Source organism: Theropithecus gelada, chromosome 11 (genome assembly GCF_003255815.1).
Source record: "Theropithecus gelada isolate Dixy chromosome 11, Tgel_1.0, whole genome shotgun sequence".
Taxonomy (NCBI): Eukaryota; Metazoa; Chordata; class Mammalia; order Primates; family Cercopithecidae; genus Theropithecus; species Theropithecus gelada.
Genome location: NC_037679.1, coordinates 69639706 through 69777074, shown reverse-complemented (window position 1 = coordinate 69777074; position 137369 = coordinate 69639706). Strand labels below are relative to the sequence as shown.

General features: G+C 46.7%; 3 protein-coding genes across 6 annotated transcripts in view; 2 read left to right on the top strand and 1 right to left on the bottom strand.

The window, feature by feature from the left end:
• Positions 1-26421: 26421 nt before the first annotated feature.
• On the top strand, positions 26422-66585 carry HVCN1 (hydrogen voltage gated channel 1). 2 transcript variants are annotated; one of them, XM_025401941.1, is made up of 8 exons: positions 26422-26771; positions 27149-27230; positions 32584-32623; positions 53957-54241; positions 59954-60058; positions 64164-64395; positions 65346-65458; positions 66137-66585. In XM_025401941.1, the coding sequence occupies exons 3-8, from the start codon at positions 32603-32605 to the stop codon at positions 66200-66202; spliced, it is 822 nt and encodes a 273-aa protein (XP_025257726.1). In that variant the 5' UTR covers positions 26422-26771; positions 27149-27230; positions 32584-32602; the 3' UTR covers positions 66203-66585. The 2 variants fall into 2 exon arrangements, with proteins under 2 accessions (XP_025257726.1, XP_025257727.1); XM_025401942.1 differs by lacking the exon at positions 26422-26771 and having other exon boundaries at positions 27148-27884.
• TCTN1 (tectonic family member 1) lies at positions 66483-102069 on the bottom strand. Of its 3 annotated transcripts, none has more exons than XM_025401940.1 (15): positions 101694-102069; positions 99719-99794; positions 96478-96598; positions 90073-90203; positions 87664-87815; positions 84016-84103; positions 81504-81613; positions 79491-79511; positions 75534-75668; positions 74902-75027; positions 74423-74508; positions 70785-70941; positions 68267-68407; positions 67701-67845; positions 66483-66575 (listed from the first exon to the last, which is right to left on the bottom strand). In XM_025401940.1, exons 2-14 carry the CDS (start codon positions 99756-99758, stop codon positions 67702-67704), a joined length of 1452 nt encoding a protein of 483 aa, XP_025257725.1. In that variant the 5' UTR covers positions 99759-99794; positions 101694-102069; the 3' UTR covers positions 66483-66575; position 67701. The 3 variants fall into 3 exon arrangements, with proteins under 3 accessions (XP_025257725.1, XP_025257723.1, XP_025257724.1); XM_025401938.1 differs by lacking the exon at positions 99719-99794 and adding an exon at positions 73701-73841 and having other exon boundaries at positions 68267-68392; positions 70785-70947; positions 101694-102063; XM_025401939.1 differs by lacking the exon at positions 99719-99794 and having other exon boundaries at positions 68267-68392; positions 101694-102063.
• A 32931-nt stretch (positions 102070-135000) lies between these two features.
• Positions 135001-137369, top strand: part of PPTC7 (PTC7 protein phosphatase homolog) — a 51487-nt gene continuing 49118 nt past the window's right edge. Inside the window, exon 1 of the mRNA XM_025403342.1 lies at positions 135001-135473. Within this exon, the coding sequence (XP_025259127.1) occupies positions 135251-135473 (223 nt within the window). The 5' untranslated portion in view covers positions 135001-135250. The remainder of the gene's footprint in view (positions 135474-137369) is intronic.

The window sequence follows — 137369 nt, the reverse complement described above, 5'->3', positions numbered from 1 at the left end:
TGTGTGTGATAACCCAAGTTCTGGCCCCTCCTACCTAATTTGAGTGAGTGACCTGAATGCTGAGCCACTGTTCCTAGCTATGAAACGTCCATAGCAGTAGCTGTCTCACATTTGTGAATGTTGAGTGAAATTGTGTGGTGTCTTTAGAATGCTCAACTCGGTGGTATTTGCTTAAATGTTTGCTTTTTGTTGCCTTATCGATCCCAGTTCTTTCGTGTCTTTGCACATCTTGGTTGGCTGAGTTTGAAGTGTCACCTGCCTTTGCTTTGCGGCCCTCTTATGACCTGATACCAAGCCATGGATAGCTAAGTATGTCTGAGCATTTACTGCATAAGGGAATAGCATCATAGATGTTTCCAGCATATGCAAAAGAAAGAACTAGGAAAGAGGAAGTTGTCATTATTAGTGTGATACTATTCTAGTAAATGGTTGTTTTATTTTTGTCAAGTATTCCTGATCACAAGATGACAGCATACAGAAAGGCAGGTGATAGGCATCCTTAGTCGCTCAGTCATCTATGTAATACCCTCCCATTGAAATCGCTGATTTGGTATACAAATTAGGCCTGCCCACGTCTAGCTGCAGTGGACGGCACAGATGCTCACATACAACCCTTGTTCTTTTGAAGTACCTTGATTTAAGGCCAGAGTTCTCAAGTAACACGCATAAATGGGATATGGAGCACAGGGACTAGGAAAAAATTACTGAGTGCTGAGCCATGAAGAAGGCACAGAATTTAAACTGATGGAAAGGAATATCAGTCACGTTTCTCAATGTGGGACTGTGATGAGAGTTTGCAAGGGAATTCAGTTTGCTGGGAAGTGAAGATAAAAGCTATGAAGTTAAGGCATCATGATGCCAGAAAACACAAGGGAACCTTGCAGGGAAGTGCTGCATGAAAAACCTTAGGTTTATTTGGCAGTTTGCAGACTTGCCATGTGAATTGAGACACGGAGACAAGGGCCACGTAATCCAAGTATCGCCTGGAATTAGTAGTAGAGGGGACAAAGCTGAGGATCCGCATCAGAACAAAGAAGGAATGTCTTCCTTATGTTTGGGTCTGGTAGAACATTAAAGAAAGCTTCCAGGAAGTGGGTTAGTATAGGTTTGAAGTGCCATGTCTCCATTTTCCTATCTTGAGGAAAAGACCCAAAACTCAACCTCATGTACCGGCTAACTTGAATCTGCAGGGGTGGTTTTGATGAATAAGAACTTTTTCAGTCCTGCAAATCAGATGTATACATCAGCCTACACTAGAAGAACATGGCACCCTCTGCCCCAGGCTTTGGTTTCCTTCTCTCACCCACAGAATAGGGATAACTAGAATACTTACCGATGGGATTGTATTAGCCCACCAAAACATCTACAACTTGCCTTACAAGCATTCCAGAAACAGCCCTCATATAAGACCGATGAATAGTCCTAAGATTTAAACCAGTGGCAACACACAGGAACGTTTATTAGGAAATCTTGATCCAGGCACAGGCAGAAGTCATTTTCATTCATGCTTGCTGATGTATGAGCTTCAGAAGAGTGGAAATGATGGACTATCAACACCTTCAGCCTACGACTCAAATAGAATGAGCACGTGCATTAGTGCATCCCTGAATTAGCGCATGGTTCATAGTTGTGTGATCACGGAGATGACTGCCGTCTTACCTGATCAGCGCAGCAGCTGCTGTAGCTCCAATGGGCTTGACATCCAGATGTATTACAAGTATCCCAATAATTTCAAACACAGGTAAATATTTTAGTTGTGAGAATTATGTAGAAATTTTGTCAGTTATTTGAAAGATAAATATGTTAGAGAACTAAAGCACCTCAGTTAATCATGTAAACAATTTTGTAATCAAAAAGTTAAAACTAGGCTGGGTGCAGTGTCTCATGCCTGTAATCCTAGTGTGATTGGGAGGCCGAGGTTGGATCACTTGAGGTCACGAGTTTGAGACCAGCCTGGCCAACATGGTGAAACCCCATCTCTACTGAAAATACAAAAATCAGCTGGGTGTGGTGGCACATGCTTGTAATCCCAGCTACTCGGGAGGTTGAGGCAGGAGAATTGCTTGAACCCGGGAGGCGGAGGTTGCAGTGAGACAAGATTGTGCCACTGTACTCCAGACTGGACAACAGAGCAAGACTCAAAAAAAAAAAAAAACTTGGAAAGTTTGCAGTAATAAAATAGGGAAATAGAATGTTGCATAAGTTCAAGAACTTTATACTCTTGAACTAACAAAAGTTTGTAAGAATTTTAAAATATAAGGCAGGCAAAATATTGGGAATGAATCAGTATGGCAAGTCTTGTAAGTGCATCTCAGAAGGCATCGTGAGGCACTGCCCAAAGTCTAGGAATTGAGAAGGAAGACATAAGTCCTTACCTTGCTATTGGCATGGAACAACCAATTTGGTGGTAGGACCAGCCAGAAAGCAACTTGCCCTTCCACCAACCTCAGATAAAAGTGAGCATCTATTTAGTATTACAAACGTGCAGATACTTCAGGAGCAATAAAGCAATGGGTGGTGCTAAGAAGGTAGCATATCAGCTGGGCACGGTGGCTCACACCTGTAATCCCAAAACTTTGGGAGGCCAAGGCAGGCAGATCACCTGAGGTCAGGAGTTCAAGACCAGATTGGGCAACATGGAGAAACCTCCATCTCTAATACAAATATAAAATTAGCCTGGCATGGTGGTGGCAGGTGCTTGTAATCCCAGCTACTCAGGAGGCTGAGGCAGGAGAATTGCTTGAACCCGGGTGGCAGAGGTTGTGGTGAGCTGAGATTGCACCATTGCACCACAGTCTGGGCAACAAGAGCAAAACTCCGTCTCAAAAAAAAAAAAAAAAAGTAGCATACCAGCCCAGCATCAAACTTAGGAGAATTCTGATGATTGTAATGATTAAATGGTATCAATTAAATTTTTTTTCCAGTATGGGCAACATGGTGACACCCCGTCTCTGTTAAAAATATAATAATACAAAAAATTAGCCAGACATGGTGGTGCACACCTGTGGTCCCAGCTACTTGGGAGACTAAGGTGGGAGGATCGCTTGAACTTGGGAGGTGGAGGTTGCACTGACCTGAGATGGCGCCACTGCACTCCAGCCTGGGTGACAGAGTGAGACCCTGTCTCAAAAAATAATTTTTGATAGAATTTCAAATTCATTATTGTGTTCCAACCAATTCCTCAATAGCAATATTTGGCTATGACCACCAAATGCTGATTTTAATACTCATTCAGCCAAAATGCATATTTGGTGCAACTCTTGAAACAATTCGAAAATGCCACTTAAAAATGCATATTCCTTTTTTCTTCTAGCCACCCAATGAGCACAGTATCACATACCATGTCTCCCAAAGAGGACCAGCCCAACACCAGTTGTTCAGGGCTGGTGAACAAGAGAACAGTAAACTAGTCATTATATTCTTGGACAGACTGGCTGCTTGACCTTTCCCTGGCAAGTTAGGTAGGTGTGGCAGAGGGAGCGGGTGGGATAAGGGTGTTTTTGCTGAGGTTGGCAGAAGTTCGTTTACCATCTGATGGAGCTTTGCTCATTCACCAGCTCCATGAACCCCTTAAGGAGCCCAGTTCCATACCTGCTAGTTACCATAATGAAATCACTTCCCAATTTTTGTTTTTGTGTTTTTGTTTTTTTTGAGACAGAATCTTGCTCTGTTGCCCAGGCTGGAGTGCAGTAGCACAATCTTGGCTCACTGCAAGCTCTGCCTCCTGGGTTCACGCCATTCACCTGCCTTAGCCTCCCAAGTAGCTGGGATTATAGGTGCATCCTACACACCCAGCTAATTTTTATATTTTTAGAAGAGACGGGGTTTCACTGTGTTGGCCAGGCTGGTCTCAAAACTCCTGACCTCAAGTGATTCGTCTGCCTCAGTCTCCCAAAGTGCTGGGATTCCAGGCCTTCCCAAGTTTTGATTACTGACCCACAAACACCACATATCTTCTCTAGTGCTTGCCCTTCAGATTGAGAAGTGGAATGGACAGATGTAGACTCACATAGTCCCCCACTCAGGAGGCTGTCCAGAGTAAGTGAAGGACACAGATTCAGCGTGGATCAGAGGGTTGGCTGGATTTTACTCACCAGCGTGGCTTAGATTGGTTTCAGATCTGCCCCATGTTCCTCTCACTGTTCTAGGGCCATTGACTATTACTTAGGAGGGTGGACTGAGGAGAGGAGAGCAAGCAGGCAATCTTAAGATTTGCTGCAGTGCAAATTACTCATTGGGTGCGCATTTTGGTCACCATGAATGCTGTGTTTTTATATGTTTATTTTTAGAAGCCATATCTTGCTGAGGTCAATATAATCTTGCTAGAATGGAAGTTTTTTTTTGTTGTTTGTTTGTTTGTTTTTGAGTTGGAGTCTTGCTCTGGCATCCAGGCTGGAGTGCAGTGGCACAATCTTGGCTCACTGCAACCTCCACCTCCCAAGTTTAAGCGATTCTCCTGCCTCAGCCTCCAGAGTAGCTGGAACTATAGGTGCCCACCACCACGCCCAGCTAATTTTTGTATTTTTAGTAGAAACAGGATTTCACCATGTTGGCCAGGCTGGTCTCGAACTCCTGGACCTCAGGTGATACGCCTGCCTCGGCCTCCCAAAGTGTGAGCCACTGTGCCTGGCACAAGAATGAAAGTTTTGAGAAAGTGGTCTGCATTTTCAACTCCAGAAAACTAGAATTCCTCTAAGACAATGCTGTTTGAACTTTTTTGACAGGTGGAACCCATCAAACAAAGTCATATCGGAGGCCTCATGTAAAATGAATAAAATCAGAACAGCTCTGTTAAAAGCAGGAGCTGGGGACTGCTTGTCCCCCAACGGCTTCCACCTCCAAAGATGGAAACCACAGTCTAGGAGAAACATTGGCTGCTACATACAGGCCTGTGTTTGTAGACCAGCACTGGTAAGATGTCAGTACAACTTACGAGGTAGAGCTTTCCCTGACTTTGTGATGCCTTGTCTGAGATCCAAATAGCTAAGAGGTTCAATCCAAGTATTCTCTGAGTAGAAAGTCAACACGTGGCCGGGCACAGTGGCTCATGCCTGTAATCCCAGCACTTTGTGAGGCCGAGGTGGGCTTGCCTGAGGTCAGGAGTTCGAAACCAGCCTGGGCAATATGGTGAAACCCATCTCTACTAAAATACAAAAAAATTAGCAGGGCTTGGTAGCGTGCGCCTGTAGTCCCAGCTACTCAGGAGGCTGAGGCAGGAGAATTGCTCGAACCCGGGAGGTGGAGGTTGCAGTGAGCCAAGATTGCGCCACTGCTTACCAGCCTGGGCGACAGAGTGAGACTACATCTCCAGAAAAAAAGAAAGTCAACATGTAACCACCATTTTCCAAGTTATTTAGCTGGTTTTCTTTTCTTTTTTTTCTTTTTAGATGGAGTTTTGTTCTTGTTGCCCAGGCTGGAGTGCAATGGCACAATCTCGGCTCACCACAACCTCCAACTTCCAAGTTCAAGCGATTCTCTTGCTTCAGCCTCCTGAGTAGCTGGGATTACAGGCATATGCCACCACGCCCAGCTAACTTTGTATTTTTGTAGTAGAGATGGGGTTTCGCCATGTTGGCAAGGCTGGTCTCGAACTCCCGACCTCAGGTGATCTGCCTGCCTCAGCCTCCCAAAGTGCTGGGATTATAGGCATGAGCCACCGCACCTGGCCTGGTTTTCATTTCTTTGCACTGCAGTAACAGGCACAGGAGATCAGAAAAGCATTTTGCAGATTCGAACAAAGCGTCCTTTAGGAGACCAGGGTTTTTCATCAAGTAGATTTCAGTGCCACGTTTTTTTTGTTTTGTTTTGTTTTCTCTGTGTGTCTGTTTTTCTTTTCTTTTTTCTTTCTTTTTGTTTGTTTGTTCGTTTGTTTGAGACAGAGTCTCTCTGTCGCCCAGGCCGGAGTGCACTAGCGCTAACTCGGCTCACTGCAACCTCCACCTCCCGGATTCAAGTGACTGTCCTGCCTCAGCCTCCCAAGTACCTGGAATTACAGGCACCCACCACCACGTGTGGCTAATTTTTGTATTTTTAGTTGAGACAGGTTTTCACCATGTTGGCCAGGCTAGTCTCAAACTCCTGACCTCAAGCCATCCACCCGCCTTGGCCTCCCACAGTGCTGAGATTATATGCGTGAACCACCACGCCCAGCCTGTGTATCTGTTTTTCAATGTGGTGTGTATCTATGAGGTATATTGTCATTTTATATATTAACTATTTTATATAGTATATACGGTCCCATTTTCACTTAACGATGGGAATACATTCTGAGAAGTGTGTCATTAGGCAATTTCATCACTGTGCAAATCATCATAGTGTCCCCACACAAACCTAGATGACATAAGCTATACGGTACAGCCTATTGCTCCCAGGCTACAAACCTGCACTGGACCCTATAGGCAATTATAACACAATGGTAAGTATTTCTGTATCTAAACATATATAAATATATAGAAAAGGTACAGTAAAAATATGGTATTATAGTCTTATGGGACCGCCATCACATATGTGGTCCATCATTGACTGAAAACTCATTAGGTGGCATGTGACTGTATTTTTAATGGTTTGTTGTTGTTGTTGTTGTTTTGTTGTTGTTGTTTGAGACAGAGTTTCATTCTTGTTGCCCAGGCTGGAGTGCAATGGCATGATCTCGGCTCACTGCAACCTCCGCCCCCTAGGTTCAAGCGATTCTCCTGCCTCAGCCTCCTGAGTAGCTGGGACCACAGGCATGCGCCACCACGCCCAGCTAATTTTGTATTTTTAGTAGAGACGGGATTTCTCCATGTCGGTCAGGCTGGTCTCGAACTCCCAACCTCAGGTGATCTGCCTGCCTTGGCCTCCCAAAGTGCTGGGATTACAGGCATGAGCCACCGTGCCTGGCTAGTGTATTTTTTAAATGAAATGTCTTAATACAAAAGAATACATAAAACACCCACATACCTATCACCTGGATTAAGAGGTAGAATATTACAATAGCTTAAGAGCCTGTGTGCTTACCTCCCCAGTTACATACTTACCCACTTCTCCAGAGTTAACCATGATCTTGAATTTGAAAGTAATCACTTCCTTACTTTTCTTCATTGTGTGTGTATCCCTAAACAATATACTGTTAAATTTTGCCAATTTATTTATTTTTGTAGAAACAGGGTCATGCTATATTGCTTAGGCTGGTCTGGAACTCCCAGCCTCAAGAGATCTTCCTGCCTTGGGCTCCCAAGTAGCTGGGATTATAGGTGCAAACTACAGTGTCTGGCAATTTTTGAGCTTCATAGAAAGAGAAATATATGTATTTCTGTAAATGGTTTCCTTCAGCATTTAAAAATTTTTATTTATTTATTTATTTATTTTATTTTGAGACAGAGTCTCACTCTGTTGCCCAGGCTGGAATGCAGTGGCGCCATCACTCACTGCAACCTCCGCCTCCGGGGTTCAAGCGATTCTCCCGCCTCAGCCTCCTGAGCAGCTGGGATTATAGGCACATGCCACCATGCCTGGCTAATTTTTGTATTTTTAGTAGAGATGGGGTTTCACCATGTTGGCCAGACTGGTCTCAAACTCCTGGCCTCAAGTGATCCCCCTACCTCAGCCTCCTAAAGTGCTGGGATTACAGATGTGAGCCACCGTGCCCAGCCTAAAACTTTTTATTTATTTTTTAGAGAGACAGGGTCTTGCCTTGTTGCCCAGGCTGGTCTTGAATTCCTGAGCTCAAGTGATCTGCCCACCTTAGCCTCCCAAAGTGCTGGGATTACTGGCATGTAATCGCCCAGCGAGCATTTTTTTAATAAAGAAATGTATCCATGTTATCTTGCTAAATTCCCATTTTATGGCTTTTGCAGGTAAGAGATAGGGTCCCCCCTCCTTTCTTGCTGATTTTTTGCTCACTGCAGTCTCAGATTCCTGGACTGCAGTGACGCTGAGCTGAGCAATCCACCTACCTCAGCCTCCCAAGTAGCTGGGACTACAGGACTACAGGTGCGTGCCATCATGCCCGGCTAATTTTTGTATTTTTCTTTTTCTTTTATTGATTGATTGATTGATGGAGGTGGACTCTCTGTTGCCCAGGCTGGAGTGCAGTGGTGCAATCTCAGCTCACTGCAACCTCCGCCTCCTGGATTCAAGCAATTCTCCAGCCTCAGCCTCACAAGTAGCTGGGATTACAGGCATGTGCCAACATGCCCGGCTAATTTTTTTTTTTTTTGAGATGGAGTTTCGCTCGGTCACCCAGGCTGGAGTGCGGTGGCACAATCTCGGCTCATTGCAAGCTCTGCCACCTGTGTTCATGCCGTTCTCCTGCCTCAGCCTCCCAAGTAGCTGGGACTACAGGTGCCCGCCACCACACCCGGCTAATTTTTTTTTTTTGTATTTTTAGTAGAGACGGGGTTTCACCGTATTAGCCAGGATGGTCTCGATTTCCTGACCTCGTAATCCGCCCACCTCGGCCTTCCAAAGTGCTAGGATTACAGGCATGAGCCACTGCGACCAGCCTAATTTTTGTTTTTCAAAACAAAAAAAATTTTGAAATTTTTAATAGAGACGGGGTTTCACCATGTTGGCCAGGCTGGGCTCAAACTCCTGACCTCAGGTGATCTGCCCACCTCAGTCTCCCAAAAGTGCTGGGATTACAGGCCTGAGCCACCACACCTGGCCTTAATTTGCATTATTAATATTAGAAGTTATCTTTGCTCTTTATCCTATTCTCTTTGGGAAATATAATGAGATATGTGTTAGACCTCATTCTGTCTTTCATTTCACTTTAACATCTTGTTTTTTTCCATCTCTTTCCCTATGGTTTGCATTCTTGATAATGTCCTCAGCTCTATCTTCCAGTTTACTATTTTTTTTTCTTCAGCTGTGTTTAATCCATCCACCGAGTTTAAAAATTTTAATTACTACACTTTTATCTCAAGTTCTATTGGGTTTTTTGTTTTCCTTTTTTTGGGGGGGGGGAGTTTTTTGTTTTTCACAATCCACTTGGTCATTTTTTGTTGTCTATTATACCTTGCTAATCTTTGTAAAACTTTTAAAATGTGGCCAGGCACGGTAGCTCACGCCTGTAATCCCAGAACTTTGGGAGGCTGAGTCTGGTGGATCACTTGAGGTCAGGAGTTCGAGACCAGCCTAGCCAACATAGTGAAACCCCATCTCTATTAAAAATACAAAAGTTAGCCAGGCGCCTGTAATTCCAGCTACTGGGGAGGCTGAGGCAGGAAAATTGCTTGAATCTGGGAGGTGAAGGTTGTAGTGAGCCGAGATCACGCCACTCACTGTACTCCAGCCTGGGCAACAGAGTGAGACTCGATCTCAAAAAAAAAAAAAAATTATTTGACCCCATGGCCTTCTGGTCTGTCGCTTTTTGGCCAAGCACCATGGCTCACGCCTGTAATCTCAGCACTTTGGGAGCTCGAGGCGGGTGGATTACGAGATCAGGTGTTCAAGACCAGCCTGGCCAAAATGGTGAAACCCCATCTCTACTAAAAATACAAAAAATTAGCCAGGCATGGTGGCATGTACCTGTAATCCCAGCTAGTCGGGAGGCTGAGGCAGAGAATTGCTTGAACCCGGAAGGTGAAGGTTGTAGTCAGCCGAGATCGTGACACTGCACTCCAGCCTGGACAACAGAGAGAGACTCTGTCTCAAAAAAAAAAAAAAATAAAATAAATGATTATTTCATGTTCTATCTGATTATTCCAATATCTGAAGTCTTTGAGGGTTTGTATCTATCATTTGTGGGTTTTTGTGGGGGGTTTTGCCATTCTTCTGAATGTTTCTATCATCTGTTGTTTCTATTATTCCTCATAGTTGTTTCTCTGTGTGTGTTGTGATTTTTTGACAGAGTTGCCCATTTTCTTCACATCTTTATCCATGGGATTCTCTGCGGCCTGAATTGAAGTTGAGCTCCTCCAGAGAAGATTAGAGTTTGCCTCTGCTGGTAGACTGGGGCAGTATCAACCTAGACTGTTTAAATCCTCACTTGACATATTTCTTTTCTTTTTTTTTTTTTTTTTGAGATGGACTCTCGCTCTGTCACCCAAGCTGGAGTGCAGTGGTGTGATCTCAGCTCACTGCAACCTCCACCCTAGATTCAAGCGATTCTCCTGTCTCAGCCTCCGAAGTAACTGGATTTACAGGCGTCTGCCACCACGCCCGGCTAATTTTTGTATTTTTAGTAGAGGTAGGGTTTCACCATGTTGGCCAGGCTGTTCTCGAGCTCCTGACCTCAAGTAATCTGCCCACCTGAGCCTCCCAAAGTGCTGGGATTACAGGCGTGAGCCACCGCGCCCAGACCCACTTGACATTTTTCAGATCATATAAGTCTCATGAAATTAGGCCACAAACCTGCAGGTCCTAGTTGTGAATTCTCAGCAGAAAGTTGTTTTTCCAAGAGTAATGAGATCCCATTGGTAATAACTGTAATATTTTCATTGTGCATGTGTTTGTTTTGATGAATAAACATTGGAGACACATATATCTTCCAGCCATGAAAGAACTTTCTGAGTTGCTAATAGTTTCTAAACAATATAGATAGATGGGTGAGATTCCATTTAAGCTTTCTATTGCTTTAAAAGTCAGTTGTTATAAAGAAGTAGGAAACTAACTCAAAACTATAATAAGGTTTTCTGCAAACTATGAGGCTCAACCTAGCTCTTACAGAAGCAGGGTACCCCTTTCTATAGTGAGTTGGTGGATTCATGTAGCTAGTTACACTGGCACCTCAGTCTACAGAAGCCCACAGGGGCAACTTCTGAAAGCTGTTGCTTCTCTTGAGAGGCCATGCTAGGCAGTGGTTAAAGCCTGGGGTTTGCAGCCAGTGGCCCAGGTGGGAATCCTGACTCTTGCATTCTTGTTGTGTGTGACCTTGGACAAATCCTTAACCTCCCTGTGCCTCAGTGCTTCCCTTGGTTAAAACAGGGATAGCAGCACCTGACTTCAAGCTATACTACAAGGCTATAGTAACCAAAACAGCATGGTACTGGTACCAAAACAGATATATAGACCAATGGAACAGAAGAGAGGCCTCAGAAATAATACCACACATCTACAACCATCTGATCTTTGACAAACCTGACAAAAACAAGAAATGGGGAAGGGATTCCCTATTTAATAAACGGTGCTGGGAAAACTGACTAGCCATATGCAGAAAGCTGAAACTGGATCCCTTCCTTACATCTTATACAAAAATTAACTCAAGATGGATTAAAGACTTAAATGTAAGACCTAAAACCATAAAAACCCTAGAAGAAAACCTAGGCAATACCATTCAGGACATAGGCATGGGCAAAGACTTCATGACTAAAACACCAAAAGCAATGACAACAAAGCCAAAATAGACAAATGGGATCTAATTAAACTAAAGAGCTTCTGCACAGCAAAATAAAATATCAGTGTGAACAGGCAAGGTACAGAATGGGAGAAAATTTTTGCAATCTACCCGTCTGACAAAGGGCTAACATCCAGAATCTACAAAGAACTTCAACAAATTTGCAAGAAAAAAAAACCCTATCAAAAAGTGGGCAAAGGATATGAACAGACACGTCTCAAAAGAAGACATTTGTGCAGCCAACAGACACATGAAAAAATGCTAATCGTCACTGGTCATCAGAAATGCAAATCAAAACCACAATGAGATACCATCTCACGCCAGTTAGAATGGCAATCATTAAACAGTCAAGAAACAATAGATGCTGGAGAGGATGTGGAGAAATAGGAATGCTTTTACACTGTTGGTGGGAGCGTAAATTAGTTCAACCATTGTGGAAGACAATGTGGCGATTCCTCAAGTATCTAGAACTAGAAATACCATTTGACCCAGCAATCCCATTACTAGGTATATACCCAAAGGATTATAAATCATTCTACTATAAAGACACATGCACACGTATGTTTATTGTGGCACTATTCACAATAGCAAAGACTTGGAACCAACCAAATGTCCATCAATGATAGACTGGATTAAGAAAATGTGGCACATATATGCCATAGAATACTATGCAGCCATAAAAAAGGATGAGTTCATGTTCTTTGCAGGGACATGGATGAAGCTGGAAACTATCATTCTCAGCAAACTATCACAAGGACAGAAAACCAAACACCGCATGTTTTCACTCATAAGTGGGAGTTGAACAATGAGATCACATGGACACAGGGCAGGGAACATCACACACAGGGGCCTCTCGGCGGGTGGGGGCTGGGGGAGGGACAGCATTAGGAGAAATACCTAATGTAAATGACGAATTGATGGGTGCAGCAAGCTAGCATGGCACATGTATATACCTATGTAACAAACCTGCACATTGTGCACATGTACCTATAACTTAAAGTATAATAATAATAAAAAAACAGGGATAGCAGCATCTATATCAATGGTTGCTCAGAGACTAAATAAATTAATACATGGAAAGTACCCAGACACATAATAGGCAGCAAATATTAGGTATTATTTTTATTGTTTGACTATTTCCTGCCACCAAATCCGGGTAGCATTGATGAAAGGTGTAAAACACAGTAACAAAAAACAAAACAAGAACTCCATCCGCCTACCATCATGTAGTTGATAGTTTGCTAAAAGCACTGTTAGGAAACTCTGTTCCACAAAAATCCACAAGCTTTCCACAATTAACACAGAGCCAACCAGGAAACTGAAGGAAAAGTAAATTTTTTTTTTTTTTTTTTTTGAGGCGGAGTCTCACTGTTGTCCAGTCTGGAGTGCAGTGGTGCCATCTCGACTCACTGCAAGCCCCGCCTCCCAAGTTCACACCATTCTCCTGCTTCAGCCTCCCGAGTAGCTGGGACTACAGGTGCCCGCCACCACGCCCAGCTAATTTTTTGTGTTTTTGGTAGAGACGGGGTTTCACTGTGTTAGCCAGAATGGTCTTGATCTCCTGACCTCATGATCCGCCTGCCTCGGCCTCCCAAAGTGCTGGGATTACAGGCGTGAGCCACTGTGCCCAGCCAGGAAAAGTAATTTCATACAGTCAACAAATCAATTACTGGTTCTTTTTGAAAACAGAGTCTCACCCTGTCTTCCAGGCTGGAATGCCGTGGTGTACTCACAGCTCACGGTAGCCTTGACATCAAGCAATCCTCCCACCCTCCCACCTCAGCCTCCCAGATTCTTTTCTTTTAGCATATTTTAACATTTTTAATTTTTTAATAAATGTGATAGCATGTAAATCTTTTTTTTTTTTTTTTGAGACAGAGTCTGGTTCTGTCGCCCAGGCTGGAGTGCAGTGGCACCATCTCGGCTCACTGCAAACTCCACCTCCCAGGTTCAGGCCATTCTCCTGCCTCAGCCTACCGAGCAGCTGAGACGGCAGGTGCCCGCCACCACGCCTAGCTAATTTTTTGTATTTTTAGTAGAGACAGGGTTTCACCGTGTTAGCCAGGATGGTCTCGGTCTCCTGACCTCGTGATCCGCCGGCCTTGGCCTCCCAAAGTGTTGGGATTACAGGCGTGAGCCACTGTGCCCAGCTGTAAATCACTTTTTAAAGATCCAAATACTCCTAAGCATGGAGTGGGAGGAAAGGGTATATGAGAAATCTCTGTACCTTCCTTTTAATTTTGCCATGAACATAAAACTAAACTTTTTTTTTTTTTTTTTTTTTTTTTTTTTGAGACAGTGTCTTGGTATGTTGGGCAGGCTGGAGTGCAGTGGTGCAATCACGACTCACTGCAGCCTCAACCTCCCAGGCTCAAGCAATCCCCCCACCTCAGCCTCCTGAGCCTGAGATGAGGTCTCTCCATGTTGCCCAGGCTGAAAACAGTCTTTTAAAACAAAAAATGCGAAATTAAATTGTCCCTTTGCCCCTGATCCCTCCCCAGAGAAAACTGTCCTTGTTTGTTTTTTGTACCAGCGTGTATGAGTACCTATCTTCCTAACAAATGACATCGAATCATTGTTTTCATTACTTACTGTATCTTGTAGATTTCCCATATTAATACATTGTAGAGCTCTATTTCATTCTATTCTTTCAACTCAGCCCCTGATTCTAATTTTTCAAAAAGCTTATTGAAATAAGGTTCTACTTCCCTTTGTTGAAAATAGAGAAGCATGAAGCCAAAAGTACAATAGGAAAAAAACCGTGTCGGGGGGAAAAACTCATGTGATCAGACATGGGGCCTATTTGATGCCAGCACAGCTGATAGTGTTTACCTGGAAACTAGAACCAGAAACCAGGGCCATTTTGATGCCAAGACTTCCTCAGTCTTCGTTTCTTCTGTCTTCTTCTAGATCATTACTTTGTATTTGCAAGCATATATGTGTGCCTGTGATATGTCAGACCAAGTTTTAGTCACTTGTAGTCCCAGCTACTGGGGAGGTTGAGGCAAGAGAATCGCTTGAACCCAGGAGGCAGAGGTTGCAGTGAGCCAAGATCGTGCCATTGCACTTCAGCCTGGGCAACAAGAGTGAAACTCCATCTCAAAAAAAAAAAAAGAAAAAAGAAAAGCTACAGGGACCTGTGTTTTTTTGTTTGTTTTTGTTGGTTTTTATTTGTTTTTTTTGAGACAGAGTCTCATTCTGTCGCCCAGGCTGGAGTGCAATGGCATGATCTCAGCTTACTGCAACCCTTGCCTCCCAGGTTCAAGTGATTCTTCTGCCTCAGCCTCCCCAGTAGCTGGGGCTACAAGCGTGCGCCACCATGCCCAGCTACTTTTTGTATTTTTAGTAGAGACGGGGTTTCACCATGTTGACCAGGCTGGTCTTGAACTCCTGACCCCAGATAATCTGCCCACCTCAGCCCCCCAAAGTGCTGAGATTACAGGCATGAGCTGCCTCGCCCAGCCCAGGGACCTGTTTTAATATCTAAGTTGGTGGCAGGCTCTGAGCTAGATCGGATTCCAGGTCACCTAATTCAGCCACTGGTTTGGAAGTTGGGGCCCAGGAATGTGCATTTTCATCAAGTTTAGTATCAGAGTGATGCTGGTATTTTTTTGTGGCCTGCACTTGGAAAAACACTGCTCTAGGCCATAGTACTTTTATAAAACACATAGGTGTTCCCCAGCTCCCCCTAGATGGTGATAAAAACAGACCTGAGAGCTCTACCTCCATTAGTCAGTGCCCTTCAGGTGAAAGTGACAGAAACGAACTGGCCGTAGCACAGAGGGAATCTGTTGGTTTGTACAACTAACAGGTCCAGGGTAGCTCTGGGCACAGCTGGATACAAGGCCTCAGTGAGACCAGATGTGGCCTCTGTTTCTCCATCCTGTGGCCCTGCTCTCTGCTCTGTGTTGGTCTAACTTCCAGGCAGGCCTTCCCCATGCGATGCCCCACGGGGCTGGGCCCATCCATCCTTGCAAATAGTAGTTGCAGCTGAGACTTCTCCACTAAGAGTTCCAGCTGGAGTTCCACTCTTGAGCCCCACTGGCCTGGTTAGGTCAGCCTCTCAAATCACCTGAAATGAAATTATGGGACAGTCGATGGTACCAGAAGAAGGGAAAGAAATGCCTAACAGGGAAAAACAGAAGACAGCAGTCACACTCTCTAAGGGAAAACTCCAATTATAACTATCTCCAAGTAGGCCAGGTGTGGTGGCTCACGCCTGTAATCCTAGCACTTTGGGAGACTGAGGCAGGACGATCACTTGAGCCCAGGAGGTCAAGGCTGCAGTGAGCCATGATTGCATCACTGCACTCCAGCCTGGACAACAGAGTGAGACCCTGTCAAACAAAACAAAGAGATTGATCGAAATATTCCCAAGCACAATGAGTTGCCTCATAGGAAGTGAACTCCCCACTGCTGGAGATAGTCAAGCAGTGGCCCAGAAATGCCACCCCAAGAAAAGCGGTTTTCTTCAAAAGATACTCACTCTTCTAGAACTTGGCTGTTACGACGTCCTTTCTACCCTTTTCCTAGACCAGGAGACCCAGCTTAAACACCACTGCCCCAAAGGCCTCCTCTGGCTCCCTGTGATTTTGCTGTCCTCTCTGTGAGTTGGAGTTTAAGTCCCATTGGAGTTTAAGTCCTGTCCTGCCCCTTCATGGCTGGGCGACGAGGACAAACAGCTTCACTTCTCTGAGCCTTGTTTTTCTTATCTGTACCATAACCGGCAGGTTCCCAAAGACCTCTTCTCCACTTCTTCAACAATCACAGACTTTTTAGCTTAGCATGTGGTGCCCTAAATAAAGGCCACACTGCCTGTCTCCCTTGTTCATGGGCCTAAGTGCTGCCCATGGGCTGGGAGCATGTGGCCACTTTGGGCAATTCCTCAGAGAGGCGACCGGCACGTGACTATGGTCCCAATCTTGTTCGCCCCATCCTGGGTCCTCCTGCCTGAAATGCAGATGCTGCCCTCTTGGGCCATGAGGAAGAAGGCGCTTAGGCCTGGCAGAGCAGGGAGTCCCTGCCACCTTGTGGAACAGAGGCACCTCACAGCCCTGGACTTCCTGCCTGCAGCCTGTGGCGTGAGAAATAGCGCTGGCTTGTTTAAATCACTGATATTTTGGACTTTCTACCGCGCAGAACCTAATCCTAACTCGTCGGAGGGCCTACCTCATGGCTATTGTGAAGACTAGAAGAGGAGATGTGTGTCATGTGCCTGGCACAGCGCGTGGTACACGGCCGGGAGGGTAGGGGCGGCGGTGCTGTTATTATCTCCCCGTTATTATCATCACTGGCCATTTCACTCTTCAACCTCACATTCGATCTGGCTGTTCTTGGTTCTGCCTCCCGCACTTCGAGTGTGTCCCTTACCAGCAAGGACCTCATCTTCTCTGTCTCTCCCTCAGTTCCTGGCCTGGGCTCCTATTCTGCAAACGACAAAACCAGTTCAGGCTGACTGCAGCAAACAGGAGACGGCGAAGGCAGAGGGTGCCCCACAGAACGACGGAGGCCTGGAAACCCTGGCTTGAGTAGGGGGCCTAGGAGCTTCTCTGCTGCAGGAGTCCACCCCAACAGGAGTGCATGTGGCCATTCACCATGATTCTGTCTCTCTCCCATTGACTCCCGTCCCAGGCCAACCCTTTGGCAGGAAGAGGGAGATGCCTGGATGAGCAGTTCCATCAGGGACCCAGCGAGAGTGCTGAGAACATGAAATGTGCCCTGGGCTGAAGACTCAGCAAAGCCCAGCAAAGGTCAAGTCTGGCCAAGGGCTGTGTTTTGTTTGTTTGTTTGGTTTGAGATGGAGTCTCACTCTGTTGCTCAGGCTGGAGTGCAGTGGAGCAATCTCAGCCCACTGCAACCTCCGCCTCCCACGTTCATGTGATTCTTCTGCCTCAGCCTCCCAACTGGCTGGGATTACAGATGCCCACCACCAGGCCCAGCTAACTTTTGTATTTTTAGTAGAGATGGGGTTTTGCCATGTTGACCAGGTTGGTCTCGAACTCCTGGCCTCAAATGATCTGCCTGCCTTGGCCTCCCAAACTGTTGGGATTACAGGCGTGAGCCACCGTTCCTGGCTGGCTGTGTGTTCTTGACAGTAAGCACCAGACACCCTGACCCAACAAAGGGTAAACAGGTCCTCTCCTCTCAAAAACCGAAGGAAGGAAGCAGGGGCTGCCCAGGGCCAGTGGATGGAGTGACTAAGCACCAGGCCTTGTCCGGAGGAAGCAGAGGCAGGAGGAGGAAACTCCTGGAAGTCCTGCAGACAGCGCTCGGGTCCCCCTGGCCAGAGCAGTTGATGATCACATGACCTCTGCTGCAATCGGTAACTGCAAGGGGTGCGGGGGAGTTCAATGTAGACTCCTGTGGTGGAGACGGCTGGGAGTCCTCCCAGGTCGGCTCTCCTCCAGTGCTGCAGCCGCTGTGGGAGCCTCTAGTGGGCCTGGAGGGTGGAACCAAGGTGTGGAGAGCACTTTCCACCAGCAACCAGCAGGTGGAACAAGGGGATGCTGCTAAACCCTTGAGTGTGAGGTTCTGCTCACTAAAGTGAGTTAGAACATATTTCCAGTGTCTTCTGCCTCCATCTTCCCAATGTTAAGTCTCACCCACTTCAACAGACAGGAAAGGTTGGGCATAGAGGCTCACGCCTGTAATCCCAACACTTTAGGAGGCCAAGGCAGGAGAATCGCTTGAAGCTAGGAGTTCAAGACCAGCCTGGGCAACATAGTGAGACCCTGTCTCAACAAAAAAATAATAATAAAAAGCAGACAAGAAAGATCCTAAAGGACTGGAGAACTTGGCCCATGAACACTAGCCGCACCCACTCTCTCTCTCTGCAGGCAGGGAAGGAGCCCACTGAGAATCCTGTATCGGGAGCCAGGTTCATGTTCTAGCTCTGCCTCTTACCAGCTGTGTGGCCGTGTGAATAATTCTCTGAGTCTCAGCCTTAGCTGTGAAATGGAGACAAGATGCTTAACAGCCAGGTGCGGTGGCTCATGCCTGTAATCCCAGCACTTTGGGAGGCCAAGGTGGGCAGATCACAAGGTCAGGAGTTCGAGACCAGTCTAGCCAATATGGTGAAACCCCATCTGAACTAAAAATACAAAAATTAGCCAGGTGTGGTGGTGGGCACCTGTAATCCCAGCTACTAGGCAGGGCTGAGGTAGGAGAATCGCTTGAACCTGGGAGGCAGAGGTTGCAGTGAGTTGAGATCATGCCACCACACTCCAGCCTGGGCGACATAGCAAGACTCCGTCTCAAAAAAAAAAAAAAAAAAAAAGATGCTTAGCACAGTGCCTGGTATATAGTAAGAACTGAATCAATGGGTGTTCTTGCATTCCAGGCGCTGTGCTAGTCTTGGGGGGACTCCAGTGTGGCCCCCCCGCCGTCCTCCCTTTCTCGCTCCCTTCAAGTGCTTTCATATCTCCTCTCCACTCCCTCCCTCTCTGTGCTGTTCACCCTATCAGTTTCCATCTGACACCACTTATTCCTTCCTCTTCCTCAAAACACTCTTCTCTCGGTTTCCAGGATCCCATACGCCCTTGGTTTTTTCTTCTACCTCTTGGCTACTCTTTCTGTCTCCCTTTGCAGCCTCTTCCTCACCTGCCCAGGCCCTAGCTTGGTCCTGAACCCCTTTGTCAACACTCTGGAAGGGGATCCCAGCCCAGGCCTTGTTGTCAATTCCAGCTGTGCACTGATGACGCCCAAGTCTCTTTGCCAAATTCCTGACTCAGATCCTACTGCCCAGGTGACACCTCCACCTTGACAATTCAAATGAAACATTATCAAAAACAGGGACATCCTCCACCTGGCCCCCTCGCAGGCTTCTCTGCTCGATAGAGGGCACCATGGTTCACCCCGCTACTCTGCCCTTCCTCTCCCCTCGATGTCCAGGCCACCCACAGTTCCCACCTGTCCATTCTGTCTCCCACATGGATCTGGAGTCATGCCCCTTTTTCCTTCCCTACTCCCAAAAGACTTGTCCAAGCCATCCTTATCTCTCTACACTTCAATTTTTATCTTCCCTATAATCTAATCCCCACCCAACAACCAGAGTTATCTTTTTTAATCAAACCACATCAGTGGATGGAAGGATAAGCAACATGTGGTATACCCATATAGTGGAATATTCTTTGGCCGTAAAAGGAATGAAGGACCATGCTACAACACGGATGATGCTTGAAAACATCGTGCTAAATGAATGACACCAGACGCAAAAGACCATATATGATGATATTCCACTTAAAGCAGGCAAATCCATAAAGATAGAAAGTAGACTAGCAGGTTCTTAGGGCTGGAGGGAGACGGGAATGGGAGTAATTGCTTCATGGGTACAGAGTTTCCATTTTTTTTTTCTTAAAGATGGGGTCTTTCTGTGTTGCCCAGGCTGGTCTCGACCTTCTGGGCTCAAGCAATCCTCCTGCCTCAACCTCCAAAGTGATTGAGATTCCAGGTGCATGCCACCATGGATGGGGACTTTGACAGTGTTTCCTTCTGAGATAATGAAAATGTTCTGGAACTAGACAGTACTGCAGGTTGCACAACATTGTGAATGTACTAAATGCCACCAGCTGTATACTTGATCATGGTTAACATGATAACATTTATGTTATGTGTATTTTACCACATTTTTTTGTAAAAAAATCAAATGGTCCCAGCCGGGTGCAGTGGCTCATGCCTATAATCCCAGCACTTTGAGAGGCTGAGGTGGGTAGATCACCTGAGGTCAGGAGTTTGAGACCTGCCCTGGGCAACATGGCAAAACGTCATCTCAACTAAAAAAATACAAAAATTAGCTGAGCGTGGTGGCGGGCGCTTGTAATCCCAGCTACTCAGGAGGCTGAGGCAGGAGAATTGCTTGAACCTGGGAGGCAGAGGTTGCAGTGAGCTGAGATGGCGCCATTGCACTCCAGCCTGGGCTACAGGAGTAAAACTCCAGCTCAAAAAAAAAAAAAAAAAATCAAACGGTCCCTCCCTCCCCTGCTTACAACTCCCATGGCTTCCTGTGCTCTGTAAGGACTCCAGCCCCTTCTGTGGGCCTCCGGCCTCCTCCCCAGCCTTACTTCTCATGACTCTCTTCCCTCTCCTGTGTATCCATAATCCTGGCCTCCTTTTGGCCTCATCAGGCCAAGCTCTTCCCACCTCAGGCCCTTCGCACATGCTGTTCCCTCTTCTGAAAAGGTTTTCCCTCTCTCTTCATAGCTGATTCTCCTTCAACTTTCAGTGTCCGTTTAAATATCACCTCCTCAGAGACTCCTTCCCTGCCATCCTGCCTCAGTGGATCCTCATCTCAGTCTCCACCTTTTGTTACCTCCACCACAACCCCCAGCTCATTCCTTTGCAATACTTAATTTTTTTCAAGACAGGGTCTCACTCCAGTCACCCAGGCTGGAGTGCAGTGGCGTGATCACATCTCACTGCAGCCTTGACCTCCCAGACTCAAGCAATCCTCTGGCCTCAGCCTCCTGAGTAGCTAGGACTACAGGCATGCACCACCATACCTGGCTAGGTTTTGTGTGTGTGTGTGTGTGTGTGTATACACACAAAAAAATAAAATATATGTAATTATACAATTATAATTATAGAAATATACATATGCACACACACATATTTTAGAGACAGGGTCTCACTATGTTGCCCAGGCTGGTTTTGAACTCCTGGCCTCAAGTGATCTGCCTGCTTCATCCTCCCAAGGTGCTGGGATTGCAGGCGTGAGCCCCCGCACCCAGCCCCTTTTCAATACTTATTACTTTTTAATTTGTCGTTTAGTATTTGTGTGCCTCCCTACATAGACTAAGTTTAATGAGGGCAGGCAGGACCTGCCTGTCTTACTCCACTCTGTATTCTCTGCCTAGCACATAGTTGGCACTCAGAAACTCTTTGCTGAATTGATGATAGATCACCCAGTGGGCAAGAGAAAGAATGGAGGCAGGATTTACACACAGGCCTCTTTGATGCAACTCCTGTGTTCTTCCTACTCCTCTGTGTGACTCTGAACTATGAGGCAGAAGGCTGAGTCAAGTGCCAGAGAAGAGAGTCGGAGGTGACCATGCCCTTTTCCCATAGCTACGTCGTCAGGCATCGTTGCCCAGGCCTTGTGCAGATCCCGTCATGTGGCCGTCACTGATGTAGATAAACCATATCTGCTGGGAAAGGCGCCTCTGGGCCTAAACAACAGATGTCACTCTGAGAAATCCCAACAGAAACCCCACCCTGTCCCTGACTGAGAACTCATCTACTTTGCTCTCCCTCTGTCCGTTTTCTCACACTCTACCAGAGCCAGGACAGGGCTTTTGCCCTAGGAAACGAAGTGGCCAACTGCAGCCGTTGAAAACTGCCTTGGAGGAACCAAAACCAGCAGAGGCAGCCCTCTCTCTTCCTGCTGGGCAAAGCCAGAGCTGGCCACTGCCCTGGCCCAGCCCCAGCTGTCCTGGAGCCCAGGGAAGGCAAAGTCCCCTAGGGCTGTACTCAGGTCTTCCTCAAAATGCTCCATGTGGCCGGGCGCGGTGGCTCATGCCTAGAATCCCAGCTCTTTGAGAGACCGAGGCGGGAGGACCCCTTGAGCCTAGGAGCTTGAGACTAGCCTAGGCAACATAGCAAGACCCTGTCTCCACAAAAAAATAAAAATTAGCCAGGCATGGTGATGCATGCCTGTGGTCCCAGGTACCCAGGAGGCTAAGATGGGAGGATACTTTGAGTCCAGGCGGTCAAGGCTGCAGTGGACAGCGATTGCCACACGGCACTCCAGCCTGGGCGACAGAGCAAGATCCCATCCCTAAATAAGTAAGTAAGTACATGCTCCATGAACATCAAAAGGCAGGACACCCAGAAAACTCAAGCAAGCTGGGCTCACCGCTTGGTAAGAAATGCGGAGGAGCGGAGGTGGGGCAGGGACCGGTGGTGGGGCTTGTGTAAGAGGACTGCCTTGTGTAAGAGAACTGTGTAAGTTCTGACCAAACCAGAACAAGTCCTTCATCTAACGCAGTTCCTAATCTTTTTGTAATCTGGGGCCTTTGACATCTGGGAAAGCTTCCGGACCTCTTCTGAGAGTCATGTTTTTCAGTGCATAAAACAGAACGAATGCATTGTATTACAAATAACACCAGCTATCTTGCATTGAAGTTTTGAATTTTTTTTCACTTGTAATAAACAGATGAGGCTCCTATAGTACACATTAAACTATAAGAACAGCTGGCTCAGTAACTACTATAATTTTGAAGTAATGATACATATAAGTTATATTTTGAGATATCTGCAATAACTATACTGTGATTTAAAAACATCTGTGATTTCGACTGATGACAAAGTTAGTGGGGGGTTTTTTTGTTGTTTTTTGTGTGGTTTTTTTTTTGAGATGGAGTTTTGCTCTTGTTGCCCAGGCTGGAGTGCAGTGGCGTGATCTCAGTTCACTGCAACCTCCACCTCCTAAGTTCAAGCTATTCTCCTGCCTCAGCCTCCCAAGTAGCTGGGATTCCAGGCACGCACCACCATACCCAGTTAATTTTGTATTTTTTTAGTAGAGACGGGGTTTCACCATGTTGGCCAGGCTGGTCTCAAAACTCCTGACCTCAGGTGATCCACCCACCTCGGCCTCCCAAAGTGCTGGGATTACAGGCATGAGCCACCATGCCCGGCCAGTTAGTGATATTTTTAATGCAACTGTAATTTGTTACATACATTCATAATTGAAGGAAATATTAAATTTCAGTTAAAGGCCAGTGGCTCACATCTATTATCCCAATTAAAAAAAAAAATGTGGGGATGCTGAGGCGGGAGGATTGCTTGAAGCCAGGAGTTTGAGAACAGCCTGGGAAACAAAGCAAGGTCCCATCTCTACAAAAAATAAAAAATAAATAAATAATAAATTAGCTGGGTACAGTAGCATGTGCCTGTAGTCCCAGCTACTTGGGAGCCTGAGGCAGGGGTATCACTTGAGCCTGGGAGTTTGAGGCTGCAGTGAGTTGTGCTCGAGCCACTGCATTCCAGCCTGAGCAACAAAGTGAGACCCTGTCTCTAAACAAACAAAGTAATAATACATTTCAGTTAGAGGTTAATGAAAATAAAACCAATTTTTTTCCCACCCAAGTTCATAGACCTCCTGGATTCTTTCTGTGGACCTTGGGTTACTCTTCCCTAAGTTTTTTTTTTTTTTTTCTTTTAGAGACAGGGTCTTGCTCTGTCACCAAGGCTGGAGTGCTGTGGTGCAACCATAGCTCACTGCAGCCTCGAACTCCTGGGCTCAAGGGATTCTCCCACCTCAGCCTCTTGAGTAGCTGGGACTACAGGGACACCACCATGCCCAGTTAATTTTTTAAAACTTTTTTTTTTTTAGAAATGGGGTCTTGTTCTGTCACCAAGGCTCATCTTGAACTCCTGGGCTCAAGCAATCCTCCCACCTTAGCTTCCCAAAGTGCTCAGACTACAGGTGTGAGCCACCGTGCCGGGACTTCTGCCCTAAGTATTGTTGGCCTCACTTTCCCAACTAAAATGGGAGCTCACTAAGAACAAAGGCTGTTCCTTCACCTTACACTTGGTAGCTTGAAAGGGCCTACCACACGGTAAGTGGTCATGTGTTAGTCTGTTAGGTCTTTTGGATTTTCTAGGTAGACAATCACATCGATTGCAAACGATAGTCTTTCTCTTTTCAATCTTTGTATTTCTTTTTTCTTGTCTTATTGCATTGACTGAGATCATTAATGAAATGTTGAATAGTAGCAATGGTGGAGGGCACCCCAATCTTATTATGCTCAATACTCATTAATTTATGCAATAGGAATGTAAAGTACCTACTACCGGTCAAATCCTGTGCCTGGGGATAACAATGTAACACATTTGAGATCTTTTCCTGTCCACTGAAATGTCTGAGCAGTAGCAGGATTTCAGTGAACACAACAATGCTGAGAACATCACCAAATTCTCCAGACTTGCTGAAGTGCTCCTTTGGGATCCTGGTTCCCAAAAAGTATGGACATAGGTCCCTGCTGGTGGCCCCAGGTTCCAGGCCATCAGTAAGGCTGGGAGCTGCAGACTTTCCCAGGGCCACTGCAATGCGGAACAGAGGCAAGTACCCGGGGAGAAGACTGAGAGATGCCTCTGTAGGGGAAGGGATGGGGAAAGGCAGCCAGAGGATTGAGCCAGGCCAGGGGTTGAGCTTGCCTTGCCTTAGCAGGGCCTGCTGAGGTCACCACCTGTCTACACTAAGGGTCTAACTACAGGCAAGACCAGATGTAAAGACAGAGGACTGCAACTTCCAGGTGTGCAACTAGGGGACGGGGTACTTGTTCCCTTTTCCCTTCCTCAACCAGAGGGGAGTGAACACAGAGGAGGGGCTGTCGGGAGCAGTCCCCACATCCTCTCTAGTCTGTGTAGCTGGCCCTGGAGGAGGAGGAGAATTTTTAATAAAATATAAGGAAGTTGAAGTTGAAAATGGACCAGACTATGCCTTAGGAACTAGCATAGGACTGTTGTAATCATACATGACTGAGAAGTCAGGAGATCCGACCAAAATATTTTTAAGAAAGCCTGCTGCAGGCCGGCTTTCTCATGCCTGTAATCCCAGCACTTTGGGAGGCCGAGGCAGGCGGATCACTTGAGGTCAGAAGTTCAAGACCAGACTGACCAACATGGAGAAACCCCATCTCTACTAAAAATACAAAAATTAGCCAGGCATGGTGGTGGGCACCTGTAATCTCAGCTACTCGGGAGGCTGAGGCAGGAGAATTGCTTGAACTCAGGAGGCAGAGGTTGCAGTGAGCCAAGATCATGCCATTGCACTCCAGCCTGGGCCACAGAATGAGAATGTTGTCAGGTGCAGTGGCTCCTGCCTGTAATCCCAGCACCTTGGGAAGCCAAGGCAGGCAGATCACTTGAGGTCAGGAGTTCAAGACCAGTCTGACCCACATAGTGAAACCCCGTCTCTACTAAAAATACAAAAATTAGTCGGGCACGGTGATGCTGGCCTGTAATCCCAGCTACTCGGGAGGCTTGAGGCAGGAGAACTGCTTGAACCTGGGAGGCGGAGGTTGCAGTGAGCCAAGATCCCATCACTGCACTCCAGGCTGGGCGACACAGTGAGACTCCGTCTCAAAAAAAAAAAGAAAAGAAAAGAAAGCCCAGCAGAATTGAGGAAAGCCGAGTCAGTTGAAGCCGTGGAAACAATACCCCTATGGGAGGCAGAAGAATGCACCCCCCTACCAAGATATCCACATCCTAACCCCCGAAAACCTGTATGTTGCCTTAAGTGGCAAAGGGGAATTTGCACATGTGACTACGAGAAGGATCCTGAGCTGGAGAGATTAGCCTGGATTATCCAGGTGGATCCCATATAATCACAGGGCTCCTCAGAAGGGAGAAGGCGCTGTAACCGTGGAGGCAGAGGTGGATTGAGGCAGCCAAGGATCACAGGCACCTCTCCAGCCCGGAAGGGCAAGGAACACACTACCCTGGCGCCTCCAGAAGGCACAGCCCCATCCACACCTTGATTCTGGCCCTGTAGGACCCATCTGAGACTTCTGGCCTCCAGGGCTGTAAGGTAACACTTTTGTGTTAAGCCACTAGGTTTGTGGTGATCTGTTACAGCCGCATGAGGAAACTAACACAACCCCAAGGAGGTGAGCCTCTCCCCACAGCCCCGACCCAACCGGAAGGGAGAGGTGTGCAGAAGAGGGCTCTGCAGGATGTTTGGGACAAATGGTCTCTGGGGAAAGACAGAAGCTAACAGAACTGATTCCACTGTGTGAACAGGGTACTGGGAGGGCCCACAGGGGAGGGACTTCAGAGCTGGGCCTGCGCCAGAGTTGGCCAGGAGCAAGGCAGCCCAAGACAGGCAGGGGCTGCCCGCGGGAAGGTTCGCTCTTGCCAGTACCATCCCATGAGCAGCCTCAGCGCCCCCGACCAAGAGGAGTCCTGAGGGCTGCGAGGTTGCTCACTCCTTACAGCATGCTGCCCAGCCTCCACCCCTGCATGCAGAAACTTTGCAGGGGACGAGCCCAAGGAATCAGGACACCCGGAGGCAGGGACGGCCCATGGAGCAGAAGCCCCCCGAGAGGGGTTGGCGGGATGAATTCGCCCCGCTCCAGCCTGAGGAGGAAGGAAGTAGTTCCCTCCGCCCACCTTTCCCTTAGGCTGGTCCGGCGCAGGATTCTCGTGATCCGCGATTCGCTCCCACGGGCGGGACCTTTGTAACTGCGGGAGGCCCAGGACAGGCCCAGCCTGCGGGGCGGGAGGCAGTCGGGGTGAGGGAGGTAGGGACGAACGGGTGGACTGACCACAGGCAGGGACAAGGGGGCTGAGACCCGGGGAGAGGCCTAGACGCCCGCCGACGGTTGGGGGGCTGCGGGCAGTGGGGGCGGGGACGGCCCGGGCGGGGGCGGGGCCTGGTACGGGGCTGGGCGGGCCGGGCCGGACCTGCTCCGAGGCTCCCAGTCGCAGCGGTGACCGCGGGCGGGTGGGGCGCCGGGTAAGTGCTCGGGCCGGGCGCGGGGCGTACCCCGCTTGGCGTGCAGCCCTTTCTCCAAGACCCCCAGTGCCCGATCCCTCTGAGAAGAGGGGACCCCCTCGCATCCCCGCTGTCCAGGCCTAGCCGCTGAACCCCAGCAGGACCCCAGCCCTCGGTTGCCCTCGGCTCTGGCGTGTCCCAGCGCGGGCGGCGCAGCCGGGCAGTGGTTCCCTCGGCGAGGACTGGAGTCCAGGGGAGGGGGACGCGGGAGACGCCGGCCCCAGTGACCCCCCCCCCCATCCCGGAAAATTGGTGGTGCGCGCCGCCCTGGGCCAGGTGCCTTCAGTTCTTCACACTCCGCGCAGCAGCCGCAGGTGACCATCGTCGTCTCTTAACAGGTGAAGAAGCCAAGACGCAGAGGCCAAGCCCCTTGCCTTGGGTCACACAGCCAAAGGAGGCAGAGCCAGAACTCACAACCAGGTCTGTGTCCCCTAAGTCCTCGGATGCATCGTCCCTGCCCCGCTGCCCTCCTGGGAGATTGTGGGAGAGAAGTAGGGGTACAGGCAGTGCTGGGTGTCCGGGGAGAAGGCTGCAGTGAGCAGACCCAGCCATCCCTGAAGGAGGAGCCCCGGGACAGCAAACCTTTCCCTGGAAACAGTTTAAAAACACCGACCTGTTGGAGACAGAGATGCTGAGGAACGAGCATGGTTGGGACTAAGGGAAACACCAAGACAGAGAGGGGAGAGCGGTTCCTCACTGCAACTCCCTCCAGGAACATTGCCCCCACCACTCTCACCAGTGCTAGGTGTGGGGGATCTTGCAGGCTCAGCTACGTGACTTAGCCTTTCTGTGCCTCAGTTTCCGCATCTGTGCCATGAGGTTAAGCATGTACCTACCTCTCAGGATTGCCGAGAAGATGACATAAGATGTTTGGTGTACAGGCTTAGCCCCCTGGCACCAGGTTACTACCAAAAGTTCATGGTTCCAGTGCCTGCTCCACCCTCCCTCGTGCCCCTCTGAGGGTAATTCTCTGTCCTGGGCGCCTTTAACTTCAGGTTGTTCAGGGCTATCTGAGATCTGCAGGATTTCCGGACAGCCCCACCAGCAACTAGGAGCTGCTTGAGTAAGACCAAGGCGAGGGGGCGGCAACTTCTCTGGCTCTGACTCCCCAGAGAGAAAGGCTGATAAGGACAGGGTTTTGAAAATCTCTGGGCTGAGGTTTGCACAAGGTCCAGAGCTGCTCCGTGGCCCCCAGCCCTCCCCGCCACTGGTTTAGCAAGAAGGAGGAAGCCAGAGTGTTCTTGTCCCCAAACTTGATCCTTTGCTAGTCACTGGGGCTTGGGCCCTGGGAGCTGTCATCCACCACCCTCCTCCTCCCTTCCCCACAGTCTAGGCCAGCGACAAGTTCTAACCCAAAGTATATCCTGAATCCGGCCACTCCTCCATCCCCTACTTCCACCCTGAGTCCAGGCTGCCAGCATCTCTTGCCTCCTCATCACGCTTGACCCCTCACTCCTATCCAAATCCCTAGCATTGCCTGCCAAGCCCTCTCCATGATAAGGCTCTATGTGATTATTCTCGATTCTTCTCTCCGGCCACTGTCCTGTACACTGCTGTCCCCAGCCTCCTGCTCCTAAGTTCTCCACTCTCTCAGGGGCTGTACACAGCGCACATGCTCTTCCTTTTCCCGGGAATGCTCTTCTCTGCAATCTGTGACATACTCCCTTGTAAGTCAGGGGACACCTTAAATGTCACGTTGTCCCTGACCACCCCACCTAAGGAGACCCCACCTCCTCCCTGGCCCCTTACTGTGGCTGGTTGGCTTTCCAGTGCTTAGCTGGGGATGTGGTCTGTCTTGTATATTTCCTTGCTTCCTTGTTTGTCTCCCAGGTAACATGTCAGTCTACCAGCATCCTGACCTTGCCCTTCACCTTGGATTTCCCAGAACCTGGGAAATCAGTGCCTGGCACCTAGGAAAGACGCAGATACTTTTGTACAGTTGTATGCAATGTGTCAGCCATCAGCCTATTTTTCTTCTCATTGCTTGACAGCATTTTTTTCTCCTGTTTCTACATAGACCTCAGAATTATCATTCCTCCCAAGAGCCCACTGCCTTCCTCAGCTTTTCCCTAAAGTAGGGCTTGAGGGTTGAGGGCCACTTCCAGTTTTTAACCGTACTATTCAACTTAGCTATAAATATCATTGTCCATATTGTGCATGTTTTTGGCTATCAAATGACTTCTTGGAGATACAGTTTCCTAACTGAGGCATGCAAGTCAAGGATGGGATCATTTTGAAGGCACTTACCTCTTGTGACCAGGTATCTATTTAGAAAAATCATCTCCAGGAATGCGTGCACATTTCCCTGCAGCTCTGCAAGCACTGGGTTTTACCCTTTTTATTTGTTTTGGCTAGTTTAATGGAGAAGGGCATGGTAGTTTTACATTTTCTGTTGCTTGAATTGCTGAAGCTGAGTGTTTCTCTGCATGTGTGCTAGTTCTAGTTCCTGTCTTGCAAAGGAAGGAAATCTCCGGGGTACCTTAATTCTTCCCTTCACCTCCTCTTGTGGTGATGGTTCCACTTGAGCCCCTCTCGTGAGAGCAGGTTGAGGATCCCAGGGGGCTGGTATGGGGACATACAAAGCTGAGCTCTGCTAGGTCCAGAAGCTGCCCAGTCAACCAGCGAGAAACTCTAAGAGTCCCTTGCACCCTCAGCATGTAACTGTGGGGAGAGAAAGAACCTTTTTAAAGTTTTCTTGAAAGTTTATTTCAAAATAATTTTTTAGAATTAGGCCAGGCACGGTGGCTAATGCCTGTAATTCCAGCACTTTAGGAGGCTGAGGCAACGGATCGCTTGAGGTCAGGAATTTGAGACCAGCCTGGCTAACAATGGCAAAACCCTGTCTCTACTAAAAATACAAAACAAAATTTAGCTGAGCATGGTGGTGGGCACCTATAATCCCAGCTACTCAGGAGACTGAAGCAAGAGATTCGCTTGAACCTGGGAGACAGAGGTTGCAGTGAGCCGAGATCATACCACTGCATTCCAGCCTAGGCAACAGAACGAGATGCCGTCTCAGGGGAAAAAAAAAAATGTATAGAAGTTACATAGAGAGATAAGGTGCAATGACTCACGCCTATAATCCCAACACCATGGGAGGCTGAGGCAGGAGGATCGCTTGAACTCAGGAGTTTGAGGCCAGCCTGGACAACATAGTGAGACCCCCGCCGTCTACAAAAATTAGCTGGACCTGGTAGTGTGTGCCTATAGTCCCAGTTACTCAGGAGGCTAAGGTGGGAGGATCCCTTGAGTCCAGGAGTTTGAGGCTGCAGTGAGCACTGATCGCACCACTGCATTCTAGCCAGGGTGACAGAGTGAGACCCCAACTCCAAAAAAGCAAAACAACAACAACAAAAAACAAAAAAAACAAAAAAACAAAGGGTGCAATGAATAACCTTGCAGGGTTATTCGTTGAAGCACTGAGGTGGGAGGAGATTGGAAACAACCATAGGTGTCCATCACTAGTGAGATTAAACACATTCCTGCAGGGGGCTCCTGTGCAGCCGTGACAAGGCGTGCACTTCATGCAGGATGCACTGGCATAGAACCACCTCTGAGATACTGTGTTAGTCTTCTGTGGCTGCTGTAACAAATGGCCACAAGCTTGGTAGCTTAAGATAACACATTTATTATGCTGCAGTTCTGGAGGTCAAAAGTCCGCAATCCGTCTCAGTGGGCTCAAGTCAAGGTATGGGCATGGCTGTGTTGCTGCTGCAGGCTCTGGGGGAGAATCTGTTTGCTTGCCTTCCCAACTTCTAGAAGGGCCCATATGCCTTGGATTGAGGCCCCATCCTCCATCTTTTAAAGCATCGAATCTTCAGATCTTTCTGACTCCAGCCTCTGCTTCTGTCCTCACAATCTCTTCTTTCTCCTGCCTCCACTTATCAAAGACTCCTCTGATGACATTGGGTCCACTAGGATAATCCAGAATCATTCCCGCCATCTTGAGAGCTGCAACTTAATCATATCTGCAAAATTCTTTTTGCTATGTAAAGTAATATACAAGTTCAGAGATTAGGGCGTGTGCATCTTTGAGGGGGAGCATTATTTTGCCTACCACACCCTAAAGGGAAATAAGGTTCAGAGCAGTATGTGGGTTCACATTTGTTTACGAAAAAAAAATAGAAGGTTGGGGGAGAGTGTATACTCATGTGCTTATGAGGGTATAGAATACTCCAGAAGGCGACGTAGGAAACCGGTCAGAGCAACCGCTTCTGGGAAGGAGAATGGGTAGAGGGGAGATTGACTCGTCATAGAATATCTTTTTATATAATTTAAATTTTTTACTACATGCATAGATCACCTATGTTAAAAATAATGTTTTAAAGCAACACCTACTCATTGTAAAAGTTCACGCCTCCCAGAAGCAGAGAAAAGCCCTACACCCTTTTCTTCCAAAAATAACCACTGCGAAGAGTGATCCTTACGGACCAAAAAAAAAAAGCATCTGTATTTCTTTTGAGTTAGATGGGGTCATCCTGTAGACTCTGCCGTAATGTGACTCCTCTGCTTGCTCTGTGGCTGGCGTCTTTCCACGTCCTTATGTGAATACTCAAACAGCACTAGCAGCTCCTGCTGCTCAGAGGTGCATTCACTGATGTAGCTGGTGGTGGATGTTCAGAAGGTTTTACTGCTTTTCAGAGCAACCCCAACACTGTAATGTCTGTCTTTTTTTAATTGGAGTGAAATTCACATGATGTAAAGTTAACCATTTTGAAGTGAATAATTCAGTGGCATTTAGTAAGTTTCACAGTGTGCAGCCTTCACCCTCTATCAGAATATTTTCATTGTTTTTCTTTGTATTAAAATTAAATCATTTTTCTTTTTTAAAAATACCTTGTTAGCTGCATGGAACATTTTTGTCACCCCAAAAGGGAGCCCCCTAAGCCATTAAGCAGTCACTCCCCATTCTTCCCTTCTTCCAGCCCCTGGCAACCACCAATCTGCTTGTTCTGTTCTGGACATTTCATATCCTGTTCTGGACATTTCATATCAATGGAATCATACAATATGTGACATTTTATGTCTGGCTTTTTTCACTTAGCATGGTATCTTTGAGTTTCATCTACATTGTAATATGTATCAGTACTTTCTCTGGCTCTCTCTTTTTTTTTTTTTTTAAATGGAGTCTTGTTCTGTCACCCAGGCTGGAGTGCAGTGGCATGATCTCAGCTCACTGCAACCTCTACCTCCTAGGTTCAAGTGATTCTCCTGCCTCAGCCTCCCAAGTAGCTGGGATTACAGGTCCCCACCACCATGCCCAATTAATTTTTGTATTTTTAGTACAATTGAGGTTTCACCATGTTGGCCAGGCTGGTCTCAAACTCCTGACCTCAGTGATCCACCCACCTCGGCCTCCCAAAGTGCTGGGATTACAAGTGTGAGCCACCACACCTGGCCCCCTTCATTTCTTTGTAGGGCTGAATAAAGTTCCATTGTGTGGATAGACCCATTTTGTTGATCCATTCATCCGTTGATGGACAAGTGGGTTGTTTCTACCTTTTGGCTTTTGAGAATAATGCTGTGGAAAGCTATGAACTTTTGTGTACAAATAAGTGTTTGTACACAGGACTCAAAGTCCCTGTTTCAGCTCATTTGGCTCTATATCCAGGATGTATGCCCTCCTACATACACTTTGTACTTTACACTAATTTCAGGCACAGTTAAAACTAAACTAACTTAAAACTAATTTGTCAGAAAGAATTGCAGAGCAAATACCAAGGTAGATGGCAGCAGGATGATAGATCTGGACAAATGTCTTCTTATTTTTCAGATCCAGAGGCAACAGGGACATGGCCACCTGGGACGAGAAGGTAAATGAATTCTGTGGTCTTGCAGCATTAGAGGATATCCTAACCTTGAGAGGATAATTCTGTTTGGTGTTTCAAACAGGAGAGGGAGAACCACCTGTTTAGATGTTTCCACTATACTGAAATATTTAAAATCACAATGATGAAAAGCTATAAAAGGACTTCACAAAACCTCCAAGTAGCCTGATATTCCACATCAGACCATTTTGAATCCCAGTCCTACATGTTAATAACTATGTGCGTTTTTTGTTTTTGGGTTTTTTTTTGGTTTTTTTTTGAGATGGAGTTTCACCCTTGTTGCCCAGGCTGGAGTGCAATGGTGCGATCTCAGCTCACCGCAACCTCTGTCCCCCAGGTTCAAGTGATTCTCCTGCCTCAGCCTCCCGAGTTGCTGGGATTACAGGCATGCACCACCACACCTGGCTAACTGTGTATTTTTCGTAGAGATGGGGTTTCTCCATGTGGGTCAGGCTGGTCTTGAACTGTGCATGTTAATAACTATGTGTCCTTAGGCACAAAATAACTGTGCCCTTCAATTCCCTGAGCCTCAGTTTCCTTATCTGGAAAATAGTGAAAAGATTATTTACCAGCCCTGCCCTTGAAGGATTGTCGGGAAGATTTGATAATACAATGGTCTCAGAATGTTAGGCAAGTACTGAGCCCATAACAGGGCTTGGGCACAGAAAAGTAAAGTCACTTCTCCAAGATCACACAGCTAGAAAGTGGCAGAAATGAGATTTCACACCAGGCGTGGTGGCTCATGTCTGTAATCCCAGCACTGTGGGAGGCCAAGGTGGGCAAATCACTTGAGGTCAGGAGTTCAAGATGAGCCTGGTCAACATGGCAAAACCCCATCTCTACAAAAATACAAAAATTAGCCAGGCATGGTGGCATGCACCTGTAATCCCAGCTACTGGAGAGGCTGAGGCAGGAGAATCGCTTGAGCTTAGGAGGCAGAGGCGCGGTGGCTCATGCCTGTAATTCCAGCACTTTGGGAGGCCAAGGCAGGTGGATCACCTGAGGTCAGGAATTTGAGACCACCCTGGCCAACATGGTGAAACCCCATCTCTACTGATAATACAAAAATTAGCCAGACATCATGACGCACACCTCTAATCCCAGCTGCTTAGGGGGCTGAGGCAGGAGAATCGCTTGAACCTGGGAGGCGGAGGCTGCAGTGAGCCAAGATCGCGCCATTTTACTCCATCCTGCGTGACAAGAGCAAAACTCCATCTCCAAAAAAAACAGAAATTGGGATTTCAACCTGGCCTGACTCCAGAGGAAATGCTTTCCTCCTGTATCTTGTGGCCATCTCGAGTAGGAAATAGACTGTTTTTGATATCTGAGGCGCAGGTTTGTTGGATTTGGGGGGCATTGGTTGTGAAGATTGGGGGGCGAGGTAGAAAAGAAGTGTTGACTTTCACATCAGCTGTTCATCTTGAGGTTCTGGGGGCCTGGCCAGGCCAAGCTGGCAAGGGCAGAGCAGGAAGCTCAGGGCAGCAGCAGGGGTGAGTGGGGCAGAGTCTGAGAAGCAAATGTGAGGGTCAGAATGACCACAGGATGGTGATGATGGTGATTGTGTGTTTCATCAAATTGATGACCCCGGTAACTGTAAGAGTTAGGAGCCCCAGGAGCTCCAGGTATCCATAAGAGAGTCAGCATGGAAGAAAGGTTAAGTGGGAACTGTTCATGCTTTTCCTTCATTTGTAGTTCCCTATTAAATTAGGCAAACCAAAAAGAACATTCAGAAATGCTTAATGCCGATTAGACTGTGATGAAACCAGCTCACTCATACATAGCACGGGGAACTGGGTTAACCCATGCCACTGTTCTAGACACAAAATTTGACCATGTATATCAAGAATCTTGAAAATTCCCATATTCAAGCCTGGTCATCTCACTTATGGGAAAAGAACCCATGAAAAATAAAAAGTACAATTTATGGCACCATGTTTCTTAGCACATGAGACAACACTGTAGATGCACCTTATTTTATGTACCATGAAGAAAAAAAGTGAAACAAGCATGTGCTGCCATTTACTGTGATTAAAAGTAACACAAGCCTGAAACCGGTCAATTGTCAGGCCCAGCTGGATTTCAGAGACGTTAAAATGTGAGAAAATGTGGTCTTAGGATTGGATTAAAAACCATCCAAAATGGTTAAAAAACATGCAAAATGCAATAATGAGACCATTTGGCTCCTTGGTAAGTTTCCTGGTCTCTGAACAGGTGTGAATCTGATGCATATAGTGGTAAAAAATAAGATAGGAAATTGTCTGCTGTCTTTCTTTGTTTTGTTTTTTGAGATAGGGCCTGGTTCTGTCTTCCAGGCTGGAGTGCCGTGGCATGATCTTGGCTCACTGCAACCTCTGCCTCCTGGGTTCAAATGGTTCTTGGGCCTCAGCCACCCTAGTAACTGGAATTACAGGCGTGCACCACCATCCCCAGCTAATTTTTTTGTATTTTTGGTAGAGACAGGGTTTCTCCATGTTGGCCAGGCTAGTCTTGAACTCCTGGCCTGAAGTAATCCACCTGCCTCAGCCTCCCGAAGTGCTAGAATTACAGGCATGAGCCACCGCACCTGGGCCACTGTCTTTGATTATAATTGTAAAAGATATAGACAGGTGGGAGAGAAAGAGGTAGACAGGTAGATGACACATAAGTTTGGTGTGCTGGGATTGTTATGAATTTATTTCCCTTTCTTTTCCTCTTTTCACAATAGTAATACTAAAAGAAATAGATCAAGGCTAAAGATCTGTTCTTGGGGTAAAATGTAGCAGGTCAAACTGGGGGTATGCATTTGAGTCTGGGGGTTCCAAATGAGGCTGGGGGTTGCAGGAACGAGTTGGTGGGGTGAGGGCCTTGTCAGAAGCCCATACCAGGGTATAGGGACAGCAAGGGAAGTAGAGATTGAAATACAGGACCAGGGACACACCTTAGGGAACTCCCAGGGCCTGCAGCCTGGAGCCTGTTTGTCGTCACACAGAGGCTAGCCTGGGAGGGCGTTGTCAGGAGGGCGTTGTTGGGGGGCTGGGGAAAGGGCCAGGACCACTTGTGGCAAATAAGCCTCTTACTGGTTTGAAGAACATGTTCCTTTTCATGATCTGCCCTTATGGAATTAATTGTGTTTTGGAAAAAGTTGTCTTAATGAGATTGCTTTTAGAATTTTTTGAGCGTTAGCTCTCCTAGTTTCTGAGAGGAGAACAGCTGTGTTGGGAAAGAGACTGGTGGGGTTTTGTAGCCATGGTGCAGACCTGGCTTGCAGTTCTGCTGAGATAGGCTCACCAGCCCTCCTCAGAGCCCCTCTCTGCCTGCTTCCACCTCCCAGAGCCTCAGTTTTCCTCTTTTGTAAAATGGGAATGATCACACTACCTCACAGAGTTGAGGTGAGGGTTAAACAAGATTGCATGTGGAAAGCACTTAGCCGGGTGCCTGGCTCCAGCCTGCATTTAAGACATGGGAGCTGCTGGCTCTGTCATGAGGATGAACCGCTTTTCAGCCATCAGCTGACCTTGTTCCTCAGCACAGGTGACTGCACTCAGCAGCCACCTCTGGGGAACTTAAGAGCCAGGTGTGTATAAAAATCCCTGCAACTACTGGGCTCATTTCGTGTGAGGCATGCAGAAACGCCCGGTGCAGCTGGGGTTCCTTACTCACTTCGGCTGCACATCGACCACGCCAGTACCCAGACCACACCCAGATGGGTTGAATTGGAAGCTCTGAGCCCAGGACTCAGGTTTTGGGGTGCCTTAAAGCTGCCGGGTGATTCCAACATGCAGCCTTGCCTGGGTAGCCCCTCCCTCTGCAGAAGGAGGAAAGAGAAATAGCTGAGCTGTGTGTCCTGTGGTTTCCATGGCCAAAGCATCGCTAGACATTGGCTCAGGCAACCTAGTCACACGGGTGGCAGCTCTACATTTCTACCTGGGTAACTTTTTCCTTTTTCTTTCTACACTTTTGTAAAACAAATTGCACAGTCCCTGCTCCTGGTTGACATGACTGATGTCACAGGCTTGGAGCAGACTCCCCTCTCAGTCATTCCCCGGGAAATAGGCAGAGTGTGTCCCCCTAGAACTGTCTTTAAACTCAACCCATTGGCGGGTCCTGAATTCCATTGAGTGGGCTACAATCAACCTTTTAAGAAATGAAATAGGGCCGGGTGCATTGGCTCACACCTGTAATCCCAGCACTTTGGGAGGCCGAGGCAGGTGGATCACTTGAGGTCAGGAGTTTGAGACCAGCCTGGGTAACATGGAGAAACCCCATCTCTACTAAAAATACAAAAAATTAGCTAGGTGTGGTGGTGCACGTCTGTAGTTTCAGCTACTTCTGGGGCTGAGGTGGGAGGATCTCTTCAGCCCAGGTGGTTGAGGCTGCAGTGAGTCCTAATCATGGACTCAAAAAAAAAAAAAGAAAAGAAAAGTAAATAGAACAAAATGGAAAATAAGATCTCCTCACATAGTAACTTTAGGGCTAGTTATAGAATGTGTGTACACAAGTCAGTGTGTACTGAGAGGCAGGGTATGAAACGTGATTTCTTATTGAGAAACACTGCTCCAAACTCCCTTCCCAGCACGGGGCTTCGCCGGCTGTGAGAAAGGTGCAGGGCTGGGCAGTGTTCATGAGGGGTCCTGCAGGAGGAGGGGGCGCTGGACTGGGCAGCCTGGGTTGGAATCCTAGCCTCGCTTCTCACTGGCTGTGTGACCTGGGGCAAGTCACTGGCCTCGCTGTTCTCAGTCTCCTCATCCATAAACAGAGACATTGCAGTCCCTGCCCCATGGGCTTGTTACGGTATGTTAATGAAGGTCTTTGCACAGAGCTCAGAAAATATTAAACAGCAGGTATTCTAGGGATAGTTGCAATGATTACAGTTCCCACTCCTGTAAATATGTCCCATTAGTCTGCATGCAGCCCTGCCATTATCTCACCAGGCTGAGCGGCTCACCTATCAAGGCAGGAGGGTTCCTAACCCTATAGAAAAAGGAGAGAGCTGGGGACCATGGCTTTAGGAGGACCTGGGCCACCAGCTAAACCCCTCAGCCTGTAAGCAGCCCGTCCTGCCAGAGCTGATCAGCTGTCACGGTGGCTGTTTTCATGAACCTCAGACTTCCTCCCCACCCTAGAGAAGGAAAAGTTTCTACACTTATTTAAAGACTTCCCTGATTTTAAAAATAGGCCTTCCTCAGAACACAGATCCCCTGGGGCAGGAGGGGAGAAGTGCTGGGGCAGCTGAGCCTGCTGCTTGGAGTCCTCTTGCCTCCCCACAGAGAAGAGATTTGTTCAGGGGTTTCATTCCAGCTTCCACCATCCAGGAGGTATGTTCAGCAGGAGCCTGCAGTCTGCCAGGCACAGAGGTCATGCTGTGAACAGTTGGGCCACATGAGAGTGTGATGGGAAAGGCCTGGCTGGCTCCTGAGAGCTGGGACGAAGAAGAAGACAGAGGACAGGGTGAGAGGGGGTTGCACATTCTACGCAAAAGAAGTCACGTGTGCAAAGGCCCTGTGGTTGGAGAAACCAGCCAAGTATGAAAGGCTCAAAGGAGACAGTATGGCCAGAGTGGGGAGAGAGGTGAGAGGGAAGGTCAGCTGGGCAGATAGAGGCTACAGCGTGCAAACAGGAGTGAACTTCTGGAAGGCATTGGTGTCTCTTTTTTTTTTTTTTTTTTTTTAAAAAGAGACAAGGTCTCGCTCTATCACCCAGGCTGGAGTGCAGTGACGCGATCATAGCTCACTGCAGCCTCGACATTCTGGGCTCAAGTGATCCCCCTCTCTTAGTCTCCCAAGTAACTGGGACTGCAGGCGAGCACCACCACACCTAGTTAACTTTTAGATTTTTTTGTAGAGACGGGGGTCTCACTCTGTTGCCCAGGCTGGTCTTGAACTCCTGAACTCACGGATCCTCCCTCCTCTGCCTCCCAAAGTGCAAGGATTACAGGTGTATCTTGAGTGACTGCACCCAGCCAAAAGTTTTAAATAAGGGAGTGTGTCAGGGTCCCCGAGACCCTGTGCCCAGCATCAGTGACTCACTAGGAGGACCTGTGGGACTCGCATGCAGATGCGCTCCTGGTGCAGATTAATTACCATGAAAGGATTGAAATTAAAATCAGTAAAGGGAAAAGGCACGTGGGGTGAAGTTCAGAAGAAACCTGGCACAAGCTTCCAGAGCCCTCTCCTGGGTTGGAGGCAGAGGTCCTAGGGGTCACAATTCCTCCAGCAGGGAGTTGTGACAAGATGTGTGAAGTGTTTGCTAGCAGAGCAGTTCATTAGAGACCCAATGCCCAGAGTTTTCACTGGAGCTGGGCACAGAGGCACCCTCTGCCTGGCACTTAGAAAAGTTCCAGACTCTCCAAAGGAAAGTAGGAGTTCAGCATAAACCATGCTGTTTCCACAAGCAGTCTAGGCACAGTGAGCTGCTCTTATCAGGGAATGGTGGGAATTTTCCAGAAGTCCACGTTCCCAGATGCCAGTGGAGGCTAGGCAGGCCTGTCTGAGGAAGGCAGCCTCAGGCCTGCTGGGCTGGCCCTTTTCTGCACGGGGAGTGATGTAGTCATGCTTGGAGGGATGCTCTCCTGCAGCTGATAGAGAATGCAGCAGGGAAGGAGAGAGCAGAGAGGAGCTGCGACAGCCTCCAAGTGAGGTGGGGAGTTGGCCAGGGCAGTGGCAGAGGGTGGGGGAAGTAGGTGGCAGATCAGGGGTCACTTAGTTGCCGAAATGCACCAGGCTTAGTGCTGGATAGGGCTATAGAGGAGGGTGAGTGAAGCTAGGACAGGGGACAACTGCCCTGGCCCTGCCTGGGTGGCGTTAAGACCCTGGACCAGGAAGCAGCACACCTGGCTGCAAGTCTATGGACTGTCCACTGACAGGTGGTGGTTACCGTGTTGCAGGCCTCAGTTTGCTCCTCTGCTAAGGGAGGTAAGACTGTATCTCAGAACCTTGATCCCATCTCTTATTTATTTTATTATTATTATTATTGAGACAGAATCTTGCTCTATTGTCCTGGCTGGAGTGCAATGGCTTGATCTTGGCTCACTGCAACCTCCATCTCCCAGGTTCAAGCGATTCTCATGCCTCAGCCTCCCAAGTAGCTGGGATTATAGGCATGCACCACCCCCACCCCCACCTAATTTTTGTATTTTTAGTAGAGATAGAGTTTCACCATGTTGGCCAGGCTGGTCTTGAACTCCTGGGCTCAAGCCAGCCACCTGCCTCAGCCTCCCAAAGTGCTGGGATTACAGGCATGAGTCACCACTCCCAGTCCCATCTCTTAAAATATCATTTTTGTTACTTAAAAAAAAAAAAAAAATCTACTTTTCTGCCATTTTTTTCTCCGTATTGGCAGAGGAAAGAACAAAGCTGGTGGACTTGAGTTCCTGTGCGGGCTTCATCACTTACTTATGATTTTATGTTTTTTTGTTTTTTTGTTTATTTTGAGGTGGAGTCTTGCCCTGTCACCCAGGCTGGAGTGCAGTGGCACAATCTTGGCTCACTGCAACCTCTGCCTCCCGGGTTTGAGTGATTCTCCTGCCTCAGACTCCCAAGTAGCTGGGACTACAGGCACGTGCCACCACGCCTGGCTAATTTTTGTATTTTTAGTAGAGATGGGGTTTCCCCATGTTGGCCAGGCTGGGCCTGAACTCCTGACCTCAGGTGATCCACCAGCCTTGGCCTCCCAAAGCGCTGGGATTACAGGTATGAGCTACTGCACCCAGCCTTGTGTTTGTTTTTTAACAACTCTACATGAACATATGTATAGCATAATAAAACAGCAAACAGGTATATATTAGGTTGAATCATATGAAATTGTCCATTTCTTCTAGTTTTTATCTACAACGATGGCATTTTTAAGTCCTCTTTTATATCAGAAAAGTTTTCTTGAATTATATCTTTGTTCTAGCCTATTAATCTAATTTCCTTATTCAGGGATTCCAGTTATGAGTATATTGGTTCCTTCTCTTCCCACCCCCACTAAATACTTCATTCACCACTTAACTCCCTGCAGGCTGGATCTCACTCCAAAAATGGCAGTTTCTTAGGGATAAACGTTGTATTTGTTTTCATGCTGCTGATAAAAACATACCTGAGACTGGAAAGAAAAAGAGGTTTAATTGGACTTATAGTTCCACATGGCTGGCAAGGTCTCAGAATCATGGCAGGAGACAAAAGGCACTTACATGGTGGCAGCAATGATGAGAGAGAAGCAAAAGCAGAAACCCTGATAAACCCATCAGATCTTGTGAGACTTATTCTCTATCAAAAGAATAGCGTGGGAAAGATTGGCCCCCATGATTCTATTACCTCCCCCTGGGTCCCTCCCACAACACATGGGAATTCTGGAAGATACATTCAAGTTGAGATTTGGGTGGGGACATAGCCAAACTACATCATTCTGCCCCTGACCTCTCCAAATCTCATGTCCTCACATTTTGAAACCAATCACGCCTTCCTAACAGTCCCCCAAAGTCTTAACTCATTTCAGCATTAACCCAAAAGTCCACAGTCCAAAGTCTCATCTGAGACAAGGCAAGTCCTTTTGCCTATGAGCCTGTAAAAATCAAAAGCAAGCTAGTTACTTCCTAGATGCAATGAGGGTACAGGTATTGAGTAAATACAGCTGTTCCTAATGGGAGAAATTGGCCAAAACAAAGGAGGTACAAGGTCCATGCAAGTTTGAAATCCAGCAGGGCAGTCAAATTCTAAGGCTTCAAAATGATCTCCTTTGACTCCATGTCTCACATCCAGGTCAGGCTGATGCAAGAGGTAGGTTCCCATAGTCTTGGGCAGCCCCGCCCCTGTGGTTTTGCAGGTTATAACCCACCTTCTGGCTGCTTTCATGGGCTGAGGTTGAGTGTCTGCGACTTTTCCAGCTACATGGTGCAAGCTATTGGTGGATCTACAATTCTGGGGTCTGGAGGACTGTGGCCCTCTTCTCTCACAACTCTACTAGGTGATGCCCCAGAAGGTGCTCCCATCCCACATTTCCCTTCCGTGCTGCCCTAGCAGAGGCTCTCCATGAGGGCCCTGCCCCTGCAGCAAATTTTTGGCTGGGCATCCAGGCGTTTCCAAACATCTTCTGAAATCTAGGCAGAGGTTCCCAAACCTCAATTCTTGACTTCTGTGCATCTGCAGGCTCAACATCACATGGAAGCTGCCAAAGCTTGGGGCTTCCACCCTCTGAAGCCACGGCCTGAGCTGTACGTTGACCCCTTTCAGCTATAGCTGGAGCAGCTGGACACAGGGCACCAAGTCCCTAGGCCCATGAAACCATTTTTTCTCCTGGGCCTCCGGGCCTGTGATGGGAGGGGCCACTGTGAAGGTCTCTGACATGGCCTGGAGACTTTTTCCCAAGGTCCTGGTGGTTAACATTAGGCTTCCTGCTACTTATGCAAATTTCTGTAGCTGGCTTGAATTTCTCCTCAGAAAACGGGTTTTTCTTTTCTATCACATCATCAGGCTGCAAATTTTCCAAACTTTTATGCTTTGCTTCCCTTATGCAACTGAATGCCTTTAATAGCAGGCATTGAATGCTTTGCTGCTTAGAAATTTCTTCTGCCAGATACCCGAAATCATCTTTCTCAAGTTCAAAGCTCCACAAATCTCTATGGCAGGGGCAAAATGCTGCCAGCTCTTTGCTAAAACATACCAAAAGTTGCCTTTACTCCAGTTGCCAAAAAGTTCCTCATCTCCATCTGAGACCACCTCAGCCTGGACCTTATTGTCCAGATCACTATCAGCGTTTTGGGCAAAGTCATTTACGAGTCTCCAGGAAGTTCCACACTTTCCCACATTTTCCTGTCGTCTTCTGAGCCCTCCAAACTATTCCAACCTCTGCCTGATACCCAGTTCCAAAGTTGGTTCCACATTTTCGGATATCTTTTCAGCAATGTCCCACTCTACTGGTACCAATTTACTGTATTAGTTTTCACACTGCTGATAAAGACATACCTGAGACTAGGAAGAAAGAGGTTTAATTGGACTTACAGTTCCACATGGCTGGGGAGGCCTCAGAATCATGGCAGAGGTGAAAGGCACTTCTTACGTGATGGCAGCAAGAGAAAATTAGAAGCAAAAGCAGAAACCCCTGATAAACCCATCAGATCTTGTGAAACTGGTTCACTATCACGAGAATCACATGGGAAAGATTGGCCCCTGTGATTCAATTACCTCCCCCTGGGTCCCTCCCACAACTCATGGGAATTCTGGGAGATATCATTCAAGTTGAGATTTGGGTGGGGACACAGCCAAACCAAATCATATCTAATAGGTTTGGTATCAGCCAAACCTATTAGAAAAAAATGCAAAGTTTCACCCTCCAACCCAGTCCCTCCCTCCTCCGGGGAGTTGGGGCTGATTTTGTCAGTTTTCCCATAAATGTAGATTGAGGACCCCTTTCCCTGTCGGTGCATGAGGTCTGCAGGCCGGCCACACGGTGGTGTGGTGCTCTGTGGTGTGGGTCTTCCATGGCGTCCTGGGCAACAGACTTTGAGGTGGTTTCTAGTTTTGGGCTATTGAAGCAGGACTGGAGCGAGCACCCGTGTGCACGTGGGAGTCTCTTGTCAAGTCAGGCGATAAGGGCATTTTAAATGTTGATAGAAAATAAGGTAGCCATGGTGGCACGCACCTGTAGTCCTAGCTACTTGGGAGGCTGAGGCGGGAGGATTGCTTGAGCCCAGGAGTTTGAGGTTGCACTCCAGCCTGAACAACAAAATGAGATCCCATCTCAATAAAAAGGAAATAAAATTTTGATATAAATTGGTTTAGGGCCAATCCCCTCCTTTGTCTCCAAGGCTGGCACATCAGAGAGACTCAAATATTTTTTTCAAAAGATGAAAGGAACTGCCCTGTTACCCTCCTAGGAAGGGTACACCCATTTACATGCCCAACAGCTGGCATACAGGAGTGTCCACTTCCCTCTGCTTCTGTCACCCTGCCACAATGTGTGGCACGGTGTGACTTCAGGCAAGCGGTCTTGCCTCCCCAGGCCTCAGTTTCCCCTTCTGCAAAATGGAGAGACTGCACCTACCTGCCCTGCCTACTACTTAGGCACGTTAAAAGTATCAAGCAACAGCAGGTGGTGTGATCAGTGAGCTCTGAGTAAAAGGAGCAGCTGTCGCTGTTGTTGGCTGCAGAATCAGGCTTTCTCCAAGTGGTTTTGGGCCCTGAAGAGGTTGGCTTTCTTCTTGGAGTCCAGGACAAACGTGTGGCCCAGAAACATAAAGGGAAAAACAGTACTTGGTCTACAGACTACCCTGGCTAACTCGGGCACACGTCCTCTGTCCTGGTTTCCTGTGACTACTGTAACAAACTGCTACAAACTGGGGGCTTCAACAACAGGAACTCATTCTCACCAGTTCCAAAAACCAGAAGCCCAAACTCAAGGTGTTGGCAGGACTGGCTCCTGGAGGCTTTGGGATGGGAAGATCTGTCCCAGGCCTCCGTCCCAGCCTCTGGTGTTGCTGGCAGTCTTTGGCTTGTAGGCATATCACTCTGACCTCTGTGACTTCACGTGACCTTACCCTCTACGTGTCCTTTTCTCTCTTTTTTTTTTTTTTTTTTGGAGACCAAGTCTCATTCAGTCTCCCAGGCTGGAGTGCAATAGCATGATCTCGGCTCGCTGCAACCTCCTCAGTAGCTAGGATTACAGGCGCCTGCCACCACGCCTGGTTAATTATTTTATTTATTTTTAATTATTATTTATTATTTTATTATTATGATTATTTTTGACACAGAGTCTTGCTCTAACGCCCCGGCTGGAGTGCAGTGGCATGATCTCGGCTCACTGCAGCCTCTTGAGTTTAAGCGATTCTCCTGCTTCAGCCTCCTGAGTAGCTAGGATTACAGGTGCCCACCACCACGCCCAGCTAATTTTTGTATTTTTAGTAGAGACAGGTTTTCACTGTGTTGGCCAGGCTGGTCTCAAACTCCTGACCTCAGGCGATCTGCCCACCCTGGCCTCCCAAAGTGCTGGGATTACAGGCGTGAGCTACCGCGCCCGGCCAATTTTTGTACTTTTAGTAGAGACGGGGTTTCGCCATGTTAGCCATGCTGGTCTTGAACTCGTGACCTCAAGTGGTCCACCCACCTCGGCCTCCCAAAGTGCTGGGATTACAGGCGTGAGCTAACGTGCCCAGCCCCTTTTCTCTTTTTCTAAGGACACCAGTCACCGGATTTAGGGCCTACCCTAAATCCAGTATGATTTCATCTTAACATCTTTAGTTACATCTGCAAAGACCTACATTCCAAATAAGGTCACATTCTAAGGTTCCAGGGGGACAGGAATTGTTGGGGGGGGTGTGCACGATTCCACCTACTCTACCCTCTGAGCAGGTGGCTCTCCGGTCACTGGCTGCCTGGCTTTCTGTCAGCTGTGTTTTCTAGAACATAGTCTCCAAGTCATGGAGCCCAGGGGCAGATCCTGCTTTTCCAGTTCCCCACGGTGTGTGAGCTTGGACAAGGCCCCCCATCACCAGGACCCTAGAGGATGGCCTCAACCTCAGGGTTGTTAGGAGTTGAAATGAAATAGTGCGTGGAAGGAAGTTAACAGCATGCGGAGATGATATGAGATGTGATAAAATAAGCAACCATAGTAATACACGTTGCTGCCATTGTGTGTTGGAGTTTTGGGGTGAGGGTGGTAGTTAATATGCAAATCAAGTCCCCAAAAATAGCTCTGGGAGGGAACAGGGAAATAGAAACTGAAGGGACATCAGGCCATGGGAATTGGGAGTTGGCTGACTTTCTTAAAAAGTACCTTTTTCTCCGATTGTTGGATAATAATGAACTAGGGACTTTCCCCCTCCCACAGATGGCAGCTTCCGAGCCTGTAAAAACAGGCATCCACAAAATGCTTTTCTCTCCTTCACTTCTAGGTCTGTCTTCTTCACTTTCCCCTTCTCTCCCTGGTGGTAGTTTTTCTGGTCTAATACCTGTAAGAGAGGTCAGCAATATGTTTACCCTGAAGGAGCAGTGCCTAAGATTTTGTTCATTCATTCATTTATTAACCATTTCTTTTTTTTTTTTTTTTTTTTTTTTTTTTTGAGATGGAGTCTCGCTCTGTCACCCAGACTGGAGTGCAGTGGCGCGATCTTGGCTCACTGCAGCCTCAGCCTCCCAAGTAGCTGGGACTAAAGGCATGCGCCACCACGCCCGGCTAATTTTTGTATTTTTAGTAGAGATGGGGTTTCACCCTGTTGGTCAGGCTGGTCTCCAGTTCCTGACATCAGGTGATCTGCCCGCCTCGGCCTCCCAAAGTGCTAGGATTACAGGCATGCCCCACCATGCCCAGCCTCTTAACCATTTCTTGAACCTCTCCCTGTGACTGAGGAAGAGTCTCTGCCCTCCCAGCGTTCGCAGCCCAGTGTGGTGGGGACAGTGTCCCAGTAGTTGTTAAGATGGTGTGACGTACACCCCAACCGGGATGAGGGAAAATTAAGGAAGGCCTCCCAGGGAAGGTAAAATCTAGGTATAAGACCTGGAAGATAGATGGGATGGGGACAGGCCATGCGGAGTCCTGGAAGCAAGAGAGCATGGTCCGCTCTAGAACTACAAGTTCCATGTGGCTGGAGGATGGCAGAGGCAGGGTGCTAGGAAGGAATAAGGCTGGCAGGGAGACCAGGGTCTGGGGAAGCCAAGAGAGCTGGGACTTGATCCCAAAGGCAGTTGTGGGCATGGGGATCGCTGCACAGCAGGGACACAGTCAGGTTGGCATTGGAGAAGGAGGACCCTGGCCACAGGGAGGTGGAGGGAGGGTCAGGGCAGGCTCTGGGGAGGGAGAGGGCACGATGGAGTGCCAGCTGGGTTCAGGAAGTGAAACTGATAGGGTGTGAGGGAGAGGGAGGAGCCAAGGACGATTTTCTGTTCTTGGCCTGGGCAGACAGGTGGAAGTGACAGCATGCCCTAGGGGATGTGGAAGGAGGAGTGGACTGGGAGAGAAAGGTAAGAAATCAGTTCAAGTGGGTCACAGCAAACCAATGACCCAGCAGGATCTTGAACATCAGATTGGAGTCTTTGATTTGAATGTGAACCGCATCAAAAACACAAGTGTGCTAAGACCCGCAAAGAGAGAGTCACCGGCTCGAGGACAGGGTCAGGACTGAGGTCACCAGGACTCCTGGTGCGGGGCAGGGACATGGTACAGGAGGCTGAGGAGGGCAGCCAGAGATGGGAGGAGAAGCAGGGGGCGAGATTGCCAAGCAGAGCAGATTCAACAGCGTCAAAGAGTATGGGACAGTCAGGCAGGCTGGAGTCACGGTCACAGGCTTTGATATGGAAAGGTGACCTCAGAGGAGCATCAGAGTACAGTGGGGACAGCAAGGAGTCTTGCACAGGAGATGGAGCTGTGAGGGTGTCCCGCATCAGCAACTCCACCTGTAGACTTTTGGGGTTATAAGTGACAGAAACACAGCTCAGTGTCACTTAAGCCACAAAGCGGCTGTATCCGCTCATGTAACTTAACAGCCTGAGGGATGCAGAGGCAGGCAGTGGGCAGAGAAGTGAAATATCCAAGGATGTGATGAAGCTGGAGGAGAGGAGTTTGAGGATTTTTTGTTTTCTTTTTTTGAGACAGCCTCACTCTGTCGTCCAGGCTGGGGTGCAGTGGCGTGATCTTGGCTCACTGCAACCTCTGCCTCCTGGATTCAAATAATTCTCGTGCCTCAGCCTCCCAAGTAGCTGCGATTACAGGTGCCCACCACCACGCCTGGCTGTTTTTTGTGTTTTTAATAGAGATGGGGTTTTGCCACATTGGTCAGGCTGGTCTCAAACTCTTGACCTCAAGTGATCCGCCCATCTCGGCCTCCCAAAGTGCTGGAATTGCAGGTGTGAGCCACCGCGCCCAGGCGAATTTTTGTTGTTAAGGGATAATCATAGCTGGCACTTCCAGAGCTGGGGGCTGCTCCGAGCCAGGCACCAAGGTAGGTGCTCTGTGCGCCACACTGGATCAGTCTGTCCATGAATGCCAGGAGTCCGGGGTGCATGGTGAAGCTGCTGAGGCCCACCACATTCTCTTGATTAGCCCTATCTTTGCCCTTTTCTGGAACTTTTCTGCTTCTGGCATGACAGACTCTTGACTGAAAACCAGAAATGTTTTCTGCTCTGCTGAGTGCCCTAGATATTTTCATCCCAAATTACTAAAAGTTGCTTCTTCACTGGTTGCAAGGTTTCAGAAAGAAAAATTTCCTCTTCTGTAAAATATAAATGCGGTTTTTGCAAAGTACCTTGAGGTTCCCACCCTACTGAGAAATAGGACAGGCTGCTCTTGTCTGCCAGGTAAGGTGTTTCCAAAGGAAAGTATGGAGTCAGGCGTGGTGGCCCATGCCTGTAATCCCAGCGCTTTGGGAGGCCGAGGCGGGTGGATCACTTGAGCCCAGGAGTTTGAGACCAGCCTGGGCAACATAGCAAAACCCTGCCTCTACAAAAAAAACCAAACAATAAAAAATTAGCCAAGTGTGATGGTATGTGCCTGTAGTTCCAGCTACTCAGAGGCTTTTGTGGGAGGATCGCTTGATCCCGGGAGGTCAAGGCTGTGGTGAACCGTGATTGCACACTACACTCCAGCCTGGGTGACAGAGCGAGACCTTGTCTCAAAAAAGGGAATTATGGCCAGGCACGGTGGCTCACACCTGTAATCCCAGCACTTTGGGAGGCCGAGGCGGGTGGATCACCTGAGGCCAGGAGTTCGAGACCAGCTTGGCCAACATGGTGAAACCCCATCTCTACTAAAATTACAAAAATTAGCCAGGCATGGTGGCAGGCACCTGTAATCCCAGCTACTTGGGAGGCTGAGGCAGGAGAATCGCTTGAACCTGGGAGGCGGAGGTTGCAGTGAGCTGAGATCGTGCTACTGCACTCCAGCCTGGGGGATGAGAACAAGACTTCATCTAAAAAAAAAAAAAAAAGAAGGAGTTATGGCCAGTGGCTGCCTGGAGAGCTTAAGTATATCCTGGCCCTGGCCGTGGCCAGCCCTGGGAGTTCAGAGACATTTGGTCTGGCCGAGATGAGCCCAGCGTGGGAGATGAGGTATCAGTGCCCTCAGCCAACAGGTGCATGATGGGCTTCTGCCCAAGGTCATATGTCACACAAGAATTGGGGGACACAGACCCTGACTTCATGGAGGGTAAATGCTAGTGAGGAGGGAGAAGGAATAAATATATGACTGCACAAAACAGTTTCTAGTTAGAAACTAGCATAAGGGCTCTCAAAGGAAAAGTGGGAAGAGAAGTTATAAATGGAAGGGGAACTGATTTAGATTTTAGGGGTCAGGGAGGGTCTTTTTGAGGAACTGACATTTTAGCTGAAGTTTCAAGCAGAAGTAAGAGTAAGCGAAGCTCGGAGTGGGGAGAAGAGCATTCCAGGTTGAGGGAACAGCCTGCATGATGGTTCAGTGTGGAGCATCAGAGGGATAGAAGAGTGGCTGGAGTGTGGCAAGGAAGCTGTGGGGAAGGAGACATGCCGATTCCTGGAGGGCCATGAACTACAGGTACACATATGTTAAACTAGTAGATATGGTCCCTGGGGCTCTGTTTATTTTTCCTTTCAGCTTTTTTTTCTCCCTGTGTTTCCAGTTGATGTTTTCTATTAAGTTCGTTGATCTTTTCTTTGGTAATATAAGTCGTTAAGCCCATCCATTGATTTTTCATTTCATATATATACTTTTCAGTTCTAAAATATCCATCTGGATCAGGGTTGGGTTTTTTTTTCCCCCTTCTTTTTTTGTGGGATGGAGTTTCACTTTTGTTGCCCAGGCTGGCGTGCAATGGTGCAATCTCTGCTCACCACAACCTCCTTCTCTCGGGTTCAAGCGATTCTCCTGCCTCAGCCTCCTGAGTAGCTGGGATTACAGGCATGTGCCACGATGCCTGGTTAATTTTGTATTTTTAGTAGAGATGGGGTTTCTCCATGTTGGTCAGGCTGGTCTCAAACTCCCGACCTCAGGTGATCCGCCCACCTCGGCCTCCCAAACTGCTGGGATTACAGGAGTGAGCCACCGTGCTCAGCCATCTGGATCTTTTTTGTAGATTCCATTTCTCTATTAAGATTTTTATTTGTTCCCTCATTAAGTTTATGTTTTCTTTGAAATTCTTGAATATATTTTTGTAATATCTGTTTTCAAGTCTTTGTTGGCCAGTTCTATCATTTCTATCCACTTTTAGTCTTTTTTTTTTTTTTTTGAGATGGAGTTTCACTCTTGTTGCCCAGGCTGGAGTGCAATGGCGCAATCTCGGCTTACCGCAACCTCTGCTTCCTGGGTTCAAGCAATTCTCTTGCCACAGCCTCCCGAGTAGCTGGGATTAGAGACATGTGCCACCATGCCCAGCTAATTTTGTATTTTTGGTAGAGATGAGGTTTCTCCATGTTGGTCAGGTTGGTCTCGAACTCCCGACCTTAGGTGATCTGCCCACCTCAGCCTCCCAAAGTGCTGGGATTACAGGCGTGAGCCACCGCGCCCAACTATTCTGAGTCTTCTATTAGCTGATTTTTCTATTAGTTGTGGGCCACATTTTTCAGCTTTATCTGTCTAGTAATTTTTATTGTATGCCAGACAGTATGCATCTATGAGGTTGAGTTTATGTTGTTGTCTTCCTAATAGAGTATTGAGTTTTGTTCCAACAGGCAGTTAATTTACTTGGGTATCAGCTTGTTCATTTCAAGGCTTATTTTTAAGCTTTGTTGGGATGAGTGTAATGTGGCCCTTCCTATAAAGCTAGATTAGGTCTACTTATAAGGCCATGATTTTTCTGGGATTTCTGCTGAATGCTTAGGGTGTTCAATAAGGTCTCTCTACTCTGGCTGTTGGGAACTCACATATCTCCCAACCCAGTCCTATGTAATCTCTGGTAGTTGTTCAGCTCACAGCACCCCAAGGTTTTTTGGGTTTTTTTTTCCTGAAAGTTATATTTTTCCCTGCCTCATGAAATCTTGTTCCATATACACGATGTTTAGGACTCAGCCAAAGTCCATATTTTTGGATCTCCTCCTTTGCATAGCTTTCCTATTTCTGGTACATTGCCATGCAGATTCCTGAGGGGAGGGAGCCTCAATAGCTTTGAACTCTAGTCTTTGCCTTCACAGTCCAGAAAGTACCTCCAGGCACAAAGGCAGGGTGATTGTGGGGTGTGCCTCATTCATTTTTCTTCTCTAAGGGATCACAGTAAATTTCACATATTTTATCCAGTTTTATAATTGGTTATGGCAGGAGGGATAATCTGTTTAGTTACTCTATAGTGTAATAAGGCCAGAAGCAGAAATCTCATTCTTGTGTATGTTTACACTCATGCTTTTATACATTCTAAAACAGTATATAATATTTTCCATGTATTTAACATTTTTGCTTAAGTGTTATGACATTGTTATTATTCTTCCATATCTTTCTTTTATAATCAACATTTTTTAGGAGCTGTCCACATTGCTAGATTCATTGTTGCTTAACAAACATTTCAATATTATTGAGTGTCTGCTAAGTGCGAGGCATTGTTCTAGGTGCTGGGTATACAGTTGTACTTGATACTTAAATGTAAGCCAGGCACAGTGGCATGTACCTGTAATCCCAACTACTCGAGAAGCTGAGGCTGGAAGGTTGCTTTAGCCCAGGAATTTAAGACCAGCCTGGGCAACATAGCAAGACCCCATCTCTAAAAAAAAAATTGTTTTGATTAGCCAGATACAGTATAGTGTGCCATAGTCTGAACTACCTGGGAGGTTGAGGCAGGAGAATTGCTTGAGCCCAGGAATTCAAGACTGCAGTGAGCTATGATTGCACCCCTGCATCTAACCTGGGTGATAGAGTGAGATCCTCTTTAAAAAAAGAAAAGAAAAGAAAATTAAATGTAAGGTCTTCCTCTAAAGTATCCACTGACCAAAAGAAACTAGCAGGAAACAACCACTGAGGTAGGAGGAAAACCAGGAGACTGTGGCATCCTAGAAGCCACTGAAGGAAGCGTTTGAAGAAAGAAGTGATTGGTCTACCGTGTTCAGTGCTGCCGAGTGGGTACACATGGGCATCACCAGTGACATACTGAGATGCAGTTAATTCATTTTAACTGCTGTATAGTGTCCCATCACATGAACAGAGAATATTCATTCCTCTATCTCCCACATTTAGGTGAATTTTCTTTTTCTTTTTTCTTTTTTGAGACAGAGTCTTGCTCTGTTGCCCAGGCTGGAGAACATGGCTTACTGCAGCCTCGTCCTCCCAAGCTCAAGCAATCCTCCTGCCTCAGCCTCCCAAGTAACTGGGACTACAGGTGTGCTACCCTGCCTGGATAATTTTTTTTTATTATTTTTCTAGAGACAGGGTCTTGCCATATTGCCCAGGCTGGTCTCAGCTCCTGGGCTCAAGCAGTCCTCCCACCTCAGCCTTCCAAAGTGTGGGGATTACAGGTGTGAGCTACCACACCTGCCCAACTAGGTGAATATTTGCAATAAACGTTTTTGAACATGTCACCAATTTGCGCACATGTGCCCAAGTTTCTCTTTGGACCCTATGTAGGGATAGAATCACTAGATCATTCAGAAAGATACGCACAATTTCAGCTTGACAAGATCATGCCAGATTTCTCCTCAAAACGATGGTGCTGGTGCCTATAGAACTTCAGTAGTCAAGAGACCCCATTGCTTCACGCCCTCACCAATATTTGATATAGATTTTAAGACTCTTGCCAACCTGAGGAGTGAAAAGATGTGCCGTTGTTACTTCACTCTGCGTTTTTCTCAGTATTATTGGGGATAAGCATCTTGGCTATTTGAGTTTTCTCTTACATGACCTGCCTGTTAACGTCCACTGCCCAGTTTTCCATGGAGTTTTTCTTTCTCTTTTTGGTTTATAAGATTTCTTTATATATTCTGGTTACTAAGTCTTTGTCTATCAAATACATTGCAAATATTTATCCCAGTCTGTGGTGTCCCAGTCTGAGGTATGTCTTTTAACTTCATAGGTTGTGTGTGTGTGTGTGTGTGTGTGTGTGTGTGTCATAGTAAAGTTTATAGTTTTGATGCGGTCAAATCTATGGATTTTGTGTTTGCTTTTGTGTTGTTCGTTTGTGTTTTGAGACAGGTCTCAACCTGTCGCCCAGGCTGAAGTGCAGTGGCGTGATCTCAGCTCACTGCAACCTCTGCCTCCCAGCTTCAAGTGATTCTGGGGCCTCAGCCTTCTGAGTAGCTGGGATTACAGGCATGCGCCACCATACCCAGCTAATTTTTGTATTTTTTGTAGAGATGGGGTCTCGCCGTGTTGGCCGGGCTGGTCTCAAACTTCTGACCTCAGGCAATCCACTTGCCTTAGCCCATGGGATGAGTGCTGGGATTACAGGCATGAGCCACCGCGCCCAGCGGTGTTTCAAAAAAAAAAAAATAGTGTTTTTAAAAAAAAAACTTTTTGTGGTGTTTTGTGTTATTTAAGCAATCTTCCCTATCCTAAGCTCATGAAGTTACTGGCCTAAGACTTTTTAAGTTGTTCCTTTTTAAATACACTTTACACACTGATGAAAGTGCATCTCAGATGTATTCTGTGTCGGGGGCAAGGTGGGGAATGGATTTTTTTTCCTATTGAGAAAGCCAGGTGTCCCAGCCTCTCCAGCCTTTCTTTCTCGTGAGTCTGGACTGCCACCCCATCTCCTCTAGGCTCCCTCAGGGACATTGGGCTCTCTCTTCCCAATGAGGTAGGAGTAGTCCCAATGAGTAGTCATGTAGCCTGCTCTTGCACTCATACCTATACATTTCAATTATTTAACTTTACGTAAAATTTGATACCTGGTAGGGCAAGTGGGTAAAGTGGAGAAAGGGCACAGGGATATTTGCTTTTGCTTTAAACAACTGTCTGTGTGAATAACGCTGGCTGAACTTGGAAAATGTCCATCTGCCACGCGCCTGTCATGATGTGTGGCGTGATGAGTGGGGATCTCATGACTTCTCTGTGAAACTCTGGGTACTTTTACTTTTGGCTTCCCCTCCCCACGCCCTGCCCACTGGCCCCCCCAGTTTCCAGGTTGTGATGTCTCTGAACCTTGGGGCGGCCCTTCCGGTATTCACACGTGGGCCTGTAGCGGGTGTTTTGGGACCAGGCTGCAGTACTGATTCCGTTGGTTACCACCAACCAGACCACAGCGACAGGCCTGCTGGGGGCAGGAGTTTCCTGTTGCCTCATAGACACCGAGACCGTGGATTCCAAAAATAAAAGCACGAGAAACCACCGTGACCTCATGGTCTCTGCTCGCAGGGGTTTCTGAGCACCCGGGACCATCTTCACCTGCAGTGGCCTGGCCCGGCCTGGGCCATGTGGGCTCTGAGTGGCCCAGAGGGCCCCAGAGCCACCTGCCTGAAGCTCTTGCTCTCTGTCCCCGCCCTCTAGGCAGTCACCCGCAGGGCCAAGGTGGCTCCCGCTGAGAGGATGAGCAAGTTCTTAAAGCACTTCACGGTCGTAGGGGACGACTACCATGCCTGGAACATCAACTACAAGAAATGGGAGAATGAAGAGGACGAGGAGGAGGAGGAGCAGCCGCCACCCACACCAGCCTCAGGCGAGGAAGGCAGAGCTGCAGGCCCTGACGCTGCCCCCGCCCCTGGCCCCACGCCCAGGGCCCCCCTTGACTTCAGGGGCACGTTGAGGAAACTGTTCATCTCCCACAGGTTTCAGGTAAGTGGGACAGGAGTCCGGGATGCCCAGAGCTGGCAGGAGAGCCATCAGGGAATGTGAGGCAGGCGGCCGGGCTGAGCCCATTTGGCCACTGCCTCATTCATTCTATGAGTGTTTGCCCAGCACCTACCACGTGCCGGGGACCCTGTACTGCACTGGGCATGTGGCAGGCAGATCTCAAGTTGTCAGGGAGAAAAGAGTCATGATCCAAAAGGAAAGGGTCCACCAATGGATGAGTGTGAAATCGAATGTGTTCTATCCGTACAGTGGAATATGATTCCAACATCAAAAGCAAAGAAGTGCTGATCCATGCCACAATGTGAATGAACCTTGAAAACATGGTGCTGAGGGAAAGAAGCCAGACACAAAAGGCCAGAGTGTAAGATTCCATTGATACAAAACGTCTAAGGACAGGCAAATCCATAGAGACAGGAAGCAGATTGGCGGCTGCCACAAGTGGGAGTGTTTCCATTTGAGGAGATGAAAATGTTCTGGAATTATAGTGGTGATGGTTACACAACCTTGTGAATGGACTTAATGCCACTAAATTTTATGCCAACTTTAAAATGGCATATTTTACGTTATGCAAATTTTACCACACACAAAGTAAATAAAGGGTAAATAACAGAGACAGAAAGAACACTCATCCGTTCACTCTGCAAACACTCAGTGCCAGAGGCTCCCCTGCCTCATGGAGACCCATCCTGCTGGGGGCCTCAGTCTCTCTTGTGGAGTGATGCCCAAAATACCTGGCTGTCCTGGCCTTAGCCCACTGCTGATAGCCTCCAGGTGTGGTTGCAGGGAGAAAGCAGAGCTGGGGTGGTCCTCACAGACGAGCGAAGGGAACTGAACTTTCTATGGAGTTCAAGCAATTCTCCTGCCTCAGCCTCCCAAGTAGCTGGGATTACAGGCTCCTGCCACCACACCTGGCTAATTTTGCATTTTTAGTAGAGACAGGGTTTCACTATGTTGGTCAGGCTAGTCTTGAACCCCTGACCTCAGGTGATTCACCCACCTCAGCCTCCCAAAGTGCCAGGATTACAGGTCTTAGCCACCGTGCCCGGCCAACTGTCCTGCCATTGACTGATTGATTGATTGGTTTGAGACAGAGTCTTGCCCTGTCACCCAGGCTGGAGTCACCCAGGCTGGATCTCAGCTCACTGCAACCTCTGCTTCCTGGGTTCAAGCTATCCTCCTGCCTCAGCCTCCCAAGTAGCTGGGATTACAGGCACCCGCCACCACATCTGGCTAATTTTTGTATTTTTGGTAGAGAATGGGTTTCACCATATTGGGCAGGCTGGTCTCAAACTCCTGACCTCAAGTGATCCACCCATCTCAGCCTCCCAAAGTGCTGGGATTACAGGCATGAGCCACTCTGCCTGGCCATGTCCTGCCATTTAGAAGGGCTTTTATTATTTTTTTTTTAAGAGATAGGATCTTGCTATGTTGCCCAGGCTGGTCTCGAATTCCTGGTCTCAAGTGATCCTCCCATCTTGGCCTCCCAAAGTGCTGTGATTACAGGTGTGAGCCACCATACATGGTCTAGAAAGACATTTCTGATTTTGAAGGACAAATGCAAGTGGAGTCTGGTCAGCCCTCTCTAGACCCCATCCCCAACCCCAACATGGCAGAGCCTATGTCTGGGTGCCTAGAAGTCCATTCAAGTCCTGGGAGGGCACAGGCCTGGGGACCACAGGGAAGCACACAGTTCTCAAAGGTGGGCATTTGGAGGATGCTACTGCAGGTGTCCCCAAACAAAATAGACCTGTCCCTCCTTAGAGCCTGTCCCTCTTCTGGAAGCAGGGAAATGCAGCCCTTGCATCTTCTATCACTGACTTTATTCCAGGGTAAAAGATTAAAAAAAATTATTTTGGTCTTTTTTTCCCCCACTCTTGTGTGGCTGAAAGCAGCGAAGCAAGAGAGCTGACATGCCAGAGCGCCTGGCGGCCCAGCTCCTCTGTGGCTGTGATGGGAAAGGAAACATGCTATTAAGTTTTGGGGGTTGAAATCCCAAACCCTCAATTTCAGGAGCAGAAGGAAGGAACCAGCTTCCTTGCAGCTGCAAGGGGAGCCCTGGGCCGCCCCCTCAGGATGTTCCCCTCCTCCCTGGGCTTAGGGCTGGGGACTGGCCCCTGAGCTGGGACCCCCAGAGACACTCCTGCTGGGGAAAAAGACGAATGCCTGTCATAAAGTGAGTGGAGGTGTTTATTCACCTACCCAACAGTCACTTATTGAGCACCTGCTGTGTACAGTGACAAATGTGGCAGACACATCTTTGCCCTCATTGAGGATTTGGCAGGCTGCAGAGAGGCAGGAATGATGGGAGCCATCACTGAGACACACATTGGTTACAGATGGAGAGAAGCCCTCCTCAGGGAGGAGGGAGGCTTTGAGAGGTCCTGGGGGTGGGGGACTGATCAGGGACTGGAGTTGGAGGAGGTGACACCTGCATGCTGAGCAGGAGTGAACCCCGTGGATGGATGGCGTGGGAGGCTTCCAGGTAGAGGGGCTTCCTTTGCCAAGGACTTGCAGCATTGGAGGAATTGAGAAGGGTGCACGTGGATTGGGTGTGGGTGCTGCCAGCAGGCAATTGGCAAGAGAAGAGGCCAGGGAAGGTCATCCACGGGTTGTGGGGTACCTTTGAAAGCTCTAAGTGTGTGGGTGGGGGATCAGATTTGTAGAGGGACTCAGTGGCAGCAGTGAGGCCACACTGGAGTAGGCGGGGAGGCTCAGAGGTTGTGGTTTCTGCAGGTAGGATCGGCATCCAGGAAGCTCCTGGGATCCCTTTCTTGAGTGGTTTGAGATGGCCAAGGTGCTTGATATATTGTTAACTGCGGTCCCTTCTTACATGGGATGGCACCACCAAGGGAGAGAATACAGGGGGTGATTCAGGGCCCAAGGAAGCCATGAATGACAGGACAGAGTTGAGCCAAGGGAAGGTGGTCCCAGGAGTCAGGGAGCTTTTTTATTCCCATGTACCGCAGGCCAGCCCTGTGCTAAGCGTTCTTCATACTTCACTCACATCATGCTCCCATTGTTGCTCTGGGGTAGAAAATGTGGCCCACTCCATTTTCCCCGTGAGGACAGTGAAGGTTCCAGCGATGAGAGATGTGCCCAAGGTCCAGGCAGATGGGGGAGCTGGGAGCTGAGCCCAGGACTGGCCGCCCCACAGCGCGGACTCTGCAGTCTTTGCCAGGGTGAGGATTTGGAATAAAGCAGCTTCTCTGAATTCTCAGCAATTTTCCTTGTGACCTGGTTCCCCTCAGAAGCAACACTCCCTGTGAACTGGCAGATTCAGGGCCCCGGGGATGAATTTTCATAGAGGCCAGGGTTATTATCCAGGCATCGTAGTTTTGTGACCTTGGGTTGGTCTGTCTCTCATTTTTCTTTTGCATTGTTTTTTAAATTGAGGTGAGATTCACGTAACAATCATTTTTAAGTAAATGATTCTGTGGCATTTATTTAATACATTCACAGTGTTGTACAAGTCACCACTATCTACTTCCAGAGCATTTTCTTTTTTTTCTTTTTTCTTTTTGAGACGGAGTTTTGCTCTTGTTGCCCAAGCTGGACTGCAATGATGTGATCTCGGCTCACTGCAACCTCTGCCTCCTGGGTTCAAGCATTCTCCTACCTCAGCCTCCCAAATGGCTGGGATTATAGGCACATGCCACCATGCCCAGCTAATTTTCTGTACTTTTAGTAGAAATAGGGTTTCACTATGTTAGCCAGGCTGGTCTCGAACTCCTGACCTCAGGTGATCTGCCCGCCTCGGCCTCCCAAAGTGCTGGGATTACAGGCATGAGCCACCGTGCCTGACCCCAGAGCATTTTCAGATGGAAACCTGGTACCCATTAGCAGTCACTCCCCATTCCCCCTCCCCCAGCCCCAGGCAACTGTGAACCTGCATTCTGTCTCTGGATTTGCCATTTCTGGACATTTCGTATAGATGGGATCATATAATGTGTGATCTTTTCTGTCTGCCTTCTTTCACTTAGTATGACGATTTCATAGTAGTGTGGGTCAGAACCTCATCCTTTTCATGGCTGAATATTGGGTCTGTTCCTTGTAGCTCTGTGGCTTGGTTTTACCTCATATGAGCTCTCAGATCCCTTTAGTTCCAAAATAAAACCAAGGAAAAACAACAACAAAAACCCCACTAGAGGCTTGCACCTTTATTAAGCTTGCTGAATTTGGAATGTGTGAAAACTTCATTATAAGGCAATTTGCCATGCAATTTTCACAACAAACCACATCATAGAATACTTTAATTACTGAAATAATTACCTACAGGTTGAAAGGATCAAAGAATTAATAGTCTGTTCTTGCAGAGGCCTGAACTTGTTTAATTTTAAACTGAAACTGCAGAAATTGCCAAGATAGTGGCAGATTAATTTTCAGAGGCCAGAATCGACTGATCTGAGAGTGCGAATGGCAGGGGATGGCGATGGTCCGCAATTTCCAAAGGAACAGAAGGGTCACTCAAAGTCCTGTGGGGCTCCTCCCACTGCTACATTTCCACTGCCATTATGGTATCCCCAACGCTGTCACCTTCACCCTGCCATCAGTGCCCTCGCCAACATCATCACCGGCTGTCACCATGACTGCCATCACTACCAGCTGCTTCCCACAGCTGCCATCAGTGAGACCACCCACCCACTCCACATTGTTCCCCACCTGTCCTCTGTCAGCCCATCACAAAGCCCACGAGGTTGTGTTTCCCATAGCAGCTCTCCTCAATTCTTCAGGACACCGGGACTCCTCTCCCCTTCACCCTCTTCACCCACTGTGGGCACACGTGAGCTGGGGCAGGCACCTCACATCTCCAGGCAGAAGCTGGTTTGTAAGCACAGCAGCCGTCCCTGTAGCTGAGGAGCCTGCAGTTGGCAGTCCCCAAGGTCCCTTCCAGGACTCAGACTGCTGAGGCAGGGCTGTGTTGAGTTATTTATTGAGCATCTGTTCTGTGAGCACCCCAGCAACAGCAGGCCCCAGGAATAGAAAAATACAAACTTGCCTGGGCGCGGTGGCTCATGCCTGTAATCCCAGCACTTTGGGATGCCAAGGTGGGTGGATCACTTGGGGTTAGGAGCTTGAGACCAGCCTGGCCAACATGGTGAAACACCATCTCTACTAAAAATACAAAAATTAGCCAGGCATGGTGGTGTGTGCCTGTTATCCCAGATACTCGGGAGGCTGAGGCAGGAGAATTGCTTGAACTCAGGAGGTGGGGGTTGCAGTGAGCCGAGATCATGCCATTGTACTCCAGCCTGGGCGACAAAACGAGACTGTCTCAAAAAAAAAATATATATATACACACACACACACACACACACACACTTAAAAACTGATTATTTGTTGCCATCTAGGTATGGGCAGTTTGGTTTGAGAGGTGGTATTTGAGAAACAGTGACCAAGGGTCAGAAAATGAGCCAGACATGTTCTGGGAGGGCAGGGAAGGTGGGCACCACCTAGAGGCAGAGCAGGCCAGGAGGGTGGCGGGAAGGAGGCTGGTGGCTTCTATCAGAGAGGAGCTGGCCCTGTGCAGCCACCATCCCGGTGGGGCCTCTGGCGAGCTATAGCAATAGCCTCCCACCCTTAATGGCTTTGCCCAGTGGTTTCACCCACGTGCTTCCAAGCCAGCTCTTAATCACGGGAAGAGGGAGGGCCTCCATATGGGTCTCATGGTCTCTGGTGCCTTCCCTCGGCCCACAGGTCATCATCATCTGCTTGGTGGTTCTGGACGCCCTCCTGGTGCTTGCTGAGCTCATCCTGGACCTGAAGATCATCCAGCCCGACAAGAATAACTATGCCGCCATGGTAGGGGTTGACAGCTCTTCTGGGGTCTTACTGATATGTTTTGCTTGTGTTATCTGCACAAGCAAAACACTCTGGGGTGCAGAGTGGAGCAGCTGACACCCCACTTGGAGTAGCAAGGTCTGTGGTAGTTTAATAGGTGTTTTCATCTTCCTTTCCAGATTATGGATTAGCATTTACTACAAGCAGGAAACCTTGTTTCACATGATGGCTGGAATCCTGGGCGATGCTAGGCTAGTGAGCATGTGGGGTGGATCCACTCTGCCATCTCTGGCTCAGGAGGGGCATTTCTCCTGTCTTCTGTTGATGGTCTGCATGGTCCCGTCAGGGGATGTGCTGTTTATTCACTGATTCAGTTACTGAGCCCATCCCAGACGTTCAGGCAAAGGGTGGTGGACACACCCTGTCTCGGTGCCAAGGGAGGAGATCAGGAGAGTTAAAATCATCCCTGGCTGGGCGCAGTGGCTCACACCTGTAATCTCTGCACTTTGGGAGGACAAGGTGGGTGGATCACCTGAGGTCGTGGGTGGATCACCTGAGGTCAGGAGTTCAAGATCAGCCTGGCCAACATAATAAAACCCCGTCTCTACTGAAAATACAAAAAATTAGCTGGACGTGGTGGCGCAGGCCTGTAATCCCAGCTACTCAGGAGGCCAAGGCAGGAGAATCACTTGAACCCCAGAGGCGGAGGTTGCAGTGAGCCGAGATAGCGCCTCTGCACTTCAGCCCGGGCAACAAGAGCAAAACTCCGTCTCCAGAAAAAAAAAAAAGCATTTCCCGTCCCCAACCCCCGCCATGCCCTTTTTTGGAAAAACAAAATGGAATTGATATGCAAATATATGTCTTTGCAAGTAGTGAAAAAGGCAGAAGGAAATGTTAAACCTCCTTCTTCCTGGTACCTTTCCCAGAGGCAGCCCAGTGACATCTCCTATGCCGGCATGAAAGGAGAATCTTCCCTGTCCATCTAATTTCTCCTAAATAATTGCTTTCATGTTTCTCAGAGACTGAGGTCTTGAACCCCTGGGCTCAAGCGATCCACCCACCTCTGCCTCCCAAAGTGCTGGGATTACAGGTGTGCGACACTGCACTTGGTTCTCTTCCTCTATTTTTAATAGAATCCATTAACATACCTGCCATATTGTCTTTTTTCTCTCAACTTTTTATTATGAAAAATGGCAAAGACACATTTTGCTGTTTGCTTTGTCACTATATATCCCCACAGATGCACACACATTTCCATCTGACCATTTGACGTCACAAACCTTCACTCCTAAATACTTCAACATGCCTAATAAGGTTTTTCTCCCGTGGAGCCATGAGAGCATCATCAGACCTAAAATAAGATCAATAGTCCCACCTAACAACCACTTTTATTCACTCACTCATCCCAAATGTCTCTTTTTATTTTTGGGGGACAGAGTCTCTATCGCCCAGGCTAGAGTGCAGTGGCACGATCTCATCACACTGCAACGTCCGCCTCCTGAGTTCAAACGATTCTCCTGCCTCAGGATCCAGAGTAACTGGGATTACAGGTGCCCGCCACCACACCCAGCTAATTTTTGTATTTTTAGTAGAGACGAGACTTCACCATGTTGGCCAGGCTGGCATCAAACTCCTGACCTCAAGTGATCTGCCCACCTCAGCCTCCCAAAGTGCTGGGATTACAGGCACGAGCCACCATGCCCAGCCCAAGAATGTCTTTAATGGCACTTTTTTTCAAACTAGGATAGAGAATTCCAATATTCTATTTGGTTGTGTCTCCTTGGAATTTTTTTTTTTTTTTTCCCTTGAGACAGAGTCTTGCTCTGTCACCCAGCCTGGAGTGCAGTAGCATTAACAGCTCACTGCAGCCTTGACCTCATGGGCTCAAGCCTTCCTCCCGCCTCAGCCTCCTGAGTAACTAGAACCACAGGCATGCACCACCACACCTAGCTAATTTTTAAATTTTTTTATAGAGAAAGAGTTTCCCTGTGTTGCCCAGGCTGGTCTTGAACTCCCAGGCTCAAGCAATCCTGTCTTGGCCTCCCAAAATGCTGGGATTACAGGCGTGAGCCACCACACGCAGCCTCCCTGGGCTTTCTTAATCTAGATAAATCCTCCTGCTTTTCTTTTTCCTTCATGACCATGACTCTTGGAAGAGCCCAGCCAATAGAATGTCCCATGTTCTGGATTTGTCTGATGAGTTTGAGGTCTCCTGCCTTATTTCCTGCACACCACGGTTAGGTCCAGGGCTTGATCAGCAGGGAGTCCTCATTGGCGGGCGATGTTCTGGAGGTGGCATTTTCAGGAGGCACACGCCAGGGGTCCCACTCAGTTGGGTCACTTGATTTAGGTAGTAAATGCTGGACAGCTCCACTGGCCAGGGGCATTTTTCCTGTTGCAGTGGTAAATGATCTGCCCGGTACTCCTTTGGTAGCATGCAAATATCCTCTTCCCCAGTTGGCATCTGTTGGTGATCCTTGCCTGAGTCAGTGACTACACTAGGGGATGCAGAATGGTGATTTTCTAATTCTGTCTTTCCTTCTACATTTAGTAGTCGGTACTCTTCTATAAAAAGGCACTTCCCTGTTTTCCCATGTGTGTGCGTGTGCATGGGTGTATGTGCTGCACTGTGAATTTTTTTTTATTCACTGTGTTACAATCAATCTCAGTCATTCTTTTCAATGTTCAGATTGCCCCAAATGTTGTCACTGTGAACCTCTTCAAGCTGACTGCTGGGTCCTGTTGACATGACTCTGTGATGTCTTTGAAGACTTCCTTGCTTTCTGGCACAAGACATCCTTGCCCACATTGTACCTTCCCTGCCCCAGATCTGGAAATGGTTATCTTGGTGTGAGGACTGGTTATTTTATATTTTTATTTTTATTTTTATTTTTTTGAGACGGAGTCTCACTCTGTCGCCCAGGCTGAAGTGCAGTGGCCTGATCTCAGCTCACTGCAAGCTCCGCCTCCCAGGTTTACGCCATTCTCCTGCCTCAGCCTCCCAAGTAGCTGGGACTACAGGTGCCCGCCACCATGCCCGCCTAGTTTTTTGTATTTTTTTAGTAGAGACAGGGTTTCACCCAGGATGGTCTCGATCTCCTGACCTTGTGATCCGCCTGTCTCGGCCTCCCAAAGTGCTGGGATTACAGGCTTGAGCCACCATGCCCGGCCTATTTTTATCTTTTGAGACAGAGTCTGACTTGTCACCCAGGCTGGAGTGCAGTGGTGCAATCTCGGCTCACTGGTGGTGCAACCTGTCCTCTGGGTTCAAGCAATTCTCCTGCCTCAGCCTCCCAAGTAGCTGGGACTACAGGCGTGCACCAACACACCTGGCTCACTTTTTGTATTTTTTTTAGTAGAGACAGGTTTTCACCATGTTGGCCAAGATGGTCTCAAACTCCTGACCTCAAGTGATCTACCTGCCTCAGCCTCCCAAAGTGCTGGGATTACAGGCATGAGCCACTGTGCCCAGCCAGGACTAGATCAAGATCTCGGAACCCTTTTCACTTACCTTGGTGATCACTCCTAATTGGAACATATGGATCTGCCTCCATTCATTCATTCATTCATTCATTCAGTTATTTTAGAGATGGGGTCTTGCTATGTTGCCCAGGCTGGCCTCAAACTGGGCTCTGGGCAGGAGGCCCCACCTAGCCTCCTGAGTAACTGGGACTATAGGCTCGAGCCACCACACCCAGCTTAATCTTTTTAACAATTGTGTCCTTAGGGCCCCATATGGAGGTGCCACCATTCATTTTAAGAGTACCTTCTAATGGACATTTCTGTTGTCTTACGAACAATGCAGAAAATATTTGCTCTGCAAACAGTGCTGCAGTAAATATCCTTAGTCTCTGTGCACATGGGAGTTCAGCTGTAGGATAAGTTCTTAGCCACGGAATTGCTGGTCCAAAGGGTCTGGAGGACGCTTTAATTCCGACATTGCCTAATTGCCCTTTAGAGAGCAGGTGCCTCATCTGTGGTGTTCACAGCTGTGTTTCCAGCACCGGGCATCTGGATTTGTCCAACAGATGAATTCTCTTGCTGGTGACCAGGCAGGCGCATGCGAGGGCAGCTTGACCTCCCAGAGGCCCGATCTCCCCTGACTGTGGTTCCTTGTCCCCTTCAGATATTCCACTACATGAGCATCACCATCTTGGTCTTTTTTATGATGGAGATTACCTTTAAATTATTTGTCTTCCGCCTGGAGTTCTTTCACCACAAGTTTGAGATCCTGGATGCTGTCGTGGTGGTGGTCTCATTCGTCCTCGACGTTGTCCTCCTGTTCCAGGAGCACGAGTTTGAGGCTCTGGGCCTGCTGATTCTGCTTCGGCTGTGGCGGGTGGCCCGGATCATCAACGGTACGTCTCGTGCACTCCCAGGCTGTGGATGGAGAGCGGGGGCTCAGGCATACATCCGAGGCCTGGCGGCACAGTCACTCTGGGCGCCTGAGCTCACAGTGGCTCCCATTATGGAGGCCTCCCCACTGCCCCCTCACCTCCCTCTCCTCCCTTCTTCCTCTTCAGCCCTTTTAGGAGCTGGTTATGAGCAGGTTTATGTCAAGCAAATAAAATGAAACGGTTGGGTACAGTGGTCATGCCTGTAATCCCAGCAATTTGGGAGGCTGAGGCAGGAGGATAACTTGAGCCCAGGAGTTCAAGACCAGCCTGGGCAACAAAGGTGAAACCCTGTCTCTACAAAAAAAAAAAAAAAAATAGAAACATCAGTTGGGTGTGGTGGTGCACACATGTAGTCCCAGCCACTGGGGGGGGCGGAGGTGGGAGGATCGCTTGAGCCCAGGATTTGGAGACTGCAGTAAGCCAAGATTGTGCCACCACACTCCAGCCTGGGTGACAGAGCGAGACCCCATCTCAAAAAAACAAAAAACAAAAAAAAAACTGGACTCTGTCAAAGGAAAGAAAAAAAGCCTTTGAGTTCCTACGGAAGATGCCTGTTATGGAGAAAGGGGGCATTTCCCAGCCTGTGCTTTCGTGGTATCTGTGCACACTGCTGCTATGCACCCATATGATTGTGAACAGGTTCTAGGTTAAGAAGCCTAATGTTCATCTTGTCAGCAATTATTTTTAAGGATTTCTCAGCCATAACAGCTATAGAGAGATATTGCATAACTGGGGACTAAGTAGCTCAGGCATGAAACCCTGACTTCCCAGCTCTGATGCCCTAAAGTGATGACTGTCTCGTGTGTCTGTCACCACTCCTCCCAGCACTATGCGGGTATAAGAATACAGATTTTTTTCCTCAGTGGTTAAGTTAGAAACCAGTATCACTGAGACCCCCAATTTTATTTCAGGGATTATCATCTCAGTTAAGACACGTTCAGAACGGCAACTCTTAAGGTTAAAACAGATGAATGTACAATTGGCCGCCAAGATTCAACACCTTGAGTTCAGCTGCTCTGAGAAGGTAAGACACATCTGGGGACCAGGCATGGTGGCTCATGCTTGTAATCCCAGCACTTTGGGAGGCTGAGGCAGGTGGATCACCTGAGGTCCGGAGTTCGAGACCATCCTGACCAACATGGAGAAACCCTGTCTCTACTAAAAATACAAAATTAGCCGGGCGTGGTGGCGTATCCCTGTAATCCTAGCTACTCAGGAGGCTGAGGCAGCAGAATCGCTTGAACCTGGGAGGCAGAGGTTGCGGTGAGCCAAGATTGCGCCATTGCACTCCAGCCTGAACAAAAGCAAAACTCTGTCTCAACAACAACAACAAGACGTCTGAGAAGCTGGCCTCTGCTGCAGCAGCCGCCTGCAGCACAGCGCTGCTCATGCACCTAGAGCGCCCTTCCCTGGGCTGAGCCTGCCTTGTCCTTTCAGATCCAGCCCAGGCATCACATCCTCCCTGAAGCTGTGCCCACTCCCACACCCCGGGGCTCTGCCAGGTCCCCCACCTTTGTCTTCTCACTGCTGTCACTGCTGCTCAGTGGAGCCTATAATTGTAGCAGTCTCCTCAGCAGACTGAATGCCACAGAGTGTAGCTTTCATTCATCTCTGTGGCTCTGTGCCTGGGGCTTACTGAATGATTGTCACATCCCTGGCGAGGCTCAAAGTAAATTCCAGTGTTTGTCTGCTTTTGCAATAGGAACAAGAAATTGAAAGACTTAACAAGCTATTGCGACAGCATGGACTTCTTGGTGAAGTGAACTAGACCCAGACCAGCTCCCCGCAGAGAAGACACTGCCTCATGGGCCTGTGCTGTCATGTGAGGAACAGCTGCCCCTCCTGGGCCACCTGGTGAGAGGTTTGGTTTGATGCCTCTGCCTCCCTCCTGCCAGCATGGATTCTGGGTGGACACAGCCTTGTGGAAGGTCCAGTACCACCAAGAGCTGCCCATCCATTCCCACCCCACACTGTGTCAAAGGTATCACATTTTCTCATGTTGAACACTTTAGCCTTGCTTGAAAATGAGCAACAAAGCTGGACAATTTCTAGTTGTATATAAAATTTAGTCGCATCGAATGTACAGTTTTCAAATTTCACATGTATATTAAGGAATTGATGCATCCTTTCATATGAGCATTCTGAAAGAAAGAAAAAGAAGCTACTTTAGCTGCCACCCCATTCTAGAAAAGTCTCTTATTTTCAAGCTGTTCTAAATAGCTTCCCTTGTCTCAGTTTCCCCAAAAGGGGTACCCAGGCCCCTCCTCTGTGTGCCCCAGCTGCATCAGCCAGCTTCTAGGTGGCTCCATTGCGTTCTGCCACCTGATATTTTTCCTCAATTACTGTACAATTACTGTATAAAATAAACTCTCTCTTTCCCCTGGATCCTCCTACTGTATTCTTTCCTCTGTGGCACCCATACCAGCCTGCCAGTCAGAGAGCAAGCTAGCTATAGTGCCTGGTGCAGAAATGGCAATAAGACCCAAGACTCCACTATAATTAACATGGTACTTAGGGGAAGATCCCTTGCAAGGCTGTGTACTCTTCTCGCACAATTTTATCTAATATATTGCTATTTTTTGTACTCACTGCAACCAGACCTAAAAAGGAAAAAACCTGAACTGAATATTTTTAAAATAACTCAAAGCAGGGGATGAATGAACTGGCCAAATCCCCCATGCCTCTGCTGCTTCAAGGCCTGTTCATTTTCTTTACCATCTCCCCAAAGACTTTTTGGGTTCTATCTATGACCTATGTGTTAAGTGTATTCCCCATTCAAAAGTCAGACAGAATAACATTTCCAAAAGGAAAAAAGGTGGGAAGGGAGTGGAGAAGGGCAGTGTGCTGGTTTGGAGGCAACCTCAAAGGTTAGAAGTATAATAAGGCCAGGCATGGTGGCTCACACCTGTAATCTCAGCACTTTCAGAGGCTGAGGCAGGAGGAGCACCTGAGCCCAGGAGTTTGAGACCAGCCTGGTCAACACAGCAAGACCCCATCTCTACAAAATATATTAAAATTAGCCAGGTGTTGTGGTGTGTACCTGTAGTCCCAGCTATTAGGAGGCTGAGGTGGGAGGATCACTCAAGCCCAGAAGGTCAAGGCCGCAGTGAGCCATGATCACACTACTGCACTCCAGCCTGAGTGACAAAGCAATACCCTCAAAAAGTATAAAATGCAGTGTCCCCTAGGGACTTCTAGCCCCACATGCACTTTCCACAGGGGATGACCTCAGAGGAGGGGCATAGTTTCCTCAAGTGATGACTTACGTCAAACAAACGGGAAGAAGAAGTTAAAGGGCAGCCTGGCATTGATGGCTGGCGGAGCTCTGAAGCCTGCCTCTGCAGGTGCAGACACATCCACAAAAGTAACCGCAGTAGAAATAAGAATCGTCCTTTCATTTCCTGAGCTGGCCTGTAATAAACAGAGAGAGCAAGGCCCACCCTCCAGTGTGCTCCCAGAATGACAACAATGAGACACTTTTCATTCTCTTCCTCACTCAACCACTGTCAGTTCATGAATCTGATAGATCCTGGAGCACTAATCAGCCATTAACTTGGATGAGGGAAACAATTTTACCAGGGTGTCTGATTAACACATGAATATCAGTCATAATTTTCATGAGAATTTTAAAGATCCAATCGAAACCAGAATGCTAATATAAATAGAACCATCATCAGTGTTTCCTTCTAAGTAAAAGAATGCTGAAGTATTTTATGAACCCCCATGGTTTAAATTATAATCTTTTACACAAAGTAATACCTGTCACCTACCACACTTGAGTTGTGTCTAGACTTCTGTCTTAACATATGCCTTTAAACTAGGTTAGACCTACCTCAGGAAAGGAGGATGAAATTAGATTTGCAGTTACATTGACTATTTTGGCCTGTGGATTCAGTAGGGATCCGTATTTGGTCCACTTCACTTCTATAACCAAAGCCCCTGGGAGCTGGCAGGAATCCTGCAAAACAGAATGCTGTTAATCCATTAGAATCTTACACAACCACAAGTCAGACTTAATCTGCAGTTCAGAGTGTTAATTAGAAAAGGTTTCATATATTACAAAATGTTCTGAACAAGAAAATGAATAGACTCTAGTAGTTCAGATAAAAACAGCTTAGAGAAAGTACGTATTTCAAAGTAACTCAATGCCCCAAAAATATTTTTAACAACTGAAGCGTAATTTTTCCATCCCCTTCTATTTCTTTTTTGTTTGTTTGTTTTGTTTTGTTTTGTTTTTTTTGAGGCGGAGCCTGGCTCTGTGGCCCAGGCTGGAGTGCAGTGGCCGGATCTCGGCTCACTGCAAGCTCCGCCTCCCGGGTTTACGCCATTCTCCTACCTCAGCCTCCCGAGTAGCTGGGACTACAGGCACCCGCCACCTCGCCCGGCTAGTTTTTTGTATTTTTTAGTAGAGACGGGGTTTCACCGTTAGCCAGGATGGTCTCGATCTTCTAACCTCGTGATCCGCCCGTCTCGGCCTCCCAAAGTGCTGGGATTACAGGCTTGAGCCACCGCGCCCGGCCCCCTTCTATTTCTAAAAAAGTCGACATCACCTGAAACTGCGGTAGTGCCGATATTCAACTGTGGACCCTTTAGGGCCATAACTGCTCTAACTTCATCTACCTGTTTACACCTGCCTCACAGACTTCAGGAAAGAAACTGGTGGGAGGGATGGAGGGGAAGAAATAATTATTAGCAGACAAATAAAACCTGATTGCATGTCATGTTAAAATGCTCTGAGGGGAAATTTAAGTGCCTTCTCATTTATCTAATTTCATCAACTGGCACTTAAGATGTGACATTTGGGTAACCAGGCAGTGTCAGTATGTTGTCAAAGACATCAACTCTTCATCTGCACCAGGAACGCTGCTGGTGCCATGAAGGAGCTGAGCTGCCCATTTGGTTGGCTGCTTTGGGAGCCAACTCTAAGGCCTCTGACCCAAGGGAAAAAGGGGCCGTGGGACTTCCAGGACTTTTTCCTGCCTTTGCAGTCTCTCCAGTTGGCAAATGTGGTAACTGTTGAAGCTGCAGGCTGGGTACGTGGGGACTCCATGGTACTATTCTACTTTTGTGTATGTATGACATGTTTTCATTAAAAAAAAAAAAAAAGGTTTAAAATACATCTCTTCGGGACATGAAAACCTCACAGGCCTGCTAAATTTGGTGGCTGCGAAAAAAGCACTGATGGAATTCCTTAGCTTGGAACTGCCTTTAAAAACCGTGCAGGCTGAACAATCCTCTCGAATATCCAGTTCTTAGGAGACGATGCAGCATGCAGCTGGTGGAAACTGAGTTTAGCAGGTGCTCGTGTCTGCCTCTACCTGGGTTGCCGGCAGAGTTGGTACAAAACCCACTGCTGCAGGCCCTCTGAGCATTCAGGATCAGCACAGACCCTGACAATGCTGTGTGCGCACTGCTGCCTCTCCTCCCGACCCGTATCTTCCCTTCTGAGGAGTAATAACTGCATGTCTTCAGCCATGGCCAAGAAGCCAGAAGCAATGTGCCTGGTTCTGGCGGGAGAGTTGAGCCAAGACTTCGCAGTGGAATGGAGTAATCCTGGGTCTCTGCTGGCCTCGGTGGGAGGGCGGATCAGAAAAGTGAGCAGTCCTCATCCCATGCTAGAAATACTCGGAGCAGATAATGAGAGGTCTGAAGAAAGCGTGACAAGAACAAGCTGGGCAACTACAGGCTAAGATGGAGAGCACGCCTCCGGGCCAGGGCTGGCCCACACACTGACTGCTAAGACAAAAGAAAAAGGTGGGCAGAAGCATCACATGTGACCAGGAACCTATCTGTAGGATTGTCAACTTCCATTCAACTCTGTGAGGAACTGTGGCAGTGAAAACTCTGAGGTGTAGGCTGCCTGGGTAGACCAGAGGACAATGGGTGGGATAGCCACGTGCATGGAAGGAAGTCTCAGTCTTTGATACAGGACTCAACATTCGTCTATCGTGTCATGAGATGCCTGGAGAGGGCTCGAGGGACACCAACAATCACAATGATGGTAGCAACAGGATGAGGATCACAGTGGTTCCCATTTATGGACCACTAGGCACCATGCCCAGGGCCACATAAATGTTACCTCACTTAACCCTCTCAATGCCCCATGAGGCCACTCACCCACTATGACTAGCGTTCCCATTTCACAGATGAAAACAGAGGCTCAAAGCCATAAAACTGCCAGCCAGAGACAACATTGCTAACAAGGGGCAAAAATCAGTATCCAAGATTCAGCACATGTTCCCACTCAGAACCATCCTGCCTCCTTAACAGCTGGCTTCCCCAGCTGCCTTCATCACACCACCTGGAAGAGAGAGACTGCTAGCATGGAACCTGCACCTTCTCCCCTTTACCTTCCTGTTGAATGACTGGGTGATGAAGTGGATGGGCACCCAGTCCAGCACATCCTGGGCCTGCGAATTTCCAAAAGGGGCCACATAATCTGGGAAGCCCTGGCCCCACAGCAGGTTCTTCACCTTCTGGGCTACGAGCCGACACGGGAGAGCTCCAGTCAGTCTTGGTGAAGGAAAAAGAAGTCAACTGAATGAGGCTGTTGTTCATCCACCAGCAGTTTTTCTTTATTTTCTTATTCCTTTCCTTCCCTTTATTTATTTATTTATTTATGACAAGGTCTCACTCTGATGCCCAAGCTGGAGTGCAGTGGCGCCATCATAGCTCACTGCAGCCTCAAATTCCTGGGTTCATGCGATCCTCCCAGAGTGCTGGGACTACAGGAGTGAGCCACCACACCCAGCCCACCAGCAGTTTTTTGTTTTTTGATTTTTGATTTTTGTTTTTTGTTTTGTTTTGTTTGAGATGGAATTTGCTCTGTCACCCAGGCTGGAGTACAGTGAGGCAATCTCAGCTCACTGCGACCTCCACCTCCCGGGTTCAAGTGAATCTCCTGCCTCAGCCTCCTGAGTAGCTGGGACTACAGGCACCCACCACCATGTCCGGCTAATTTTTTTGTATTTTTAGTAGAGACGGGGTTTCACCATGTTGGCCAAGCTGGTCTCGAACTCCTGACCACAGGTGGTCTGCCCACATTGGCATCCCGAAGTGCTGGGATTACAGGTGTGAGCCACCACTCCCACCCCCACCAGCAGTTTCATTCCTTCCCAGTTTCATTATCTCCTCACTCTCCAAATGGGGGATTATCTGACAGAAGCTAAAGCGTCTCTAACTTTGCAAAATCTTGACCTGCGAGATGATGAGTCTAAAACAATGTTTCCCAAACTGTGTTCCACTGAAGCTCTGTACAAGAAGGGTTTCATGGCCAAAGTTGGGGAAGCATTGAACCTCCATGTCCCCATGTCCCTCCTGAGGCACATGTGTCTATTAAAGGTTCTGATGAGTAATATAGGAAGGAACCATCGTTTTAACTTTAATTTGGTGTTTCCCAAACGTATTGGACCGTAGACCTACCCCTACTGATGTCTTGTGGAAACGTATTCCATGGAACCCTCTCCCTTTGAGAAATGCTGGTCTAAATGGATCAGAACTAATAATGTAAATGGTGGGCCAGGCACGGTGGCTCAAGCCTGTAATCCCAGCACTTTGGGAGGCCGAGACGGGTGGATCACGAGGTCAGGAGATCGAGACCATCCTGGCTAACACAGTGAAACCCCGTCTCTACTAAAAATACAAAAAATTAGTCGGGCGAGGTGGCGGGCGCCTATAGTCCCAGCTACTCGGGAGGCTGAGGCAGGAGAATGGCGTGAACCCGGGAGGCGGAGCTTGCAGTGAGCTGAGATCTGGCCACTGCACTGCACTCCAGCCTGGGAGACAGAGCAAGACTCCGCCTCAAAAAAAATAAAAAAATAAATAAATAAAATAATAATAATAATGTAAATGGTGGCTGGATGTAGTGGCTCACATCTGTAATCCCAACATATTGGGAGGCTGAAGCAAGACGAGCACTTGAGCCCAGGAGTTCAAGACCAGCCCGGGAAACATAGGGAGACCCCGTCTCTACTAAAATTTTAAAAATTAGCCAGGTGTGATGGCACTCGCATGTGGGCCCAGCTATTAGGAGGCTGAGGCAGGAAGGATAGCTTGAGCCTGCAGGCCGAGGCTGCAGTGACCCTGATCACGCCACTGCACTCCAGCCTGGGCAACAGGGTGAGACCCTGTCTCAAAAAATAATAAGTAAATGGTAAATATTGGTCTAAACAAAATAATGATCCAATGACCCTGGGAAGATGTGGGAAGTGTGTGGGTCATGAGGTAGGGGATGAAGGGGAAAGAGCCAACCTTTGTCTTCCTTAATGGAAACTCAATAAAAAATTCATAAAACCAAAAAAATCAAGAAGTAGCATTATATGCAGGATATTTCAAGATTTGGGGGTAGATTTTGAAAAAAACAGCAACAAGAGTTGAAAGTGGTTGCCTCCAAGGTGGGGCAAATGAGGGTAAGAACTGTTTTTATAACAAGCCATGCAGCGCTGTTTGATATTTTACATTATGTACATATTTGGTAAGATGAAAGCAGATTATCTTCAGATTTCCTCTCCCTGGTTTTGATGTGCTGTGTATATTAAAATGCAGAAACATAGGAAATCTTTTCAGGGGAAATATTTTTACTGTGAACTCAAATTCTAAACAACCTTAAAAATGAAACATACAGGCCAGGCACAGTGGCTCAGACCTGTAATCCCAGCACTTTGGGAGGCCAAGGCAGGCAGATCACCTGAGGTCAGGAGTTCTAGACCAGCCTGGCCAACATGGTGAAACCCTGTCTCTACTAAAAATACAAAATTTAGCTGGGCATGTTGGCACGTACCTGTAGTCCCAGCTACTCAGGAGGCTGAGGCAGGAGAATTGCTTGAACCTGGAGGCAGAGGTTGCAGTGAGTTGAGATTGCACCACTGGGTGACAGAGCGAGACTCCGTCTCAAAAAAAAAAAAAAAGCCAGGTGTGGTGGTGCGTGCCTGTAGTCCCAACTACTTGGGAGATGGGATCCCTTGAGCCCAGGAGGTCAGGGCTGCAGTGAGCTATAATGGCGCCACTGTACTCCAGCCTAGGAGACAGAGCGAGACCCCATCTCTTAAAAAAAGAAACACACAAAGCCTTGAAATTTTTGCTTTGCCACATTTAATAACAAAAATGATTGTAACAGTTTTGCTACTATTCATGCATGATGATATACTATATGTGGCTTTCATATGAGCTCATCAGCTGATGCAGAGATTTGATTAAAATGGGGAAAAGTGAGAATGCTTTGTTTTCTGATCAACACAAGTTCAAATAGAAACAAGTGACTCTTTTACCTTAGTTTACAGCCAGATTGCATAGTGTAACCAAATAATACTGGGGTCCGGACCCCCTCCAGTGCTAAGCAGTCTTGCTCAGCTGTGCTATGAAGAATAGTAAACTGTCTGTATCTGTTCGTGGTCTGAATAATCCCAGACATTCACAGACAGTTAAGGGACAACTGCCTAGTGGTAGAGCAGCCTGATTCTCAGGTAAGAAGACAGTGTCACTGTGTGACATGAGGGAGACCCAAATACACTTTTTCTGGGCCTCTGTGATTTTGACAGCTATTTCCCAGGAGTGGGCAAAAAAGTAGTCCTATTTTCCTTAGTAAGTGGATTCTCAGAAGAAAAATTATCAGAAACTGGCCCTTCAAAATTGTTTAAATGTGAAATTAAAAACGTTTAAATGTCAACTTTTCTCTCTTAAGATTTTCGTTGTAAAACACTGTCATATTTTGTGGCTTAATGGCAGGCTGGAAAAAAAAAAAGGAGATTTAAAAAAAAAACCTGACATTTTCCCAGGATGTGCTGTCTCACCCCCAACTGCCAGTCTCCCCCCAGCCCACCTGCTGTGTAGCCAGACTGGCCGCCCACCAGAGCCGCCTGCAGGAAGCTCGGCCTGGACTGCTCTCTTCTTCCCACAAGCAGCCCAGGGGAGCCTCGGCGACAAAAAGCAGTGCAGCCCACGCACACGGAGACAGGAATAAATCCACCCTCTACAGAACCAAAAAGGATATCCCTTATGAGGCCGGAATCCAGCAGCTAACGGGAGCCCCACGACATAACCAGGGTTTCCACTGAGAGGGACTGGCTTGGTATTTTCCTGAAAGACAGTGTAGAAATGCCCCCAAATAATTCTCATTTTAATAAGGAAATGGCAGGGAGAAAAATGCTTCTTTCATAATAAAATCTGGAATTACCAACCAACAAAATAATTTCTCCCTCCCTACTCAGAACTATAAATACATCTGCCAGGTGTAGGAGTACATCATACTGTAAAAGAACAAGCTAACGTGGAAGGGAATCTTTTCCCAAAAGGAAAAAAAATACAAGGAGAATGCTTGGTTTCATTACAGATGCCACAGGCTACACAAAGCCCTCTGTTCACTACAAAGGCTTGGATGTAATACTTAGAAATTCAGTTTTATCCACTAAGAAGTCATTATTTCTTTTTAACTTGGCAATTAAATACTTATGCCAAATTGATCAACCTTACCTGAAGAAAATGAATTTCAAACTTTTGCTGCAGTGGGACCACTACACTGCTAACTGTCCCCAGAAGGAATGACAGATCAGCTTTGGTGACTTCACCTCTATCTGTGTATGTGAGGCTGTATTTTACCTAAAAAAAAAATGATACTCCTAATATACCTGTTCCATTACATTTCAGAAGCTGTATGAATAACTGAAAATACCCACAGATAGCAAATCTTTCCCCATTTCTCCATGTGTTAAAGCCTTGCTCTGCTGTCCAGTTGGATTACGAGAGGTGTTCCCTCAGCACCACCCCTAGCAGACAAGGTCATCTGAGCCACTCTGCCCAATTACGGAAGTTCCACATAAGCTGGTCCAAGCAGAATGTAATAAGCCTATCTCTGCAGAGGAAACATGTTAAAACAAAAACAGCAACAACAAAAATATTTTGATGTATTCCGGCAAGTCACTAGGTTTGTGGAGACAAGAGGTGTCCTTTGATGAGACAGCAGAAAGGCAAGCAGGCAGCCAAGCCAGGTAAAGCCACACCACAGGCTAGGACAGAGTGTCCTCGGACGGCATCCAGTTACCCCAGCGCGACAGAAGGCTTAAGTCTGCCACAGACAAGCTCTCAAAGCCAAATTCGGCACCTACCTCAAGAACAACATTCATGCAAAGGTGAAAGTGTCCAGCATTGACGAGAGCCGGCTGTAGCACATCAGTGTCTTCCCGTCGGGTGAGCGTTTTATTTAGAGACTGAATGAGGACGGACTGAACAGTGATAGGGACCTGCAGAGCGAAGACCAGGAGTGTTGAAGACGCTCTACCCAGGGAGGATGGGCTAAAATAACAACCAACTGGAAAGAAACCTCCCCTGATATATGGCCAAGTAGGGGGAAGCATGCTACACAACATGTGTATACTATGATCCACATTTGCAAAAGTAATAAACATATATATATTCACAAAGAAAATACTTGAGGATATAACCAAAACTTTAAAAGTAGTTACCTCTAATAACAAAGTTTACACAAAAACTTGTACACAAATGTTCACAGCTGCACTATCATAATAACTAAAACCAAAAACCACCTAAATGTCCATCAACTGATGAATGGATAAATACAAAGTCTAGCCTTACAAAGGAATATGACTTATCCTTAAAAATAGTACTAATACATGCCACAGTACAGATGAATCTTGAAAACATGCTAAGTCATAAAAGCCCGACACGAAAGGCCACACTTCTAATTCCATTTATACGGAATGTCCAATTGGCAAACCCATAGAGATGAAAACTAGATCAGTGGTTGCCAGGGGCTGGGGGACAGAGCTGGGGAAGAATGAGGAGTGACGGCTAACACAGGGCTCCTTTTTGGGGTGATGGAAATGTTCTGGAATTAGTGGTAATGGTTGCACAACCTGTGACTATACTAAAAGCCACAGAATTGTATACTTTAAAATGGTGAGTTTTATGGTATGTGAATTATATCTCAAATACATACACACAAAACTCCATCACACTGTCAAGCGCACATATATATCCTCACCTCCAAAACACAACTCCTGCACACTCCATACCCACACATGCACATTCACACACAGTCCCAGGATACATATCCTTAAGCCCCCACACACCCCCGAATATTCATTTGACCCAATTTATACACAACTTCTACACAAATGCAAGTGCACACACACATAAACACACACACACACAGTGGTTTCTCTGGGTGGTAGGATTATGAGCAATAGAAAACAGACACAGACAAACGTTTTCAGCAACACCAGGAAGCCCTGCTTATCCCAGTGCTATTAAAGGACATTTTGCATTCATGGCCACCGCCAGCAGACTAGCAAGGCATCAACCCATCCTCTAAAGGTAGCTGGGCCTCCTCACACTATAGGATGAATCTGTCATTTGCTCTAAACTTCAATTCTTGGAAACCACTGTTGAGGAAGGAGCCTCATGTATCTATTAATAGTTGTTTATACCACTTTGAACTTAATCATGCACCATGCTGTTTATAATTCAAAATGACCAAGTATTTAAGCAGTCATTTTAGAGATAAATAAGCAGTCCTTATGTGTCTGCCCCCATGACCAAGAAGACCTGCGAGTCAAAATCTCTCACAGAAGAAAGTGACATGACTCAGTAACAAAGATGTGAGCTGTCATGTGACGAGAATGGCAGAAGGGCAAGGCCAGTCACTGCGAAGCCCTCTGCATAACACACCGCACCAAAGAGTTTCAGCATGGAGGGGATCCTAGGCTGCGATTCAATTAGCTCTTGTTTAACATAAGGACAACCCGGGTTCCTTACTCTGAGCACAGTGGCCCCTGATTCAGCAATGACACCGGGTTCCAAGAAAGAGCATAGCCTGCCATACCAGCCTCTGCTGAAGCCACTTCCATGGTGTGTCCGTGGAATTGGCAAAAACCAAAGGATTCAATATCAATGAGCTTTGGAGAGTCCTGGTGTCAATGGCAGTAGCTGCCCTCATCTCAGCAGCTCACTCAACAGTCACGAGAAGGAAACGGTAGGGCCGTGCTGATTTCCTTGATTCCTCTTCCACCACATACCATTCCCAAACCACACACTGGTAAAGAACTCCAGCATACTCAATGAAACTACAGGGCTACCTTGGAATCATTTACTGATGGCTTCACAGATACTGTCAATGATTCCAGGCAATCATAACAGTCTTCACTTAGTGAGGAGATTAGACCCAATTTCTATACTCCTGATCCTCTAACCTTAAAATCTGCTTAAGAAAATTTTAAACAAATTCCTGCTATTAGTTTACATGCTCGTCCTTTGGAGCACAACCTTTGGTGTCACACAGACCTAAGCTGGAAGTCCCAGTCCACTGGGTGTGTGTAGCCTGTCACGTGGGCTCAGAGAGAGCTGGCCCAGTGTGGTGGTAAAGTATAAGGTCCCTGGGGCCAGACCGCCTAGATTCCTGTCCCAGCTCTGCCACTTCCCAGCTGTGCAGCCGTGGGCAAGCTCATTCATCTCCCTGTAACTCATCTGCCAGAGAGTGACAGTAACTGAACCTACCTCCTAGGACGGCCAAGAGGATTCAAAGATGGTGGACACGTACGGCACTTAGAATGGTGCCTGGCATCTGCTCCAAGCCTCCCAGTAACATCCATCACGTTCCTCATAATAGGTCTTTCCACACTTACTGGACCCACCTCCTTCCTAGTCATTCATCACTAAAAACATAACTCACTGAGTGCCCAGAACATACCGGTCGCTGCATTAGAAATACGGATATATCATGAACAAGGCTGATAGGGCTGCTGCCCCCACAGACGGTTCCAGTTTTAAGTGGTAGAATCCAAGCCCTCTCTAGGGATTGGAGGGAGGTGAGAGCTAGCCCATTGCATGACTTTCACACTGCATTCCCCAGAGCCCTAGCGTTCTTTACTGGGACCAAAGAGGAAAGAGAAGGAGACTGGGCAGGTGGAGGGCTTCAGGCCCCATCCCTGCTCCAACCAGCACAGCTCCACATTCAGTCTGTGTTATACTCTAGGGAGGGTTCCGCTTCAGACTGCATTTAAGAAAGGATATCTATAACTAAAACAAGTTTGAAAACACAAGTAACATCCAGTAACATCCATCATTCCTCATAATAGGTCTTTCCATCCTTCACAGAAGACGGGATCCAGCCCCACACACCATTGTGTGAGACCCAAAGTCACATGGCTATTTCCTTTCAAACATCTCCTTCAAACACGTTTGTGTGCAGAGCATCAGTGAAGTCAATCACAGCCAGTGCATCCCCATCCCAAGTGCGTCCCATGCGCAGATGCCACACCAGCACCTCATGTGCTTCTCCCACTTGACCCTGCATCACGCCTCTGCACAGATACTTACCATCCACTCAACAAAGGGAGAACTCAGTGTTACTAAGACAAGAAAATAATGGCAAAGCTGAGGTTTGAACCTAGGCTGGCCAGTTCCATAGGCTGGGAAACTAGGACAAAGCCACCAACTCAGGCCTCCATGGGGACTGTGTTCACAGGCAGGCCTAGGCTACAGACCCTAGAATAAGGGGTGAGGGATCCACATTCCTTTGACATAGCCATGAAGAGACCCTGGCATCCTGACCACAACCAAGCAGAACCCTGGGCTGGGGCGATAAGGTTTTGAAAAGAACCCACCCTCAAATAAAGCCCTGAAGGTACACTGTGGGGCACGCCTCCCACATGGTGTGGACACCTACTGGCCAGCTTCTGTCCTGGACAGGCAGCATCCTGGAAGCTGGACAGCTTTCTCAACAAGAGACCAAGAAGAGAACAAGGGACAGCCTGAATGTCCAGAATCTGTCAATCACACCCACTGCTGGTCACGACAGTGGTGTCACTGAACCGTAGAAGAGTACAAAACCACAACAACGGAGGCAGCTGGAAAGCCCAGAAGTGTTACTCCCACTAAGGAGTTTCCCTACTGCTCTTCTGCTTGCTTTTTGGCAAATGTATTTGCTATTGACAACAAGGTCCCCTTCTAACTGTAACTGTATTCCTTTAAAAGGGCTCAGAAATAAGACAGAGTATTATAAACTATTCTACTTTCCCTTACAAAAAAAAAAAAAATACTCTTACCTTTGTTCTTGAATCAGGTGCCTAGATAAAAAGAAACCACAAAAAATTGTGTTAAGTACAACAAAAAGAAGCATTTTCATTGCTTTTTCAGATCTTGAGTTGAAGAGTATATTCATCTTATTAAAGGTTTCACAAAGAAGAAAACAGAATTTCCTTGATCAAAACTTCCCATCTCCATCTGTTTGAATCTACGTCCTAATCAAAGAGGTCACGTTGCATTTTCCTTCTATCTTCATTTCCTCCAGGTGGAAGCTCACTGAGCTAGTCTCAGGAAGGTTCCATGCTCCAGGGTCATTATTGTGTATTATCCGTGTATTTCACGGCCGTAAGCACTGTGAGAAGCACAGTTCTTGCACTCCTGGTCACTCTCACTGCACCTGTCCCTGCTGGAAGGCCACCATTCCTTGCCCAGGTGATTTCCACATCCTAACTGGTCTTCCTGCCTCTGGCCCAAGCCTCCTCAATGACAAGCCCTTGCCTCCCCAGTAGAGCCGCAGCTCTGTTTCTGAAAGGCCCACTGGGAAATGTGGGGAGGGAGACAAATACACCTGTTTGGAGAGACTGTGCTGAAAGAGAACTGTACCTGGATGCCCAAGGAATTACTTCAAGACAACTGTGAGCTCAAGCTAACTAGAAGAATTCACAAGCCTGGATGGCTGACTTACACAAGAGAGGGAGAGAGAAAATGAGAGGAGAGGGAAAGGTTAAACTTGATCCTAAAAACTGAAGTCCAGACAGATAATGGTGCCATGAACCACCCTACCCCTGTACCCCTCATAAAAAGGAAATTGAGAAGGGACCCCTTTGACAATAATCATATGTTTCTGGCGGGGGGGTTATTTTGTTTTGTTAGAGACCAGGTCTCACTCTGTCACCCAGGCTGGAGTGTGATCATAGCTCACTGCAACCTTAGCTCACTGCAACCTCAGCCTCTTGGGCTCAAGTGATCCTCCTGTCTTAGCCTCTTGAGTAGCTGGGACGACAGGTGTGCACAACCATGCCACACTAGTTTTTTTATTCTTTGTAAGGCAGGGTCTCACTATGTTGCCCAGGCTGGTTCTTGAACTCTTAGCCTCAAGTGATCTTCCTGCCTCAGCCTATCATATGGTTTTTTAATCATTGAAAAAAGTCTTCTTGCCTTGCCACCCTCCATCTCATCTGTCATGTGGGCCAGTGGCCTCACTCATTTCTTCAGTTTAGGGTTCAGACACTGCAACCAGAGAGAAGAGGCCCTTTCACCACCGTGCCCTCTTCTCCCATTTCCTGTTCTTTCCTGACTGCCTGTGTCATCTGCCAACCAAAAAGTGGATTTCCTCTTATTTTCTGGCCTGTTTCTGAGAGAGAGCCCTTTTTGGGGCTAATAAGATTATTTCTGGGGGCCGGGCGCGATGGCTCAAGCCTGTAATCCCAGCACTTTGGGAGGCCGAGATGGGTGGATCACGAGGTCAGGAGATCGAGACCATCCTGGCTAACACGGTGAAACCCCGTCTCTACTAAGAAATACAAAAAAACTAGCCGGGCGAGGTGGCAAGCGCCTATAGTCCCAGCTACTCGGGAGGCTGAGGCAGGAGAATGGCGTGAACCCGGGAGGCGGAGCTTGCGGTGAGCTGAGATCTGGCCACTGCACTCCAGCCTGGGCGACAGAGCGAGACTCCGTCTCAAAAAAAAAAAAAAAAAAAAAAAGATTATTTCTGTCACAGACATGAAGATGTTTTTATGATTTCTAAAGTTTTCAGTTATTAGTAAAGATTTGTTTTTATTCAGGAGACAGGTATTGGTTACCATCAAAATGAATGAAAGAAAAAAATCAACAAAAGCAAAATATGAGCTAATTATATAAAAATAAATTATTTAAAGGATTATTTCAATAATCACTGATACAAAAGTACTGGAGAAATTTAAACTTGAGTGTCAATCATGTACTGAAATTATTCTATACTTGTCATATTTTAAAAGGGCAGAAAGAACAGAAACATACCTAATGAGTAAGTTCCACTTCAAAACAATTCTTACCCTCAGAATTTCCGGGCTGCTGTAAAAAGCCATGCTGAGGGCTTCAATTTCTTCACACTGTTCTAAATTTATTTTTCTGGTGCACCTAACAGCCTGGTTCACCAGAAACGCTGGAAATCATTAACATTCCCAAGGGAAAAAAATACAAAAGAGAAGAAATTTTTCAATTTCCCAATGGCAACTAAAAAATTGCAATCTAGGTAAAACTGTAAAATAAGTTACAACACAGATATACAATTTTTTTATTTTTATTTTTTTAGTAGAGACAGGGTTTCACCATGTTGCCCAGGCTAGTCTCAAACTCCTGACCTCAAGTGATCCTCTCGTCTCGGCCTCCCAGAGTGCTGGGATTACAGGTGTGAACCAGTGCGCCTGGCCTACGATATTTTAAACAGGGTTTTAAATTATTTTTCAAATAGGTAATACATTCATGAGATTGTATTCAAAATTCAAAAAGCACAAAAAGATAATAAGTAAAGCCCCCTCCCATTCCTGTCTTGCCCCCCACCTACCACCAGTCCCCTTCTCCAGAGGCAACTGGCAAGAGGCTTCTTGTGTATCTTTTGAGAAATATTCTATGGAAAAAAAGCAAATATGTGTGTAAAAAACATATATATATAGTTATTATTCTTTCCCCTTTTGGAAACAAATGTACAATATATACACTATTCTGCCCCTCATTTTGTTCACTGAACAATATATCTTAGAGATTGGCCTGTCTTTACATGAAGCAGCTCTTCCTTTCTTGGAGATAATTAGTATTATATTATAGATGTGGCATAATTATTGTACCAGTTCCCTATTAATGAGCATTTAAGTTGTCTCCATCTTTGCTATCACCAACAATGCTGCAATCTATTATTTCGCATGTTGGCCAGCATTTCTGTAGGATCAACTCCTGGAAGTAGAACAACTGGGTTGAAGAGCACATTTATTGGTAATCTGGATACAAATTGCTAAGTTGCCCTTCACCAAGGTTGTACCAATTTAGTCTTATCAGCTATGTAGGTGAGTGCCTATTTCCCCACAGCTTCAGTTTTTTTGAGTTTTGCCAATCTGACAGGGGAAAATGGTATCTCAGTTTGGTTTTTAGGTTTTGTCGCAGTGGGGGAGTTGTTTTTGATTTTGTTTTCTTTTTCTTTTTCTTTGAGTCAGGGTCTCGTTCTGTCACTCAGGATGGAGTGCAGTGGTGCAATTTCAGCTCACTGCAACCTCCACCTCCCTGGCTCAAGCAATCTTCCTACCTCAGCCTCCTGAGTAGCTGGAACTACAGATGTGCATCACTATGTCTGGCCTGATTTTTGTAATTTTTATAAAGACAGGGTTTCGCTATGTTGCCCAGGCTCAAACTTCTAATCTCAAGCAATCTGCCCACCTCAGCCTCCCAAAGTGCTGCGATTAGAGGCATTAACAGCTGCACCCAGCCTTTGGTTTGGTTTTAATTTACACTGTTCTTGGTGTGTGCAAGATTGTCTTTTCAGCAGAATACATTTTCCTATCGTCCATTACTTAGCTTCTTCATTGTGAGGTCCCTTGGGGATGGCAGAGCCAAGCCTGCTGCCTTCCACTGCCTAGGGGGCCACTCTGCAAACTCCTGGAGGCCCCTGAATGGAGAGGAGCATAGGGGAGCACAGGCTGCAGGCCAACTGCATCCCTGCTCCACCACCACCTGAGTGAGCCTGAATAAGAAACTGCACATCTCCGTTTCCTGCTCTAAAAAAGGGAGATACTGGCCGGGTGCGGTGGCTCACACCTGTAATCCCAGCACTTTGGGAGGCTGAGGTGGGCAGATCACAAGGTCAGGAGATCGAGACCATCCCGGCTAACATGGTGAAACCCTGTCTCTACCAAAAATACAAAAAATTAGCCAGGCGTGGTGGCGGGCACCTGTAGTCCCAGGTACTCGGGAGGCTGAGGCAGGAGAATGGCATGAACCCGGGAGGCGGAGTTTGCAGTGAACCGAGATGGTGTCACTGCACTCCAGCCTGGGCGAGAGCGAGACTGTCTCAAAAAAAAAAAAAAAAAAAAAGAAAAACAAACAAACCAAAAAACCAGAGATACTAACCTCAAGGGATTACAGAGAGAATTAAAGGGAAAACACATGCAAGCACTTAACATAATACCCAGCACAAATAAGTGCTTAATAATTGTTAGCTGTTGATATGCTTTAGAACTTTCCAATAACTGGAAGTAAACAATTGAGTGAGCTGTTTTCAGGTAGTCAGTTCCCCATCACTACAAGTGCTCAAGCAGTGGCTGCACGTGGTAGAAGAGACTGGCCCTGAGTGGGAAATTGAACTACATGACCTTTGAGGCCTCTTTAACCCGAAGATTCTGTTTTTAGTCACAAGGCCTGTTTAATTATGACTACTACAAATGTAAGGTATTAAGTTGGTGCAAAAATAATTGCGATTTTGGTCATTACTTTTAATGGCAAAAACCACAACTACTTTTCCACTAACCTAATAATAACAGCAAATGTCTAAGGAAAGAAGAATGGCCACTTTCTTACCTGCAGGGTTATTATCAGTGCACAGAGATGATGTCAGGGATGAAGGAAATCTCAGAAACGAATCTGAAGTCTGCAGAGGAACCCCATACTGCAAACACAACAACCAACAGTAATTATGGTGTAATTAAGGTATTCATTCAACACTTTACGGGGCACCTACAACATGCCAAGCAGCACTGCAGGCATCAGGGACACAGTGATGAGCAAAAAACAGATGTGGTCCTTGCCCTCAAGAAGCTCACATTTAGTTGTGTCGCCATTTTTTAAAGGATGTGTGTTTGTGTGTGTGCATGTTACTGTATTTGTAGGCTTCTTAGTCATGGAATTCCTCTGGAAGGGTACATGAGACACTGACATAACAGTTTGCCTCTGCAGACAGGAACTAGGTGGCTGGACACAGGGGTGAGAGAATTATTTTTCACTAGCATTAATTATTTAAATAACATATACAGTATACATTAAAATAAAAATCAATTTTTTATGAATCAATTTTATGAAAGAATGCCTTCTTTCCCAAAACCAAACCCCACAAAATTATTTCCCAATCTTCAAAACTCAGATTAATAGCTATTAGGTTTATAGCCAATTTTCTCGAACTTGCAAGTTTATCCAAATGCTTCAGTGCCAGCAGGAGTATAGGAAACAAGTCCTTCCACTCACTGGAGCTGGGAGTGTAAAGCACTGCAAGTTTTCTGGAGAGCAATCTGGTATCAATATTTAAATTTTCCATTCATTTTACCAAACTAACTCATTTATAGGAATGTATCCTAAGGATTTAATCAGTGAAGTGTACAAAAATGTATGTATATATGAGAATGTTCATTGTGGATAAAAGCAAAAACGGGAAACATGTCTGTTAAGAGTGGAACAGCTCAGATACATACACAGAAAAGAATATTTTGGTTTTTGTTTTCCCTGAGATAGAGTCTCGCTCTGTTGCCCAGGCTGGAGTGCAGTGGCATGATCTCAGCTCACTGCAACCTCCACTTCCTGGGTTCAAGTGATCCTCGTGCCTCAGCCTTCCAAGTCGCTGGAACTACAGGAACGCGCCACCATGCTCTGCTAATTTTTGTATTTTAGTAGACATGGGGTTTCACTATATCATCCAGGCTGGTGTGGAACTCCTGACCTCAAGTGATTTGCCCGCCTCAGCCTCCCAAAGTGCTGGGATTATAGGCGTGAGCCACCGCGCCAAGAATATTTTGTAAACTGCAGCTCTTGGCTGGGTGCGGTGGCTCACACCTGTAATCCCAGCACTTTGGGAGGCCGAGGTGAGCAGATCACCTGAGGTCAGAAGTTCAAGACCAGCCTGGCCAACATGGTGAAACCCCGTCTCTACAAAAACACAAAAGTTAGCTGAAGACCAGCCTGGCCAACATGGTGAAACCCTGTCTCTACAAAAATACAAAAATTAGCTGATCATCATGGTGGGTGCCTGCAATCCCAGCTACTTGGGAGGCTGAGGTGGGAGAATCGCTTGAACCTGAGAGGCAGAGGTTGCAGTGAGCCGAGATCACACCACTGCACTCCAGCCTGGGCAACAGAGCAAGACTCTGTCTCAAAAAAAAAAAAAAAAAAGAAGCAGCAGCAGCTCTATCACTAGTTCTGACAAGTTACTTTCCCGTGCCTAAGTTTTTCTCATCAGGTAAATGGAGACAATGGTGTATCCCTCCCAGAGGGGTGCATGAAGTAATGCCTGAAAAGCTCTTCACAGTGCCAGAACATGGAAAATGCTCAATGGTAAATTTTATATTGACATGGGAAGATGCACATGACTTACCACTGAAAAAGGAATTTTCTAGAACAACATGGATAGCTATAAATCCCACTTCTATACAACACCATATATACATTATAATAGACATATTTAAAAATCAGCAAGAATACACACCAATCTTTTCAAAGTGATTTGCAGTATGAATTTTAATGGATACAGGGATCTTTCAACTTTTACTTATATGCCTCTATACTTTGAACTTTTAGAACTAGTACATGTTGCTTTCATACTTTCCTTTTAAAAAAAGTTAAGGTTCCAAAAATGTTAAGGTTCATTCAAAGTTAATATGTGTCGCATTTAAAGATGTACTACTGAATAGACATAAAACAGCACACATCTTCCAAAATCCGTAAAACTAAATACAATTTTGAGAAGATGACCAGGTATCCAACTAATCTACTCCATGGTCTCAGCAACGTGCCTCAAGCATTTTGCTACATCTTTTAAGGTTGAGGAGAACAAAGAACTCTGAAGAGACAAAATACAAGTTTATCACAGAATAAACAACCTTAAATCCTCTATTCAGAATTCAAATACTCAGTTTTGTTTTATTTTTATTATTATACTTTAAGTTCTGGGATACATGTGCAGAACGTGCAGGTTTGTTACATAGATATACACATGCCATGGTGGTTTGCTGCACCCATCAACCCATCATCTACATTAGGTATTTCTCCTAATGCTATCCCCTCCCCAAGCCCCCCACCCCCCAACAGAGCCCGGTGTGTGATGTTCCCTCCCTGTGTCCATGTGTTCTCATTGTTCAACTCCCACTTATGAGAACATGCGGTGTTTTGTTTTCTGTTCCTGTGTTAGTCTGCTGAGAATGATGGTTTCCAGCTTCATCCATGTCCCTGCAAAGGACATGAACTCATCTTTTTTTATGGCTGTTTAGTATTACATGTTGTATATGTGCCACATTTTCTACATCCAGTCTATCATTGATGGGCATTTGGGTTGGTTCCAAGTCTTTGCTATTGTGAATAGTGCTGCAATAAACATACAAGGGCATGTGTCTTTACAGAATGATTTTTAATCCTTTCAGTACATACTCAGTAATGGAATTGCTCGATCAAATGGTATTTCTGGTTCGAGATCCTTGAGGAATCGCCACACTGTCTTCCACAATGGTTGAACTAATTTACACTCCCACCAACTGTAAAAGTGTTCCTATTTCTCCACATCCTCTCCAGCACCTATTGTTTCCCGACTTTTTAACAATCGTCATTCTAACTGGCGTGAGATGGTATCTCATTGTGGTTTTGATTTGCATTTCTCTAATGACCAGTGATGAGCTTTTTTTCATAGGTTTGTTGGCCGCATAAATGTCTTCTTTTGAAAAGTGTCTGTTCATATCCTTCACCCACTTTTTGATTGGGTTGTTTTTTCCTTGTAAATTTATTTAAGTTCCTTGTAGATTCTGGATATTAGCCCTTTGTCATATGGGTAGACTGCAAAAATTTTTTCCCATTCTGTAGGTCACTTGTTCACTCTGATGATAGTTTCTTTTGCTGTGCAGAAGCTCTTTAGTTTAATTAGATCCCATTTGTCAATTTTGGCTTTTGTTGCCATTGCTTTTGGTTGTTTTACTCATGAAGTCTTTGCCCATGCCTATGTCCTGAATGGTATTGCCTGGGTTTTCTTCTAGGGTTTGTATGGTTTTAGGTCTTACATTTAAGTCTTTAATCCATCTTCAAATATTCAGTTTTAATTTTCATGATCTTTGATTTGTAGGCATGAACATTAAGTTATTTAGTCTATAATATCAACTCTGTCTCAGCGAAGACAGTTTTGCTGGTAACCTGAAAATTAACTTACAAGGACAAGACATTTGTGATGGGATGAAAAGAATCAATCAAGTTCAGGCTCACCTTATATTTAGCAGTAGTAGGAATATCCAGTTTGGTTGTGAAGGAAATATCTGATTCAGCATTCAATGTAAAACCATCAGATGTTTTCATCAATGTATCAAAATTATTTTCATCAGGTACTTCTGGATTAATAAAGGATAATGCAGGCTTATCTGTTTTTTTTAAAAAAAAAACAGTATTTTAAATCGGTATAAAATATATGTATAGTATGTATGATATATAGAAAGGTTTTGGAAACAGTTTTTAATAGCATTAAGGCTGATGTAAAAAACAAATAATGTCTTGGCTGGGCACATTGGCTCACACCTGTAATCTCAGCACTTTGGGAGGCCAAGGTGGGCAGATCGCCTGAGGTCAGGAGTTTGAGACCAGCCTGGCCAAATGGTGAAACCTTGTCTCTACTAAAAATACAAAGATTAGCCAGGCATGGTGGTGCACAACTGTAATCCCAGCTACTCAGGAGGCTGAGGCAGGAGAATCGCTGAAACCCAGGAGGCAGAGGTTGCAGTGAGCTGAGATGGCGCCACTATACTCCAGCCTGGGTGACAGAGCAAGACTCCATCTCAAAAAAAAAAAAGTGTCTTTTTCCATATTCACTTCTCCCAGGAATTTTTAAAGCTTATTCAATAAACAGGACCTCCGGACTCAGCCTGCTTCTTCTAATAATGGGGAAGTAATAGTTGATAGCATCTACAAGTGAACAGCACAACAGAAGCCAATAATAATCTGTCTATTTCTCTAGCCCATGGACTGATGAGTCTGCTGTATCAACCTGTAAGGAGAAGCTCTCTCCGGATGGCTGTGGGAATGAAAGAATCCGATTTCTACTCTCACACAGCCACTGTGAAAGTCCTGGAGAAAAATGTGCTGTGTACAGAAGAGAGAGAAGGGAGCAGGCTGGCATGTTCACTGGGCTGGTGTTACGACAGAGAACCTGAGTCACTGGCCAGTTATCACTTCAGACTACAAACCACACAGAGCATCTGTCTGTTCAATCACAAGAGAATAAAACCAAAATCTGTAAAGATATTCTGAAAATATGACAGAGTTTAATTGACAAATAAAAGCATAAATGTGTCTCTGATCTTTGATATCCTGATAACATTTTACATGCACTTGTACTTTGGATCTAGAAATATATTTGAGCTAAATGCTCAGATAAAAATAAAGATCCTGTTTTCATGCAAATATTCTTAGTAAAAATAAAAGAAAAAAAGGAAATAGAAACCACAGGTAATGTTCAAAGCTGAGCCTGATTTTCAACCATTAAACCAGGAGGAAATAAAGTTAAAAAAACACATGTATATATAGAAACCTAGATTCCTATGTATGTCTGCATATTATAAACACCTTTGAGATAAGTATAAGGTTTCAAAAGACAACTACACAAGCATAATTACTTTTAAAGAAAATGTGCATGCCCACAGATCTATAAAGTTACTTCCTATTACCTGTGAAATGGTCTCTAAAGAGATACACTATACATATAGCAAAACATAGAATAATTGCTTTAAATCTAACTGAGGGTTGGACGAGGCAGTTCACACCTGTAATCTCAGCATTTTGAGAGGTCGAGGCAGGAGAATCATTTAACGACAGGAGTTTGAGACTAGCCTGGCCAACATGGTGAAACCCTATCTCTAGTGAAAATAAAAAATTAGCTGGGTGTGGTGGCAGGTGCCTGTAATCTCAGCTACTCGGGAGGCTGAGGCAGGAGAATCACTTGAACCCGGGAGGCAGAGGTTGCAGTGAGCTGAGATCGTGCCACTGCATTCCAGCCTGAGTGACAGAGTAAGACTCTGTCTCAAAAAAAAAAAAAAAAAAAAAAAAAAAAAAAGGGGCTGGACGCGGTGGCTCACGCCTGTAATCCCAGCACTTTGGGAGGCCGAGGCGGGCAGATCACCTGAGGTCGGGAGTTCGAGACCAGCCTGACCAACATGGAGAAACTCCAACTCTACTAAAAATACAAAACTGGCTGGGCATGGTGGTCCATGCCTGTAATCCCAGCTACTTGGGAGGCTGAGGCAAGAGACTTGCTTGAACCCAAGAGGCTGGGGTTGTGGTGAGCTGAGATCGAGCCATTGCACTCCAGCCTGGGCAACAAGAGTGAAACTCCATCTCAAAACAAACAAACAAACAAAAGAAACCACAAAAATTAGCCAGGCGTGGTGGCAGGCACCTGTAATCCCAGCTACTCAGTAGGCTGAGGCAGGAGAATCACTTGAATCTGGGAGGTAGAGGTTGCAGTGAGCTGAGATTGTGCTACTGCACTCTAGCCTAGATGACAGAGCAAGACTCTGTCTCAAAAAAATAATAATCATAATCATACAATAAATCTGAGACATTTTTCCATAACTTTGAGAAAAAATTTCCAGAGTTTCACAAAACATATCAATGTCAAATACTTACAGTTTGTAATATGAATGCAGAAAATAGATGGACTAATCTGTTCAACAAGTTTAAATACTCTTTGAGGTGGGTTTGCTGTAAAATTCAATGAATAGATGACTGCTTTTTGACTACAAAACTGGCTGTCACCTCTGAAAATTAAAAAAATAATAATATGAAGTTACAAGACATAAGCACACAATCTTAGCAAGATTATTTAAAAACTGTCAGATGCTTGTACTATACTATGTTAACAGTTATGTGGAGGATATTTATGAAAGCATGACATTAGAATTGAATCCGGCAGGGCACGGTGGCTCACACCTGTAATCCCAGCACTTTGGGGGGCCGAGGTGGGCGGATCACAAGATCAGGAGATTGAGACAAGCCTGACCAAGATGGTAAAACCCCATCTCTACTAAAAATACAAAAATTAGCCGGGCATGGCGGTGTGTGCCTGTAATCCCAGCTACTACGGAGGCTGAGGCACGAACATCGTTTGAACCAAAAGGGCGGAGGTTGCAGTGAGCCGAGATCGCGCCACTGCACTCCAGCCTGGCAACACAGTGATACTTCATCTCAAAAAAAAAAAATTGGATCTTTTTTTTGAGATGTAGTCTCACTCTCCCAGGCTGGAATGCAGTGGCATGATCTCAGCTCACTGCAAACTCTGCATCCCAGGTTCCAGTGATTCTCCTGCCTCAGCCTCCCAAGTAGTTGGGACTACAGGTGTGCACTACCACGCCTGGCTGATTTTTGTATTTTCATTAGAGACAGGGTTTCACCATGTTGGCCAGGCTGGTCTCAAACTCCTTACCTCAGATGATCCACCCGCCTCGGCCTCCCGAAGTGCTGGGATTACAGGGATGAGTCACCACACCCGGCTGAATCCATTTTTATTTAGTTTATTCTGTGTTAAAATATTTTGCATTGGCCGGGCACGGTGGCTCACACCTGTAATCCCAGCACTTTGGGAGGCCAAGGCAGGCGGATCACGAGGTCAAGGGATCGAGACCAGCCTGGCAAACACAGTGAAACCCCGTCTCCATTAAAAATACAAAACATTAGCCGGGCATGGTGGTGGGCGCCTGTAGTCCCAGCTACTCGGGAGGCTGAGGCAGGAGAATGGCATGAACCCGGGAGGTGGAGCTTGCAGTGAGCCGAGATCGTGCCACTGTACTCTAGCCTGGGTGACAGAGCAAGACTCCATCTCAAAAAAAAAAAAAAAATTTTGCATTTGGGCCAAGCACAGTAGCATGCACCTATATTACCAACTACTCAGGAGGTTAAGATGGGAGGATCACTTGAGGTCAGGAGTTCGAGGCCAGTCTGGCAACACACTGAGACCCTGATCTCTTTTTTAAAAAAAAAAAAAAGTTTGGCATTTAAAACTTTTTCCTCTAACAGAAAAAAAAAAAAAAAAATTGAGACAAGTAGAATAGCTTTTAAGGAAATCTTGTCAAGAAATGTAGATCAGGGTATAATTTTTATGTCAATGAACCTTATAAACTCTGATAGCATCAATTAGATAAAATTTTGCAGACCTTCAGATTGTTTAAAAGTACCCAGAACAGATCCAAATTCCTTGTCTTTAGAATAAAGCTGTCTTCAAAGGACTGTGAGAATAAGAAAATGTGGAGTCATCTGGAAGGTTTAATGCTTAGAAGTTATGGTACAGGGGCAGGCACAGTGTGGCTCATGCCTGTAATCCCAGCACTTTGGGAGGCCGAGGCGGGTGGACCACCTGAGATCAGTCATCTGGAAGGTTTAATGCTTACAAGTTATGGTACAGGGCCAGGCACAGTGGATCATGCCTATAATCCCGGAACTTTGGGAGGCTGAGGCCAGCGGATCACCTCAGGTCAGGCCTGGCCAACATGGCGAAACCCTGTCTCTACTAAAAATACAAAAATTAGCCAGGCGTGGTGGCATGCGGAGACTGAGGCAGGAGTATTGCTTGAGCCTGGGAGGTTGCAGTGAGCCAAGATCATGCCACTACACTCCAGCCTAGGCGACAGAGTGAGACTCTGTCTCAAAAAAAAAAAAAAAAAAAAGGAAGTTGTAAGTCTTCAACCAATCCCAGATTTGACAAACCCCAATCAATTTGCTATAGATATGGATATGGTACAGGCCAAGCACCATGGCTCATGCCTCTAATCCCAGCATTTTGGGAGGCTGAGGAGGATCACTTGAGGCCAGGAATTCAAGACCAGCCTGGGCAACACAGACCCCTATCTCTACAAAATCAAAGAAAAAATTAGCCCAGCATGCTGGCAGATGCCCATAGTTCTAACTACTTGGGAGCCTGAGGTAGGAGGACTTGAGCCCAGGAGCAAGGTTACAGTGAACTATGATCGTGTCACTGCACTCCAGCCTGGGTGACAGAGCAAGACCTGTCTCAAAAAAATATAGAGGCTGGGCACAGTGACTCACGCCTACCATGCCAGTACTTTGGGAAGGCCACGGCAGGAGGATCACTTGAAGCCAGGAGCTCAAGACCAGCCTGGGCAACAAAGTGAGACCTTGTCTCTACAAAAAAAAAAAAAAAAAAAAAAAAAATTTAGCTGGACAGATAGATAATGGTATAGAGACAAAGTCATAACAAAAATGGGACCATATTCTACATACTGTTTTAAAGCTTTTCTCACTTAATATATAATGTCTAATATGCACTTGCAATATTATACTAAGTGGCTTCATTGTATACCAGCCTATTAATACCCCAATTTGTTCAACCAATTCTCTACTGTTGGTTTAGGTTTCTAACTTTCCCCAATTATATGTAATGCTATAATGACATCCTTATACATATATCTTTATGAGTATCTCCAGGTGTTTCCTTAGGATATGTTTCCTGAAGTGGAACTGCTAAGCCAAAAGGCAGGTAACATTATTTAAGGCTTCTGAGACACACTCCCAGATTGCCCTCTAGAAGGGCACAATATACATTCTCACGAACACTATAGTAAGAGTGCCTATTTCCCTGTACTCTTGCCAAGACTGGATATTATCATTCAGTTTTTACTGGGCCTTAAAGGATAAGTAGAAATCAGACAGACAGTAGGAATGGGAAGCAAATCCAAGTGCAAGAACAGCAATGGCCAAGGCTGGGTAATGACTCATGGTCTTTGGGAAACTCTGAGTACCGAGGTTGGACTGGAGTGGATTCAAGATGGCTGGTAGCAGGCAATAGGCTCTGAAAGAAGGTGGGAATCAATCTGAATCCAGGCTGAGAAGCCTATAGATAATGATAACTTCTGAAGGTCTTTTAGTGAGCGCCTGACAGGATGAGGTGTGAGCTCATAAAGCAGGAGCAGGGATGGACGACCATAAGGGCTAGAGTGATGGAAGGCTCCACAGAATGGGGCTCCTTACTCCCCTCCAGTCAACCACCTCCCCAATTCTGCGCAGTATTTCAGTATCATCATTAGATCTAGATACTTCTCTCTAGCCCCACTGTCACAGATTTTGGGGAAGGTGGGGAGGGAAACCGTTAATCCACATCTGCAATAGCTTTTTACTTGGTTCTCTGCCACCAGGCTTGGCCTTGTGATCCACTGCACATGCTGCTGCAGAATTACAGAAGATGTGAATCTGATCCTCTTAACAACCCAGGCCCTGTGGACTTCAGGACAGAGTCCAAACCCCTCAGCATACACACAAGGCCCCTTGGGACCTGACCCCTGATCTCTTTGCTATACTCCTCTCACCCCACCCCTCTCTGGCCACACTGAGTTACCTGCAGTTAAGCAGGCCATCCTGCATCCCCCATCTCTGCCCATACAGCTCCCTCTGCCTGGAATGCCCTTCCCCTCGGTCCATGCTGACCATCTTCCACGTGTCCTTCAGGACCCAGCTCAGCTCCTGTCTTCTGGGGAGCATTTCTTAGTGAGGCTGAGTTAGATGCCATTCCTCTGCCTTCTCATCGTGCTTGATGTAGAAACTGCCATCCACTCTTCTATCTCCCTTACTCAATGGTAAGTTCTTTGAAGGCAGGAGAGTGCCTAACGCATCTTTATGTCCCTGGTGGTGGCATCAGGAGGTGCTCAAGAAAGGTTGGGAGAAAGAAAAGACTGCTGAGACAGGAAAAGTGAAAGGAAGAGGCAGGGGTCAGGGGAGCCTCCAGGTTTCTGGCCTGGTGTCTGCCTAAAAGACTAATGGTAGAGGAAGTCAAAAAGGGACACTAGGAAATCAGTTAGAGATGGAGAGAAGAAATTCATTCATCCATTCAACTCATTATTATTATTATTATTATTATTTTGACAGAGTTTCGTTCTTGTTGCCCAGGCTAGAGTGCAATGGCGCAATCTTGGCTCCTGCAACCTCTGCCTCCCAGGTTCAAGCGATTCTCCCACCTCAGCCTCTGAGTAGCTGGGATTACAGGCACCCATCACCACACCCAGCTAATTTTTGTATTTTTAGTAAAGACGCCTTGGCCAGGCTGGTCTCGAACTCCTGACCTCAAGTGATCCACACACCTCCGTCTCCCAAAGAGCTGGGATTACAGGCATGAAACACCGTGCCCAGCCAATTCAACTCATTCTTAATGAGGGCCCACTACGTGGCAGGAGCTCTACTAGGCACTAATGGTTCAGAAGTAAAGAGATCCTCCAGGCGGGGCGCGGTGGCTCACACCTGTAATCCCAGCACTTTGGGAGGCCGAGGTGGGCGGATCACGAGGTCAGGAGTTCGAGAACATCCTAACACGGTGAAATCCTGTCTCAACTAAAAATACAAAAAATTAGCTGGGCGTGGTGGCACACGCCTGTAGTTCCAGCTCCTCAGGAGGCTGAGGCAGGAAAATTGCTTGAACCCGGGAGGTGGAGGTTGCAGTGAGCCAAGATGGAGCCCCTGCCCTCCAGCCTGGGCAACAAAGCAGCCTGTCTCAAAAAAAAAAAAAAATAGCCCCAAGTTGGAGCAAAAATCTCACTTTCAGGCTCCTGTATTTACTAAGGGAGGAAAACAGAATGATTTTCAACAAATACTGAAACATGCTACAGGCCAGGTAGCCAGAAAATTAATCTGACTACATTGCCCTGTTCTCTGAGCATTTTTACAATACTAGAAATAGGCTCAAAATCCCATTAGTCAATAAAATAGTTTCCCACAGGAAAAACCCATTGTACCTCTTAAAAGGTTCACCTATCAAATATCAATTGCTAAAACTTGCTATAAGGCTAAATTTAAATTAGCTATCTCTGAATACTAAGTTGGTCCCATCCTGAATTAATGAGCCTCTTCTAAGTGCTGCTAGTTTTTCAAAAAGCCTTGAAGCTAGGCGCGTTGGTTTACGTCTGAAATCCCAGCACTTTGGGAGGCCAAGGCGGGCGGATCACCTGAGGTCAGCAGTTCGAGACCAGCCTGACCAATATGGCGAAACCCCGGCTCTACTAAAAATATGCCAGGTATTGTGGCGTGCACCTATGGTCCCAGCTGCTCGGGAGGCTGAGAAAGGAGAACTGCTTGAAGCCAGGAGGCAGAGGTTGCAGTGAGCCACTATCGCACCACTGCACTCCACTCTGGGCGACAGAGCGAGACTCCATCTCATTAAAAAAAAAAAAAAAAAGGCTTGAAATCTCAATTATAAGAGATCATTCAGAACAGATTATTTCTTTACCTTATAATCAGCTGGGAATGTCATTTTTCATTGTTCTATACAATGCGAACTGTGAGAATTCCTGGTAGATTTACATATCAGAAAAGTACAAACAAAGATTTCTCATCTAATTTTTTGTTACAAGTACTATGTCCACAACAAAAGCTGTGAAATTAAACTGCACTTTTCACCCTAGGCTATACTAATTCACTGATACAAAAAATGTGACCACTGTCTGTTTACAACTCAAATTGAAATGTGATTCAATCTCTAAACAAAGAGGTTTCATTACATTCTTTTAATGTACATTCTCTCTTCTCTTTTGCCCGCACAGTCACCTGGTTGAATGCAGATAAGGGACAGCTACTTTTTTTTTTTTTTTTGAGACGAGTCTCACTCTGTCGCCCAGGCTGGAGTGCAGTGGCGAGATCTCTGCTCACTGCAAGCTCCGCCTCCCGGGTTCACACCATTCTCCTGCCTCAGCCTCCCCAGTAGCTGGGACAGGTACCCGCCACCACGCCCGGCTAATTTGTTTGGATTTTTAGTAGAGACGGGGTTTCACCGTGATAGCCAGAATGGTCTCAATCTCCTGATCTGGTGATCCACCCACCTCAGCCTCCCAAAAGTGCTGGGATTACGGTGTGAGCCACCGCACCTGGCCAGGGACAGCTACTTTTTTACATATTTGTTTGGATAGTATGGCTTCAGAACGATGCAAAACACCGGAAATCAGGTTTGGGTTTTTAAGCCTGGGAAAGTTTTCCCTTTCCCCAAATTGTATTATCCTGGTCAAATTTTATCAAAATTGCATATGTCATACGTAAACTTACGTGACAACTGGAACTGAGCAGGCAGAAAAGACACTGAAATCCACAGAGCTGCAGTCAGGATCACAGCAGCAGTTGACGTCACACTGTGCTGGGGACAAGTCACAGACACACAGAGCAGCAACTGCAGAAAAAAGAGGGGTAGGATCCAGAGCATCACCATCAGCAGGTGGTGACTGCCCCCTGCCACCACAGTGTACCATAAGTCAATTTCATACAAAGGGTCCATTTTATTTTTCCTATTGCACTTTGGGGGAAATTTGTGAAGTGGAAATGAGTCAGTTTGAGCATTCCACAATTAGAGGTTTCCCCAAAGTTGCTAATGATCTGACTCGCTTGGAAAGTTCTGTTAGTGCTTTGCCTACAGAGATGCTGATTTGGTAAGCTGAATACGAAACCCAGGCATTTGTAGCTTTCAGAAACTTTCCAGGTGATACTTATAATTAGACAAGTTTAAGAACCAGCACGCCTAAACCATTTGCCTGACCATAGAACCACCAGTTTAAAACTCCAAAGTCCTTAAGCCCCTTCTCTGGAGATTACGAGTCAGAGGAAGGGCCCACTTAAACCTTCAGGAAAGAGGTTTTCAACCTTGCCCCTCTTTTCATGTATAACCTGCTGCTTTAAAGCTGAACTCATATTCACAGATTCTTGGCCAAGAATCATAACGGCTCAGGTGCTCAGAATGTCTTTGGTGATTTAGACAATAAGGTTTGAGGGCAGGGTAGGAATCTCCCCCACGTCACAACTTTTATTTTATTTTATTTTTAAAGGAGTTTCAGCTCTTGTTGCCCAGGCTGGAGTGCAATGGTGCAGTCTTGGCTCACTACAACCTCCGCCTCCTGGGTTCAAGCTATTCTCCTGCCTCAGCCTCCTGAGTAGCTGGGATTATAGGCATGCACTACCATGCCCGGCTTTTTTTTTTTTTTTTTTTTTTTTGTATTTTTAGTAGAGATGGGGTTTCACCATGTTGGCCAGGCTGGTCTCGAACTCCTGACCTCAAGTGATCCACTGGCCTCAGCTGCCCAAAGTGCTGGGATTACAGGCGTGAGCCACCGCTCCTGGCCAACTTTTAATTATTAATAAGGATGATTTTTCTTTGCCGCTTTGTAACAAAAATGATTATCTGGATTTTCAATTCTCTATTTTATTCTGTCAAATAAGGAAGAGAAAACCCTTTTAAAAAAATAGAGAATGAAATTATGGTTGCAATTATTGCCGGAAGGGAAGAAGTAAGATCAACCTTCAATCATATCTGTAATGTTTTCTTTTTCAAAAGAAGATTTCAAGGCCAGGCATGGTGGCTTACACCTGTAATTCCAGCACCTTGGGAGGCGGGCAGATCACTTGAGGTCAGGAGTTTGAGACTACCCTGGCCAACATGGTTAAACCCTGTCTGTCTTAAAAATACAAAAATTAGCCAGGCATGGTGGTGGGCACCTGTAATCCCAGCTACTCAGGGAGGCTGAGGCAGGAGAATCACTTGAACCCAAAAGGCAGAGGTTACAGTAAACTGAGATCACACCACTGCACTCCAGCCTGGATGACAGAGTGAGACTCCATCTTAAAAAAAAAAAAAAAAAAAACTCAAGCCAAAAAACAAAAATAACGAAAAAGGAATCTGAAGCAAATGCTGCTAGTGTCCACCCAACATTCTTTTTTGTACGTATGAATTATTTCACGATAAAAAGGAGCTTTAGAAAAATGTACCCCAGAGCGGCCAGACACAGTCTCAACCTCAGGAGGTTGAGACCAGCCTGGCCAATATGGTAAAACCGCATCTCCACTGAAAATACAAAAATTAGCCAGGTGTGGTGGCATACACTTGTAGTCCCAGCTACTCAGGAGGCTGAGGCAGAAGAATCACCTGAACCCAGGAGGCAGAGGTTGCAGTGAGCCGAGATCGTGCCACTGCACTCCAGCCTGGGTGACAGAGCAAGACTCCATCCCCCCCCCAAAAAAAAAGAAAGAAAGAAAAAAGAAAAGAAAAGAAAAATGTATCCCATAGCTCACGCCTGTAATCCTAGCATTCTGGAAGGCTGAGAAGGGTGGATCCCCTGAGGTTAGGAGTTCGAGACCAGCCTGGCCAACATGGTAAAACCCCATCTCTACTAAAAATACCAAAAAAATTAGGCATGGTGGCGCACAGCTGTAATCCCAACTACTTGGGAGGCTGAGACGGGAGAATTGCTTGAACCTGGGAGGTGGAGGTTGCAGTGAGCTGAGACTGCGCCACTGCACTCCAGCCTGGGTGATAAAAAAAAGAAAAGAAAAAGTACCCCATAAAAGGTATAATGCACTCTGGAAAAAAATGTGTGAGGTGAAGGGAAAGGTTTTGTTAATACACGATAATTTCTTAGTCTAAGACACAAAAGCTTTCCCCCTAAAGTTTAGAGAGCTTCTAATTGAGAACTCTTCTATGTGCTTAGTAAAATGATACAACTTATGCATGCTAATGTAAAAAATAAAAAGTGCTTTAGGTTCCCTGTATGTTTAAAATTACAATCTTGCTTTGTTTTCAAAACTTAAAGCCCTTGTAGGTAGCTATAAGACTACTAAGGACGAAGCAATAGTGTTTAATAACTCCACTTAGGAAAAAGGTTTCTACCCAGGATGCGAGTGCACTTAATCATCCAACAAGTAGCTGTTGAGCCCCATCAGGTCCAAGAAGCACTCAGCTGCTCTTGCCTCCTATAGCATCTGCACACCTGGCTTGTAGAGCAGGGTACTAATGAACAGAGCCCAGATTCAAGATGAAGGGTTATCACTCTTCTCCACCAACACTGCCTGCAAGCCACCTGCAATGTTCCATCCAGTTCTCCACTCAGAGTCAGCCTCCTGCTCTAATATCTATAAGTTGTGTGTTCTAAAATTAGGCAAATAATTTACCCACCTGAAAAATGGGGATAACAGTACCCTCATTAACAGTAAGGATTAAATGAGATACATCATAGGTGAAATGCTTAGCACAGTGCTAAGTGAACAGTTAACAAATGAGTTATTACTGTCACAAGTCTTAAGAGAGGTCCTTTAAAAAAGTGAAGACAGGCGACAGGCAGAGTGCGGTGCCTCATGCCTGTAATCCTAACACTATGGGAGGCCTAGGTGGGCAATCACTTGAGGCCAGGAGTTCGAGACCAGCCTGAGCAACATGGCAAAACCCCATCTCTACAAAAAATTAGCCAGGCGTGGTGGCATGCACCTGTAGTTCCAGCTACCCAGGAGTCTGAGGTGGGAAGATCACCTGAGCCTAGGAGGTCGAGGCTGCAGTGAGCTGTGATCATGCTACTACACTCCAGCCTGAGTGACAGAGTGAGACCCTGTATCCAAAAAAAAAATAAAATGTGGGGACAAGTACAAATTCATCCCCTATAATGGAAAAACAGCCTTGAACACATGCTATAATAATGATGTTTCAAGCATAGCTTTATTTTGGAGAGAAAATGCATTAACAGATGGAGTACTTACATGAATAAAAGACAATCCAGTCCAAAAACTACTTAGAGTTTCAGACATTGAATACTTGGCTTCATTCTGTCCCAGTTTGTCACTGATTTAACTTCCCTACTAATTCATCAAATCAACAATTTAAATATAAAACAGAGCTCTGTTTATATATTAAAATAGCAAATATATTTCTCTGTAGTTTTTCTTTCAGATTACTCATAATTCAGAAAGCTTTTTGGAGAAATCAAGGTTCAGTAACTGAAGTTAAGTTCTAGAGTTCAAGATATCAGCTGATGACTTTTTTACCTACTAATACTGAGTCTTAATCAATCTGAGAAAAGATCTTCTAAAGAAGGGATAGGCCAGGCACAGTTGTTTACACCTGTAATCCCAGCACTTTGGAAGGCCAAGGTGGATCACTTGAGCCCAGGAGTTTGAGATCAGCCTGAACAACATAACGAGATCTCATCTCTACTAAAAATTAAAAAATTTAAAAAGCAAGCTGGGGGAGCACACCTGTGGTTCCAGCTACTCTGGAGGCTGAGGCAAAAGGATCCCTTGAGCCCAGTAGATTGAGACTTAAGTGAGATATAATCATGCCACTGCACTCCAGCCTATGTAACAGAGTGAGACCTCGCCTCAAAAAAAAAAAAAAAAAAAGACTGAAAAAAAGATTTAAAGTACTGCTTACCTATTGGGGTTACTCTCAATCCACACAACTGGAAAATTTTAAAAACTTGGAGATCATGAACCACTTTAAGAATCGGCTACTATGAACTCTCATCTCAGGAAAAGGCATATTCACAAAGTTTTGCACTCAGTCTTAGAGGGTCACAGTCATTCTCTGAAGTCATCCACGTCAATTTTTTTTTTTTTTTTTTTTTTTTGAGACAGTCTTGCTCTGTCGCCCAGCCTGGAGTGCAGTGGTAATTACGGCAACCTCTGCCTCCTGGGTTCAAGCTATTCTCCTGCCTCAGCCTCCCGAGTAACTGGGATTACAGGCATGCACCACCATGCCCGGCTAATTTTTCTATTTTTAGTAGAGACTGGGTTTCGCCATGTTGACCAGGCGGATCTTGAACTCCTACCTCAAGCAATCCACCCGACTTGGCCTCCCAAAGTGCTGGGATTACAGGCGTGAGCCACGGCGCCAGCCAAACGTCAACTTAGATTATAAAATATTTCCACTAAATGTGTAATTCTAGAATTAGACAATCATCTTCTGAAAAAAAATGTTAATTATCCCTAAATATGACTCCTAAGAAGTGAGCATAACCCCTCCCTCCATGGCTTCCCACCTCCAATTCAACACAGGAGGAATCCTGGGTTTTTAGAATTCAGGTCAACAGACAAGCGTCTTAACCTAGTCACATTTAGTAAGATAGACCTTTGGCCTCTCTTTAAGTGAAAGTTCCATGCAGCCTAGGCACCAATTTCCACCATTGTCTCGACTTAATTTCGTCTTGGGCTGCAAGGATTCATTCATTATTGCTCTTTGCATTACTGTTGTCTGGGATCACTTCAAGTATTTTCAGAGGTCTGATACCGTACCACTTAAACTCTCTGAGACCCGGTTTTCTCATTTACATAACAGTGATAGTAAGAGCTACCTCTCAGGGTTATTGTTTAAAGAACGGACGTTTATGGAACACTTAGTGTCTGCACACAGTAAGTGCCCAATAAGCGTTAGCTATCATTATTACGTCCTCACCCGGGCTGCCCCCTTGAGGTTGGATCCCTGTGGACCACAGGAGCTGGCACATAGTACCCACCGTCCGTGACTGGGGTAGGCCTGGGGCCGGAGGAGGACCCTGGTGCTCTAGGAGTACCGGGGGGCCTGGTCGACGGGAAAGGTCCGAAAGTCGCCAGGGTTGCCTCGGTGGAGTTGAGGCCCTCTGTCGTCACCGCCGGGGTGGCCTCGGTCTGGGCGCTCACGGAGGCCCAGCAGCTCAGAAGTACCACCAAGAGCGGCGGGAGGCCTCGCGGCCTCATCTTCCAGCGGGTCCCAGCTACGCCGGCGCCAGGGACCGCGCGTTGCCCGGCAACCGCTACACCCAGGCGCGAGGCATCACGGGAAGCGGCTTGCCAAGCCGCCAGAAGCTGCAGGAGACTGACCGGGGCGAAGCCTGGATGAGGCAGGGGGCGGATCCTGGATGAGGCCAGAGGGCGGAGCCTGGGTGAGGCAGCGATGGCAGGCACTAGGGCGAGCACTAGTGAGCGGCTGTGAAGCTGGCATAAACGAGAGGCGTGTAAATCCCAGCTGTGGTTCCCAACCGGTCTGCGGCGCTTACTTAAAAAATGTGGATTTTCTGTAGTTCCAGCTACTCGGGAGACTGAGGCAGGAGAATCGCTTGAACCCAGGAGGTGGAGGCTACAGTGAGCCGTGAGCGTGCCACTGCACTCCAGCCTGGGCGACAGTGCGAGACTCTGTCTCAACCAAAAAAAAAAAAAAAAAAAAAAGACGGATTTCCAGGTACCACCTCAGGAGATCCTGAGTCAGTAAGTCTAGGACAGGACCCAGGAATCAGTTTTTGGGGGATTTTTTTGAGACAGGGTCTCACTCGACATGTCGCCCAGGCTGGAGTGCAGTGGTTCGATCTCGGCTCATTGCAGCCTCGACCTCTGGGGCTCAAGCAATCCTCCCACTTCAACCTCCTGAGTAGCTGGGAACTCAGGCGCGCGCCACCATACCCAGCTAATTTTTGGTTTTTTTTTGTAGAGACGAGGTCTCCCTCCGTCGCCCGGGTTTCCCTCCCAGGCGTCGCCCAGACTGGTCTCAACCTGCTTCGCCTCTTGAGTCCTGAGTAGTTGGGATTACAGGCATGAGCCACTACTCCCAGCCAGGAATAAATATTTTTAACAAATGTCCCGACACAAGCAGATGAGTTGGACGGAAATTTGGGAAGCGCCGTCTCAACACCACTAATGTGGGTGTTTCAAAGGAGCATAGGGATTTGTGAGATCACTGTCCCTGAATTCTCTCTATCCCAGACTCTGTCAACACTGGCTTCACCTTTTTTGTTTTAGCTGCATCTCACAAGGTTGCCACATAACTTCTGTCTGCTGTATTGTGATAAAGGGAACAAATGAACACTTAATTACTTTTATTATCATTATTTTTTGTAGCGAGGGGGTCTCACTATGCTGACCAGGCTAGTCACAAACTCCTGACCTCAAGTGATCCTCCCACCTCAGCCTCCCAAAGAGCTGGGATTACAGGCATGAGCCACCACGCCAGGCCTAAGAACTTTTTTAAAGACAAAAATCTTTCACAAAAATTAAGTAAAATAATTTAGACATCTTAAAGGGGAAAACAAAGCAAATCCACAGTAATGCTACAAAATGACCTGGAGACCCTAAGATTTAGGAAAGCCTGTCCATTCTGAATGGGCTTATTTAGGAGGTACCCAAGCCCAGGGATGTTGGCTGCACCTTTGACACTTAATCTCTGTACAATTCAGAAGTAGATGTCAAAGTACTTAGACATGGCCAGGCGCAGTGGCTCACACCTGTACTCCTAGCCCTTTGGGAGGATCGCTTGAGTCCAGGAGTTGAGACCAGTCTGGGCAACATGGTGAAACCATATCTCTACAAAAAATACAAAAATTAGCCAGGTGTGGTGGCACGTGTCTGTAGTCCCAGCTACTCAGGAGGCTGAGGTGGAAGGATCACCTCAGCCCGGAGAGCTCGAGGCTACAGTGAGCCATGATCGGGCCACTGCACTCCAAAACAAAAAAACCTTAAACATAATGCAGTATTTATTCAAGAAATGTATATACCAATTCAAAAGAATGCCAAACAGCATATATATATATCTAGTTTATTAAATGTATTTAGCAAAATTAAATCATCAAAGTGATATCTTTAGCACCTTCCTGTGGCATTCCAGAGACAGTGTATAAAAATATAATTGAATCACTCAAATGTGTAAGACAGATATTTCTCTTTTTTCTGCGAAGGATTGCTTTAGCATCTGACTGAAATTCTGAGCTGCTTTTAATAACTGATTAAATGCTTCCCCTTTTAAAAAAATAACCAAAAGTAGACTGGGCATGGTGGCTCACGCCTGTAATCCCAGCACTTTGGGAGGCTGAGGCGGGCGGATCATGAGGTCAAGAGATCGAGACCATCCTGGCCAACATGGTGAAACCCCATCTTTATTAAAAATACAAAAATTAGCCGAGCGTGGTGATGGGCGCCTGTAGTCCCAGCTACTCAGGAGGCTGAGGTGGGAGAACTGCTTGAATCTGGGAGGTGGAGGTTGCAGTGAGTCAAGATCACACCACTGCACTCCAGCCTGGTGACAGAGCAAGACTCCGTCTCCAAAACAAAAAAAAACACCAAAAGTATATTTTCCAAACCTTCATCTCATAACTTCTAAAACCAGGGCATATTTGTTTTCCTTTTAAACCTCTTTACTTCCAGCCCTCTACTTTCTTTCCTATTTCTTAATACCTGTGAACCATTTTGTTCTACTTTCTGTTTGAAATTTTAGACTGCTGGATTAAATTTTGATAACTCGTCCTTTAGCTTTATTTTTTTATTTTTATTTATTTATTTTTTTTTTTTGAGATGGAGTTTCGCTGTGTCACCCAGGCTAGAGTGCAGTAGCAGGATCTTGGCTCAGTGCAACCTTTGCCTCCCAGGTTCAAGTGATTCTCCTGCCTTGGCCTCCCAAGTAGCTGGGATTACAGGCACCCGCCACCAGCCCAGCTAATTTTTGTATTTTCAGTAGAGCCGGGATTTCACCATATTGGCCAGGCTGTTCTTAAACTCCTGATCTCAAGTGATCCGTCCACCTTGGCCTCCCAAAGTGCTGGGATTACAGGCATGAGCCACCATTCCCATCCAGTTTTATAATTTTTGTTATGGTTATAGGACCTCTGAGATCCTCTTCAGGTCTGATATCCCATTTTTCCAACAAGGACCTGCTACGATATGATTTGCCAATTTCACTGCCTCTTTTGTCCAATCTCAAATAAACACTTGGTAGATGGCCCCAAAGTAATTTTATGACATTTGACTCTGAATGAGGATTGCACCTACCCAGATACATTTTGCAAACCTTAGGAACACTGGAACTTTTCATTTCACAGGTGACCCATTTCTGCCAGCCTCTTTTCATCTTTCAACCCAGAACACACTTTCTCCCTTCCTTTTGTCCCTGGCCTTAGCAGGTTCCCTCATTAGGATGGAAGGACACAAAAGTGGCTAAGATTGAGTTCCATATTGTGCCCAAAACCTCAACATTTGGTTTGTGCAAAAATGTTTGTGATTTCAAATATCCATCTGTTTCTCCAGGATTATTGGCATTCACAATTCCTTATAGTGTATGCTGACATTGGGAGGATCAAGACAATTCAGCTTTTTAGAATTCTGTGCTGAGAAGCTGCCATATATGAGGAGCCTGAAACAAAAAAAAAAAAAAATCAAAGATAGGAGGAGTATGTAGGTAGGGAAACAAAACTAAGGCTAACTTCACAAGGTAGTGTCAACCACTCTGTCTTGCTCTTTGGTGTGGTTTGAGGTGAATTGGTTATTGTTGTTGTTATTGCTGAAGTCATGGCTCCAACCTGCTTAAAATTAATAAATTAGCTGGGCATGATGGCACGTTCCTGTAAACCCAGTTACTCTGGAGGCCGAGGTGGGAGGATTGCATGATGCCGGGAGGTCAAGGGCCGCAGTGAGCCATGGTCACACAACTGCAGTCTGGCCTGGGCAACAGAGTGAGACCCTGTCTCAAAAAAAAAAAAAAAAAGCATAAATTTTTTTCTGGCGATTAGTATATCTATTTTTATTCATCTTACCCAAACATTTCACAAATGAGGTGGCAGAGTCATCAAGCTTCCTAAAGGGGTTGCTTTAGAGCTACAAAGGGATCAAGACTGTGTGAAGACAGAGGTTTGGCTGTACCATTTTGACTGAAGTAACTAGTCGGGTAATTGATTTCCAGATCAACACCCAGAAGAAAATAATCCTCAACTGCTCTCATTCTCTCAGTCCCCGCACACCTCATCAACCACCGAGTACTATTCTTGCTCCTTTTTTTTTTTTTTTTTTTTTTTTTTGAAATTGAGTCTTGCTCTGTCACTCAGGCTAGAGTGTAGTGGAGCAGTTTCGGCTCACTGCAACCTCTGCCTCCCAGGTTCAAGGGATTCTCCTGCCTCAGCCTCCCAAGTAGCTGGGACTACAGGCGCCCGCCACCGTGCCCAACTAATTTTTGTATTTTTAGTAAGACGGGGTTTCACTATCTTGGCCAGATACTCGAACTCCTGACCTAGTGATCCACCCACCTCGGCCTCCCAAAGTGCTGGGATTATAGGCATGAGCCACTGCGCCCAGCCTATTCTTGTTCTTTAAGTGTTTTCTGAAATGTTATGGGCACAGAAGGACTATCTGAGCAGACTTCACATTCTTGAAAGGTCTCACATTTGCATTTGACCTTTTCTAAAACAAAGTCATACATACAGTCACAGACATTCACCAACAGGAATGAAATAAGAATTCCTTGTTTTCCATACAGTTGTTTTTTTTTTTTTCTTTTTGGGTTTCTTTTTTTTTTTCGTTGAGACAAAGTCTCATTCTTTTGCCCAGGCTGGTGTGCAATGGCCCAATCTCAGCTCACTGCAACCTCCACCTTCTGGGTTCAAGTGATTCTCCTGCCTCAGGCTCCCAAGTGGCTGGGATTACACGTGCCCGCCACCTCACCTGGCTAATTTTTGTATTTTTAGTAGGGACAGGGTTTCACCACGTTGACCAGGCTGGTCTCAAACTCCTGACCTCAAGTGATCCACCCACCTCAGCTTCCCAAAGTGCTGGGATTACAGGCACAAGTCACCATACCCAGCTTACCATACAGTTTTAACCTTGCATCCTATTATTGAACCAGACTGCAGTTTGAATAAACTCGGCTTTCTAAAAAATCATTTTTGTTTTTATTCTTTTCAGATTGAAATTTTCCAAACAGGGACCGAGCACGGTGGCTCACACCTGTAATCCCAGCACTTTGGAAGGCCGAGGTCAGGAGTTCGAGACCAGCCTGGCCAACGTGGTGAAACCCCATCTCTACTAAAAAATACAAAAATTAGCCAGGAGTGGTGGCAGGCACCTTAATCCCAGCTACTTGGGAGGCAGAGGCAGGAGAATTGTTTGAACCCGGGAGGCTGAGGTTGCAGTGAGCCGAGATAAAGCCATTGCACTCAAACCTGGGGGACAAGAGCAAGACTTCTCTGAAAAAAAAAAAAGAAATTTTCCAAACAGGATGAAAGGCACAGAAGAGAAAGCCACTGTGTACTCCTCCAAGATTATTCATAAATTGACATTTTGCCATACTTGCTCCACATTTCTTTTTTCTTAGGTTTATAGAGGGATAATTTATATGCAGTATACATTTTTTGTGTAATAGTTTTGATGTAAGGTTTTTCTTACACATCAGGGTACAGGTTTCTTTGGTGGGCAATTCTATGAATATTTCTTATTTCCTTTTTTATTTTTATTTTTGGGTAGACACAGAGTCTCACTCTGTTGCCCAGGCTAGAGTAAGGTGGTGCGATCATAGCTCGCTGCAGCCTTGAACCCCTGGGCTTAAGGGATCCTCCCACCTCAGCCTCTAGAGTAGCTAGGACTACAAGCGCGTGCCACACGCCTGGCTCAATTTTATGAGTTTTTTTGTTTATGTTTTTGTTTTTTTGTGACGGAATTTTGCTCTTGTTGCCCAGGCTGGAGTGCAATGACACAATCTCAGCTCCCTGCAACCTCTGCCTCCTGAGTTCAAGCGATTCTCCTACCTCAACCTCCCAAGTAGCTGGAATTACAGGCATACACCACCATGCACAGCTAACTTTTTTTGTATTCTTAGTAGAGATGGGGTTTCACCATGTTGGTCAGGCTGGTCTTGAACCCCCGACCTCAATTGATCCACCCACCTCGGCCTCCCAAAGTGCTGGGATTAGAGGCATGAGCCACCATGCCTGGCCTAGTTTTATGAGTTTTAACAAACACATACAATCATGTTAACCACAACCACAATCAAGATGTAGAACATGTGGGCAAGGTGGCTCACGCTTATAATCCCAGCACTTTGAGAGACCAAGCTGGGAGAATCACTTGAGGCCAGGAGTTCATAGACAAGCTTGGGCCATTGGCAAGACCCCATCTCTATGGAAGTGAAAAAATTAGCTGTTTTCCATAATGGCTGTACCATTTTATATTCCCAAAAACAGTGCATAAGCATCCCAACTTCTCTAAATCCTTGTCAACACTTATGGTTTTCTGTTATTTTGATAGTTATCATCCTAATGGGTACAAGTTGATATTTCATGGTTTTGATTTCCCTAATGATTAGTGATGTTGTGAATCTCTTTGTGTGCTTGTTGGCCATTGGTATATCTTCTTTGCAGAAATGTCTATCGGCCGGGCGCGGTGGCTCAAGCCTGTAATCCCAGCACTTTGGGAGGCCGAGACGGGCGGATCACGAGGTCAGGAGATCGAGACCATCCTGGCTGACACGGTGAAACCCCGTCTCTACTAAAAAAATACAAAAAACTAGCCGGGCGAGGTGGCGGGCGCCTGTAGTCCCAGCTACTCGGGAGGCTGAGGCAGGAGAATGGCGTGAACCCGGGAGGCGGAGTTTGCAGTGAGCTGAGATCCGGCCACTGCACTCCAGCCTGGGCGACAGAGCGAGACTCCGTCTGAAAAAAAAAAAAAAAAAAAAGAAATGTCTATCAAGTCAGAGGCCCATTTTATAATTGGGTTGTTTATTGTCATTGTTCGGTTGTAGGAGTTCCTTATATATTCTGGAAATTATCCTCTTTTCAGATAGGTGATTTACAGATATTTTCTCCTATTCCATTGGGTTGCCTTTCACTCTGTTGATTTTTGCCTTTGATGTCCACATGTTTTTACTCTGATATGGTCCCATTTGTCTATTTTTTCTTTTTTGTTGTCTGTGCTTTTGGTGTCTTATCCAAGAAATCATTGCCAAATCTAATATCCTGAAGCTTTTCCCATATGTTTTCTTCTAGGAGTGTTGAGGTCTTAACATTTTGAGGTCATTAATCCATTTTGAGTTCATTTCTGTATATAGTATAAAGTAAGGATCCAGCTTCATTCTTCTGCACATGATTTCCAGTTTTTCCAGCATCATTTGTTGAAGGGACTCTTCTTTCTGCATTGTGTAGTCTTGGCATGCTTGTTGAAACTCCTCTAACCATATATGCAAAAATTTCTTTCAGTTCATTATTTTTTTATCTTTTACAATTTTTTGTAGAAATGGAGTTTCACTACGTTGCCCAGGCTGATCTCAAACTCCTGCCTTAAATGATCCTCCTGCCTCAGCCTCCCAAAGTGCTGGAATTACAGGCATGAGCCACCATGCTTGACCCAGTCCATTTTGTTTTGTTTTGTTTTTTTGAGATGGAGTTTCGCTCTTGTTGCCCAGGCTGGAGTGCAATGGCACGATCTTGGCTCAGCACAACCCCCACCTCCTGGGTTCAAATGATTCTCCTGTCTCAGCCTCCCAAGTAGCTGGGATTACAGGCATGCGCCACTATGCCAGGCTAATTTTGTATTTTTAGTAGAGATGAGGTTTCTCCATGTTGGTCAGGCTGGTCTTGAACTCCCAACCTCAGGTGATCCACCCGCCTCGGCCTCCCAAAGTGCTGGGATTACAGCCATGAGCCACTAGGCCTGGATTACAGGCCGGGTGCCCCAGTTCATTCTTTTTCTTGGTAACAAGTATTCCAAAAATGGCTCTTTTGCAATTTACCCATCCATTCATCAGTTGAAGGAATTTGGATTTTTCTACGTTTTGGTGGTTAAAAATAAAATATATGTTTCATTTATCTTATGTACATACCTAGGGGTGAGATTTCTGGGCTGTGTGGTCAGTATGTGTTTAAATGTATAAGAAACTGCCTAACTTTTTTCCAAAGTGACTGGCCCATTTGCTTTCCCAATAACAACATATGAAAGTCCCAGTTTCCCATGCTCACGGGCACTTAGGATGGCCACCATTGTTTTCATTTTTGTTTTTAGTTATTCTGATAGGTGTATGGTGGTTTTTCTTTGCAGTTTCATTAACTGGCTTTTAAGAAATCCAATCACGGCCGGGTGTGGTGGCTCATGCCTATAATCCCAGCACTTTGGGAGGCCGAGGCAGGCAGATCATGAGGTCAGGAGTTTGAGAGCAACCTGGCCATCATAGTGAAAACCCGTCTCTACTAAAAATACAAAAAATTTAGCCAGGCATGGTGGTGGGCGCCTGTAATCCCAGCTACTTGGGAGGCTGAGGCAAGGAGAATCACTTGAACCTGGGAGATGGAGGTTGCAGTGAGCTGAGATTGCACCACTGCACTCCAGCCTGGCGACAGAGTAAGACTCCGTCTCAAAAAAAAAAAAAGAAAGAAAGAAAAAGAAATCCATTCACCTGGTGACAGCACATCTACATTACATTTTAATCTTGGGGTGCTGAAAGTATTTGTCAAATGTGAAATGAAAAAATAAACTCATTTTTCTGTATATAAGGAGCTTCAAAAAATGAAAGTCAGCTGGCTTCCTGGTCCCACTGAGCAACCCTGCTCTCTCCTCCTCCACCGCTATTTCTGTTTCTGTGTTGTAAATATGTTTTCATTCTTTCCTCGGGACCTGCAGATAGTTCCTCTTTCACTTACCTTTTACTGGCTACTGGCAGCCTGTTAGTGAATTCCTCTTCTTCTTTTTTTTTTCTCTTGAGACAGAGTTTCACCCTTGTTGCCCAGTCTGGAGTGCAATGGTGTGATCATGGCTCACTGCAACCTTGCCTCCCGGGTTCAAGTGATTCTCCTGCCTCAGCCTCCCAAGTAGCTGGGATTACAGGCACACACCACCTCGCCCGGCTAATTTTGTATTTTTAGTAGAGACAGGGTTTTACCATGTTGGTCAGGCTGGTCTCAAACTCCTGACCTCAGGTAATCCACCCACTTTGGCCTCCCAAAGTGCTGGGATTACAGGCGTGAGCCACCATGCCCAGTGTTTGTTTGTTTGTTTGTGTGTTTGTTTCCTTTTATTTATTTATTTATTTATTTGAGATGGAGTCTTGCTCTGTCACCCAGGCTGAAGTGCAGTGGCACCATCTCAGCTCACTGCTCACTGTAACCTCCACCTCCCGGGTTCAAGCGATTCTCCTGCCTCAGCCTCCCAAGTAGCTGGGATTACAGGCACATGCCACAACCTCAGATAATTTTTGTATTTTCAGTAGAGATGGGGTTTCACAATGTTGGCCAGGCTAGCCTCAAACTCCTGACCTCAAGTGATCCACCCACCTCGGCCTCCCAAAGTGCTGGAATTACAGGCATGAGCCACTGTGCCTGCTCAGAAATATGTATTCTTCAAGATAAAATCCATCATACTGATGCTTCCAATTAAGACTCTGTCTCCCTCCCCCCTCACCAAAAAAAAGAGAAAAACAATACCAATAACAATACTAATTCTTAATACAGAATAATGATACCAATACTACCACCCAACCACAGGATTGGTTAAAATATGTTAAGAATGTTTTTAGCTGCACACTTTCTTTTTGGGACAGTCTCATTCTGTCACCCAGGCTGGAGTGTAGTGGCGTGATCTCGGCTCACTGTGACCTCCACCTCCCGGGTTCAAGAGATTCTCCTGCCTCAGCCTCCTGAATAGCTGGAACTGCAGACACCTGCCACCACATCCAGCTAATTTTTGTATTTTTCATAGAGGTGGTTTCACCATGTTGGCCAGGCTGGTCTCAAACTCCTGACCTCAGGTGATCCGCCCACCTCAGCCTCCCAAAGTGCTGGGATTACAGGTGTGAGCCACCGTGCCCAGCCTGCACACTTTCATTTAATCCTTCTGTTTTTAGGATGTTGCCTCGCCTCCCCAGATGGTATTTATATTCAATTAATTATTGGTTTTCGGTCCCACCACTCAGCACAGGGGCCTTCGACCAATTCCCGAGCCTTTCTGGGGTTTATCAGCTCTAACTACCTTGCTATTCATTAGCAACTCCTGCAAGAACTAGGGTTTCTCCTCCCAGGTAAACCACCCATCTACATTCTATCTTCTAAAAAGGATTTGAGATCCCTCATGAGCAGTCTTCTCCCATTCTTTATGGGTTTATACCTCTTTGATTCCTTTCCTAGTATTTTAGGAGTGTTTCAGGAGAGAGCAGAGATAACTGCATGGGCTCAATCTGCCGTGTTTCTATATGTTTTATGTAAACATTTTCCTATCAGGCACGGAGAGGTAATATAGTGAAATGATTAGAAGCACACATTCTATAATGGGGGAGGATAGGCCTATGTGGGGCAGGGGATATATCTCTGTACTTTCTGCTCAATTTTGTTGTGAACCTAAAACTGCTCTTAAAAATAAGGTCTAGGCCAGGCGCGGTGGCTCACACCTGTAATCCTAGAACTTGGAGAGGCCAAGACGGGCGGATCACTTGAGGTCAGTTCAAAACCAGCCCGACCAACATGGTGAAACCCCATCTCTACTAAAGATGCAAAAAAATTAGCTGGGCATGGTGGCGTGCGCCTGTATTCCCAGCTACTTGGGAGGCTAAGGCAGGAGAATTGCTTGAACCTGGGAGGCGGAGGTTGCAGTGAGCCAAGATTGCGCCACTGCACTCCAGCTTGGGCCACAAAGTGTGATTCTGTCTCAAAAAAGAAAAAAAAAAAGGTCTACTGGGCTGGGCGTAGTGGCTCACGCCTGTCATCCCAGTATTTTGGGATGCTGAGGTGAGCAGATCACTTGAGGTCAGGAGTTCCAGGCCAGCCGGGCCAACATGGTAAAACCCCGTCCCTACTGAAAAATTTTTTTAAAATACAAAAATTGAGGCCGGGCGCGGTGGCTCAAGCCTGTAATCCCAGCACTTTGGGAGGCCGAGACGGGCGGATCACGAGGTCAGGAGATCGAGACCATTCTGGCTAACACAGTGAAACCCCGTCTCTACTAAAAATACAAAAACTTAGCCGGGCGAGGTGGCAGGCGCCTGTAGTCCCAGCTACTCGGGAGGCTGAGGCAGGAGAATGGCGTAAACCCAGGAGGCGGAGCTTGCAGTGAGCTGAGATCCGGCCACTGCACTCCAGCCTGGGTGACAGAGCGAGACTCTGTCTCGAAAAAAAAATAAATAAATAAATAAAAAATAAAAATAAAAATACAAAAATTGCTGGGGCTGGTGGTGGGCGCCTGTAGTCACAGCTACTTGGGAGGCTGAGGCACGAGAATCCCTTGAACCTGGGAGGTGGAGGTTGCAGTGAGCCGAGATTGCCTCTGCACTCCAGCCTGGGCAACAGAGTGAGACTCTGTCGGAAGGAAGGAAGGAAGGAAGGAAGGGAGGAAGGGAGGAAGGGAGGAAGGGAGGGAGGGAGGGAGGGAGGGGAGAAAACGAGCACACTTTCTGAAGCCACAGTGTTTGGGTTCAAATCCCTAGTTCTGCCACTTGCTAGCAGTATAACTTTGGGCATGGTTTCTGTGTTCAGATTCTTCATCTATAGAACAGAAAAATAGTGGTACCTAGGTACCAGTTTTGTGCATACAACATGGTGTATGCAGTATGCAGCCTGGCAAACTAAGCCCTCAAAAAGCTTTAAAATGCAACCTGGACAATATGGCAAGACTCTTTCTCCACAAAAAACAAAAACAAATTGGCCAGATGTAGTGCCACACACCAGTCCTAGCTACTCAGGAGGCTGAAATGGGAGGATCACTTGAGCCCTAGAGTTGGAAGCTGTAGTGAGCTATGATCATGCTACTGCACTTCAGTCTGGGTGACACAGCAAAACCCTGTCTCCATTTGAAAGAAAATAAAAGCTGTCCGGGCTTGGTGGCTCACGCCTGTAATACCAGCACTTTGGGAGGCTGAGGCGGGCGGATCATGAGGTCAGGAGATCGAGACCATCCTGGCTAACACAGTGAAACCCTGTCTCTACTAAAAATACAATAAATTAGCTGGGTGTGGTGGTGCACACGTAGTCCCAGCTACTCAGGAGGCTGAGGCAGGAGAATTGCTTGAACCCAGGAGGTGGAGGTTGCAGCGAGCCGAGATCATGCCACTGCGCTCCAGCCTGAGTGACAGAGCAAGACTCCGTCTTAAAAAATAAAAAATAAATAAATAAGCAAAAGCTTAAACATGTTATTTGAGAAAGGGTGCAGGGTGCAGGTTTCCTTAATTGGAAAAGACAAGATGATGTTGATTAAATCTCCAGAAAGCAAAAGGAGAAAATATATATTAATCTTGCCTTGAAATCGACTGTATTGCCCTCAGGATTTAGCAATTTTGAATAATGCCATTTCACCTATTCCCTGCAGATGGCAGCCTTTGTCACCAAAACTTGGTTCCTCTCACAGGGTTGATCCCGAGCAGAGGAAAAAATGCTACTCTTTCATTGGCTCTAGTTCACTCAACAAATATTTACTGAGCACCTACTATGTGCCAGGACCCAGAAACAGCAGTGGTCAGGCAGGCACCAGCATTGCCCTCTCAGAACTTCCAACAGTTCTAGAACTTCATTCCAAGGAGCTGAGGGGCCCTCCCAAGGAAAGCTTCCATGAGAATGGGCCTTCAATTACAGAAGCCTTAGCAGGAGTCAGAAACAGAATGCCTTCTCGAGCAAAAACTATGTTGCAAAGGACATTACTCACCACCAATTGCTTTCCAGGCTTACCTGCACTTAAAAAGAGCCTTTCATAAGTTCCACCCTCAGAGGAAAGAGCTGGGATATTTTATTTTATTTTATTATTTATTTATTTATTTTGAGACAGAGACTTACTCTGTTGCCCTGGCTGCAGTGCAGTGGCCCAGGATAGGCTCACTGCAACCTCTGCCTCCCAAGCTTAAATGATTCTCGTGCCTTAACCTCCCGAGTAGCTGGGACTACAGGTGCTCACCACCATGCCTGGCTAATTTTTGTATTTTTAGTAGAGACAGGGTTTTGCCATATTGGCAGGCTGGTCTCGAACTCCTGAGCTCAGGTGATCTGCCTGCCTCAGCCTCCCAAGGTGCTGGGACTACAGGTGTGAGCCACCGTGCCCAGCCAAGAGTTGGAATATTTTAAATTAAATAATTCAAACTTAAAGCTGCTGGAACTTTCTTCTGAGTCTTGGGAGGAATGTGGCCATGTAGTATGCAGTTGCAATTTCTGCTTTGTCCTGTAAATGATTAGAAATGACCCAGTAGGCCGGGCGCGGTGGCTCACGCCTGTAATCCCAGCGCTTTGGGAGGCCAAGATGGGTGAATCACCTGAGATCAGGAGCTGGGGACAAGCCTGGCCAATATGGTGAAACCCCGTTTCTACTAAAAATATAAAAATTGGGCATGGTAGTGGGCACCTGTAATCCCAGCTACTTGGGAGGCTGAGGCAGACTTGTTTGAACTCAGGAGGTGGAGGTTACAGTGAGCCGAGATTGCACCACTGCACTCCAGCCTGAGCAATAAACGGTGGCTCACGCCTGTAATCCCAGCATTTTGGGAGGCTAAGGCAGACAGATCACAAGGTAAGGAGTTTGAGACCAACCTGACCAACATGGTGAAACCCCATCTCTACCAAAAAAAAAAAAAAAAAATAGCCGGGCGTGGTGGCACAAACCTGTAATCCCAGCTACTCAGGAGGCTGAGGCAGGAAAATCACTTGAACCTGGGAGGAGGAGGTTCAGCCTGGATGACAGAGGGAGACTCCATCTCAAGGAAAAAAAAAGAAAGAAATGACCCACTAGCACCAGAGATAAGACCCTCTCAGGACATTACTCCTCTTCATAGAATGCTAAAGCATCTTCCTTGAAATGTCGCAAGCTGCTTTAATCAAATGACTGTAACATACATATGGGCCTTGTATGGAAAATGTTGCAACTCAGCTGAAACTGTTTCTATCTATATAAGTGAAACCTTAGCTTCTCCTCGTTCCAACACTGACCCCATTCCTTCGGAGTCTATGTTTCCCAGGTGATCATCCTCAAGCCTTGCACTTGAATAAACTCTGTACTTAATCATATTTTCTAAATCTCGTTATGCAAGTTTGACAGATACTAAGAGGCATTGTCACTAATGCAGAAAGAGGGTGGCGGGGTTATGGGGTGAGTAAACGGGAAGATTTAGAAAATACAGACCAGGGATAACAATTCAAAATGCCCCACCAATTTTTAAACCAAACATCTCCTTTTTAAGAAAAATAATCCAAATTTTGGAAATAAGACCAAGAGAGGGCAGTGTAGTTCTTTCAATGTCATCTAGGACTTTGTTTCACAAGCTCACCCAAAGATTACTTAATTCTCTAGCAGGGATCAGCAAACTGTTCCCATAAAGGTCCAGGTAGTAAATATTTTAGGCTTTGTGGGCTGTTTCCTATCTGTCGACCACTCAACTCTATCGGTCATCATGGTCCACAGTTTCTGCACAGCAAAAGCAGCCTCAGGAGCTACAGAAATAATTGGGTATGGCTGTGTTCCAATAAAACTATATTTTAGGTTGGTCATGGTGGCTCACACCTGTAATCCCAGCACTTTGGGAGGCTGAGGCAGGAGGATTGCTTGAGGCCAAGAGCTCAAGACCAACATAGTGTGACCCCATCTCTTATTTTTAAAAATAATAAAATTAAAATCTTATTACAAACACAAGCAGCCAGGCCAGATGTGGCCCACCAACTACTTATATAGGCCAGGGAATGCTCCTTTGTTTGCATAGGTATTGATTGATTAAAGGCCCAGATTTTTGTCCAGTAGAGTTTTTGGTTGTTTTTTGCTTGTTTTTGTTTTTGAGACAGAGTCTCACTCTGTTGCCTTGGCTGGAGTGCAGTGGCATAATCTCAGCTAACTGCAACCTCCACCTCCTGGGTTAAAGCAATTCTTCTGCCTCAGCCTCCCGAGTAGCTGGGACTACAGGTGTGCTCCACCAGCTAATTTTTTTTTTTTTTTTTTTTTTTTTTTTTTTTTTTTTTTTTAGTAGAGATGGGATTTTACCGTGTTAGCTAGACTGCTGGTCTCGAGCTCCTGACCTCAAGTAATCTGCCTGCCTCGGCCTCCCAAAATGCTGGGATTACAGGCATGAGCCACTGTTCCTGGCCTTGTGCAGTAGAGTTTTGAATTATTTCTCTCCAGTACAAAGGACAATCCCATAGCTTATAGTTCTTACTACCCTCCGGAAGATTAACCAGTTTTATATCTAAGTTTCCCACTTCCTCAAGTACCTACTTCCTGAAAACATTCTCTGAACCAACTTCACCATCCGACAGTTTCCTCTTTGACAAGTAGAATACATTTCTGACATGTGTCAATTCTATATTTGTTTGTTTTGTTTTTTGTTTTGTGTGAGGTGGGGTCTCACTCTGTCACCCAGCCTGGAGTACAATGGTGCAATCTTGGCTCGCTGCAACCTCCACCTCCGGGCTCATGCCATCTGCCCACCTCAGCCTCTCAAGTAGCTGGGACTATAGGCGCACACCACCATGCCCTGCTAATTTTTGTATTTTTTGTAGAGACAGGGTTTCAACTTATTGCCCAGGCTGGTCTCGAACTCTGGGGCTCAAATCATCTGCCTGCCTCAGCCTCCCAAAGTGCTGGGATTACAGGTATGAGCCACCATGCCCAGCCCTCCATTTTATATTTGAATGAGTCATGTTTTATTTTTATTTTTATTTTTATTTTTATTTTTTGAGACGGAGTTTCGCTCTTGTCGCCCAGGCTGGAGTGTAATGGCGCCATCTCAGCTCACTGCAACTTCCACCTCCTGGGTTCAAGCAATTCTCGTGCTTCAGTCCCCCAAGCAGCTGGGAGTACAGGCACATGCCACCATGCCCAGCTAATTTTTGTATTTTTAGTAGAGACAGGGTTTCACCATGTTGGCTAAGCTTGTCTCAAACTCCTGACCCTAGGTGATCTGGCCGCCTCTTTCTCCCAAAGTGCTGGGATTACAGGTGTGAGTCACTGCATCCGGCCCTCTCCCCACCTTCTTAATTTCATTTTCTACCTCCCCATCATTCGCTACACGCTTTGGCCACACAGACCCTTTTCCTACTCCTCTAACAACTCAAACTTTAGAGAAAAAGTGAGGCGAGTGGATTGCCTGAGCTCAGGAGTTCGAGACCAGCCTGGGCAACATGGAGAAACCCTGTCTCTATTAAAATACAAAAAAAAAAAAAAAATTAGCTGGGCGTAGGGGCGTGCACCTGTAGTCCCAGCTGCTTGGGAGGCTGAGGCAGGAGAATCGCTTGAACTGGGGAGGTGGAGGTTGCAGTGATCTGAGATTGTGCCACTGCACTCCAGCCTGGTGACAGAGAGAGACTCCATCTACAAAACAAAACAAAACAAAACAAAAAAACAAGATTTAATTGTGGTAAAATATATATAACATAAAATTTCAGAAACCATCTTTAGGTGTACAGTTCAGTGGTAATAAGTACAATTCACACTGTTGTGCAGCCATCAACACAGTCCATCTCCAGAATTCTTTTTCATCTTGCCAAACTGAAACTGTACCCATCAAACAATAATTCCCCGTTCCTCTGCCCCCCAACCCCTAGCAACCACCATTCTGCTTTCTGTCTCTATGAATTTGACTACCCTAGGTATCTCCTATAAGTGGAATCACAAAGTATTTGTCTGCTTGTGACTGGCTTATTTCACTTAGCATAATGTCCTTTAAGAATTACATCCATGGCCGGGCGCGGTGGCTCAAGCCTGTAATCCCAGCACTTTGGGAGGCCGAGACGGGCGGATCACAAGATCAGGAGATCGAGACCATCCTGGCTAACACGGCGAAACCCCGTCTCTACTAAAAACACAAAAAATTAGCCGGGCGAGGTGGCGGCGCCTGTAGTCCCAGCTACTCGGGAGGCTGAGGCAGGAGAATGGCGGGAACCCGGGAGGCGGAGCTTGCAGTGAGCTGAGATCCAGCCACTGCACTCCAGCCTGGGTGACAGAGCGAGACTCCGTCTCAAAAAAAAAAAAAAAAAAAGAATTACATCCATGTTGTAGCCTGTGTTAAAATTTAAATTTTTTTCTTTTCTTTTTTTTTGGCTCTGTTGCCCTGGCTGGTGTGCAGTGGCGTGATCTCAGCTCACTGCAACCTCTTTCTCCCAAGTTCAAGCAATTCTCCTGCCTCAGCCTCCCAAATAGCTTGAATTATAGGCATGTACCACCATGCCCAGCTAATTTTAGTATTTTTTGTAGAGGTGGGGTTTCACCATGTTGGCCAGGCTGGTCTTGAACTCCTGACTTCAGGTGACTCACCTCGGCCTCTCAAAGTACTAGAATTATAGATGTGAGCCCCTATGCCCAGCTCCCCCTTTTTTTCTCTTGTCTTTTTAGAGACAAGGTGTCACTCTGTCACCCATTTTGGAGGGCAGTGGCACACTCATAGCTCACTGTAATCTTGAACTCCTGGATTCAAGTGATCCTCCCACCTCAGCTTCCCGAGTAGCTAAAACTATAGGTTCACACCACCATGCCAAGTTAAAAAACTTCTTCTTTTGAGAGATAGGGTCTTGCTATGTTGTCCAGGCTAGTCTCAAACTCCTAGGCTCCAATGATCCTCCTGCCTCACCCTCCCAAAGTGCTGGGATTACAAGCATGAGCAATAGCACCCAACCAGAACTTCCTTCCTTTTTAAGACTAAATAGGCCGGGCGCGGTGGCTCAAGCCTGTAATCCCAGCACTTTGGGAGGCCGAGACGGGCGGATCACGAGGTCAGGAGTTCGAGACCATCCTGGCTAACATGGTGAAACCCCGTCTCTACTAAAAATTACAAAAAACTAGCCGGGCGAGGTGGCGGGCGCCTGTAGTCCCAGCTACTCGGGAGGCTGAGGCAGGAGAATAGTGGGAACCCGGGAGGCAGAGCTTGCAGTGAGCTGAGATCCGGCCACTGCACCCCAGCCTGGGCGACAGAGCGAGACTCCGTCTCAAAAAAAAAAAAAAAAAAAAGACTAAATAACCGGGTGCAGTGGCTCATGCCTGTAATCCCAGTACTTTGGGAGGCTGAGGCAGGCAGATCATGACGTCAAGAGATCAAGACCATCCTGGCTAACATGGTGACACCATCTCTACTAAAAATACAAAAATTAGCTGGGTGTGTTGGTGTGCGCCCGTAGTCCCAGCTACTCAGGAGGCTGAGGCAGGAGAATGGCATGAACCCAGGAGGCAGAGCTTGCAGTGAGCCAAGATCGCACCACTGTGCTCCAGCCTGGGTGACAGAGTGAGACTCCATCTCAAAAAAAAAAAAAAAAAAAAAAAAACCACTGTATGGATGGACCATATTTTCCTCATCCATTCATCTGTCAAAGGACACTCAGATTGCTTCCATGCCTTGGCTATTGTGAATAATGCTGCTACAAACATGGAGGAACAAATATCTGTTTGAATCCCCGTGTGTGTGTATGAGACAATGTTGCTCAGTTGCCCAGACAGGAGTGCAATGCTATGTCCCATCTTACTGCAGTCTCCGCCTCCAAGGTTCAAGCCATCCTCCAGCTTCAGGCCGCCTCCAAGGTTCAGCCTCCCAAAGTGCTGAGATTACAGGCATATGCCACCACGTCAGCCAATTTTTGTATTTTTAGTAGAGATGGGGTTTTGCCATGGTGGCCAGGCTGGTCTCAAACTCCTGACCTCAAGTGATCTGCCCACCTTGGCCTCCCAAAGTGCTGGGATTAAAGGCATGAACCACTGTGCCCAGCCAAATCCTCACTTTCAGTTCCTTTGGGTATATACTCAGAAGTGGAATTGCTAAATTATATGGTAATTCAATTTTTAATTTTTGAGGAGCCACCATACTCTCTTCCATAATGACTACCATTTTACATTTCCACCAATAGAGCACAAGGGTTCCAATGTTTCCACATCCTCACCAACACTTCTTATTTGCTGTTTTGTTTTGTTTTGTTTGAGACCGAGTTTCGCTCTTGTTGCCCAGGATGGAGTGCAATGGCGCCATCTCAGCTCACTACAACCTCCGCTCCCAGGTTCAATCGATTCTCCTGCCTCAGCCTCCCGAGCAGCTGGGATTACAAGCATGTGCCACCAGGCCTGGCTAATTTTGTATTTTTAGTAGAGATGGGGTTTCTCCACGTTGGTCAGGCAACTTGAACTCCCGACCTCAGGGGATCCGCCCACCTCGGCCTCCCAAAGTGCTGGGATTACAGGCGTGAGCCCAACCTATTTTCTGTTTTGTAATGGGTATGAGGGAGTATCTCATTGTGATTTTGATTTGCATTTTCTTTTTTTTTTTTTTTTTTGAGACGGAGTCTCGCTCTGTCGCCCAGGCTAGAGTGCAGTGGCCGGATCTCAGCTCACTGCAAGCTCTGCCTCCCAGGTTTACGCCATTCTCCTCCCTCAGCCTCCCGAGTAGCTGGGACTACAGGAACCCGCCACCTCGCCCAGCTAGATTTTTGTATTTTTTAGTAGAGATGGGGTTTCACTGTGTTAACCAGGATGGTCTTGATCTCCTGACCTCGTGATCCGCCCCTCTCGGCCTCCCAAAGTGCTGGGATTACAGGACTGAGCCACCGCACCCGGCCATGATTTGCATTTTCTTAATGACTAGTGATGTTGATCATCTTTTCATGTGCTCATTGGCCATTTATATATCTTCCTTAAAGAAATGTCTATTTAAGTTATTTGGCTGTTTTTTTTTTTTGTTTTTTTTTTTTTTCCAAACAGAGTCTCGCTCTGTCTCTCAGGCTGGAGTGCAGTGGTGCGATCTTGGCTCACTGCAACCTCCATCTCCTGGGTTCAAGCGATTCTCCTGCCTCAGCCTCCTGAATAGCTGGGATTATAGGTGCGCGTCACCATGCCTGGCTAATTTTTGTATGTTTTTTAGTAGAGACGGGGTTTCACAGTGTTGGTCAGGCTGGTCTCAAACTCCTGACCTCTCGATCCTCCCACCTCCGCCTCCCAAAGTGCTGGGATTACAGGCGTGAGCCACCGCGCCCAGCCTTGCCTGTTTTTTAGTTGGGTTTTTTGTTGTTGAGATGTAAGAGTTCCTTATATATTCTGTTTTTTGTGGGGTTTTTTTGTTTGTTTGGAGACAGAGTCTCTCACTGTCGCCCAGGCTGGGCTGGAGTGCAATGGCATGATCTCGATTCACTGCAACCTCTGCCTCCTGGGTTCAAGCGATTCTCCTGCCTAAGCCTCCAGAGTAGCTGGGATTACAGGTGCCCACCACCACACCTGGCTAATTTTTTATATTTTTAGTAGAGATGGGGTTTCACTATGGTGGTCAGGCTGGTCTCCAACTCCTAACCTCAGGTGATCCGCCCACCTCAGTCTCCCAAAGTGCTGGGATTACAGGCGTGAGCCACTGCACCCGGCCTGTATTCTGTTTTTTTTTTTTTGTTTGTTTTTGGTTTTGTTTTTGTTTTGTAGAGACAAAGTTTCCCTCTGTCTCCCAGGCTGGAATGCTGAGGCATGATCACAGCTCAATGCAGCCTCATCCTCCTGGGCTCAAACAATCCTTTCACCTCAGCCTCCCAAGTAGCTGGGACTACAGGTGTGTGCCACGACTCCTGGATCTTTTTTTTAATTTTTAGTAGAGATGAGGTCTCGCTAAGTCGCCCAGGCTAGTCTTGAACTCCTGAGCTCAAGTGATCCTCCCTGCTCAGCCTCCCAAAGTGCTACGGTTACAGGTGTGAGCCATATTATCTGGATATTAATCCTTTATCAAATATACGACTTGCAACAATTTTCCCTCATTCTGTTGGTTGCCTTTTCACTCTGTTGATTGTGTCTCATGCACGGAAGCTTTAAATTTTGATACAATCCAACTGATATATTTGTTCTTTTGTTGCCTGCGCTTTTAGTGTCATATCCAAAAAATCATGGCCAAATCCAATGTCATGAAGCTTTCTCCCTCTGTTTTTTTCCTAAGAATTGTATAGTTTTGGCTCTGACACACAGATCTTTGATCAATTTTGAGGAACTTTTATTACCTTTTTTTTTTTTTTTTTTTTAAACAAGGTCTCACTGTGTCACCCAGGCTGGAGCCTTGATCTCCCAGGCTCAAGTGATCCTCTCACCTCAGCCTCTTGAGTAGCTAGGACTACAGGCATGTGCCACCATGCCCGGCTAATTTTTGTATTTTAGTAGAGATGGGATTTTACCGTGTTGGCCTGGCTGGTCTCAAACTCCTGGGCTCAAGCAATCCGCCCACCTCGGCCTCCCAAAGTGCAGGGATTACAGGTGTGAACCACCGCACCCAGCTAAACTGTTATCTTTTAATGTGGTCAAGTTGATCTAAATTTTCCTTAACAGCTTGTGTACTTTTATATATTATCGAAGCTGCCATTTCTTATCCCAATATTCTATATTCTAAGACTTTTCAATATTTCTTTTTACTCTTGGAATTTACTCTTGTATATAATGTGAGTTTGGGATCCAATTTAACTTTTTTTTTTTTTTTTTTTTAAAGACAGAGTCTCACTTTGTTGCCCAGGCTGGAGTGCAGTGGTATGATCTTGGCTCACTGCCAACCTCTGCCTCCTGGGCTTAAGCGATTCTCCTGCCTCAGCCTCCTAAGTAGCTGGGACTACAGGCATGAGCCACCACACCAGTTAATTTTTGTATTTTTAGTAGAGATTGGATTTCACTATGTTGATCAGGCTAGTCTCAAACTCCTGGCCTCAAGTGATTTACCCACCTTGGCTTCCCAAAGTGCTGAGATTTTAGGCATGAGCCGCCATGCCCAGCCCACAATTTAATTTTTTAGAGAGATAACCAATGTTCTCACACAATTTAAAAAATAATGTATTTTTTGGCCAGCCATGGTGGCTCACACCTATAATCCCAGAACTTTGGGAAGCCAAGACAGGTGGATTGCCTGAGCTCAGGATTTTGAGGTCAACCTAGGGAACACGGTGAAACCTCGTCTGGAAAAAAAAAAAAGTTACCCAGGTGTGTAACATGGTGAAACCCCGTCTCTGCTAAAAATACAAAAAATTAGCCGGGCGTGGTGGCAGGTGCCTATAGTCCCAGCTACTCGGGAGGCTGAGGCAGGAGAATGGCGTGAACCTGGGACGCAGAGCTTGCAGACAGCCGAGATCGCATCACTGCACTCCAGCCTGGGTGATAGAGCGAGACTCCGTCTCAAAAAAAAAAAAAAAGGTTAGCTAGGTGTGGTGGCACGCACCTGTAGTTCCTCTACTCAGAAGGCTGAGGTGACAGGATCGCTTGAGCTTGGGAGGTGGAGGCTGCAGTGAGCTGAGATTGCACCACCGCACTCCAGCCTGGGTAACAGAGTAAAACAGTTTCAAAATACATGTATATTATTTTTTCCAGTAATTTATAATATTACTGCAACTTCCTTTTAAGTTTTTGTATATTTGTGGGTGTCTTCTTCTCTTACTATCTACCTAGCGGGCTGGGTGCGGTGGTTCACGCCTGTAATCCCAGCCACTTTGGGAAGCTGAAGCAGGTGGATCACGTGAGACCAGCCTGACCAACATGGAGAAACCTCGTCTCTACTAAAAATCCAAAATTAGCCGGACGTGGTGGTACACGCCTGTAATCCCAGCTACTCGGGAGGCTGAGGCAGGAGAATCGCTTGAACTCAGGAGGTGGAAATTGAGGTGAGCCAAGATGGTGCCATTGCACTCCAGCCTGGGCAACAAGAGTGAAACTCCATCTCAAAAATAAAAAATAAATTTTATATGTATATTTATATGTTAAGCCTTCAAAATTTCACTTCCCTTCCACATCTGTTTGGCTTGTCTACTAAGATCACAGTTCTAGCTCTTTATAAAAGATACCTGTAATCCCAGCACTTTGGGAGACTGAGGTAGGAGGATCACTTGAACCCAGGAGTTTGAGGCTGCAGTGAGCTATGATCGTGCCACTGCAGTCCAGCCTGGGTGACAGAGCAAGATCATGTTTTAAAAAAAAATCCCTGCCTTCCTCCAGTTTAGTCAGCAGATCTTCCTTTATTTGTCTTTCACTCTTCTGCTGGTTCTGTCTTGGTAGCACAGTAGAAGCATATTTTATTTTTATTATTTATTTATTTAGAGACGGAGTCTCACTTTGTTGCCCAGACCAGGCTGGCTCAATCTCAGCTCACTGCAACCTCCACCTCCCGGGTTCAAGGGATTCTCCTGCCTCACCCTCCTGAGTAGCTGGGATTACAGGCATGCACCACTACCATGCCCAGCTAATGTTTGTATTTTTAGTGGAGATGGGGTTTCACCATGTTGGCCAGGCTGGTCTCAAACACCCAATCTCAGATGATCCACCCACCTTGGCCTCCCAAAGTGCTGGGATTACAGGCGTGAGCCACTGCGCCCGGCCCAGAAGCATATTTTAAAACACAACCCAGGCCAGGTGCGGTGGCTCACGCCTGTAATCCCAGCACTTTGGGCAGCAGAAGCATGGTGAAACCCTGTCTCTACTAAAAATTAAAAAAGAAAAATTAAAAAAAAAATTGGCTGGGTGTGGTGGCACACACCTGTAATCCCAGCTACTGGGGAGGTTGAGGCATGAGAATCGCTTGAGTCCAGGAGGTGGAGGTTGCAGTGAGCCAAGATTGCACCATTGCACTTCAGCCTGGGTGACAGAGTGAGACTCCATCTCAAAAAAATAATAATAATAAAATAAAAAATAAAAAAAAAAAGCAAAACCAGGCCGGCCACGGTGGCTCACACCTGTAATCCCAGCACTTTGGGAGGCTGAGGCGGGCAGATCACTTGAGCTCAGGAGTTCAAGACCAGCCTGGCCAACACGGTAAAACCCTGTCTCTACAAAAAATTAAAAAAAAAAAATCCAGGTGTTGGTGGCTCATGCCTGTAGTCCCAGCTACTCGCCAAGTTGAGGCGGGAGGCTTGCTTGAACCTGGGAGGTGGAAGTTGCAGTGAGCCAAGATCACGCTGTGCACTCCATGCGCTCCAGCCTGGGTGACAAGAGTGAAACCCTGGTGCAAAAAAAAAAACCCACAAAAAAACAAAACCAAACAACCCAGGTCCAGGTCCTCCTTGATTTCTCAAGCAAACCTGTTTCTCACAGACAAAAGTTTCAAGGCATAAGCCTGACTGTTTTCTTATCTTATGGGTCTTCATCCAGTTTATCTACCTCCACCTGCAAAGAAGCATATCTCCTATACAATAAGGGCCCTGTTCTTTTCATTTGTTTTCACTAATAAAATATACCTCCGTTCTATGGGTAAAGCCAGAGTCTGAGCTCTCCAAATGTTAAACCGTGATCAAAGTTCATGCAATTCACAAAGCAGAGTCAACTCACCCAACCACAAGTGTTGCTGAAAGAGGTATTACAAGCCGGGCGCGGTGGCTCATGCCTGTAATCCCAGCATTTTGGGAGGCCGAGGCGGGTGGATCACCTGAGGTCGGGAGTTCAAGACCAGCCTGACCAACATGGAGAAACCCCCTTCTCTACTAAAAATACAAAATTAGCTGGGCGTGGTGGCACATGCCTATAATCCCAGCTACTAGGGAGGCTGAGGCAGGAGAATTGCTTGAACCTGGGAGGCAGAGGTTGCGGTGAGCTGAGATCATGCCATTGCACTCCAGCCTGGGCAACAAGAGTGAAACTCCATCTCAAAAAAAAAAAAAAAAGAAAGAAAGAAAGAGGTATTACAGAAAGCAAAAATCTACCCACCGGAGTCTACAGGTTGGTAAACTAAAGTTCTGCCCTTTTTAAGGTAAGCCTTCTCTGGGACAGAAAGACTTTTTCTGCAATAATCGAATCCCTGTCCCACCTGCCTGCTGAGGTCAAGGCTTTACTCACACGAGTTAGGTCAAGGCCTGCCCCAGAGGCCCTTGTACTCAGGCTCTAGCCAGTTAAAATCCTGTGAAACCACTGTAGCTGTCATAGACTGCCTGGGTCAAGAACACACTTGACCCATAATTACCTTTAAGCCTGGAGCCCTGACAACACCAGAAATTTGATCTCCACAGGACTGCCTCTCAAAGTTTTCTAAAGAAAAAAATGTAGATTAACATGTTGGGGTTTCATGGGGCTGATAATTAATTGCACCCTTCTTAGCCTTTCCAAATTCCAAACCCACTGAGAAAAAGGTATATGAATCAGGAAACTAGAGCTCTAGATTTTTTTTCTGGATAAGGCTGATTGGAGAAATGCATGCAATTTCCCTCTGGATTAAACTAATTTACCCAGCCACAGGCTGGGTTACTGCAAATGTCTTCCACAGGGACAGGCTCCTCATGGTGAAGGAGGAAAACAGCAGTGTCTAAAGGTCAGGCATAGCAAAAAGAAAAAAAGAGAAAGGGACCAGGCGACAAACTCAGCATCTTCTCCCAAACCCACCATTAGGCAAATCACTCCTCATCTCATGGAGGTACCAGAGAAAGGGATGAGAAGTTTTCCTTCAGTAGCTTCTCTGTTGAAAAGTGGAAGTTCCCTCTCCGCTTACATAAATAAGTGGAGGATAAGTTCCCTTCGAACAGTTGCTTTTGGTTTCAGGATTTGTTTTTGATTCGGTAACTGTAGTCATGGTACTTAGATCACATGATGTGTTTGTTAGAATTCACTGCATTACGAGGCAAAATCAAAGTGGCTAAAGCAACATAGGGAACTCATATTAGTTCAGAGACTGATCCTCCCTCAGGCAAAGCTGGATTCAGGGTTTGATTGACATTTACCAGGCCTCTGTTTCTTACCATCTCTAGGCTCTGCTTCTCTCTGTATTGACTTCATTCTCAGGCTGGTTCTTTCCAAGTAGCAGCAAAAATGGCCACCAGGCCAGGCACAGTGGCTCACACCTGTAATCCCAGAACCTTGGGAGGCTGAGTTGGGCAGATCACTTGAGTTCAGGAGTTCAAGACCAGCCTGGCCAACATGGTAAAACCCCATCTTTACTAAAAATACAAAAATCAGCCAGGCATGGTGGCAGCTGCCTGTAATCCCAGCTACTTGGGAGACTGAGGCAGGAGAACAGTTTGAACCCGAGAGGCAGAGGTTGCAGTGAGCCAAGGTCGCACTAATGCACTCCAGCCTGGGCAACAGAGCAAGACTCCATCTCAACAATAACAACAACAACAAAAGAAAAGAAAAAAATGGCCATCAGCAGCTCCAAGCTTGCATTCTACCAGTTTAGAAACAAACCTTGGTGATAATTTCTCCCTCCTAACACTTTCAGCAAAATCCTATAATGAAGTTTCCTTGGTCTGGCTTGGGTCATGTGCCTTCTCTCTGGACCCACCACTGCTAGCAACAGAATATAATGCTGTGATTGACCAGACCTAGGCCATGTGTCCATCCTTGGAGTCCTGGTCCAGTTCCACATAAATTGCATGAACCTAGGGGGTGTTGGATTATTCCTCCAAGGAAAATCAAAATACAATAATCAGAGAAGCAGGAGAATTGATTCTAGGGGGGAAAAAACATGACCATCACACAAGACACAAAGCAAGATAAGTTAAATGGAAAGAACAGCCAATGGTTAGTGACTTCGAAGCCAATGGTTAGTGACTTTCAGTGAAGGCATTAAGTGTCGCAGGGTCACTTCTCCAGTTCAGCCCAGCTCTGCCTAGCGAGATGAATATATTACTCAGCCCTTTCTTCAGCTTGTTACATGTGATTTCCCAGGTTCTTGTATTCAATAGCATTCACTTGTTAGGTTATTTATTTAGCACCTATTATATGCCAGGCACTATTTTGGACACCATATAAAATCTTTTTTTTTTTTCTTTTTTAGACAAGCCCTCACTGTTGCCTAGCCTGGAGTACACTGGTATGATCACAGCTCATGGCAACCTCCACCTCCCCTGGCTCAGGTGATTCTCCCACCTCAGCCTCTTGAGTAGGACTACAGGTGTATGCCACCACACCTGGCCAGTTTTTGGGTTTTTTTTTTTTCTTTGTACAGACAGGGTCTCATTATATTGTCCAGGCTGGTCTTGAACTCCTGGCTTCAAGTGATCCTCCTGTCTCGGTCTCCCAAAATACTGGAATTACAGGTGTGAGCCACTGCACCTGGCCTAAAGTCATGAATAAAATAGACAAAATTTCCTGCTCTCGTGGCATTTATCATTTAGTCAGGGAGGAGACAAACATTTAACAAAATAAGTAAGCACTATGTGTTATGAAGAAAAATGCAGATGGCCCTGTTGGGTGATTTAAATAGGTGATCAGGCCAGGCATGGGGGCTCACGCCTGTAAAATCCAGCACTTTGGGAGGCCGAGGCAGATAGATCACGAGGTCAGGAAATCGAGACCATCCTGGCCAACATGGTGAAACCCCGTCTCTACTAAAACACACACAAAAAATTAGCCAGGCATGGTGACGCGCCTGTAGTCCCAGCTACTCGGGAGGCTGAGGCAGGGGAATCACCTGAACGCGGGAGGTGGAGGTTGCAGTGAACCAAGATCGCGCCACTGCACTCTAGCCTGGCCACAGAGCGAGACTCTGTCTCAAAAAAACAAAATTGCAAAAAAAGAAAACAGGTGATCAGACAAGAGGATGCAGGCCAGGTGTGTGGTGGTTCATGCCTGTAATCCCAGCACTTTGGGAGGCTGAGGTGGGCAGATCACTTGAGGCCAGGAGTTTTTGCTTTTTCTTTTTTTTTTTGAGACAGAGTTTCACTCTTGTTGCCCAGACTGGAGTACAATGGCACGGTCTCGGCTCACTGCAACCTCCACCTCCCNGACGGAGTCTCGCTGTGCTCCCAGGCTGGAGTGCAGTGGCGTGATCTTGGCTCACTGCAAGCTCCGCCTCCCGGGTTCATGCCATTCTCCCGCCTCAGCCTCCCAAGTAGCTGAGACTACAGGCGCCCGCCACCACGCCCGGCTAGTTTTTTGTGTTTTTAGTAGAGACGGGGTTTCACCATGTTAGCCAGGATAGTCTCGATCTCCTGACCTCGTGATCCACCCGCCTCGGCCTCCCAAAGTGCTGGGATTACAGGCTTGAGCCACCGCGCCCGGCCTAGGCCAGGAGTTTGAGACCAGCCTGGCCAACATGATAAAACCCTGTCTCTACTAAAAATACAAAAATTAGCCAGGCGTGGTGGCGCACGCCTGTAGTCTCAGCTAGGGGGCTGAGGCAGGAGAATCACTTGAATCCGGGAGGTAGAGGTTGCAGTGAGCTGAGATCGCATTGCTGCACTTCAGCCTGGGCAACATTGTGAGACTCTGTCTCAAAAAAAAAAAAAAAAAAAAAAAAAAACCACAAAAAGAGAAGAGGATGCGGATGCAGTCAAAACACATGGTACGTGCTTAACCCATGGACTCCATCGCTCTTATTCTTGTTACTATCATTACCACTATTATTATTTGGCATATTAAAGGCATTTGGTGACCCTTTGCTGTCTCCAGCATTAAGTAGCCTTGGTTCAGCATATAAGACCCCCCTGCATCAGGTCCTAAATTATTATTTTTATTTTTTTGAGACAGTCTCACTCTATCGCCCAGGCTGGAATGCAGTGGTGCGAACTCAGCTCACTGCAACCTCTGCCTCCTGGGTTCAAGCGATTCTCCTGCCTCAGCCTCCCTATTAGCTGGGATTACAGGCACGGGTCACCATGCTTAGCTAATTTTTTCTGTATTTTTTAGCAGAGACAGGGTTTCACCATGTTGGCCAGGATGGTCTCGATTTCTTGACCTCCTGATCTGCCCGCCTCAGCCTCCCAAAGTGCTGGGATTACAGGAATTTTTTGATTTTTTGTTAAGAAGAGGTCTCACTGTGGTGCCCAGGCTGGTCTTGAACTCCTGGACTCGAGCAATCCTCCTGCCTCGGCCTCCCACAAGTGCTGGGATTACAGGCATGAGCCACCATGCCTGACCATATTCACCCTTTTAAAGTGTACAGTTCAGCGGTTATTCATATATTTATAAACTTGTGCAACCATTGCCACTATCTAATTCCGGAATATTTTCATCACTCCAAATAGAAACCCTGTACCCATGAGCAGTCACTCCCCATTTTCCCTCCCCCAAGTCCCTGGCAACCACTAATCTACTTTCTGTCTTTATGGATTTGCCTATTCTGGACATTTCATATAAATGGAATCATACAATATGTGGTATTTCGTGTCTGACTTCTTAAAATACTGATTTTGTTTGTTTTGGAAATGGGGTTTCACTACGTTGTCCAGGGTGGGGTGCAGTAGCAATTCACAAGCTTCATCGTGACACTCTATAGCCTTAGCCTCCCAAGTAGCTAGGACTACAGGCACTTGCCACCTTGCCCAGCTTTTAACCCTGCCTTTAGCCCCACCTTTTTTTTTTTTTTTTTTTTTTTGAGACAGGCTCTCACTCTGTCGCCCGGACTGGAATGCAGTGGCATGATCTTGGCTCACCGCAACCTCCACCTCCCAGGCTCAAGTGATTCTCTTGCCTCAGCCTCCTGAGTAGCTGGGATTACAGGTGCACGCCACTACTGCCCAGCTAATTTTTGTATTTTTAGTAAAGATGGGGTTTCACCATGTTGGCCAGGCTGGTCTTGAACCCCGGACCTCAAGTGATCCACCTTGGCCTCCCTAAGTGCTCAGATTACAGGCGTGAGCCACTGCACCTGGCCCAGCCCCGCCATTTATTATTCATTTTTCAAATCCTAAGGTTGTATTGCTCTTCTTCAATCGCATTCTGCATTCATTGCATATCCTTTTCCTCCTCTTGAGCTGGTTATGCCGCATGACAGACAGACTTGTCTGTCCATTCAGGCCTCTCACAACTGTCATGTCTTTGTGAAGTGTCGTAGGTGTTCTCTAACCCCAGAGGGTCTCATTTCCCTTTCCCAGACCCCTCCTTTATTTCAGCTGGTGGTGCTTATTATTATTTTATTTAGTTACTTTGAGCCAAAGTCTGGCTGTGTTGCCCTAGCTGGAGTGCAGTGGCGTGATCTCGGCCTATTGGAACCTCTACTTCCCAGGTTCAAGTGATTCTCCTGCCTTAGCCTCCCACCTAGCTGGGATCACAGGCGTGCACCACCATTCCCAGCTAATTTTTGTACTTTTAGTAGACCCCGGGTTTGACCATGTTGGCCAGGCTGGTCTCAAACTTCTGACCTCAAGTGATCCACCCCACCCCCCTTGGCCTCCCGAAGTGCTGGGATTACAGGCATTAACCACCACACCCAGTCTATTATTATTAATACATTTACTTAATTTTAACCTTCCTGCTGCACTGTGACTGCCACAAAATCACCATTTTTAAAAATCCTTAGCCTACAGCCTTTAGCATAATAAGTGCTCAACAAATATTTGCTTATTTGCATGGCATTGCTGTAACACAGTGGCTCCAAGTCGGGGACAATTTTGTCCCCTAGGGGACATCTGGCAATATCTGGAGACAGTTTTGGTTGTCCCGGGGGCGTGGAGGTGGCATTCTTCTGGCATCTAGTGGGTAGAGGCCAGGGATGCTGCTAAGCCCCCTCCAATGCATGCATAGGACAGCCCTCACAGCAAAGAATCATCCTGCCTAAAATGTCAATAGTGTCAAGCTTGAGAAACCTTGCCATAAGCTAATTAGTGCTCATTGTGAATAGGTTAGTAAAAAGAAACCCAAAGAGGTCAATGTACTAGTCTGGCAGAAAATCTCACTAGGAAATGTCATGCCTTCTTTTTTGTTTGTTTGTTTTTTTGTTTGAGGAGTAGAGGGTGACTTTGGTGCAAAGCTCTTTCCTAATGTCATAGAGGTGCCCTGGGAGCCCAGATGTATTTTCACCACACTTGTTTAAGAGTGGCAACTGACCTCTCAGGAATCCTTGAAGTGCTAGGAATGTAACTCTGTTAAGGAAGAAAACTCAGGCCTTTTTAAGTCCAGCAAAATGTCAAATGTGAATTGTGTTCCTGGGAGAGGGAAGGGGAAGGGAGGTGTTTTATACAGTACCCTCTCCTGGCTTCCCCCATGGTGATGAAACTTCAGAGCTGGCTCTGGAATAAATGATTCAAGGGAACCCGAGGCCCTATCTCCTGTTCTTTTAAAACTTGCAAAGGAGTTTTGAGAAGGATTCTGTTCGCCACATGCTTCTGTGGGCAACTCATTTGCAGGAAACTCACTTGCAGGAAATTCATTTGCCGGAACTCAAGGCACTGGTATCACTTAATCATAAAAACAGCGGCCCCATCGGAGCAGAAGTTACTGGCTTTAGAGTCACATCTTAGGTTCCTACTCATCCCATCAAACCGGTTCTTGTGACTGACACGGAAATTAGGTAATATATGCCCTGAAAAGGAAAAGTAGGAGCAGTCTGAAGGAGTTTGACGAGGCAAGAAATAGGGTTGACATGCTATTTTAAAAAGTTTGTCCTTGGGGTAGAATTACCTGCCAGGCTGACTGGGATCTGGTAGTGGTGTGTATACTTGAAAGAGCTACCTTTAGCACAGCTGGCAGAAATATAAATGCCAAGTAGAGGATTCCGAGAGGCACTACCCCCTCTTCTGGGAACTCTCCAATTCTTGCACCCTTAAAAAAAAGCAAGGTGTGAATGCATTATTGTCATTACTATGCCATTTATCCAGTAAATGAACATTTTCTGGGTTCTGTATATTTGACAAAATGCCACTAGGTGAAGTCATTTCTTCAGTCCAATTTTGATGAAAGCCCTTAAAGACAGAAACATATAGAGAGTACTTGGCACACTGTGAACTGCAAAAGTGTTTAATGATGACAGTAATTAGGATAACAGAATGTGTGTTGAGTTGATAGTTGGCAGCATTTAAAATATATTAAGAAAGCATAAAAAAGGACCATTTAAAAATAAGGTGGGAATCCCCAAAGTAACAATGGTCTTGTCAAAAGTGAACTGGAAAAAGACTGCTGTTTCTGAGAAATACATGTTTCAATCAAACTAAAAATTACTCTAAATTGGATTACTTGCCCCAAAGCTCATTTTCTGTTGTTTGTGAACCCCACTCACTCAATCATTCCTGTATTCAGCAAACATTACTTTCTTTTATCATTTGTGGTTCTTATTCCATTATTCCTTCTTTTTTTGTTTTTTTTTTGAGATGGAGTCTAGCTCTGTCTCCCAGACTGGAATGCAGTGGCGCTATCTCGGCTCACTGCAACCTCTGCCTCCCAGGTTCAAGCGATTCTCCTGTCTCAGCCTCCTGAGTAGCTGGGATTACAAGCGTTTGTCATCAAGTCCAGGTAATTTTTTTTTTTTTTGTATTTTCAGTAGAGACCACGTTGGCCAGGCTGGTGTCGAACTCCTAACCTCAAGTGATCTGCCCACCTCCGCCTTCCAGAGTGCTGGGATTACAGGTGTGAGCCACCACACCCAGCTTATTATTCCTTCTTCTATTCCACAGACATTTACACATTCTCCTACTGTGTGCTAGGCATTGCTTTAGATTCTAATAATTCAGCAGCAAATGATCCTTGTCCTTGGGAAACTTAGAATCTAGTGAAATATTCATTCATTCTTTCATTCATTCACATATTTACTGTGTGCTTATGTCTTCTGGGGATATAGCAACAGAAAACACAGGACCCTCAGATAAACGAATTGCATTCTAGAGGGTAGAAGGGAAAGCAAGGGCAAAGGTCTTGAGGCCCTGTGAGCATGGCTAGAGGCCAGTTAGCAAAAGGGACATGACACCACTTGTGTCCCCTCCCACTCTGATAGGGACACATAACATTTTCTCAATTTTTCCTAAAAGACTGTACAAAAAGTCTCTTCTTTCCAAACAGTTTGCCGGCCTAAATCCTTCCAGTATATTACTTGGGGAGGTGTCACTAGATCTGTGTACCTCTGTTTCTCATTATGTGACTCCATTCTGGTTTCTTGCAGGTTTTTGTTTAAAGGAATGGTGGCGTTATTTATTTAAAACAGGCTTTAAAAGATACGGTTAAAACAGGGGAGAAAACCCTCACGTGGCCCACCTACAATTCCTACTAACTTAACACAGGTCCCGGGTTTGGGGAATCCTCCTAGGTCCTAAATCTTTGGCAGCCAAGTCAAAAGTGACTACGACTCCGGGACTATAATTCCCAGGAGACACTGCATTTGCACTCTCTGCGCATGCTCAACGTTGGTGACTACATAAGGCTGAAAGCCCGAGGGGCGGGGCTTGGGGGGGGCTGAGCGTTGAATCGGGGCGGGGCTAGGGGCAGGGCCAGGGAGGGGGCGGTGCTGCCGGCGCCGCCCGGAACACGCTAGTGGAGCGGAAGATGGCGGCGGCAGCTGCGGCTGCAGCCGGGACCTCAGTTGGGCTGAGGCGGAGAAGCCGCCGGCTCTGACCTCGCTCTGGCTCCGGTGCGCGCGGCTGAGCGTGTGCGAGGCCCCGCGCGTCGGGCAGGGGCGGCGGCGGCCACTGCGCGCCGCCCTGAGGAGCGCCCCATCGGCGGCGCGACTGCGGCTGAGGAGAGAGCCGGCTCCGGGCCTCCGCGTCCTCCTGCTCCCCCGGCCCCCCGCCTCCTCGGGGGGGCGGCGGCGGCGATGTTCTCGGTCCTCTCGTACGGGCGCCTGGTGGCCCGCGCCGTGCTCGGCGGCCTCTCGCAGACCGACCCTAGGGCCGGCGGCGGCGGCGGCGGCGACTACGGGCTGGTGACGGCCGGCTGCGGCTTCGGCAAGGACTTCCGTAAGGGCCTTCTCAAGAAGGGCGCGTGCTACGGGGACGACGCGTGCTTCGTGGCCCGACACCGTTCCGCGGACGTGCTGGGTGAGTCCCCGGCCCGGTTCCCTCGCCCCAGCCTCGGATCCGCCTCCCGGGGACTCCCCGCGCGGGGCTTCCCCAGTTCCTCCCGGCGGCGAAAGGAGCCAGAGCGCTCACATGGAGGGAGCGCTTACTATGCGCCAGGCGCCGTGCCAAGCGCTCCGAGGCGCGTTTTCCGCTTGAACGACCCCCATTTTAGAGAGGAGGAAACTGAGGCCCACAGCGGTCAAGTCGTGTGCTCAAGGTCACAACCCGAGAGTGTGACCGGTCTGTCCGAGTCCAGAACCACACTCTCGGTCTCACTCGGCCGTGCCAGCCCTGGGCGACCTCGTCCCCTTCCTGGGCGACACCTGCAGGCTCCTAACCTCGCTCTGGTTCCCTCTCGCGTGCCCCGGGGATCCTTGCCTCTTCGCGTGCTCCCGACACCACAGCCCGGCCCAGGCTGTGGGATCGGGCAGTCGTGAACCCCCAGACAGCCCGGCCGTATTATTTCGCCGCCTGGATGGTGACCAAATCTTCACCCTTTTCGCAGTCTGGCTGTGGGGGCTGCTGGCTTGGCGAAGAAACCCTCACAGCGTGTTCTCCCAAATTGATCTTGTCCACTTGCGGTCACTTGGGGGTTGGCAGAGTCTCCTTAATCCAAAATAGAATGGTGGAACCTACTTGTAGACTGCAGCCGGGAAAGCTTTGAGATTGGTCACAGCCTTTTCAGGCCACAGGTGCTCCCTGAGGCCTATTCCAGTTATACCTTTGGGGGGTGGGAGACCAGGGAGAGAGCTGGCAGAAAGGGCTAAATATAATTCACAAGCAGTCAGGAACTTTATCATAATGTACGCCTTAGGAGATTTTGTGTATGCTATGGGATACTGTGCCGTTAAAACTCTGAATGAATAAAGCACTCCCTTTGAAGTTGAAGGACGTGTTGTCATTGAACTTGGGTTCAAATGTCACTTTGATTTCCCTTCCCAGGTGAGACTAAGTTTTTGGTTACTTTAAATTTCATATGCTGAGGCAGAGTTTGGCATTGGAACAAATGGTTCTGTAACTTTTTTATGACAGTAATTATTTTTTAATCTGATCTCAGAATAATTGCCTAGTATCTTTGGTTCTACCACATGTAGTGTTTGTGAACATGGGAATGGAAAGGTTGTTCTCAGTTTAATTTATGAATGACCCCATTATCTGGGTTGAAGAAAAAGCATTTAATATTTAGGCAACGCTATTGATATTCACGTGAGAGAGAATTAGAAAGGTCCTGCAGCTTGCAGATTGAAATTGTACAAATCCGCCCCGAAGTCAGCTGTCAATAGCTATCTTTTCCCTGATACATTTAGAAGTGCCTCACTCAGTGAGCTTGTGACCTGTGCTGCTTTTGTTTAGTTTTGTTTTGTTTTAGACGGCAGGCTGGAGTACAGTGGTGCAATCTCGGCTCACTGCAACCTCCGCCTCCTGTGTTCAAGCGATTCTCCTGCTTCAGCCTCCTGAGTAGCTTGGATTATAGGCGCCCACCACCATGTCCAGCTCAGTTTTGTATTTTTAGTAGAGATGGGGTTTCACTGTGTTGGCCAGGCCGGTCTCGAACTCCTGAACTTGTGATTGGCCTTGTGTTCGCCTCGGCCTCCCAAAGTGCTGGGATTACAAGTGTGAGCCCGGCCCCTGTGTTGCTTTTTAAAGTTTCGTTCATAACATAAGATAGGGGATAATGAGCCTCTAAGGTTCACCTTATAAATCCGTATGCTGGGCTAGGCGTGGTGGCTCATGCCTGTAATCCCAGCACTTTGGGAGGCTGAGGTGGGTGGATCACCAGGTCAGGAGTTCAAGACCAGACAGACCAATATGGTGAAACCCTGTCTTTACTAAAAATACAAAAATTAGCCAGGCGTGGTGGCGCGTGCCTGTAGT

Coding starts and splice junctions, on each gene's coding strand:
- HVCN1 (XM_025401941.1), top strand. CDS start 32,603: ATGGCCACCTGGGACGAGAAG. Junction 54,242..59,953: donor TCATCTCCCACAGGTTTCAG/GTAAGTGGGACA, acceptor CTCGGCCCACAG/GTCATCATCATCTGCTTGGT. Junction 60,059..64,163: donor AGAATAACTATGCCGCCATG/GTAGGGGTTGAC, acceptor TGTCCCCTTCAG/ATATTCCACTACATGAGCAT.
- TCTN1 (XM_025401938.1), bottom strand. CDS start 101,913: ATGAGGCCGCGAGGCCTCCCGCCGCTCTTGGTGGTACTTCTGAGCTGC. Junction 96,599..101,693: donor GCCTACCCCAGTCACGGACG/GTGGGTACTATG, acceptor TTTTTTCTGCAG/TTGCTGCTCTGTGTGTCTGT. Junction 87,816..90,072: donor CTGCATTCATATTACAAACT/GTAAGTATTTGA, acceptor TAAAAAAAACAG/ATAAGCCTGCATTATCCTTT.